The sequence below is a fragment of the Engystomops pustulosus genome, chromosome 6 (genome assembly GCF_040894005.1).
Source record: "Engystomops pustulosus chromosome 6, aEngPut4.maternal, whole genome shotgun sequence".
In the NCBI taxonomy this organism is placed as follows: domain Eukaryota; kingdom Metazoa; phylum Chordata; class Amphibia; order Anura; family Leptodactylidae; genus Engystomops; species Engystomops pustulosus.
Window position 1 is genome coordinate 182,446,510 of NC_092416.1, and position 120,325 is coordinate 182,566,834.

General features: G+C 46.3%; 2 protein-coding genes and 2 long non-coding RNA genes across 6 annotated transcripts; all 4 read left to right on the top strand.

Annotated features, from left to right (window-relative positions):
- Positions 1 to 7,884: 7,884 nt before the first annotated feature.
- LOC140065447 (uncharacterized) lies at positions 7,885 to 19,903 on the top strand. Of its 3 annotated transcripts, none has more exons than XR_011847913.1 (3): positions 7,885 to 7,934; positions 8,425 to 8,563; positions 19,816 to 19,903. It is a non-coding gene; the product is annotated as an uncharacterized lncRNA (long non-coding RNA). The 3 variants fall into 3 exon arrangements; XR_011847911.1 differs by lacking the exon at positions 19,816 to 19,903 and adding an exon at positions 8,690 to 9,045; XR_011847912.1 differs by lacking the exons at positions 7,885 to 7,934; positions 19,816 to 19,903 and adding exons at positions 7,941 to 8,026; positions 8,690 to 9,045.
- Positions 9,091 to 13,234, top strand: LOC140065409 (uncharacterized). The gene is made up of 2 exons (XM_072113029.1): positions 9,091 to 9,200; positions 10,686 to 13,234. Exons 1-2 carry the CDS (start codon positions 9,119 to 9,121, stop codon positions 11,462 to 11,464), a joined length of 861 nt encoding a protein of 286 aa, XP_071969130.1. The 5' UTR covers positions 9,091 to 9,118; the 3' UTR covers positions 11,465 to 13,234.
- Positions 19,904 to 20,282: 379 nt separating the features above from the next.
- LOC140066005 (uncharacterized) lies at positions 20,283 to 92,491 on the top strand (the record flags this gene model as incomplete). Its single annotated transcript, XM_072113570.1, has 7 exons — positions 20,283 to 20,325; positions 21,829 to 22,856; positions 23,571 to 23,799; positions 53,980 to 54,255; positions 66,811 to 66,855; positions 69,797 to 71,455; positions 91,010 to 92,491. Coding segments are annotated over 7 exons (4,461 nt in total), but the record flags the coding sequence as incomplete, so codon positions are not given.
- Positions 26,480 to 27,579, top strand: LOC140065459 (uncharacterized). The gene is made up of 3 exons (XR_011847926.1): positions 26,480 to 26,677; positions 27,066 to 27,211; positions 27,502 to 27,579. It is a non-coding gene; the product is annotated as an uncharacterized lncRNA (long non-coding RNA).
- Positions 92,492 to 120,325: the final 27,834 nt, after the last annotated feature.

A 120,325-nucleotide genomic window follows, 5' to 3' on the forward strand; every position in this document is an offset into this window, starting at 1 on the left:
CTTTAGGTGTAGAATTCCAAATTTTGGTTTCAGATTCGTCAAATGAAAGACAGTTTTTAAATTCTTTAGAAATGGAGATCCTGTTTTCTGGCTCTCTCCATTCTTCCAGTATTAACTCCTTGAGGGTGTTGTTGATTGGGAACACGCATCTCTTTTTGACTTTAAGAAGTCCGAATAGCACATCCTGAATAGTCTTGGTCTCTTCTACTTCTTCTATCTTGAGGGTATCCCGCATAGCTCTCAAAAGTTGTTCTAGATCTTCGGTTGCCAGTAGATATCTGGATTCCATCTTACTTGCTGAATTTGAAGGGCCTGGATCCATATCTACGGATTCCTTAGTTCCAGTTCCTTCTGAGTCTGATGCTGAATCTGACATGGATTCTATAATCCTTTGTCTTTTATGTGGAGGTTCTTGAGGGATTAATGCCGCTATGGATATTGTAACTGAAGTTTTAACTTCGTCTCTGATAAAGTTACGCATTTCATCTACAAACAAGGTTCTTTCCTCTCTGAATAAATTATCCACACAATTCTTGCAAACTAGTTTTTTGTAATCAGTAGGGAGTTTTTCTAGACACATATTGCACTTTTTTGATGTGGCTTTCTTTGTGCTCGACTGATCTTTGTCCTTAGATCTTCCTTTATCCTTCTCCTTTTCCCTGGGATCCTACCAAGGAGAAGGAGGAGTAGTTAGTCCTTAATCGGACACCTCATGTGATGATATGGGGATATGTGGGTGACCCACCACCCTACCCCTAAATGACCCCACTTACAGGGTTCAAGGATATGAGGTCCAGGCCCAAAGCCTCCATGCCATGTGCCTCCATATTCCTAATCTTGGGACTACTGGTATCAGCAAGCCTAAACCTTAACAAAAATGCATGATAGCCTCTGACATCAATACAATATGGTGTATAAGTGAAAGAGTACCTTGATGTAGCTTGAGCAAGGGAGACACTGCACAAGATTCTAAAGGAAACATACACATGGATATAGATATATATTGTATATGGCACAATTGATCCAAACATACAGCATATGACCGACCTTAATGGCTGGAAAATGCCTAGAATAGAGTCTGATCTCGGAAGCACCTGGGTCAGGGCTGACATAGGATCATTAGACCTCAGATCAACGTGATACCTCGCTTTTTGAATCTTACCGCTCCACGCTCCTGCTTCTGGGTCGCGCCATCGTGACGTCACATCCGGCTCCGTCATTTCCGGCGGTTGTCATCACCAGAGTCAGACGGCAGCTGGCCCACGTGACCTCCGCGATGGACGTGCTCTGGGTGTCCTTAGCTTCACTGAGCTGCGGGCAGAGCTGGAGGAATGCAGTCTCTTCGCGGCAGAGGAAAGGGCCGGAGTCCGATCGAGGCCGAGACTGCTTGGGGTAAGGGGACAAGTCCCTGCGCCTCCTATGATCCCCCCTCACCGTCCCAACTACTGGGAATGAGGAGAGAACTTCTCTCTACTCCCTGCCCTGTGTAGAGACAGGAAGCCACTGGAGTACGGATGCGGGGTGGGGTATTTAACCTCTCTGCTTCCTGTCCCTACAGAGGTCAAGGGTCATCCTCCAGTTTGGGCTGTCATGGGGGACGCTATGGAAAAAGGAGGTTCTGGATATGAAGACGGGTAGAGAGAAGTGGTTCCTCCTTATCGACTGGAAGTGGTTCATCCCAGGATGAAAGATCCTGGGAGCCCGAAGACAACATCCAGAGATTTTTCCAGACCAAGAAGAAGGGGAGGCCTGGGGGGTGGGGTACAATAACGGGTGCTCCTGCGACCCACACCTCCCAGTCCCTCAGCATAGCCTCGGCAGGCTGTGTTACCTGACCGCGTTCCAGTGATGTCTCCCTCTGTCTGGCAGAAGCGTCCCCATCTCCTAGAGCTTGCGCACACCAGCTCCTTGTGATTTAAAGGGCCAGTGCGCCGCTGATTGGCGCTGATCCTCACTTGAGGAAAGCCATTGAGAAAGCGTTCCCTGACTGTGTATTACTGGTTCTCTGCCACCTGTCCCGACCTTCTGTTACATTCTCGACTCCAATCCTGTGCTGCCTGTCCTGACCTTCCGCTACATTCCTGACTCCGATTTTGGCTGCTGACTCTGTACCCCGCCTTGGCAAAAAACGCTAGCAAGTTGCACCTGTGGAGCAACCTGGTAATATCCCGCCGCAGCAAGTCCAACCCGCTTTGGAATGGGCTCTGGTGAAAATCCCATACCTTATGACAAACCCGACAATTACTGCCCCACCACAGTATATGACCCAATTCTTTACATTACAACCCCCTAATTGTGCTACCCACCTAATAATGTTCCCTAAACATGGATTAACAAGTAAGAATGTAATCTGGACTTAAAACCTGTGGCACCCCATTAATTCACCCTCAATGCAACCAATACACTAAATAATCCCTAATCACAACCACCTTCACCTAATAATACCTACACCATGTAATTTACCCCATAGTAGCTTAGGTCCCCCACAGCCCTCAGTACTTTTCCCTACAGTCCAATAATGTCCCCCAGAGTCCCCAGTAATGTCCTCATAGCCATGGCAATGCCACTCACAGTACCCTAACGATATCCCAACAGCCCCCAGTAATGTCCCCCAACAGCCTGTACTGCCCCCCCCCACTAATGTGCCCCTGTAATATTCCTCAAAGCTCCTATTAATAAGGTCTCCACAGCCGCCAGTAATGCTCTTACAGCACCCTGCAATATCACCACAGCCACCTTAATGTGCCCCCACTGCCTAATTTGAACAAAAAAGCCCTCTCATAGTCCCCTCTGTCTTCTTGCTGTGCACTGCAGGACTGAAATGCAGTGACATCATCGGCTCACATCCAGGGCCACCACTAGGAATTTTGGGTCCCCTGACTGGAAGATTTTTGTGGGCTCCCCACCAGTGTCCATTCCCACATTGATACATAACATTATACACAATTTTATTTTAGATAAAAACGTTTAGAGCCCTGACAAGCTAGACTCTGCATGTGCCCACACAGTGTATACATAGCCCCTGCACGTGCCCACTCAGTATATAGACAGCAGCAGCACATGTCCCCTCAGTATATAGATAGCCCTACCAGTCCACAGTCAGCCCCCCTTCCAGTTCAGATGCCTCCCTTTAGTGAAATGTCCACCCAGATGCCCCCTTTAATGTAATGTCCTGCCAGATGCCCCCTTTAATAAAATGTCCATCCCAGATGCCCCCTTTAATGAAATGTCTTTCCAGATGCCGACCCCCTCATCAGATCTGGTCCAAGATTTACATGGGTTCCTGCACCTCCTGTGCTCGTAATAAGCCATCACGCCTCAAACCCACTGGTCTCCTGATGCCATTGCCGATAACCAGCTGCCCATGGACTCACGTGGCCATGGACTTTGTCACGGACCTTTCATCTTCCTCATGTGAATACCGTCATCTGGGTGGTAACTGACTGGTTCTCAAAGATGTCTCATTTTGTCCCGCTGCCAGGTCTGCCGTCTGCTCCTCGCCTTGCCAGCCAGTTCTTCATCCACATCTTTCGGCTACATGGACTTCCATTACACATTGTCTTGTATCGAGTGGTACAGTTTGTCTCCCGCTCCTGGCGATCCCTGTGTAATCAGCTGCAGGTGAAATTGGACTTCTCTTCTGCGTACCATCTGCAATCTAATGGACAGGTAGAGAGAGTTAACCAAACTCTGGGCTGTTACCTATGTCATTTTGTCTCTGCCCGACAAGACAGGACTTGTCCACTTTGTTGCCGTGGGCAAAGTTCTCCTATAACTCCCTGGACTTGAAGTCTGCTTGTGCAGCCCCGTTCTTTATTGTTTACAGACGAATTCCACGACCTCCTCTTCCTCTGTCCGTTCCCTTGGATGTGCCTGTGGTGGAAGAGTTGGTGCAGGAACTTAGGTCTATCTGGGAACAGACTCGTCAGTCTCTACTTCGGGCGTCTGCCCTCACCAAAACCCAGACCGATAAGGAATGCAGGCTTCCCCCAGTCTTCTCTCCGGGTGACAAGGTATGGCTTTCATCCAGATACGATAGGCTGAAAATCCCCAGCTACAAGCTTGGACCACGTTTTCTGGGGGCTTTCGAGGTGGTGAAGCGCATAAACCCTGTGGCATACAAACTTCGCCTTCAACTGCCCTGACCCTGAACCTTACCACGAGACTTTCTCCTGCAAAAGTACCTAGACCTTGGCTGCCAACGCGGGTTAGTCGCACCTGTGGAATGACCTGGTGGCACCCCGCCACAAGACCATCCCGCTTTGCGGCGGGCACTGGTAAAGACCAGGTGCCACTTTGATTCCGGTCCCAGGAATCAGCTAGTACCGCCACCCGTTGTGGTCCAGAGGATCCACTTCATCCGATCCTGACACCCGCATTACTAGTGTACATCGTGGCAGTGTCTGCTAGCGTTATCGGATGTTTCTGATAACGCTAGCATTGTAACACTGCTGCGTCTGTTGTAGCACTAGGAGCTGCTTACTTTAGTGGCGTTTTTATAGGTGAAAGTTCCTTTTTAATAATGATGACTAACAATATCACACATCACATGCTGCTGCTGCTACTAATGGAAGATGAAAATGACACTTACCAATTATAATGAATACATAAAATGTAAATGGTTGGAATCAAAAACTTTTTCATCTACCCCCCCCCCCCCTCCGCATCCACAGCAGCACACGAGGAGGAATAACAGAGTAATCAGGTGGAGATAACCTCAGACAGCACTCTGCTGCCAAAAGATAGGTCCTGATTTGTTGAAAGATCTTATTTATATTGTTTGAGAAAGGTATTTGGGTGATCCCAGGCAGCTGCTCTAAAAATCTGTAACAAGGACACACCAGCATGCTCTGCCCGGGAAGCCGCCATAGGCCTTGTAGAATGAGTTTTTAGTCCAGACGGCACAGGAATGTCTTTCTTAATCCAGCGGTCAATTGTAGATTTGCTTGCCGTTTTACCCTTGTTAGACCCCTGGAATTGTACAAGGAGATGGTCATAGCCCCAAATTCCTCTGTCCGCTGTAAGTATAATAAAATACACCTACATACATCTAACGTAGGAAATTCTCATTCTTCTCATTCTCGAAGGTTAGAGCAGAAGGAAGGGAGACATGCTTCTTGCTGGCAGTGTAATTTTGATACAACCTACAGCAGGGTTCCCCAAACTACGGCACGCGGGCCACATGCGGCCCGCTTCGATCCGGCCCCCGCCGCTTGCCGCACCAGCGCCGGGCCCCCGCGGCCTTCACCAGTCGGGCAGGAGCCTCCGTCCGAACAGGAAGCTCCTGCCCGTCACTCTATAGTGCTCGATGCGTCCGGAAACGGCCACTCGAGCACTATTAGTGGACGATGTGACCGGAATACAACCGCGGCGCACATCGCTCTTTGAACTTGGATGCGTGGCCGGGCGATGACGTCATCACGCGTCCGCACACCCTTTCCTGCCCGGACGCGACAAGAAATTAGAAGACGTGCCGCGGGAGACTTAGGTGAGTACAGGGTTTTTATTTTTTATTAAAAAGGGCAGTAAAAAGATTGTGGTGGACGGGGGCCAATAGTTAGTTATGAGGGGCAGCATGGGAAATGATTAATGGTGGGGGGCAGCATAGGAAATAATTAATTATGAGGGGCAGTATAGGAAATAATTAATGGTGGAGGGCAGTATAGGAATTCCAAGTTTTGGGATTCAGTCCCGAAGGTAGTTGCACCAATTGCAAAAATCTCTAGAAAAGCTACTTTAGCTTTTGAAGATGTGGGAATGTTAAAAGATCCTACGGATAAAAAAAAAGCGGATGGCCTGTTGAAGAAGGCTTGGGAGAATTCAACGTCAATGTTACGTCCGCGTATTGCTGCAACTTCCACGGCAAGAGGGCTTAAAATATGGTTGTTTCAACTTGAACAACATCTAGTTTCTTGTACTTCTTGAGAATCTATAGTGGAATCCCATCCAGTACTGTAACAAGCGGCTAGTTTCATGGGGGATGCTTCTCCAGATTTGGTGAAAATGTTGCCTAGATTATCAGCTCTATCCAATGCAACCAGAAGAACCACCTGGTTATAAGCTTACAATGGAGACACCGATAACCAAGTTATGTTCTCTGCCATGTGAAGGAGGTAGATTGTTTGGATCCTCATTGGATGACATATTAGAGAAAGCTTCAGATTGAAAGAAAGGATTTCCTCAAGAACAGAGGTTTTTTCACAACCGCCAATGCTTTTGGGACCAAAGAAAGTTCCAGTCAGACTTCAGAAGAAGAGGAGTTCTGGAGAAGTCCCAGCCAGTCAGGTGAAGAGGAAAAGGCTTCTTGTTCAACCCAAATTTCAGAAAAGATAAGTCTAAAGACTCGTGATGCCAGGCTCCTAGTTGGGAGCCCATTTATCTAGTGGTGGTGGTTGCGCAGTTGCTGGGCAGGTGCTGACACTTGGCTTCACTTTTTGCCCTAGGGTTCTAGAATTGAATTTCCAAAAAAAAAAAAAAAAAGAAACATACTTTTAGATTATTAAACCACAAACATGAATGATACAGGAATCTCAAGAGGAAGGACTGACCAGACCAAGAGGTACTTCAGGATCTGAAGACATGGAGAACTCAAATGGGTCTAGAGGAGCAGACATGATCAGACTGACACAGCAGACACCACTGCACTGAATGACAGTCTGAGGGAAGTTTAAATCTTTTCAATTTGGCCCCAAAACCGCCCCCAGCCGAGCCTCCAAAAAGTGGTCAACACGTGACCAGAACAACCGAATGCTGTCTCTCCCATGTAATGCCCGGTAGGAAAAGGATGCCTTACCCCAAAGGGCCTTCAAATGTGGGCTAGGGAACACTGCATGTGTGCGGCTGCGGTGGGGAAATTGACACGTAATGGTGTATTTTGCCCAATGCAGTTCAAAACACAAGGCAATACATTGTGTGAACACAGCCTGAAGCAGTGTTTGAATCTAATGCCAGCAGTGGACTGGAGAGATTCCTCCTGGGTCCAGCACTGATCTAATCTGGTAACATGCTGTAGGTAATGGGCTGAGGCATTAGCTTGACGGCTTCATTAGGGGCGTAATCACAGAGAATGCCTGGGGCAGCATCAACAGCAACTATTGTTTTACAATGGCTCACACGATGCGGCTTCTATTGCGATATGTATCAGCGGCAACATTATACACACACACAGCTCCGCTATACACACATTATACACACACACAGCTCCGCTATACACACATTATACACACACACAGCTCCGCTATACACACATTATACACACACACAGCTCCGCTATACACACATTATACACACACAGCTCCGCTATACACACATTATACACACACACAGCTCCGCTATACACACATTATACACACACACAGCTCCGCTATACACACATTATACACACACAGCTCTGCTATACACACATTATACACACACAGCTCTGCTATACACACATTATACACACACAGCTCCGCTATACACACATTATACACACACACACAGCTCTGCTATACACACATTATACACACACACAGCACCGCTATACACACATTATACACACACAGCACTGCTATACACACATTATACACACACACAGCACTGCTATACACACATTATACACACACACAGCTCTGCTATACACACATTATACACACACACAGCTCCGCTATACACACATTATACACACACACAGCTCTGCTATACACACATTATACACACACACAGCTCTGCTATACACACATTATACACACACACAGCTCCGCTATACACACATTATACACACACAGCACTGCTGCAGACTCTCTATACATCCTGAGGTAACGCTGAATCCTCTGAGCAGAGAATCCTGTCAGACCTGGACATGTGACCCCATGACTCCTCCCACACACGGGGCTGGTCTCATGACTATGACATCATCACAGGTCCTGTATGTGGAGGCGGCTGTGCAGGAGGAGGTGAGGGGTCGCGGCTCTTCTATCAGGGTTACAGGGATACGGGGAGGGGGTGACCGGGCCCATAAGAAGAGAGCGGCGGCGGCTGTCACCATGTAATGTCTCCAAGTTATCATTAAATAACTTACTGGTTGTCACTGGGAGAAGTTTCTGGACTAAGAGCTTCCATATAGTTACACTGTGACACCAGCTCCAGACTCTGGTATATAGAGACGCATCTTCTCACATCTCTACATATCACTACATTATCTGCTCATTCATACAGTTACATTGATAAAAATGTATAAGATACAAAATAACAGCCCCGCTCCCAGAGATTTGCATTTCTACGCCCCATGTGACCGCAACCTAAACATTGAATTCAGATAATTATCGTGTAACTTCTCCTGGTATCGGTATCGCACTCAAGATTCTGGTATCGGGTCAACTCTTATCCTGTAGCAAAGTTGTCTTCAATTGCTGATAGATTTTGTCTCATCTTATTTCCATCCAGGTTTCTACATTTTAGGATCCTTTACTAATCTCTTCTCCATTTAACGTCTGGTCCCTCAAGGATGGGAAATGAGAAGGACACGAGGGTGGAGAGAATCTTCCAGCTCACCCTAGAGATTCTCTTCTATATTACTGGAGAGGTGAGAGATTGTGATGAGGTCACATGACATCATTATCTATGGGAATAACAGATGATAGGACTGGAGAGGTGAGAGATTCTGGAAATGTATGGAGGGAGATTTATCAATGTGTCTCTCCATAACCAGGATTACACAGTAGTGAGGAAGACCTCTAGTGGGCGCTGTCAGGCCCCTGTGTGTGAAGGGCGGGGGAGAACCCTGAGCCCAATCCCGGCTCCTCCACCTCACCCCCTGATACATGATGACATCAATGAGCAGAAGATCCTAGAAGTCACCCACAAGATGATGGAGCTGCTGACTGGAGAGGTGACACTGCTGGGAATGCTGGGACATTATACAGTAACGCTATGAAGGGATCTGGGTGATGACGGGATCATTGTGTGTGTCAGGTTCCTATAAGGTGTCAGGATGTGGCTGTCTATTTCTCCATGGAGGAGTGGGAGTATTTAGAAGGACACAAAGATGTGTACAAGGACGTCATGATGGAGGACCACCAGCCCCTCACATCAGCAGGTAATAGACAGGACTAAATCCACACGTCCTTTCATTATCTGTATGGAAAGAAGGAATTCAGTCTCTGTTTTTCCTGCAGGAATACTGATCCCCGGGGCCGTGAAGGAAGAGACGGAGCTGCCAGGTCAGTATGAACATATACTAGATCTCCTGAAAGCGCAAGAGCATCACCTTCTAAATGTAACCTCTTAGCGCTCACTGCAGTAATAGTACGTCATGGAGCCGAGGATGTCAGTGTCAGTGTCAGTGTCTCACAGCTGACATCCCCATGCAACACCCCTGGTCGGAGCGAGCTTCGATCGGGTGTGTTAACCCATGAAATACATCAGTATTGCAGGGTATTATAGTGAACAAGCAAACAAATGATTGCTTGTACATGTCCCATAGTGCACCAAAAAAAAAAGTAAAAAAATTTTTTAAATAAAAAATAATAAAAATGCCCCCAAAGCCCCAATACATAAAAAAGTTTAATAAAGCACAACAACATGATTTTAACTAAGTGAGTTTAAAAAAGTATCAATACCAAAATTTATATTAATTTTATATTATATATTACATTTATATTGATCGCGGGCATACATCGGCGCTGCGGAGAGGAGCAAGAGATGAGCACTGCTCACCTCTACCCCTTTCCATAGGAATATACACGTAGAAAGATAGGACATGTCATATCTTTGTACGGGCTATGGAGCAGTACAGTGCCGTGAGCCCATAGAAGTGTATGGGGGACGTATATCTGCCATATATATGTCAGCCGTATATACGTCCCCCATACATGTGTGTGAATGTAGCCTTAGTCTGTGTCAGTGATGCCACTTTTCCAAAAATTGGGAAAGTTCAATACAATTTCAGAAGAACCGCTGCTTTATTATAGAACTATTCAGAAAGTGTTTTAAAGAGAACCTATCACCCCAAAAAAAGACCCTGTCCAAATGTGCCAATTGCGTAATCGCTGCCGGCTCTCCGCGCTGCATCCGTGGACCTGCTTATTAACATTGCAAGCCGGCCGCACTGACAGCGGCTGCGGACACGGACCTGCTTATTAACATTTCCGGCTGGCTTGCAATGTTAATAAGCAAGTCCACGGCTGCAGCGCAGAGAGCCGGCAGCGATTACGTGATCTATGCAATGCGGCCAGCTTCTCCTATAGGTCTCGAGGGGCGTGCTGGGGGAGTGTCGGTCTGCCCCCTTAATGAATACACCCGACTGCAGCGCTCGAGATATGAGGATCCAACCTCTTATTTGTTAAGAGGTCTGATCTGTTTCAACCATTTTTCCAAGCATAAATTTAAAAAAAAAACCTGGCTGGGGAGAAAGGAGCTAGGGAGAGGGTTATGAGTGGCACATTTAGACGGGGTCTTTTTTGGGTTGACAGGTCCTCTTTAAGTTTTAGCTCAGATCTGTAACATCCCCTGGGTTCTGTTTTTTACAACAGAGGCTGGTAATGGATAAAGCAGATTACTCGGCCCTTTGCCCAACACAAACTTACTGAGCTCTGATCATTCTAAAAAGGAGGTCGGGTCAGGAAGGATCAGAAGATTTTCAGCAACCTAGAAAAGGGAATCTATAAAATATCAAAATATTATAACATTTTATGTTTTTTGGGCAGATGACTGCAGCAGGAGCTCGGAGGGACGTCTGATATCTACAGATTCTAAAGTAGAAGAAATTGAGGTCACAGGAGATACATATGAAGAGAAAGATCCATCCTCAGCACTACACAGCAATGGTCCTCCACCTGTTTCATCATCACAGACTGCGAAACTATATTTAATCTACAAATTAGATATTGGACAACAATTAATTAACACAGAAGAGAAGCCATTCTTATGTTCAGAATGTGGGAAATATTTTAGCCGAAAATCAGATCTTGCTAGACATCAAAGAATTCACACAGGGGAGAAGCCATTTTCATGTTCAGAATGTGGGAAATGTTTTATCCAAAAATCAGATCTTGTTAAACATCAGAGAATTCACACTGGGGAGAAGCCATTTTCATGTTCAGAATGTGGGAAATGTTTTATCCGAAAACAAAATCTTGGTAAACATCAGAGAATTCACACTGGGGAGAAGCCATTTTCATGTTCAGAATGTGGGAAATGTTTTATCCAAAAACAAGATCTTGTTAAACATCAGAGAATTCACACTGGGGAGAAGCCATTTTCATGTTCAGAATGTGGAAAATGTTTTAATGAGAAATCAAATCTTGTTAAACATCAGAGAAGTCACACTGGGGAGAAGCCATTTTCATGTTTAGTATGTGGGGAAAAATACAGTAGTAATTCGGCTCTTGTTAGACATCAGAGACTTCACAAAGGGGAGAAGCCATTTACATGTTCTGAATGCGGGAAATCTAGTAGCATATGCTGCTGCAGTTATACATTGTAGTTAGACGGGGCAGGAGACAGGTAAGATGGCAGAGAAAAATGAAGAATTATGTTTGTCTAGATATGTTTTCCATTTCTCTTTGTTTGCTATGGTTGTTTTACTTGTCTCACTTGTATCATCTATCCACATCAATGCCTCACTTGTTCACTCACCTCTGTACACCAGTCTTGCCCTCTATAATTTATGTAACCAGACTAACTTATCTCAATGTCCTGTTTTGAAGCAAGAAATAACTTTACATAAAGTTTTCACCATGTGGCGGGCTCTGGGGAAAACAGGGTGTCACTTAGACTCTGTTCCCAGGTGTCGGCTTTACATCATAGTTCGCGTGGTTCAGGGGGTTCACTACCTCTGATACTGACAGTAATATCCAGCCAAGGTTCCGCTACCTGAACTGGCTGATTTCACCACAATCATGTCCCAGCAGTTTGCCGCTCAGGGCCAACAACTTGGTCAGCTCACCTCCATCTTGCAGCAATTTTTGGCTGCCCAGCACCAGCATCCAGTGCCTGCAGTACCTTCCGCTACTACACTGCACTGTCTACTGCTGAACCCAGGCTGTGACTTTCCATCCCCTCCAAGAATGACAGACGCCAAATTATGCGGGGGCTTCATTACCCAGTGCTCTTTTCATTTCGAACTGATGCTGTCACAATTTGTCACAGAACGGTATAAGGTGGCTTTCATGATTAGCCTTCTTTCCGGGAAAGCTCTTTTAGTTCATGGCTAATATCACCACATTCCTTGCTGAATTCCGGTCTGTCTTCGGGGAAACAGCTCGGGCCTCATCGGCTGGAACCGCCCTGCTGAACTTGCACTACAAAGACTTGTCTGTTGGTGACTACGCAGTTCAGTTCCACACTTTAGCCTTGGCCTTGGTCGCCACTTTAAAAAAAGGACTCTCTGGACATATTAAACATGCCCTGTCTGTGTGGTGGAACCTGCCATTCTCGCTGAGTGACCTCATCTCCCTGGCCCCTCGGATCGACATCTGGTTTACTGTGCATTTTTAGGAGTAGCAACTTGAAAAAGCACAAATTAAGACTCGACGACTTCCCCGCTTGGCTCTTGTCTTCCAAAGACTCTGTCTGCTACTCTCCGTGTCTGCTGCAGAGGAGCCTCTGCAGGTGGATAGAGCTTGTCTGACTCCTCAAGAGCATTCCAGATGAAGAAAGGAGAATCTCGGCCTCTACAAACAAAGAATCACTGGCACCACCTCTTCACCATGTATTACGTACTGTCCAACAACCGTATAGGGAACAGGTCTGAGCAACGACCATATAAGGGTGTGCTCTTCAATCAGAGTCCAAACGTAAATGAAGATAGAGCAAGGCAGCACTCACCAGCGTGTTCATTCTTTATTCAAAATTTCAGCATCACAGACGGATGCTATATGCAATACAATACGCAATATGTATGTAATCCCTAAATATCTAAATATTTAGATCCCTAAATATCTGCTAGGATAGGAATAAAAGAATCCCCCGTTAGAGGTTTAAGGTTTTTTAGTGCTTCTATCAGTATCTAAGGTATTTCTCCATTTGATACTTAAGGAATTATTGCATAGCATACTTAATGTTTTTTAATGTATGGATCCGGGTAAGTGAAACACTTAAATGTCTATTTGGTATGGATGTGCAAGCATTTGATTTTAAAGAAAAATTAGCCATTTTACACAATCTTATGTTTGTTGCTACTGTTACTTGGACGACACATGCAGCATGGTGGCGTGCTTAGCATATCAGGTGCACCCCACCTCTGTGTGACATCAAAGGCTAGAGAAAGCGCTTGTTTAGTGCTAAATGGCCTGTTGCGTTCTGTCCGTGATGCTGAAATTTCGAATAAAGAACAAACACACTGAGTACTGTTTTATCTTTATTTACGTTTTGTAATCTCTGTCTCTACTGTGCCAGCCTGAAGCACTTTCTTGATTCTTGTGCAGTCCGTCCACAGCGTTCGGGAAGCGCCTAGGGTTCTTGGGAGAAGCGTCTCCTCACCTGAATATTCCGGTCCTACTCAGCTCAGGAACAAGTGGCCAGTTTCAACTTCTGCCTTCCTGAATTCTGGCTCTGCAGGAAACTACGTGAATTCTGCCCTGGTCTCCCAGCATCATATCTCTGTGGTCCGTCTTGAGAAGCAGCTGGTCATTTCCTCTGTCAGTGGGCAGATCCACTGTGATCCGGTCTGCACCACGTCTTCTGGGCCTTCCATGGTTCCAGCTCCACGCACCCCTGTGCTCAACTGGCAGAAGAGGGTAAGTTCTTCGCTAGGGACTGGAATGCCTGTCACGCTGTTTGGTGGTACCTCATCCTGTATCCACCACAAACTGTCTGGTGTCCTCCAAGTCTCTGGTGGGCCCTCCCGCTCCATTTATGGATGTTTTCTAGGAGAAGCAAGCGGAGACTTTGCAACCTCACCCGTCCTACTGACCTGTTGCTGGGCACATCTCCGCCACGGGGTTTGGTGTCACCTCTGTCAGTAACTGAAACCGTGGCTTATGTCGGCTTATGTTAAGAATCTGTAGAAGGGGTTTATACATAAGTCCTCTTCTCCTGCCAATGCTGGATTCTTTGTGACCAAGAAGGATGGTTCTCTCTGCCCGTGCATTTACTATTGCGGTGAAAAATCGCTACCCACTTCCTCTGATCACAAAACTCTTTGACCGCCTCGTGGAGCCAAGGTCTTCACCAAATTGGACCTACAGGGGGCATATAATCTCATCCACATCCATTAAGGTGACGAATGTAAGACCGCCTTCACTACTCGCGTTGGGCACTTCGAATTTCTGGTCCTGCCATTTGGACTTTGTAATGCACCTGCCGTATTTCAAGAGTTCATCAATGACATTTTCAGATACTTGCTTCATACCTGTGTCGTGGTTTACTTGGACGATTTCCTGGTGTTCTCTACAGACCTTGAATCCAAGTACAAGTTCTCAAGCACTTAAGGGCCAATCGCCTATATGCCAGGCTAGAGACATGCCAGTTCCACCAAAAGAGTCTTCCATTCCTCGGGTATGTCATCTCTGACAAGGGTCTATAGATGGATCCCACAAAGTTGTCTGGGGTACTTCAGGCACTCAGTAGGACTTCGAGCTATCCAGAGATTCCTGGGCTTCGCTAACTACTACTTATCAGGATCGGAGATGACAATGACACAAGCCGACACCTGGGACCGGAATCTAAGTGGCACCCGGTCTTGCTGCGGCGTGGTACCACCAGGTCGTTCCACAGGCATGACTTGTCTGCGGTGGCAGTCAAGGTCGAGGTACAGAATCAGCAGGCAATCTCGTAGTCGGGGACAGGCCGGTGGTCAAGGCAGGCGGCAGTGGTTCAAGGTCAGAGACAAAGCAAGAGGTCCGGAGGAACGAAGTTGAGAACAGGTCCATTCACTAGCACGAGGCACAGGAAACACATTTCCTATAGGCATAAGCACTAAAATCCGGGAGAGAATGCTGGGAGACGTCGGGCTTTATCCATTTCCTGAAAAGGGCCAGCACCAATTAGCTGTGCACTGGCCCTTTAAACCTTCTGAAGCCGGCACGTGCGAACCCCAGGAGATGTAAACACGCTCGCACGGCTGATGGACAGGAATTGGGAAAGAGGAGACATGGTAAGGGGGCGTTGAGGCATACCGAGGATCACGGGTAAGCCCTCAACCCAAGACGTGGGTTGCGGGAGCACCCGTGACAGTACCCCCCCCCCTTCGGCCTCCCCCTCTTTGGCTGGAGGAACCTCTTCAGGAGACTGCGGTCCAGAATGTTCCCGGGATCTCTCCTCTGGCTTGAAACCCTTCCAGTCAAGCAAGAAGATCCGCTTCCCTTTCATTGTCTTCATATCTAGGACCTCCCTTACCTCAAAGACATTGGTGGAGTCAGCCTCAGGAGCAGGAGGAGGTACTTGCCGGGAGAAGTGGTTCAGGATGACAGGCTTGAGTAAAGAGACATGGAAGGAATTCGGGATACACATGGTGGGAGGAAGGCGCAACTTGTGGGCCACTGGATTTATGCGAGCGAGCATCTCGAAGGGACACAGGAAACGGGGCCCAAGTTTATAGCCAGGGATTTTTAGTTGGACATTCCTGGAGGACAACCAGACATTGCCACCAAAAGAGAAGACAGGAGGAGACCTACGCTTTTTATCCGCCTGGAACTAGGTCCAAGCAGAAGCCTGTAGCAAGGAAAGGCGAATCTGCTCCCAAATGGACTTTAGATCCTGTACCAATTCTTCAACCGCAGGAATGTCTGAGGACACAGGTAGAGGAAGAGGATGGCGTGGATGCAGACCATAGTTGATGAAGAAAGGTGCTGAGCCGGCAGAAGCAGGATTTTGGAAGTTATAGTAAAACTCCGGACAGGCCAAAACACAATGGCATAGATAGCAGCCCAGAGTCTGGTTAACTCTCTTCACCTGACCATTAGACTGTGGGTGATAGGTGGAAGAGAAGTCCAATAGCTGGTTACACAGAGAACACCAGAATTTGGAGACAAATTGAACCCCTCGATCAGAAACAATGTGCCGGCTAAGTCCATAGAGCCAGAAGATGTGGTGGAAGAAGAGACTGGCAAGACATGGAGAAGATGGCAGACCTAGAAGAGGGACAAAATGGGACATTTTGGAAAAACGGTCTGTTACCACCCAGATGACGGTATCGCCTGAAGAAGGCGGAAGATCCATGATGAAGTCCATAGCCATCTGAGACCATGGGCAGCTGGGTATCGTCAACAGCAGAAGGAGACCAGCAGGCTTGAGACGCAACAGCTTATTTAGGCACAGGAAGCCACAAAGTCCCAAACATCCTTGACCAGATCTGGCCACCAGTAGAATCGGGACACAAGGGCGACAGAGTGCTGCACCCCAGGGTGCCCAGCCACTCGTAAGCAATGTCCCCAAGTCAGAATTTTTTTCCCGTAGAGCCGGTCTGACATAGGTCTTGCCAGGAGGTAGTTGATGAAGATCCACTGGGGCAGCAACAACCAGCTGTTCAGGAACCGAGGAGCTGGTTCCTCTTGTATGACATCAGAGGCACAACAAAGGGCATCCGCCTTGATATTCTTCACTGCAAGACATAAGTGGATCAAGAGGTTGAAGCATGAGAAGAGGAGAAAACAATGGGCTTGCCTAGGGCTGAGATGTTGGGCTGTCTGGAAATTCAGGAGATTCATATACGCAGACAAGACGGTGAGCTCCCTCCAGAAGATATCGCCATTTTTCCAGGGCAAGTTTGTTGGCCAGAAGTTCCCTATCTCCTATGGAATAATTCCTCTCTACAAAAGAGAAAGTCTTAGAGAAAAAAATGCAGGTAAGGGTTCGGCCTTTGGGACCCTTTCTGCGTGACCACCGTACCGGCCCCCACTGAGGAGGCATCCACTTCCAGATGGAAAGGCTTACAAGAACTGGGGCTGAAACAAATGCAGACTTTAAGTTCGTAAAGGCTTCTTCAGGTGCCGGAGGCCAGAGTCGGGGGTTGGCACCCTTCTTGGTGAGCGCCACAATAGGAGACACCAGAGAGGGGAAGTGCGGGATGAACTGCCGGTAGTAATTTGCAAAGCCCAGAAAGCACTGTACAGCGCGTAGTCCTACAGGACAAGGCAATTGAAGAACAGCAGACATCTTGGCAGGATCCATCAGGAGACCTCTGTCGGAGATAATATAACCAAGGAAAGGAAGACTCGGCTGGTGAAATTGGCACTTTTCAAGTTTGGTATAAAGGTGATTAGGACTCGAGATCCGGAGAAAACACCAGGATGTCATCAATATAGACCACTACACAGGTATATAGTAGATCCCTGAAAAAGGTTGTCTTCAACTCGTCACCCTTGCGAATGCAGATAAGGTAGTAGGCCCAACGAAGGTCTAGTTTTCAGAAGACCTTGGCTCCACGCAGGCGTTCAAACAGCTCCGTGATCAAAGGTTGTGGATAGCGGTTCTTAACAGTGACCTTGTTAAGACCGCGGTAGTCAATGCATGGACGGAGTGACCCATCCTTTTTGGTAACGAAGAAGAAGCCTGCACCAGCCGGGGGAGAGGATTTCCACAGATTGACAGTTCTCATAGTAAAAAAGCCGTGTCTCAGGTACTTGTGTAGCTGATGTTTGTGTCTCTCACATGTGTATAGCAGAACAGAACATGTTAGGTACTTGTGTAGCTGATGTCTGTGTCTCTCACATGTGTATAGGTTAGTTACAGAGACCTGATGACAGGTGTTCTTTAACATTAAAGAGGACTTGTCACCTGTAAAAACCTGCGTCAGTTATAACACTAGGAGCTGTTTACTTTAGTAAGCAACTCCTAGTGTCGTTTTTTTAGGCGACAGGTCCACTTTAATAGGGGCGTAATCACAGAGAGTGCCTGGGGCAGCATCAACAGCAACTATTGTTTTACAGTGGCTCACACGATGCAGCTTCTATTGCAATATATAGCAGTGGCATCATTTGTGGCTAGAAAATATACACTAATAGCACACAGGACTGCACATTATACACACACAGCTCTGCTATACACACATTATACACACACAGCTCCGCTATATACACATTATACACACACAGCTCTGCTATACACACATTATACACACACAGCTCCGCTATATACACATTATACACACACAGCTCTGCTATACACACATTATACACACACAGCTCCGCTATACACACATTATACACACACAGCTCCGCTATACACACATTATACACACACAGCTCTGCTATACACACATTATACACACACAGCTCTGCTATACAAACATTATACACACACAGCTCCGCTATACACACATTATACACACACAGCTCTGCTATACACACATTATACACACACACAGCTCCGCTACACACACACATTATACACACACAGCTCCGCTATACACACATTATACACACACAGCTCCGCTATACACACATTATACACACACAGCTCCGCTATACACACATTATACACACACAGCTCCGCTATACACACATTATACACACACAGCTCTGCTATACACACATTATACACACACACAGCTCCGCTACACACACATTATACACACACAGCCCTGCTATACACACATTATACACACACAGCTCCGCTACACACACATTATACACACACAGCTCCGGTATACACACATTATACACACACAGCTCCGCTATACACACATTATACACAAACAGCTCCGGTATACACACATTATACACACAGCTCCGCTATACATACATTATACACACACAGCTCTGCTATACACACATTATACACACACACAGCTCCGCTATACACACATTATACACACACAGCCCTGCTATACACACATTATACACACACAGCTCCGCTATACACACATTATACACACACACAGCTCCGCTATACACACATTATACACACACAGCTCCGCTATACACACATTATAAACACACAGCTCTGCTGCAGACTCTCCTGTGGTAACGCTGAACCCTCTGAGCAGAGAATCCTGTCAGACCTGGACATGTGACCCCATGACTCCTCCCACACACGGGGCTGGTCACATGACTATGACATCACCACAGGTCCTGTATGTGGAGGCGGCTGTGCAGGAGGAGGTGAGGGGTTGCGGCTCTTCTATCAGGGTTACAGGGATACGGGGAGGGGGTGACCGGGCCCATAAGAAGAGAGCGGCGGCGGCTGTCACCATGTAATGTCTCCAAGTTATCATTAAATAACTTACTGGTTGTCACTGGGAGAAGTTTCTGGACTAAGAGCTTCCATATAGTTACACTGTGACACCAGCTCCAGGCTCTGGTATATAGAGACGCATCTTCTCACATCTCTACATATCACTACATTATCTGCTCATTCATACAGTTACATTGGTTTAATAAAAATGTATAAACTACAAAATAACAGCCCCGCTCCCACACATTTGCATTTCTATGCCCCATGTGACTGCAACCTAAACATTGAATCCAGATATTATTATAATATTTTTTTTTTCTTGGAAGTATCGGGTGTTGTGTAACTTCTCCTGGTATCACACTCAAAATTCAGGTATCGGTGCAACCCTTGTCCATGACTATGATGTCTTCAATTTCATTTGCTGATAGTATTTGTATCATCTTATTTCCATTCAGGTTTCTACATTATAGGATCCTTTACTAATCTCTTCTCCTTTTAACCACTGTTCCCTCAAGGATGGGAAATGACAAGGACACGAGGGTGGAGAGAATCTTCCAGCTCACCCTAGAGATTCTCTTCTATATTACTGGAGAGGTGAGAGATTGTGATGAGGTCACATTACATCATTATCTATGGGAATAACAGATGATAGGACTGGAGAGGTGAGAGATTCTGGAAATGTATGGAGGGAGATTTATCAATGTGTCTCTCCATAACCAGGATTACACAGTAGTGAAGAAGACCTCTAGTGGGCGCTGTCAGACCCCTGTGTATGAAGGACGGGGGAGAACCCTGAGCCCAATCCCGGCTCCTCCGCCTCACCCCCTGATACATGATGACATCAATGAGCAGAAGATCCTAGAAGTCACCCACAAGATGATGGAGCTGCTGACTGGAGAGGTGACACTGCTGGGAATGCTGGGACATTATACAGTAACGCTATGAAGGGATCTGGGTGATGACGGGATCATTGTGTGTGTCAGGTTCCTATAAGGTGTCAGGATGTGGCTGTCTATTTCTCCATGGAGGAGTGGGAGTATTTAGAAGGACACAAAGATGTGTACAAGGACGTCATGATGGAGGACCACCAGCCCCTCACATCAGCAGGTAATAGACAGGACTAAATCCACACGTCCTTTCATTATCTGTATGGAAAGAAGGAATAAGTCTCTGTTTTTCCTGCAGGAATACTGATCCCCGGGGCCGTGAAGGAAGAGACGGAGCTGCCAGGTCAGTATGAACATATACTAGATCTCCTGAAAGCGCAAGAGCATCACCTTCTAAATGTAACCTCTTAGCGCTCACTGCAGTAATAGTACGTCATGGAGCCGAGGATGTCAGTGTCAGTGTCAGTGTCTCACAGCTGACATCCCCATGCAACACCCCTGGTCGGAGCGAGCTTCGATCGGGTGTGTTAACCCATGAAATACATCAGTATTGCAGGGTATTATAGTGAACAAGCAAACAAATGATTGCTTGTTCATGTCCCATAGTGCACCAAAAAAAAAAGTAAAAAAATGTTTTTAAATAAAAAATAATAAAAATGCCCCCAAAGCCCCAATACATAAAAAAGTTTAATAAAGCACAACAACATGATTTTAACTAAGTGAGTTTAAAAGAGTATCAATACCAAAATTTATATTAATTTTATATTATATATTACATTTATATTGATTGCGGGCATACATCGGCGCTGCGGAGAGGAGCAAGAGATGAGCGCTGCTCACCTCTGCCCCTTTCCATAGGCATATACACGTAGAAAGATAGGACATGTCATATCTTTCTACGGGCTATGGAGCGGTACAGTGCCATGAGCCCATAGAAGTGTATGGGGGACGTATATCTGCTATATATATGTCAGCCGTATATACGTCCCCCATACATGTGTGTGAATGTAGCCTTAGTCTGTGTCAGTGATGCCACTTTCCCAAAAATTGGGAAGGTTCAAGACAATTTCAGAAGAACCCCTGCTTTATTATAGAACTATTCAGAAAGTGGTTTAAAGAGGACCTGTCACCCCAAAAAAGACCCATTCCAAATGTGCCAATTGCGTAATCGCTGCCGGCTCTCCGCGCTGCATCCGTAGACCTCCTTATTAACATTGCAAGCCGGCCGCACTGACAGCGGCTGCGGACACGGACCTGCTTTTTAACATTTCCGGCTGGCTTGCAATGTTAATAAGCAAGTCCACGGCTGCAGCGCAGAGAGCCGTCAGCGATTACGTGATCTTTGCAATGAGGCCGGCTTCTCCTATAGGTCTCCAGGGGCGTGCTGGGGGAGTGTCGGTCTGCCCCCTTAATGAATACACCCGACTGCAGCGCTCGAGATATGAGGATCCAACCTCTTATTTGTTAAGAGGTCTGATCTGTTTCAACCATTTTTCCAAGCATAAATTTAAAAAAAAAACCTGGCTGGGGAGAAAGGAGCTAGGGAGAGGGTTATGAGTGGCACATTTGGACGGGGTCTTTTTTGGGTTGACAGGTCCTCTTTAAGTTTTAGCTCAGATCTGTAACATCTCCTGGGTTCTGTTTGTTACAACAGAAGAAACACCTTCCACCTGAGGCTGGTAATGGATAAAGCAGATTACTCAGCCCTTAGCCCAACACAAACTTACTGAGCACTGATCATTCTAAAAAGGAGCTCGGGTCAGGAAGGATCGGAAGATCTTCAGCAACCTAGAAAGGGAATCTATAAAATATCAAAATATTATAACATTTTATGTTTCCTTGGCAGATGACTGCAGCAGGAGCTCAGAGGGACATCTGATATCTTCAGATTCTAAAGTAGAAGAAATTGAGGTCACAGGAGATACATATGAAGAGAAAGATCCATCCTCAGCACTACACAGCAATGGTCCTCCACCTGTTTCATCATCACAGACTGCAAAACTATATTTAATCTACAAATTAGATATTGGACAACAATTAATTAACACAGAAGAGAAGCCATTCTTATGTTCAAAATGTGGGAAATATTTTAGCCGAAAATCAGATCTTGCTAGACATCAAAGAATTCACACTGGGGAGAAGCCATTTTCATGTTCAGAATGTGGGAAATATTTTAACCGAAAATCAGATCTTGGTATTCATCTAAGAATTCACACAGGGGAGAAGCCATTTACATGTTCAGAATGTGGGAAACATTTTAGCCACAAAAAAAATCTTGTTGCACATCAGAGAAGTCACACTGGGGAGAAGCCATTTACATGTTCATTATGTGGGAAATGTTTTATCCAAAAGTATGATCTTGTTAAACATAAGACAATTCACACTGGAGAGAAGCCATTTTCTTGTTCAGAATGTGGGAAATGTTTTATCCAAAAATCAGATCTTGTTAAACATCAGAGAATTCACACTGGGGAGAAGCCATTTTCATGTTCAGAATGTGGGAAATGTTTTATCCGAAAACAAAATCTTGGTAAACATCAGAGAATTCACACTGGGGAGAAGCCATTTTCATGTTCAGAATGTGGGAAATGTTTTATCCAAAAACAAGATCTTGTTAAACATCAGAGAATTCACACTGGGGAGAAGCCATTTTCATGTTCAGAATGTGGAAAATGTTTTAATGAGAAATCAAATCTTGTTAAACATCAGAGAAGTCACACTGGGGAGAAGCCATTTTCATGTTTAGTATGTGGGGAAAAATACAGTAGTAATTCGGCTCTTGTTAGACATCAGAGACTTCACAAAGGGGAGAAGCCATTTACATGTTCTGAATGCGGGAAATCTAGTAGCATATGCTGCTGCAGTTATACATTGTAGTTAGACGGGGCAGGAGACAGGTAAGATGGCAGAGAAAAATGAAGAATTATGTTTGTCTAGATATGTTTTCCATTTCTCTTTGTTTGCTATGGTTGTTTTACTTGTCTCACTTGTATCATCTATCCACATCAATGCCTCACTTGTTCACTCACCTCTGTACACCAGTCTTGCCCTCTATAATTTATGTAACCAGACTAACTTATCTCAATGTCCTGTTTTGAAGCAAGAAATAACTTTACATAAAGTTTTCACCATGTGGCGGGCTCTGGGGAAAACAGGGTGTCACTTAGACTCTGTTCCCAGGTGTCGGCTTTACATCATAGTTCGCGGTGGTTCAGGGGGTTCACTACCTCTGATACTGACAGTAATATCCAGCCAAGGTTCCGCTACCTGAACTGGCTGATTTCACCACAATCATGTCCCAGCAGTTTGCCGCTCAGGGCCAACAACTTGGTCAGCTCACCTCCATCTTGCAGCAATTTTTGGCTGCCCAGCACCAGCATCCAGTGCCTGCAGTACCTTCCGCTACTACACTGCACTGTCTACTGCTGAACCCAGGCTGTGACTTTCCATCCCCTCCAAGAATGACAGACGCCAAATTATGCGGGGGCTTCATTACCCAGTGCTCTTTTCATTTCGAACTGATGCTGTCACAATTTGTCACAGAACGGTCTAAGGTGGCTTTCATGATTAGCCTTCTTTCCGTGAAAGCTCTTTTCGTTCATGGCTAATATCACCAAATTCCGGTCTGTCTTCGGGGAAACAGCTCGGGCCTCATCGGCTGGAACCGCCCTGCTGAACTTGCACTACCAGGACTTGTCTGTTGGTGACTACGCAGTTCAGTTCCACACTTTGGCCTTGGTCGCCACTTTAAAAAAAGGACTCTCTGGACATTTTAAAGATGCCCTGTCTGTGTGGTGGGACCTGCCATTCTCGCTGAGTGACCTCATCTCCCTGGCCCCTCGGATCGACATCTGGTTTACTGTGCATTTTTAGGAGTAGCGACTTGAAAAAGCGCAAATCAAGACTCGACGATTTCCCCGCTTGGCTCTTGTCTTCCAAAGACTGTCTGCCACTCTCCGTGTCTGCTGCAGAGGAGCCTATGCAGGTGGATAGAACTTGTCTGACTCCTCAAGAGCATTCCAGATGAAGAAAGGAGAATCTCTGCCTCTACAAACAAAGAATCACTGGCACCACTTCTTCACCATGTATTACGTACTGTCCAACAACCGTATAGGGAACAGGTCTGAGCAACGACCATATAAGGGTGTGCTCTTCAATCAGAGTCCAAAACGTAAATTAAGATAGAGCAAGGCAGCACTCACCAGCGTGTTCATTCTTTATTCAAAATTTCAGCATCACAGACGGATGCTATATGCAATACAATACGCAATATGTATGTAATCCCTAAATATTTAGATCCCTAAATATCTGCTAGGATAAGAATAAAATAATCCCCCGTTAGAGGTTTAAGGTTTTTTAGTGCTTCTATCAGTATCTAAGGTATTTCTCCATTTGATACTTAAGAAATTATTGCATAGCATACCTAATGTTTTTTAATGTATGGATCTGGGTAAGTGAACCACTTAAATGTCTATTTGGTATGGATGTGCAAGCATTTGGTTGTAAAGGAAAATTAGCCATTTTACACAATCTTATGTTTGTTGCTACTATTACTTCTGGTCCTGTCTTTTGGACTTTGTAATGCACCTGCCGTATTTCAAGAGTTCATCAATGACATTTTCAGATACTTGCTTCATACCTGTGTCGTGGTTTACTTGGACGATTTCCTGGTATTCTCTACAGACCTTGAATCCAAAAAAACAAAAGGTACCCCTTTGAGGAGGGACAGGGAAAGAGGGGTAAAAGGAAGCACTATGAAAGACCAAATTGAGTCTGAATAATTGCAGTAAAAAATACTTTATTAATGACTATTTAAGACATAATGATAAAAGCAGGATGAGAATCCTCAGACAATGCTGAGGGGGAATGACAGTGCAAGGCGGCGAAAACAAATGAGAAAGTCATCACCCCGGGCAGACATAGGAGGAGTTACACATGGACAAAGCATGCACATGTAATAGGTAAGGACAGAAGGTACATATAATGAAGGCAACAGGTGTAAAGTGGCACACAGCTGCTAACATGCATAAACATAGGTAATGTGCACAAACAGGTAGAGATAATACCTTACCAATGAACAAAAGGATAGATGAAGTGGACCTCCACTGTCCGGGATGGCGATATCCCCGACGCGCGTTTCGGCTCGTAACAGAGCCTTCGTCTGGGGGTAGCGTCATTCCAGTGAGGGGAGTGTTAAAAAGGAACAGTCAACCAATGGGAGCGCAAAGCCCCTGTCATGTGTGGGGGCGGAGCTGAATGGGTCACGTGACCGCTGTTGTGTGTGGGGCGGAGCCAAATGGGTCACGTGGTCGCTGTCATGTGTGGGGGCGGAGCCAAATGGGTCACGTGATCGTTGTCATGAGTGGGGGCGGAGCCAAATGGGTCACATGATCGCTGTCATGTGTGGGGGCGGAGCCAAATGGGTCACGTGATCGCTGTCATGTGTGGGGGCGGAGCCAAATGGGTCACGTGATCGCTGTCATGTGTGGGGGCGGAGCCAAGTGGTAGTATGAAGCGTCACATGGTGACCAGTCACGTGATCAGTGATCACGTGTATCTGGCGTAGCGGTATTGCGCAACAGCGTGTAAATGCAGGGAAGCAGAGTATGTATTGTGACAAGCAATGGGTAAATTGAACACCATTTAGTGCAAATACATGTGTTACAAGAGATTTGCAAAGATGCATGCGTAGATATAAAAACTTGATTCAATTACATTAGTATTACAATAATAGCGTTAAAGCCTGCATACAAAAAACTTTAAAAAGGGGGTTCAAAACATTATCCCAACATGTATTTATGGCTAAGGTGCCAATTAATACGCATAAAACATACCATACAGGGGATACCTATATAAAAATGGATGGTAACGTATACAATGTAAGGTTCCTAAGAATGAAATGAAAACCATGTGATAATAATGAGATCGCAATTTTGCAGTGATACATATTATGAATCATGACGGCGGTGAATTATGACTACCAGCATGGTAGAGTATATGTGCAACAACATCAAAAAATTTTGTGATAATACAAGGTAGTGAGGTATTGGGCACAAGTGAGGACAGGAGGGCGTGAAGGTGAGGAAAGCACATGAAGGGAACACAAAATGGGAAGGTGATATAAGAATATGGGGGCGTCTTGTGCGCCCTCGTATGCTAACTTGTTCCTGGGGCTGTGGGAGAGGGACCTCCTGGACAGTGATCGGGATGTCGCTATGGACCGGGTCCTGTTTTGGGCCCGGTACATAGATGACATCCTGATCATTTGGAGGGGAGACTTGGTGGAGCTACAAAGCTTCTTTTCAACTCTGAACAATAATCCCTATAACATCAGGCTCACATACCATGCAGACAAAACCACGGTGGCTTTCCTTGATGTAACCATTACCAAGGACACAGATGGTTTTTTACAAACAAACGTATACAGAAAAGAGACCTCTGTTAATTCTTTATTGCATGCTACCTCTTCTCACCCCATCCAGACCGTGAAAGCCATACCTACTGGTCAGTTCCTCCGGATTAGGCGGATATGTTCCTCGGATGATGACTTCGAGATTCAGGCTGATGACCTCAAAAATAGGTTTCGACAACGAGGCTACAGTAACAGATCCCTAAAATTGGCCTACTGGCGTGCAAAAAGAACACCACGCCAGACTCTTTTATCACCTAAGGAAAAACCAGCAATACCAGACCAGGTGAGATTCATTACGAATTATCACTCTCAGTGGCACTTGATGCGTCAGACCTTGGAAAGATTTTGGCCAATTCTACAAAGCGACCCGATCATCGAAAAATATATTACTCCACATCCCTCAGTGACAGCGAGAAGGGCTAAAAATTTGCGAGACATCCTCGTAAGGAGCCATTATACATCTGGCAAATCTAACACCATATTCGATGCTGGTCGCCCACCTTGGGGGTGCAAACCATGTGGGAGGTGTGTAGCATGCCCCAATGTAGAAAAAGCCGACACATTTACGGATTCATCGGGCACCAAGATGTACAACATCACACACAATATCTCCTGCAATACCAAAGCAGTGGTTTACTACGCAACCTGTCCATGTAATTTAATCTACATAGGTCTAACCACTCGCCCGATGAAAGTACGCATCCGAGAGCATATGCGTGACATCAAGTCTACACTGAATAATGAATCTGACACTGATGGAAAACCGGTGGCTCAACACTTCAAAGAGCGACATAACTCCGATCCGACCCTACTTAAGGTACGTGGTATTGATAAAATAGATCTAGGGATTAGAGGGGGCCCAATCCACAAGAGACTATCACAGTGCGAAACAAGATGGATTTGGACCCTCAACACCATTCAACCCAGGGGCCTAAACGAAACCTTGAGTTTTGCCCCGTTTCCCCAGTAGATCCACTTCTGCCCTTCAACCCCCGGTCTCTAGGGTCGCGCTCTGCATTCAACGCATCGGCGTCTAAATACAATAGTATTTTTATCTATTTTATATGTTTTAATTAATTTTTTGTTATTTTGATTTCCTTATTTCAGGGTCAACCTATGGTTTTGGCGCTATGGATAATATACGCAATGTCTCCAATCTCTAATTGTCCTAAACAGCATGGTGGTAAAAATGCGGTTCTTCTATTGGTCCTGCATAATATGGCTTCGCAAGGGTCAACTGGTGCATATACACATAAGGATGTACAGCACTATACACTAGAGTTCGATCTTATAAACATGTTAATCATTTGCATTTTTTCTGGGTATTATATACACAATTTTATTTCCAGTGCTTAGGTTCCGTTTTAAATCTTCACCAACAGATTACACTATTATGTTTTATTCTTATATCACCTTCCCATTTTGTGTTCCCTTCATGTGCTTTCCTCACCTTCACGCCCTCCTGTCCTCACTTGTGCCCAATACCTCACTACCTTGTATTATCACAAATTTTTTGATGTTGTTGCACATATACTCTACCATGCTGGTAGTCATAATTCACCGCCGTCATGATTCATAATATGTATCACTGCAAAATTGCGATCTCATTATTATCACATGGTTTTCATTTCATTCTTAGGAACCTTACATTGTATACGTTACCATCCATTTTTATATAGGTATCCCCTGTATGGTATGTTTTATGCGTATTAATTGGCACCTTAGCCATAAATACATGTTGGGATAATGTTTTGAACCCCCTTTTTAAAGTTTTTTGTATGCAGGCTTTAACGCTATTATTGTAATACTAATGTAATTGAATCAAGTTTTTATATCTACGCATGCATCTTTGCAAATCTCTTGTAACACATGTATTTGCACTAAATGGTGTTCAATTTACCCATTGCTTGTCACAATACATACTCTGCTTCCCTGCATTTACACGCTGTTGCGCAATACCGCTACGCCAGATACACGTGATCACTGATCACGTGACTGGTCACCATGTGACGCTTCATACTACCACTTGGCTCCGCCCCCACACATGACAGCGATCACGTGACCCATTTGGCTCCGCCCCCACACATGACAGCGATCACGTGACCCATTTGGCTCCGCCCCCACACATGACAGCGATCATGTGACCCATTTGGCTCCGCCCCCACACATGACAGCGATCACGTGACCCATTTGGCTCCGCCCCCACACATGACAGCGATCATGTGACCCATTTGGCTCCGCCCCCACACATGACAGCGACCACGTGACCCATTTGGCTCCGCCCCACACACAACAGCGGTCACGTGACCCATTCAGCTCCGCCCCCACACATGACAGGGGCTTTGCGCTCCCATTGGTTGACTGTTCCTTTTTAACACTCCCCTCACTGGAATGACGCTACCCCCAGACGAAGGCTCTGTTACGAGCCGAAACGCGCGTCGGGGATATCGCCATCCCGGACAGTGGAGGTCCACTTCATCTATCCTTTTGTTCATTGGTAAGGTATTATCTCTACCTGTTTGTGCACATTACCTATGTTTATGCATGTTAGCAGCTGTGTGCCACTTTACACCTGTTGCCTTCATTATATGTACCTTCTGTCCTTACCTATTACATGTGCATGCTTTGTCCATGTGTAACTCCTCCTATGTCTGCCCGGGGTGATGACTTTCTCATTTGTTTTCGCCGCCTTGCACTGTCATTCCCCCTCAGCATTGTCTGAGGATTCTCATCCTGCTTTTATCATTATGTCTTAAATAGTCATTAATAAAGTATTTTTTACTGCAATTATTCAGACTCAATTTGGTCGTTCATAGTGCTTCCTTTTACCCCTCTTTCCCTGTCCCTCCTCAAAGGGGTACCTTTTGTTTTTGTGTATGCTCATGGGAAGCCTCTCTTTGGTGTGTTACTTACCATACCGGTCCAACCCACACTTTATTACGTACCACATGGATCTGGACTTACTTGGTATATAGGTTTGATACCTTCACCTCCATTCTCTCTCCTCTCCTGATTCTCCTGTTGTTTAGACCTTGAATCCAAGTACAACAAGTTCTCAAGCACTTAAGGGCCAATCGCTTATATGCCAGGCTAGAGACATGCCAGTTCCACCAAAAGAGTCTTCCATTCCTCGGGTATCTCTGACAAGGGTCTATAGATGGATCCCACAAAGTTGTCTTGGGTACTTCAGGCACCCAGTAGGACTTCGAGCTATCCAGAGATTCCTGGGCTTTGCTAACTACTGCCTATCAGGATCGGAGATGACAATGACACAAGCCGACACCTGGGACCGGAATCTAAGTGGCACCCGGTCTTGCTGCAGCGTGGTACCACCAGGTCGTTCCACAGGCACGACTTGTCTGCGGTGGCAGTCAAGGTCGAGGTACAGAATCAGCAGGCCATCTCGTAGTCGGGGACAGGCCGGTGGTCAAGGCAGGCGGCAGTGGTTCAAGGTCAGGGACAAAGCAAGAGGTCCGGAGGAACGAAGTTGAGAACAGGTCCCGGGCAATAAATGGGAAATCCATTCACTAGCACGAGGCACAGGAAACAGATTTCCTATAGGCATAAGCACTAAGATCCGGGAGAGAATGCTGGGAGACGTTGGGCTTTATCCATTTCCTGAAAAAGGCCAGCACCAATTAGCGGTGCACTGGCCCTTTAAACCTTCTGAAACCGACACGTGTGAACCCCAGGAGACGTAAACGCGCTCGCACGGCTGATGGACGGGAATTGAGAAAGAGGAGACATGGTAAGGGGGCGTTGATGAATACCGAGGATCATGGGTAAGCCCGCAACCAAAGACGTGGGTTGCGGGAGCACCCGTGACAGTGCCCCCCCCCCCTTCGGCCTCCCCCTCTTCTTTGGCTGGAGGAACCTCTTCAGGAGACTGCGGTCCAGAATGTTCCTGGGATCTCTCCTCCGGCTGGAAACCCTTCTAGTCAAGCAAGAAGATCCGCTTCTCTTTCATTGTCTTCATATCTAGGACCTCCCTTACCTCAAAGACATTGGTGGAGTCAGCCTCAGGAGCAGGAGGAGGTACTTGCCGGGAGAAGTGGTTCAGGATGACAGGCTTGAGTAAAGAGACATGGAAGGAATTCGGGATACACATGGTGGGAGGAAGGCGCAACTTGTGGGCCACTGGATTTCGAGCATCTCGAAGGGACTCAGGAAATGAGGCCCAAGTTTATAGCCAGGGATTTTTAGTTGGACATTCTTGGAGGACAACCAGACATTGCCACCAAAAGAGAAGACAGAAGGAGACCTATGCTTTTTATCCGCCTGGAACTGGGTCCAATTCTTCAACCACAGGAATGTCTGAGGACACAGGTAGAGGAAGAGGAGGGCGTGGATGCAGACCATAGTTGGTGAAGAAAGGTGCTGAGCCGGCAGAAGCAGGATTTTGGAAGTTATAGGAAAACTCCGGACGGGCCAAAACAAAATGGCAAAGATAGCAGCCCAGAGTCTGGTTAACTCTCTTCACCTGACCATTAGACTGTGGGTGATAGGTGGAAGAGAAGTCCAATAGCTGGTTACACAGAGAACACCAGAATTTGGAGACAAATTGAACCCCTCGATCAGAAACAATGTGCCGGCTAAGTCCATAGAGCCAGAAGATGTGGTGGAAGAAGAGACTGGCAAGACATGGAGAAGATGGGGACATTTTGGAAAAACGGTCTGTTACCACCCAGATGACGGTATTGCCTGAAGAAGGTGGAAGATCCATGATGAAGTCCATAGCCACCTGAGACCATGGGCAGCTGGGTATCGCCAACAGCAGAAGGAGACCAGCAGGCTTGAGACGCAACAGCTTATTCAGGCACAGTAAGCGCAGGAAGCCACAAAGTCCCAAACATCCTTGACCAGATCTGGCCACCAGTAGAATCGGGACACAAGGGCGACAGAGTGCTGCACCCCAGGGTGCCCAGCCACTCGTAAGCAATGTCCCCAAGTCAGAATTTTTTTCCCGTAGAGCCGGACTGACATAGGTCTAGTTGATGAAGATCCACTGGGGCAGCAACAACCAGCTGTTCAGGAACCGAGGAGCTGGTTCCATCAGAGGCACAACAAAGGGCATCCGCCTTGATATTCTTCTCTGCAAGACATAAGTGGATCAAGAGGTTGAAGCGTGAGAATAGGAGAAAACAATGGGCTTGCCTAGGGCTGAGATGTTGGGCTGTCTGGAAATACAGGAGATTCTTATGGTCTGTATATATGCAGACAGGATGGTGAGCTCCCTCCAGAAGATATCACCATTCTTCCAGGGCAAGTTTGTTGGCCAAAAGTTCCCTATCTCCTATAATTCCTCTCTACAAAAGAGAAAGTCTTAGAGAAAATGCATGACCACCGTACCGGCCCCCACTGAGGAGGCATCCACTTCCAGATGGAAAGGCTTACAAGAACTGGGGCTGAAGCAAATGCAGACTTCAAGTTCATAAAGGCTTCTTCAGGTGCCGGAGGCCAGAGTCGGGGGTTGGCACCCTTCTTGGTGAGCGCCACAATAGGAGACACCAGAGAGGGGAACTGCCGGTAGTAATTTGCAAAGCCCAGAAAGCACTGTACAGCGCGTAGTCCTACAGGACAAGGCAATTGAAGAACAGCAGACATCTTGGCAGGATCCATCAGGAGACCTCTGTCAGAGATAATATAACCAAGGAAAGGAAGACTCAGCTGGTGAAATTGGCACTTTTCAAGTTTGGCATAAAGGTGATTAGGACTCGCAATCTGGATAAAAACACCAGGATGTCATCAATATAAACCACTACACAGGTATATAGTAGATCCCTGAAAAAGTTGGTCTTCAACTTGTCTAGTTTTCAGAAGACCTTGGCTCCACGCAGGCGGTCAAACAGCTCTGTGATCAAAGGTTGTGGATAGCGGTTCTTAACAGTGACCTTGTTAAGACCGCGGTAGTCAATGCATGGACGGAGTGACCCATCCTTTTTGGTAACGAAGAAGAAGCCTGCACCAGCCGGGGGGAGAGGATTTTCAAATGAACCCCCTCTGCAGGTTTTCCTGCATGTGGTCCAACATAGCAGCAGTCTCAGGAACAGAAAGTGGGTACACCCAGCCCCGTGGAGGAGACGCACTCGGTAAGAGATCAATAGGGTAGTCATAGGGGCGGCGAGGCGGCAAAGTCTCCGCTTGCTTCTTAGAAATAAGTCCTGATTTGGGAGGTTGGGAGACCCTCCAGTGGCTTGGGAACCACAGAAGAGACCATGACGGGTACAGGATGAGGAACCAACATGCAGCGGAACTGACAATCTGGCCCCCAACTAAGAATTTCCCCAGTCACAGGAGCATGGAGCTGCAACCAGAAGGCCCAGCAGGAGGGGCAAGGTGGAGAGAAGTAGTACATAGAAGGACAGACTCTCCTTATGGAGGGCTCCAACGTGCAGGTAAAAGGGCTGTGTTTTGTACCGGACTGGATCGGAGTCCCTACGCTGGCCCTTTAAAGCTTCTGAAGCAGAAGTGCGCGCCCTAGGAGTCGTAAACGCGCATGCACGGCCGATGAACGGGAATTAGGAATAAGGATAGGTAAGACATGGAGGGGGGGCGCTGGGGCACACCGAGGATCACGGGTCGTGTGAGCACCCATGACACTACTGGCAGTTTATACCGCATTGTTTCCTCCCTCATATCTCCCATTGTGGCGCTTACCAAGAAAAACGCCAATCCTAAGCTGTGGCCTCCGGCTGCTGAAGAAGCTTTCTCCAAGCTGAAGTCTGCCTTTGCCTCTGCTCCCGTTCTCACCTGGCTTGATACTGAGAATCCATTCCTGCTAGAGGTTGACACCTCCTCGGTTGGTGCTGGAGCCGTTCTCACCCAGAAAGGGCCCAAAGGTTGAACCCTCACATGCAACTTCTTCTGTAAGAGCTTTTCAGCTGCGGACAGGAATTATTCCATAGGTGATCGGGAGCTTCTGGCCATTAAGCTTGCTTTGAAATCTCCACTACCTCCAGACCACTCAGCGTCTCAATCCACAACAGGCTTGTCAGTCCCTCTTCTTTAACTTCCTTAACTTCCTGATACATTTCCGTCCAGCAGAAAAGAATGTCAAGACCGATTCTCTTGCTCATGCCTAAGATATAATTGGGAAAGAACCAACTCCTCGACATATAGTTCCTCCTGAACGGCTGGTTGTTGCCGCTCCTGTGAACCTACGGCAGCTTCCTTCTGGCAAGACCTATGTCCGAATGGCTCTCTTGGGGACATAGCTCCGATGTGGCTGGGCACCCTGGGCTGCAGAGGTCTGTCACTCTTATACCTCTTTTATACAAGTGGCCAGATCCGGTAAAGGATTTATGAGACTTTGTGAGTTCCTGCACTTCCTGTGCCTGTAACAAGTGGTCACTTCTCATGCCAATATCGATTCCCAGTTGCCCGTATTGCAAGCCATGCACTCCAGGAAGAAGAAGGTGAACTCTCACGGACCTGATCGAGGAACCGACACATTCAGGAAATCGGCGCACAATCTTATTGAACCACGGTACAGTGCATTGTTGTGGGACAATGCACTTTCGGGATCTCCTCCGGACCGGGTAAGTAAATGTTCCCCATTGTCTCAGACCGATGTGTCCAGTCTGTTTTCTGGCGTTCCCTGTGTAGCCAACTCCAAGTAAAGCTGGATTTCTCCTCTGCGTACCATCCACAGTCCAATGGATTGGTGGAGAGAGTTAATCTGGGTTGCTATCTACACCATTTTGTCTCCGCCAAACAGAACAATTGGTCCACCCTGTTGCCTTGGGCGTAATTTTCCTACAATTCTCTGGACTCTGAATCTGTCGGGGCGGCTACTTCTACATTGTCAATGGACGACATCCATGCCCACCTCTCCCTCTGCCTGTTCCTTCTGATGTTCCCATGGTGGAAGAATTGGTTCATGATCTCAAATCCATCTGTGAGCAAACGCGTCAATCTCTGCTTCAGGCTTCCACCCTCACCAATCCCAGGATGATTAGAAATGCAGGTTCCCTCCAGTCTTTTCCCTGGGTGATAAAGTGTGGCTGTCTTCTAGGTATGTCCAGCTTCTTGGGTCCATTTGAGGTGCTGAAGCCCCATAACCCTGTGGTGCGTAAGCTTTGTCTTCCTTCCACCATGCGCATCCCAAACTCCTTTCATGTGTCTCTTCTGAATCCAGTCATCTTGAACTGCTTCTCCCGGAAATTGCCTTCTCCTGAGGCTGATTCCACTAATGTCTAAAGGAGGTCCTGCATATAAAGACGGTTAGAGAGAAGCAGTTTTTCCTTATTGAAGGGAAGGGGTTCAGGCCAGAAGAAAGAACCTGGGAGCCCAAAGACAACATCCTGAACCGTGGTGTTCTCCAGATATGTCTCCAGACAAGAAGAGGGGGAGGCCGAGGGGGTAGGGGGTACTGTAACGGTCCTGCGACCCATGCACCCGAGCATCTCTCTGTCCCCCAGCGTGGCCACGGCAGGCTGTTTTACCTGACCGTACTCCAGCAATGTCTCCCATGGTCCAGTGCAAGCCTCCCCATCTCCTAGGGCGCGCACGCCAGCGACTTGAGATTTAAAGGGCCAGTGGGCCACTGATTGACGATGGTGCTTACTTGATCTAATAAATAGCCCACCTCTTCCTGCAAACCCCGCACCAGATCTTTGTGCCCTTATGCCATTGAGAAAGGGTTCCCTGACTGTGTATTACCGTTTGACCTCCTGCTACGTTCCTGACTTTGATTCTCTGCCCGTCTCAACCATCCCCGATTCCAATTCTGTGCTAGATGTCCTGACCTTCTGTCTGACAACGACTCGATTTTTCCTGCTGACTCTGTACCTTACCTTTGCTACCACCGCGGGCAAGTAGCACCTGTGGAGCTACCTGGTGGTTGTGGCGGGCCCTGATGAAAACTATGTGCAACTTAGACTCCACACCTAGGTTTCAGCTAATGTTATTCCACGTGGTGGTTCTGTGGACCCAATAATATTCCTAAAAGCCCCCAGTAATGCTCTTATAGCATCCTGCAATGGCTCTGTCTTCTTGCTTTGGACTGGAGGATTGAGACGCGGTGAAATCATCAGATCACATCCAGGGCCACCACTAGGCATGTTGGGGCCCCTGACTGGTAGATTTTTGTGGACCCCCACCGGTGTTTAAAACATTTTTGAGCCCTGACAAGCTAGATTCTGCACGTGCCCACTCACTATATAGATAGCCCCTGCATGTGCCCACTCACTATATAGTTAGCCTGTGCACCTTACCAATCAGTATATAAACAGCAGCAGCACATGTCCCCTCAGTATATAGATAGGCCCACCCGTCCACAGTCAGCCCCCCAGTTCGCAGCAGAATCCCCCCTTTAATGAAATGTCCTGACAGATGCCATGCCCCCCTTTAATGAAATGTCCACCCCAGATGCCCCGCTTTAATAAAATGTTCTGCCAGATGCTCCGTGTATGTGTATAGGAGAACACAACATATCAGGTACTTGTGTAGCTGATGTCTGTGTCTCTCACATGTGTATAGGAGAACACAGCATGTCAGGCACTTGTGTAGCTGATGTCTGTGTCTCACATGTGTATAGGAGGACACAGCATGTCAGGTACTTGTGTAGCTGATGTCTGCATCTATCACATGTGTATAGGAGAACACAGCATGTCAGGCACTTGTGTAGCTGATGTCTATGTCTCTCACATGTGTATAGGAGAACACAGCATATCAGGTACTTGTGTAGCTGATGTCTGTGTCTCTCACATGTGTATAGCAGAACACAGCATGTCAGGTGCTTGTGTAGCTTATGTCTGTGTCTCTCACATGTGTATAGCGGAACACAGCATGTCAGGTACTTGTGTAGCTTATGTCTGTGTCTCTCACATGTGTATAGCAGAACAGAACATGTTAGGTACTTGTGTAGCTGATGTCTGTGTCTCTCACATGTGTATAGCAGAACACAGCATGTCAGGTACTTGTGTAGCTTATGTCTGTGTCTGTCACATGTGTATAGTAGAATGCAGCATGTCAGGTACTTGTGTAGCCGATGTCTGTGTATCACACATGTGTATAGCAGAACATGTCAGGTACTTGTGTGGCTGATGTTTGTGTCTCTCACATTTGTATAGGAGGACACAGCATGTCAGGTACTTCTGTAGCTGATGTCTGTGTCTCTCACATGTGTATAGCAGAACAGAACATGTTAGGTACTTGTGTAGCTGATGTCTGTGTCTCTCACATGTGTATAGGTTAGTTACAGAGACCTGATGACAGGTGTCCTTTAACATTAAAGAGGACTTGTCACCTGTAAAAACCTGCGTCTGTTATAACACTAGGAGCTGTTTACTTTAGTAAGCAACTCCTAGTGCCATTTTTTTAGGCGACAGGTCCACTTTAATAGCAATGGGCAGAGGCGTTAGCTTGAAAACTCCATTAGGGGCGTAATCACAGAGAGTGCCTAGGGCAGCATCAACAGCAACTATTGTTTTACAATGGCTCACACGATGCGGCTTCTATTGCGATATATAGCAGCGCATCATTTGTGGCAAGGAAGTGTACACTAATAGCACACAGCACTTCACATTATACACACACAGCTCCGCTATACACACATTATACACACACAGCCCCAATATACACACATTATACACACACAGCTCCGCTATACACACATTATACACACACAGCTCCGCTATACACACATTATACACACACAGCTCCGCTATACACACATTATACACACACAACCCCCGCTATACACACATTATACACACACACAGCTCTGCTATACACACATTATACACACACACAGCTCCGCTATACACACATTATACACACACAGTTCTGCTATTGCTATTGAGACGCGGTGAAATCATCAGATCACATCCAGGGCCACCACTAGGCATGTTGGGGCCCCTGACTGGTAGATTTTTGTGGACCCCCACCGGTGTTTAAAACATTTTTGAGCCCTGACAAGCTAGATTCTGCACGTGCCCACTCACTATATAGATAGCCCCTGCATGTGCCCACTCACTATATAGTTAGCCTGTGCACCTTACCAATCAGTATATAAACAGCAGCAGCACATGTCCCCTCAGTATATAGATAGGCCCACCCGTCCACAGTCAGCCCCCCAGTTCGCAGCAGAATCCCCCCTTTAATGAAATGTCCTGACAGATGCCATGCCCCCCTTTAATGAAATGTCCACCCCAGATGCCCCGCTTTAATAAAATGTTCTGCCAGATGCTCCGTGTATGTGTATAGGAGAACACAACATATCAGGTACTTGTGTAGCTGATGTCTGTGTCTCTCACATGTGTATAGGAGAACACAGCATGTCAGGCACTTGTGTAGCTGATGTCTGTGTCTCACATGTGTATAGGAGGACACAGCATGTCAGGTACTTGTGTAGCTGATGTCTGCATCTATCACATGTGTATAGGAGAACACAGCATGTCAGGCACGTGTGTAGCTGATGTCTGTGTCTCTCACATGTGTATAGGAGAACACAGCATGTCAGGTACTTGTGTAGCTGATGTCTGTGTCTCACATATGTGTATAGGAGGACACAGCATGTCAGGTACTTGTGTAGCTGTTGTCTGTGTCTCTCACATATGTATAGGAGAACACAGTATGTCAGATACTTGTGTAGCTGATGTCTGTGTCTCTCACATGTGTATAGGAGAACACAGCATGTCAGGCACTTGTGTAGCTGATGTCTGTGTCTCACATGTGTATAGGAGGACACAGCATGTCAGGTACTTGTGTAGCTGATGTCTGCATCTATCACATGTGTATAGGAGAACACAGCATGTCAGGCACTTGTGTAGCTGATGTCTATGTCTCTCACATGTGTATAGGAGAACACAGCATATCAGGTACTTGTGTAGCTGATGTCTGTGTCTCTCACATGTGTATAGCAGAACACAGCATGTCAGGTGCTTGTGTAGCTGATGTCTGTGTCTCTCACATGTGTATAGCGGAACACAGCATGTCAGGTACTTGTGTAGCTTATGTCTGTGTCTCTCACATGTGTATAGCAGAACAGAACATGTTAGGTACTTGTGTAGCTGATGTCTGTGTCTCTCACATGTGTATAGCAGAACACAGCATGTCAGGTACTTGTGTAGCTTATGTCTGTGTCTGTCACATGTGTATAGTAGAATGCAGCATGTCAGGTACTTGTGTAGCCGATGTCTGTGTATCACACATGTGTATAGCAGAACATGTCAGGTACTTGTGTGGCTGATGTTTGTGTCTCTCACATTTGTATAGGAGGACACAGCATGTCAGGTACTTCTGTAGCTGATGTCTGTGTCTCTCACATGTGTATAGCAGAACAGAACATGTTAGGTACTTGTGTAGCTGATGTCTGTGTCTCTCACATGTGTATAGGTTAGTTACAGAGACCTGATGACAGGTGTCCTTTAACATTAAAGAGGACTTGTCACCTGTAAAAACCTGCGTCTGTTATAACACTAGGAGCTGTTTACTTTAGTAAGCAACTCCTAGTGCCATTTTTTTAGGCGACAGGTCCACTTTAATAGCAATGGGCAGAGGCGTTAGCTTGAAAACTCCATTAGGGGCGTAATCACAGAGAGTGCCTAGGGCAGCATCAACAGCAACTATTATTTTACAATGGCTCACACGATGCGGCTTCTATTGCGATATATAGCAGCGGCATCATTTGTGGCAAGGAAGTGTACACTAATAGCACACAGCACTTCACATTATACACACACAGCTCCGCTATACACACATTATACACACACAGCCCCGATATACACACATTATACACACACAGCTCCGCTATACACACATTATACACACACAGCTCCGCTATACACACATTATACACACACAGCTCCGCTATACACACATTATACACACACAACCCCCGCTATACACACATTATACACACACACAGCTCTGCTATACACACATTATACACACACACAGCTCCGCTATACACACATTATACACACACACAGCTCCGCTATACACACATTATACACACACAGCTCTGCTATACACACATTATACACACACAGCTCCGCTATACACACATTATACACACACACAGCTCCGCTATACACACATTATACACACACACAGCTCCGCTATACACACATTATACACACAAAGCTCCGCTATACACACATTATACACACACAGCTCTGCTATACACACATTATACACACACAGCTCTGCTATACACACATTATACAGACACAGCTCCGCTATACACACATTATACACACACACAGCTCCGCTATACACACATTATACACACACACAGCACCGCTATACACACATTATACACACACAGCTCCGCTATACACACATTATACACACACAGCTCTGCTGCAGACTCTCCTGAGGTAACGCTGAACCCTCTGAGCGGAGAATCCTGTCAGACCAGGCCATGTGACCCCATGACTCCTCCCACACCCGGGGCTGGTCACATGACTATGACATCATCACAGGTCCTGTAAGTGGAGGCGGCTGTGCAGGAGGAGGTGAGGGGTCGCGGCTCTTCTATCAGGGTTACAGGGATGCGGGGAGGGGGTGACCGGGCCCATAAGAAGAGAGCGGCGGCGGCTGTCACCATGTAATGTCTCCAAGTTATCATTAAATAACTTACTGGTTGTCACTGGGAGAAGTTTCTGGACTAAGAGCTTCCATATAGTTACACTGTGACACCAGCTCCAGGCTCTGGTATATAGAGACGCATCTTCTCACATCTCTACATAACACTACATTATCTGCTCATTCATACAGTTACATTGGTTTAATAAAAATGTATAAGATTCAAAATAACAAGACATTTGCATTTCTACACCCCAACCTATACATTGAATCCAGATATTTTTTTTTTTTTCTTGGAAGTATCGGGTGTTGTGTAACATCTCCTGTTATCGCACTCAAATGCAACCCTTGTCCATGACCATGATGTCTTCAATTGCTGATAGAATTTGTCTCATCTTATTTCCATTCAAGTTTCTACATTCTAGGATCCTTTACTAATCTCTTCTCCTTTTAACCACTGGTCCCTCAAGGATGGGAAATGAGAAGGACACGAGGGTGGAGAGAATCTTCCAGCTCACCCTAGAGATTCTCTTCTATATTACTGGAGAGGTGAGAGATTGTGATGAGGTCACATGACATCATTATCTATGGGAATAACAGATGATAGGACTGGAGAGGTGAGAGATTCTGGAAATGTATGGAGGGAGATTTATCAATGTGTCTCTCCATAACCAGGATTACACAGTAGTGAAGAAGACCTCTAGTGGGCGCTGTCAGGCCCCTGTGTATGAAGGACGGGGGAGAACCCTGAGCCCAATCCCGGCTCCTCCACCTCACCCCCTGATACATGATGACATCAATGAGCAGAAGATCCTAGAAGTCACCCACAAGATGATGGAGCTGCTGACTGGAGAGGTGACACTGCTGGGAATGCTGGGACATTATACAGTAACGCTATGAAGGGATCTGGGTGATGACGGGATCATTGTGTGTGTCAGGTTCCTATAAGGTGTCAGGATGTGGCTGTCTATTTCTCCATGGAGGAGTGGGAGTATTTAGAAGGACACAAAGATGTGTACAAGGACGTCATGATGGAGGACCACCAGCCCCTCACATCAGCAGGTAATAGACAGGACTAAATCCACACGTCCTTTCATTATCTGTATGGAAAGAAGGAATTCAGTCTCTGGATGTGTTTCCTACAGGTAGATCCAGTAAGAGAACATCACCGGAGAGATGTCCCAGTCCTCTTCTTCTACCACAGGATTGTTCAGAGGAGAAATATGTCCCACAGGTTCATCAGGTACATGGAGATAAGACTTCATGGGATATTTTCTGATCTGTGGGGGTTTAATAAACTCTTAGTGCTCAGCTGAGCTGATGCTGACTCAGCTTGAGATCGGAGCTCAGCCGGCAACAGGATACACTGGGTGCCAGCTGTAACTAATAGCCGACATCCCATTGTAACACCCACAGTCAGAGTGGGCTCCGATCACAGATGTTTAACCCGTTAAATGCAGCGGTCAGCACGACCATTTAAACTGCCTTCTAGGGGTCTCTACGCCGTCTTCGGGGGGCCCCGATCGTTGCTATGCAGCCCTGGGGACCGATCAGAACCCCAGGGCTGTCTACAGGCACTGCCTTTAAGATGGCATCTGTGACGTCATCTTAAAGGCACAGTGTCAACCTATTAGTATTGCAGAGTATTATCATGAACAAGCAATCAGATGATTGCTTGTTAATGTTCCACGGTGGAACTAATAAAAAAGTTAAAAATATGTTATTCAATAAAAAATAAATTAATCAATAAGAATGCCCATAAGCCCCATAACATATAAAGAGACATATAATCATAAAAAGTCTAAATCATAACACAAACTCCACATATATAGTATCACCACGTCTACAACCAGTAGATTAAAAGTAAATTATTATTGAACCCACACAATGAATGCCGTAAAAAAAACTGTAAGAAACCCGCCAAAAATTATGATTTTTACCTATTTAATCCGACAAAAAATGCAATAAAATGTGATCATGAAAACATATGTACTCCAGAATGATTCTGGTGCAAAGTACAACATGTCCAACAAAAAACAAGCCATCGACCAGCTCCGTAGCCAAAACAGTAAAAATGTCTTGCCACTTGGAAGATGGTGATGAACAAATGACAGATTTTTCCCCACATTAGGGTTTCATTTGGCAAATTTAGCAAAAAAAATAAGAAAAAATATCTAAGTCTGGTTGTTAGGGATTTTTTATGAAGGGCCCCAACAGCCCTCTTGACTTTTGTAAGGTGAGTCCTAATTAACCCTTGATTGAACATAGAGACCAAGACATGTCAATCTCTTAGTCAAGATCTCTCCTTTAATAATCAAAATGCATAATATATGACAGACAGAAAAGTCATCAAAGGGGCGTGAATAGTATACTGCAAAGCTATTGGACATCAGCATATTCTGGGAAAAAAGTGAATTAATTGTGCTCAGTTCTCAGAGACCTTGTACACAGATATTGTTTATACTAAGAAGAAGATAAGTGGCACCAGAATCATATTATTATGCAGCTTCGAGGACAGACTGGCTTCTCATTAAATGTCAAAGGGTATCAGCTGACAGGCGAGCAGACAGGTTACATAAAATGAAGTTTGAATGATGATATTAACTTGACAATGGTCAGGGAACATGGCCGCTGTATCTAAGATGGCGGACAGTAGTCAAGATGGCGTCCGAAACCAGTGCGACCTCCTTAACAATTCCCCCCTTTGAGCTTTGCTGGCCTGTAACTCCATCCTGAGCGACCTCCTCAAGCTCCAGGTACCCACAGGTAGGCTAAGCCCGTACCTGCTGGACTTGTTAACTCTTCACCAGATCCCCTGGAGGCCAGTCACTCAGGGGTTACAGGTCTGCACACTCAAATCACATCACTGAGTCCCCATAGTTCATAGGTTTGTAAACAGGCAGCATCATTCTCCGCTCCGGGCACTTCTCCTGTCGTGGACGGACATCTGGGACATGGTGGACTTGACGAGGGGGACTACACAATGCGCAATAAGTGACAAGAGCAAAATCACAATCCCCAATATCACCCCCACTTAAAGGAAACCCTTCCAATCCCCCAACCACAAAGTGAAGGACAAAGTGTCCACCCCAGAGTTTCTCTTGAGTTCCCTGGACAGTCCTTCAATCTCTTCACGAGCATGGGTAATGGATCCATAGGGGGCGATGTCATCTTGGATGTATATGCGACAAGCCACTCCCACCATCTTACAGACTCCTCCCTTCTCAGCAAGGGTCATGTCCAAAGCCATGCGGTTCTGGGAAGCATCTCCGATATAATTCCCAAATCTCTGTTGATTACAATAAAAAGCAGTTACCCAACCAACATCTTTGCTCATAGCTATCTGGGGAATAATGGACTCTAGTCATGGGGAATACCTGTCCATATCTGATTGTGGGCCTTGTACTCATCCGGGACCCCCCTTGGTGCTCCCACTGTATCTATATAAACGTTGTCATCTAGGTGCTTCTCTCCGACCTCCAGAATCCTTTAGGATTCTCTACCTTTTCTTATGTGCCTGATCAACCTTATCCCTGGGGATCACGAGGAAGGAATGCACAAGTGTTATCACAGTACACTCACCTTCCCAGCCTCTAGGCCTGACCTGACTCTCCTATTTCCACAAATCCTGTACACATCAGACACTGCTAATACAGGGTTACCTGCGCTGTCAATGTTAAAGAAGGTCATTGTCGTGTTGCACCGACCATAGGTAAAGTCTCCTACCCTGGGGGCATCCTGGTCACCCCTATAGTTACAGTGATAGTCATGGTTGGGGTGTCCCTGAGCATACAGTCAGTCAGAAGAGACCAGCTAGCAAGAAGTAAGTAAGCATGGAATAGAAAGCATGGAAGCGTGCTGACTTCCCTCTAGCTTCACAGACGTGGCACTGGTCATCAGGACTTGGAAAGGACCGTCGTAGCGAGGCTCCAGACTCTCTCTTTGGTGTCTCTTCACCACCCGTAGTCTCCAGGCTTCAGGTTATGCGTCCTGAGGTCTCTGTCTGGATCTGAAAAAGGAATCAGAAACACTTTTGTGGAGCTTTTCCAAGGCCTGGCTCAACTGTATGGCATGTTCCACCTGGTTTCCTGCCATCAGCTATAGGGTCTATGGGAAGTAGAGGCCTAGTCTGGGTGCACAGCCAAAAAATACTTCAAAGGAGGACAATCCCATCTTTCTGTTGAGTGTGGTCCTAACTGAATGATGGACAGCAGGAAAGCACTCGCGCCATGGTTTCCCTGTTACTTCCATGGCCTCCCGGATCTCTAACTTAAAAGTGCCGTTTAGTCTCTCAACCCCACCACTAACTTGGGAAAGGTAAGGGGTATGCAGGGCCTGTTCTACACCCAGGAGGGACGAGGTTTCAGGTATTTACCTGTCCAGTGAAGTGGGCTCTGTGACTGGACTCTATGGTCTCTGGAAGTCCAAACCTGCAGAAAAATCTCACTCACCAACTTCTTGGCTGCAGCTCTGGCAGTGGCCTTGGTCATGGGAGAAGCTTCTTGCCACCCTGCAAAGAGATCAATGCACACAGGCACGTATTCCTACGTACCACTTTTTGGTAGCTGGATAAAATCCATCTGCAGTCTCTGGAAGGGATACAGCAGCTTGGGTGTCACCTTCTGTGGGGACTTTACCACATTACCCGGGTTGTGGCGGGCACAGACTATACAGGCTTTCACTAGTCTAGTGACGGGGGAAGTAACGCCCGGGGCAAACCACTGCCGATTTATGAGCGCTAGCATGACCATTTTGCATGTGTGTGTGTGTGCGTGAACTACTTGACTTACTGTCGGGTGCAGGGCTCTGGGCAGGCACACCCTCTCTCCCAGCATCCAGGTCCCATAGGCATCTGGGCTCCAGCTTTCCTCCACACTCCCTTCACTTCTGATGACACTCAGGCCACCAGGGACTGGAACACCTGTGGATCAAACTTTTAGCTCAGAACTCACCGCTGAGACTTCAGGACAGTCTCTGGGTTCCATCTATGCAGCTGCCTTCGCCATCCCGTCAGCCACATACTTGCCCTTGGCTTGTGGAGTTACCAAATTGTGTGTGCTTTTACTTTTATTATCCTCACCTCTTGTGGAAGTAGGAGAGCATCCATGAGCTCTTTAACCAGCGTGCCATGCTTAAAGGGGTTCCCTGCAGAGGTGAGGAAATCTCTAGCCTTCCATATGGGTTCATAGTCGTGTTAAGACCCCAGAACTATACCTTGAGTATAGATGTTCGCCCTTTTACCTTCCACCAGCTGTAGCGCTTCCCTGAGTGCCATCACTTCACCTCCTGCGCTGACCTGTGTGAAGGGAGTGGTTCTGCTTGTACTACCTCATGTGCGCCACTGACCACTGTATATCCAGTGTAGAACCATCTGTCTTCTCCTGGAGACCTGGAGCCATCTATGAGAAAAAACTCAACATCTGGGTTAATCACCCTTCTCTCCCCCCTCTCTGAATCCTGGAAAACTGGCGATAGAACGAAGGATTCAGAGCTGTGCACCTTATCAGTGTATCCTGGGGCATCAGGAGTGCACACTGGAGTGTGAGCTGTCTGGCCTTGGCTCACATGCTTGGGCTGTACTTGGGTGAGGACACTGTGCAAGGTATGTGGGGTTTGCACTGTAACTGAGTGATCTAGGGTCTAGGATCAGCTCACTGGCCTTACTGAGCAGATTGCTGGCTGCAGCTACTGACACATGAGGGGCTCCCCACACGACTGAGTCTAACCAGGCCTAAGAGTAGGTCACTGTGGAGGCCACCACGTTCCTGGGCTAAGACACCTGTCTCCTAGATACTCAGTGCAAAATAAAACAAAAGGTCTGGTTCAGTGGCATGTGCCTAGGGCCGGGGCAGACAGGATTTACCAGCTTAAGCCTATGGAATGCATCAATTGCCTCCTGACTAAGGGCAAATGGGGAAGAGGCAATGCAGTCAGAAAGGGGCAGCATTGGGCTGGGGCAGCAGACCTTATCCCAGGCTGCAGGAGCTGGCCAGTCCTAGAAACATGTGAAGAGGCTTAGGGCCTCAGGGCAGGGGCACATTCTGGACTGCCAGCTTTCTTCCCTCTGTCAGGTGTCTGCCTGTGGCTGAGAAGCAGTGGCCTAGGAAGACCACCTTCTCCTGGCAGTACTGGAGTTTGTCTCTGGGAACTTTGCAACCCTTCTGGAACAGAAAACACATAAGATCAATAAATGCATCCTGGCAAACAAAAACTGCAGGTCCTCCGCATACTGAAAAGGAGAACATCCAGTAAGGGGCTAGTCTGCCAGTCTACTCCCTGTAGGGCCGTGGGGTATTGGCTGGGTGAGTTTTACCCCCCTTGTGGGAATCTGCACCAGGTGTACTGGAATACTGAACTGGTAAAGGCAAATAGGTACTGGCAATCTTCATGTAGGGGCACAGAGAGGAGAACATTCGCCAAATCAATAACAGTGAATAATATGTCACTCTCAGGGACTGCTGCCAGTGTGGGCTAGGGACCACTGGGCTTCAGTATACTCATTGGCAGCTTGGAGGTCATGGACCATGCTACATGTATCCGGCTGTTCTTTCTGAGTCTTTTCTTGACCGGAAATGGGCTAAAATCATCATCGGACTAGCAGGGGAGAGTTCTACAATGAAAGGCACTAACTCTGTCTGGGGGGGCCGTTCAGAAGGGGGACTGTTCTCGCTGACATCCTTGTCCATAACCACCCCCCCTTGTCTTGCCCTGTGGGGCCGTCTCCGCCACTCACTACAGTAATGTCTCCTCCCCGCAACGCCCACTTGGGTTGGCCGGTTGAGACTTCCGGAGATGTTGTCAGTCTCACTTTGGCGTGGTCTGTGAAACATCCTCTATTCCCTCTGAACGTCAATGTCAGAGTCCCTCCACCACATCTCCAGCCCAGTGTTCTGTGCTACCTATAAAGTTCTGGCCAGACTCCAGCGTCTCAATAAAATCCAGGTACACTTAAGATGGTTTTTAATCAAAAAGCAACAAAAGTCAGTCATAGGCTCTGTAATACAGTTGGGGGGCTCATTCTTGCTTAGTCTGTTCATGGGGTACACAGGAGGACATCACATCACACTGTATTCTTGTTCCACAATCAAATAAATTCCTTCAAGTCTTTTTTTTTTTTGTCAGGGAGAAGTCTAAACGCAGCGATCTACCCCTCCCAAATGTAAATGTTCTCACTAGCCTGTAAACCACGAGATAACAGAACACAGATTCCAAGCAACTCAATATGGAGAAATTCAGTTTTCTGTGAACATCAAGGTCACTATCGTCTCTCTCGTAGATAAGACACAGCACATGTCAGTTCTTCACAAAACAAAACGCAGCTCCAACAGCCCCCACCCTTTTGTTAACCCCTTTAATGCCAGAAAGCAGGTACCGGAGACATTGTAACACTTTTTCATAGTAATTTTTCTCTAATTGTCGGGATCAATAAATTTTAATAATACTCAAACAACCTCCCACACTCCAAGACCCCTAGCAGATGCCCCAAGCATGGTCAGCTGTTATCCTACAAAGCCCCACAACAGCTTTTACGGCTGCCAACAGCAATCAACTTTCATCGACTTGAAGGGAATATAACTTAAAATGGCCGCCACTGAAAAATAAACTGTCTTAAGATGGCCGCCACTGAAGAATGGTAGGGCATGTCATCTTCTCTAACCACCAGATACAGGGGTGGAGTCTGGATTACAGGGGCCATTTTTCACTCCAAGGAAAATATAATAAAATCTCTTTTTCCTCAAATTCTTTCCACATCAAAAACTTTGAAATGTCCCTTATCGCCCGTCTCTTTCTTCAATGGGCACTCTGAAGGATCCCTGTCACTCTGTCCTGGTCTGTCCGTCAGTCAGAGGCTCTAAGTGTCTGTTTCCAAAGTTTTCTCACTTGTACAATCATCAGATCATCTGACACATCCCAAAACCTACTTAACTCAACAACCTTTTGTCTACTTACATCATCTTTCCCCTCCATGTGGGACACAATCTGAGTAGCTTTTCTAGGTCCGCACCCTTGGCTTACTTTACTTTGCTTACTTCCCATCACAACTCATCATAAATGCCTACTACTGCAACACAACCAAACTTGTCCCCACAGACACAGCGAATGCCAACACCTCGATTTACCGACCCCAAAGAAACTAGATACCAGACTTCCACAGAGGACTCTACACCAAGTCAACTCTGACCTGTCACTACTCTTTCACCGACTACACCAAGTCCACCCTCTTACCGACTCTTTACTAAGTCACTACTAGTTCTTACAGTCCCACGAGGCTGTTCAGACTCCCAAAAAAAGAAAGCTAAACACACACTTGATCAGAGCGGGTCTCCGCTGCACGTGCACAAATTGAGCTCTCTACCTCTATGGGTAACCCTATTGGCACCAGTCAAACAGTACTATAGACACTATGATAACCTGACAATCACAACAGAATATCTCCTACTTTAGCAGTGCAGACCTCTAAGGGCTACTACTTCCCGTCTCACTGCTTCAGCTAACACCACAGACTGTCTGACCATCCGTCACTGTCCAGTCTCTGTCCATCACCTTACAAAGTGGTTCTTTGCCAAAAACTCTGAGCTTAGGTTACAGTGAACAACAGTGGCAAATATATAACACAGAGACAGTCTTACCCGGTCCGTCCAACCAGTGAACCAGAAGTGACATATCAAGGTAGACAAGAAAAAATTAATATCTTACCCTCAGAGCTCTCTGGTCAGTTCTGTTCACCAAGCCGGCTGGGACACTTCACGGAGGCTGTCTCGGTGCTGTTGTTGTTTACTCCTAAACCCACCCAGATGGACGCCAAATATTGTTAGGGATTTTTATGCAGGGCCCCAACAGCCCTCTTGACTTTTGTAAGGTGAGTCCTAATTAACCCTTGATTGAACCCTTGATTGAACACAAGACATGTCAATCTCTTAGTCAAGATCTTCTCTCCTTTAATAATCAAAATGCATAATATATGACAGACAGAAAAGTCATCAAAGGGGCGTGAATAGTATACTGCAAAGCTATTGGACATCAGCATATTCTGGGAAAAAAGTGAATTAATTGTGCTCAGTTCTCAGAGACCTTGTACACAGATATTGTTTATACTAAGAAGAAGATAAGTGGCACCAGAATCATATTATTATGCAGCTTCGAGGACAGACTGGCTTCTCATTAAATGTCAAAGGGTATTAGCTGACAGGCAGCAAACAGGTTACATAAAATGAAGTTTGAATGATGATATTAACTTGACAATGGTCAGGGAACATGGCCGCTGTATCTAAGATGGCGGACAGTAGTCAAGATGGCGTCCGAAACCAGTGCGACCTCCTTAACACTGGTATTCCCATAATTGTATTGACCCATAGAATAAAGATAACATGATTATTAGGCTATACGGGGAACAAAGTGAAAAATCCTGTACGGAATTGATGCTTTTTTAGTTCTGCCCTCAAAATAAAGTTTTTAAATTTTCAAAAATAGTGGATACCAACCCCAAAATGGTAACACTGGCAAAAGTGTCTCATCCCACAAAAAAAAAGCTTTTTCGTTATTGGGGCCATTGGCGGAAAAAAAATGTTATAGCCTACAAAAGGGGCCAATGAGAAAACTAAAATCCTGGCAACTGCAGGACGCTCCTTCCCTTCTGCGCCTTGCTGTGCGCCCATAAAACAAGTAGCGGTCGCATCCCACCGCTGAAGCCGCATCCCACCAACATTCACCTGATTCCATCAGCCAATTGCCTTCTCTCCTCTACTCAGAGGAAGAGGGGGGATTCTTAGAGCACCATATTGTGCACTCAGCTTGCACCATGGCAGAATCCTCTGTGTTGTCCCAGGGGTTGGGCTTTGGTTTGGATGCATTTCAAAAACCAACATGTGACTTGTCTGTGCTGGAGACTCCTCAGCTCTGAGCCCCCAACTTTGTGCTTCTGTACATCTCCTTCTACCTGACTGATGTCAGCTCACCACACTGTGCAGCAGGGAGGAGCTGTACTGGAGCACAAAGGTGGGGGCTGAGAGCAGAGCAGTCTGCAGCACAGATAAGTCACATGTTGTTTTTTGAAATGCATCCAAAGGAAAGCCCAACCCATGGGACTACACAGAGGATTCTGTCAGGGTGAAAGGTAAGTAATAACACACAATTATATTGTAGTGCAAATGCTTAGAGAAAGGCAGAAAGACAGATGTACTATGCAGGTGTGATGGGCTTCTGTAACCTGTCTTTATTGAAAGTTAGGTCCCTGGTGAACGGTTCCCTTTAACTTCTTTCTATTCAGGATCAGACACTGGACAGAGACACGAGGATGGAGAGAATATTCAAGCTCACCCTAGAGATTCTCTTCTATATTACTGGAGAGGTGAGAGATTGTGATGAGGTCACATGACATCATTATCTATGGGAATAACAGATGATAGGACTGGAGAGGTGAGAGATTCTGGGAATGTATGGAGGGAGATTTATCAATGTGTCTCTCCATAACCAGGATTACACAGTAGTGAAGAAGACCTCTAGTGGGCGCTGTCAGGCCCCTGTGTATGAAGGACGGGGGAGAACCCTGAGCCCAATCCCGGCTCCTCCACCTCACCCCCTGATACATGATGACATCAATGAGCAGAAGATCCTAGAAGTCACCCACAAGATGATGGAGCTGCTGACTGGAGAGGTGACACTGCTGGGAATGCTGGGACATTATACAGTAACGCTATGAAGGGATCTGGGTGATGACGGGATCATTGTGTGTGTCAGGTTCCTATAAGGTGTCAGGATGTGGCTGTCTATTTCTCCATGGAGGAGTGGGAGTATTTAGAAGGACACAAAGATGTGTACAAGGACGTCATGATGGAGGACCACCAGCCCCTCACATCAGCAGGTAATAGACAGGACTAAATCCACACGTCCTTTCATTATCTGTATGGAAAGAAGGAATTCAGTCTCTGTGTTTCCTGCAGGAATACTGATCCCCGGGGCCGTGATGGAAGAGACGGAGCTGCCAGGTCAGTATGAACATATACTAGATCTGAAAGCATAAGAGCATCACCTTCTAAATGTAACCTCTTAGCGCTCAGTGCAGTAATAGTACCGTATATACTCGAGTATAAACCTAGTTTTTCAGCACAAAATTTGTGCTCAAAAACCCTAACTCGGCTTATGCTCGAGTTAAGGTGGGGACAAGGTGTACCACAAACAGTCCAGCTGAACGCTCAGCTTTGTGAGGGAGCAAGCTGTCTACGAAGGACGTTCCTGAGGCCAGAACCCGCCACAGAGTTGTTGCAAGTAAAAAGAAACTAGTAGAACATACTGCCTAAAGCAGAAACAGCACTGAAAAAGAAAAGAGGGAAGAAGAGAAGTCAAACATTCTTATTTTGCTGCAGCTATAACATATATACTGATGAGGGATTTTAATGGGGGAGAATGAAGGCAGGGTTCACAATGGACGTGAGAAGAACCAGTCCCAGTGGGAACTGGAGAGTTCATCCTGGGTGATTTGGGTCCGAGGCTCTGTCTTCTATCAGGTGAGCACCTCCGTTCTCTCCGGCAGCAAAACCCAGGTTTTAAAGAAAATCTACCGTTTGTTTTTATGCATTACGAACCAAACATACCTTGTGAATGCTTTAGCTACACTGTTGCAGAAACATATCTTGTTTAATCCCTGATCAGTTCTTAAACACATTACACGGAGCTTCCTGTACTGTCCAGACACGACTAATCAACCTGAGTGTCAGGCTTACGGGTGTGGATCCTCTGGACCACTGCAGACGATGACACAAGCCAATACCTGGGACCGGAGTATAAGTGGTACCCGGTTTTCACCAGAGCCCCGCCGCAAAGTGGGTTGGACTAGCTGCGGCGTGGTACCACCAGGTCTTTCCACAGGCGTGACTTGTCTGCAGTGGCAGCCAAGGTTGAAGTACAGAGACGGCAGACAATCTCATTGTCAAAGTCCAGACACAGGGTCCTGGCAGGCGGCAGAGATGCAACGTCCGAGTCCGATCTGAGGTCAGCAACAGGAGGTCCAAGCAGATGGGTACGGGAACATGGCACACAGGACAGCAGTACGGAGGAACAATGGTACACAGGAACACGGAGGAGCTCAGGAATGCAGAAGACACTGGAACGCAGGAAAAACGTAGAAGAGCTTTCTCTCAGGCTGTGAGGTACAAAGATCCGGCAAGGCAGTAAGGAAGGTGCTGGATTTTTAAAGGGGAAGTGATCAGTCAGCGCACCAATTAGTGGTGCCTGGCCCTTTAAATCTCCTGAAGGTGGACGCGGGAGAGGTGAGCTGCGCTGACGGCGCACTTGCAAGCCCGGGTGAGCACGCGATATGGGTCACGGGACCACCTGTGACCCCTCCCCCTCCTCTTGGGCTGTAGAAATCTCTGTAGGAGATCATGGTCCAGGATGTTGTCTTCAGGCTCCCAAGAACTCTCCTCTGGTCCGAACCCCTTCCAGTCAACCAAGAAGAACCGCTTACCCTTTACCATCTTCATGTCGAGGATCTCCTTCACCTCATAAATATCCGAGGAGTCAGCCACCGGAGCAGGAGGAGGTACTTGCTGGGAGAAGCGGTTCAGGATAACAGGCTTGAGTAGGGAGACATAGAAGGAGTTCGGGATGTGCCTGGTGGAAGGAATGTGCAGCTTGTAGGACACCGGATTTATGCGAGAGAGAACCTCGAAAGGACCCAAGAATCGTGGACCTAGCTTGTATCCAGGAGTCTTCAACCGGATGTATCTAGCGGACAACCAGACCTTGTCACTGGGAGAAAAAACAGGAGAAGGCCTGCGTTTCTTATCCGCTTGATGCTTGGTACGGACGGAAGCCTGAAGCAATGAAAGGCGAGTCTGCTCCCAGATGGTCTTCAGATCTCGTACCAACTCATCAACAGGAGGAACAGCCATGGGCACAGGCAGAGGAAGAGGAGGACGTGGATGTTGTCCATAAACGATGAAGAAGGGAGTAGAACCAGAAGTTTCAGAGCCATATAGGCGGACCAGTCATCTTGGCGGGCCGAGACGAAATGCCGAAGGTAGCAGCATAGATTTCTCTGCTTGCTGTCTTGCTATGGAAAGCTTTGTGTTTACTTCCAATAGATAGAAATCTGTCCATGATCTTATATGGACAATCAGGTGCACGAGCTGTTATTATCATGTAGTCCTGATTACTCTCTCTGATGATAATGTCTCATGCACCTGTGACATCACATGACCATAGACAGATTTCTATCCACTGGAAGTAAACAATGAAGCTTTCTATAGCAGGACAGCAAGCAGAGATCTAGAAAACCACAAGGAATTGATACAGAAAGTATATTGGAAAATTGTATAACTTTTCCTTACACAAAGAATATAAATTATATACTAAAAGTGGAAGACCCCTTTAAGTCAAAAATGGCTGTGTCCATAAAAGGGTTAAAGTACAAAGTAAGAGTTTATCAAACATTTCTGCTTTCATTTCTTTTTTTATGCCAAGATTTGTAACTTTGTTAGTCTGTGTCCATGATGCCACTTTCCCAAAAATTGGGAAAGTTAAAGGAAACCTACCATTTAGAATGGCAGGGGTAAGCAGTAAGTACCGAGCACCAGATCAGGGTGAGCTGGTGCCGGTACTTACTTTCGTTAGTGTTATAAACCGCGGTATTACCAGAACAGGCTTCGAAGCCTCTCCTGCTCTAAAGTTTAGAAAGTGTTAAAACCGCGATACCGCGGTTTATAACACTAACAAAAGTAAGTACCGGCACCAGCTCACCCTGAGCTGGTGCTCGGTACTTACAGCTTACCCCTACCATTCTAAATGGTAGGTTTCCGTGAAGACAATTTCAGAAGAACCCCAGGTGCTTTATTATAGAACTATCCAGAAAGTGGTTTACCTTTTAGCTCAGATCTATAACATCTCCTGGGTTCTGTTTGTTACAACAGAGGAAACACCTTCCACCTGAGGCTGGTAATGGATAAAGTATATTACTCGGCCCTTTGCGCAACACAAACTTACTGATCGTCAGCAACCTAGAAAGGGTCTCCATAAAATATCAAAATATTATAACATTTTATGTTTTCTTGGCAGATGACTGCAACAGGAGCTCAGAGGGACGTCTGATATCTTCAGATTTTAAAGTAGAAGAAATTGAAGTCACAGGAGATACATATGAAGAGAGAGATCCATCCTCAGCACTACACAGCAATGGTCCTCCACCTGTTTTATTATCACAGACTGCGAAACTATATTTAATCTACAAAGTAGATATTGGACAACCATTAATTCACACAAAAGAGAAGCCATTCTGTTCCGAATGTGGGAAATATTTTAGCCGAAAATCAGATCTTGCTAGACATCAGAGAAGTCACACAGGGGAGAAACCATTTTCATGTTCAGAATGTGGGAAATGTTTTAGCCGAAAATCAGATCTTGTTAGTCACCAAACAATACACACCGGGGAGAAGCCATTTTTATGTTTGGAATGTGGGAAACATTTTAGCCAAAAAAACAAACTTGTTGTACATCAGAGAATTCACACAGGGGAGAAGCCATTTACTTGTTCAGTATGTGAGAAATGTTTTATCCAAAAATCACATCTTGATGCACATCAGTTAATTCACACTGGGGAGAAGCCATTTTCATGTTCACAATGTGGGAAATGTTTTATCCGAAAATATGATCTTGTTAAACATCAAACAACTCACACAGGGGAGAAGCCTTTTTTATGTTCACAATGTGGGAAATATTTTAGCCAAAAATCATGTCTTGTTAAACATCAGAGAATTCACACAGGGGAGAAGCCATTTTTATGTTCATAATGTGGGAAATGTTTTGTCCGAAAACACGATATTGTTAAACATCAGAGACTTCACAAATGGGAGAATCCATTTACATGTTCAGAATGTGAGAAATCTTTTAGCCGAAAATCAGGTCTTGTTGGTCATCCAAAAATTCCCACCGGCTGTATGTACTAGTATGTGGGGAAATTACAGTGATAATTCGGCTCTCGTTAAACATCAGAGACTTCACAAAGGGGAGAAACCATTTACATGTTCTGAATGTGGGAAATCTAGTAGCATATGCTGCTACAGTTATACATTGCAGTCAGACAGAGCACGAGACAGGTAAGATGGCAGAGAAAAATAAAGAATTATGTTTGTCTAAAAAATTTTTTCATTTTCTCTCTGTTTGCTATGGTTGTTTTACTTGCCTACCGTCCATCTATTCCACCAGTGTAAGCTTCGTCTTCCTTCCACCATGCGCATCTCGAACCCCTTCCATGTCTCTCTTCTGAAGCCAGTCATCCTGAACCGCTTCTCTTGGCAATTACCTGCTCCTGAGGCTGATTCCACCAATATCTTTCAGGTAAAGGAGGTCCTGGTTACGAAGACGGTTAGAGAGAAGCAGTTCTTCCTTATCAACTAGAAGTGGTTCGGGTCAGAAGAAAGATCCTAGGAGCCCGAAGACAACATCCTGGATGGTGATGTTCTCCGGAGAGTTCTCCAGACCAAGAAGAGGGGGAGGCCGAGGGGTTACTGTAACGGGTGCTCCTGCGACCGACACCATCCAGTCTCCCAGCACAGCCACGGCAGGATGTTTTACCTGACCGCGTTCCTGCAGTCCAAGGCAAGTGTCCCCGTCAAGTTTAGAGGATTCCTAGGTATGGAATTTCTCCTTCGGCCCATATGTATGGGAATTTTTTTGCCAGTTTCTTACGGGTGGTGTCGGGTATTCCTAGATTTAGCAAGAAAGTGTCAGTGCTCTACTCCACAATAGGCTCCTTTTCACATTCGGTCATGAGGAATCTCACCACCCCTTTTCTTCAGGTTAGGAATAGAGGTCTCCTGGGTTCAGCGTCCTTTTCCCCACCTCCACTAACTGGACTGAAGCGTGCACCCAGTCTCACTCTCATGCCCGAGGTTCACTATCGTCCCTGTATCGGAGATTGCGGACAAATAGTGCAGAACGTCAGGATAAAGAATACAAACAATTTATTATATATACTCACTAAAAGCACATTTAAAAAGCGCGCATATAAAATCCTTAAAATCAAGAGACGTCAAACACCTTGCCCGACCCAGGTTTCGCCTCTTCAGGCTTCTTCCGGAGCTTGGTGTTTGACGTGTGTTCAGGTGTTTCAATACAAAAATTTCTTCTTACATATTTAAAACAAAAACAATTCTTCAGCAGTCTCAAACAATATATTCATAACATCCTCTTCCTCTTACTGCTATCTTCTCTTAAAGTTTTGTAGCAAAAGTTAGAAACAGGAAAACTTACAACTCCAAGCCTGTTGGAGTTGTTCAAACACAGATTTTTTTAATCAGCCAGACTTTTCTGCATTCTAGTTCTAAAACCAGTCGGTGAATCTCTCCAGTACACACCCCCATCCATCCCCCTTTTTTTCCTTCTCTCACTGGCACTCATTCTAAAGAAATAGATCGCTACAATAAATACATCTTATATACAAATTATATAGTCTGCAGCATATAACTTCCAAGAATACCATCCAATATATTTCAATCAGTAACAAATGCCAACAGGAACCCTGACTGAAAATATGTAATCTTTATCCCATATTACACGGATTATATTGGATATGAGACAAAAGCAGGTCTTCTAAGGAAGTAGCAATCAGTAGATCGTCCAAATATGTTACTATTTGGAAACCTTTCAAATGGAAGAATGCAGCAACTTCGGCCATAATCTTTGTGAATATTCTGGGAGCTGATGACCATCCAAAAGGCAGCGCCTGAAACTGAAAATACAGACATTGCAATTTTTAAGTACCTATGGGAATTTCTGTGGATCGGCACATGACAGTATGCGTTGCTACTGTCTAGCGTCACCAAATAGTGATATTCCTGAAGCAAATTCACCGTCGTCCAAATCGTCCCCATTTTTTTGTTCCTTAGGAAAAAAATTCCAATTCTTTTAAGTTGAATATAGCTCTAATCAAACCCTTGGTTTTCCAATCAGGAATACTGACAAGTAGAAGCCTTTTCCTTGCAGAGCTGAAGGGACTGGTACCAAGACTTCCTTCTCTACCAGCTTCAGAATTTCTTCTTTCAGTGCTAGTTGGTTCACCCGCTTTTGCATAACACAGAACCGGCGAAAAGGGGAAAGAGGATAGATCTTTTCAGGCCTGATAAATCCACCTTAGGCCCCTTCCACACTGGCGTTTTTCACGTGCGAGTTCTGCGCGTGCATTTTACGCGCAGAACTTGCATTGCACTCTGTCCCATTGTATTCAATGGGTCTTTCTTCATTAGCGTTGGTTTTCACGTGCGTGCTTGCGTTCGTTTTCACGCGCGTCAAAATCGCAGCATGCTCTACTTTTGCGTGTCACACGCGTTTTTCCCGCCCCATTCAAGTCTATGGAGATGCATCAAGAACGCATTGCACTCGCAATCATTGCAAGTGCAATGCGAGTGCAATGCGTTTTAAACGTAAGGGTTGCTAGGTGACCAGAATAACAGTATTTCCTCTGCTCGCGAACGATCATTTAATTAAAAAAACACAATGAAGAACAGTGAATAATAGAATAAAAACAGTGAACACAGGATCATTTAAGAGAAAAACACAGTGCAGAACACAGTGCAGAATAGATTACAGATGTTCGGCACATCTGCTTACTTGTCGGGAGATACGCACGGAACGGTGCGCCCAAAATAGCATGTGAAGAACAATATATATGTGTGAAGAAGACATTGCAGATGTATGGAAACATCTGCAATGTGTTCTTTACACACATATATATTGTTCTTCACATGCTATTTTGGGTGCACCGTTCCGCGCGTATCTCCCGACAAGTAAGCAGATGTGCCGAACATCTGTAATCTATTCTGCACTGTGTTCTGCACTGTGTTTTTCTCTTAAATGATACTGTGTTCACTGTTTTTATTCTATTCTTCACTGTTCTTCACATCTGCTAACTTGTCGGGAGATAATATACACGGGGAACAGTGAAGAATAGATCGCAGATGTTTGCAACTTATCAGAAGACATTATTTTTCAATTAAATAACACATTTTAATCCCAAACCATGGTCCCTTTGAAAAATGCTCGAGTCTCCCATTGACTCGCGCGTGAAAAACGCGCCGAAAACGCAAAAAAAACGCTAACAACACGCGCGTGAAAAAAGCAAAAACGCTAATTACTCCAAGGAAAAATGGAACAAAAACGCAGCCAAAAACGTCCGTTTTTCACGCATTGCACCCTGACGTGAAATGCAACGCTAGTGTGGAAGGGGCCTTAGTCTCCCCCCAACTGGGAGCCTGGCACCATGAGTCCTTATGTTAATCTTTTCCGAAATTTTGTTTGAACAAGAAGCCTTTTCCTCTTCCCCTGACTGGCTGGGACTTCTCTGGAACATCCCTTCTTCTGAAGTCTGACTGGAACTTCCTTTGGTTCCAAAAGCATTGGAGGTTGTGAAAAAAACCTTTGTTCTTGAGGAAATCCTTTCTTTTTCTCCAGTATGTCATCCAATGCAGATCCAAACTATCTATCTCCTTCATACGGCAGAGAACATAACTTGGCTTTTGATCCGGTGTCCCCATTGTAAGCTCATAACTAGGTGGTTGCATTGGATAGAGCTGATAATCTTGCCAACATTTTTACCAAGTCTGCAGAAGCATCCGCCATGAAGCTAGCTGCTTGTTACAGTACTGGAAGGGATTCCACTATAGCTTCTCAAGAAGTACAAGAAACTAGATGTTGTTCAAGTTGAAACAACCATATTTTAAGCCCTCTTGTTGTGGAAGTTGCAGAAACACTCGGACGTAACATTGCCACTGAATTCTCCCAAGCCTTCTACAACAGGCCATCCGCTTTTTCATCCATAGGATCTTTTAACATTTCCACATCTTTTTTTAGAGATTTTTCCAATGTGTGCATCTACGTTCAGGACTGAATCCCAAAACTTGGAATCTTCTTCCGTAAATGGGTATTTGCATTTAAAATTCTAGGAAATGCCTGATCATCTTTCTGGTTTTTCCATTCTTTTTTTAATGTTTTTATGTAATGGAAAAACCAGTTTTTTTCTTCCACACCCTGGAACATCTGGTCCTGGATAGAAAGAAACTCCTTAACTTCCTCCAAGCCCATAGTAGTCCTTCAGCACAGAATACGATTCTTCCGCCAAGCAGCAAGGTCTTCCAGAATTGTCATCTGATTAACCCCTTAAGGACGCAGCCTGTTTGTACGTTAAGGCTTGGTCCTTTTTTTTTAGAAATTTGACCAGTGTCTCTTCCTGTGATTTTGAGACTGTTTTCTCGTGAGACGTTGTAGTTTATGTTAGTAGTATCATTTCGGTGATCCGTTCATTTTTCAGGGGCGTGAAAATTCAAAAATTTGGGGAAAAATTGAAAAAAATAAAAATTTTCAAAGTTTCAAATGTTATACTTTTTAGACAAAAAGTCACATCACTTTTTTTTTGGTAGAAACCATTTTTGCCATTGGTCTTCTCTTTATTTCCATTATTTGTTTTACGTTTCAATTTTTTTTACGGATGTGAGAAGGTTTGAAGTTTTAGAAGCAACTTCTCAGATTTTCTTGAAATTTGAAAAATGCTAAATTTTTGGTGACCAATTCAGTTTGGAAGTGCCCTACAAAGGCTTTTGTACTAAATACCCCCACAAGTAACACCATTTTATGACCTTAATATCTCAACATATTCAAATCAGAATTTAAGAAGTCTGTTAACCCTTTAATTTTCCGGAAGCAAACAAAAATGGATTTAAAATTTAAATTTTTGATTACGATTTTTCTCATTTAGCCCTAAAATGGACACATTGAGAAGGAATTTGAGGTAAATATACATCCCATACTTTTGCCCTGCTTCTTCCGAGTACGGCAATACCAGAAATGTGGATGTCAACTGCTGCATTGTCGCACAGCGATGTTCAGAGTTCATACAATTGCATTATTGGAAGGCCAATTTGACTGCAAATGTTTTGTGGTACCATAGTGTAATTGAAGAGCCACGAAGTAACAATACAATAGAAAACCCTCAAAGATGTCACCATTTTGTAAACAAGACCCCTCAAAGAATTTATCTGGGGTTGTGGTGAGCATTTTAACCCCCAACATGCTGGCCAAACTCTTATGCAAAGTAAATGGTGGCAATTAATGACATGCTGGGCACACAGCTGGGCTAAGAAGGGAAAGAGTGAAATTTAACTTTTCAAGCTCCGTTTTCACTTGTTTGGAATTGGAGTGGCATGTAATGTTCGCAGGGTCCGTGAAGTACCAGTGGAATAGAAACCCCCGAGAAATTATACCATTTTGGAGACTAGACCCCTCAAAGAATGTATCTGGGGTTGTGGTGAGCATTTTAACTCACAACATGCTGGCCAAAATCTAATGCAAATTAAATGGTGCAGAGTAAAAGATACGTTTTTATCTCAAAAATATAATTTTAGTGCCTAATATATTGGGGGTCATTTACTAAGGGCCTGATTCGCATTTTCCCAACGTGCTACCCGAATATTTCCGATTTGCGCCGATTGTACTTGAATTGCCCCGGGATTTTGGCGCACGCGATCGGATTGTGGCGCATCAGCGCCGGCATGCACGCGACGGAAATCGGGGGGCGTGGCCAAACGGCCAAAACCGCCGCATTAAAAAAAGGAAATTGTGTCGCAGAGCTTGCACTTACCTTCATCCAGGATAGGATCGTGAACTTCAGTGCATTTCAGGGAACTTCAGCGCAGCAGCGCCACCTGGTGGACGTTGGAGGAACTGCCTTGATGAATCCCGGCCGGACCCGAATCCACCACAGAGAACGCGCCGCTGGATCGCGAACGGATCGGGTAAGTAAATCTGCCCCATTGTGCCCAACCCATGCCACTTTATACAAACACCCCAAAAATCAATCTGCGGGTTGTCCTGAATAGGGCAATACCACACATGGTATTGTGTGCTCGCTGCTTAGTGCTCGGCGCTCGTGCCTTCTGAGCTTTTTTCCTACCAGCAAATTCTGGAGACCTCTGATTCCTTCTAACAGTGCTGCATCCCGCAGTTTGTCTGGAAGCGAGGCACTTGAACAGGGTAACACTAGTATAAAAATTATCCAGGTAGAGGTGGTAGCCGTGGTCCAATAGTGGGTGCACCAAATCCCAAACTATCTTTCCAGCAGTTCCCAGGAAGGGGGGGGGGCATTCAGGGGGCACTATTCTAGAATCCTTCCCTTCATGAACCTAAAAGTGTACCCTGATGCTCTCTCACACAGCTTATACATCTTCACGCCATACCTTGCCTTCTTATAGGGCAGGTACTGGCGGAACTAAAGTATCCCTTGAAATGTACCAGGGACTCGTCCACTGATATGTGCCTCTTTGGAGTATACACTTCCATAAATCGGACACTCAGGTTGTATAAGGTCCGGCCTATATAGACTATCATAACTGGGGTCATCTCTGGGTGGGCACTGAGAATTATCTGCAAAATGCAAAAACCTACGGATGGCTTCAAAGCGCATCCTAATCATCGCCATGCAGAACATCGGGGTGCGGTAGAGAATGTCTGTGCTCCAATAGTCCCTGATAGCGGGCTTTTTGACGAGCCATAAAAAGTACTATGCCCCAATACTTCTCCATTTCTGCTGCACTCTCAGGGGCCCACCTGTGGGGTTGTGAATGAAAAGAAGTAGGGTTTTGGCCAATATATTGTGCAGCGCAGAGATTGGTCTGGGACACCATCAGACCAACCAGGTCCTCGCTAAACAAAAAACTTAAAATAGTCCACTGCTCCGAGCCCTGTCACGTCTTTGTGTATCCCAGGACTGGCCGTAAAATCATGGACCTGAGGGGCATAATTACTGGGGGGTCACCAATGTGGGTTCAGAAGTCCCGGGCACTTCTACGTAAGCGCCTTCTTGGGGGTTCCTCAGAGTCAATTTGTGAGGACAGGGTAGACAAATAAAACGCTTGTCCCCACTAACTGACTCCATATCATAGGACATATAATTATACACCTTCAAGTCAGTGTATGACTTTTGTGACATGTTGGGGTGGTAGTATACAACCTGCACAGAAACACAACTCCTCCTCCACAGAACAACACAGAACACATGGGCAGCGTTCTCCAGCGTACCCGGGGGACAGGAAACAAAACTAAAGGTAAGAGGAGGGTCCTGGAATTTAAAGGGCGTTCTTCAAATGTGTTTCCTGTCCTAGGATGGGTGGGCAAACGCATCGTGTGAACACAGCCTGAAGCAGTTTTTGAATCTAATGAAAGCAGTGGACTGGAGAGATTCCTCCACTGATCTAATCTAGTAACATGCTGCGTGTTATGGGGGGGTTAGCCTGACGGCTCCATTAGGGGGCGTAATCACAGAGAGTGCCTAGGGCAGCATCAACAATACGTACATACATTTCTAAACCAATAACGCTTTGTTTTACAACGGCTCACACGATGCAGCTTCTATTGAAATATATAGCAGCGGAATACACACAGCTCCGCTCTGCTATACACACATTATACACACACAGCTCTGCTATACACACATTATACAGACACAGCTCTGCTATACACACACAGCACTGCTATACACACATTATACACACACACAGCTCTGCTATACACACATTATACACACACACACAGCTCCGCTATACACACATTATATACACACACACACAGCTCCGCTATACACACATTATACACACACACAGCCCTGCTATACACACATCATACACACACAGCTCTGCTATACACACACATTATACACACACAGCTCCTCTATACACACATTATACACACACAGCTCTGCCAACACACATTATACACACACACAGCTCTGCTGCAGACTCTCTATACATCCTGAGGTAACGCTGAACCCTCTGTGCAGAGAATCCTGTCAGACCTGGACATGTGACCCCCATGACTCCTCCCACACCCGGGGCTGGTCACATGACTATGACATCATCACAGGTCCTGTATGTGGAGGCGGCTGTGCAGGAGGAGGTGAGGGGTTGCGGCTCTTCTATCAGGGTTACAGGGAGGGGGTGACCGGGCCCATAAGAAGAGAGCGGCGGCGGCTGTCACCATGTAATGTCTTCAAGTTATCATCAAATAACTTACTGGTTGTCACTGGGAGAAGTTTCTGGACTAAGAGCTTCCATATAGTTACACTGTGACACCAGCTCCAGGCTCTGGTATATAGAGACGCATCTTCTCACATCTCTACATATCACTACATTATCTGCTCATTCATACAGTTACATTGGTTTAATAAGAATGTATAAGATACAAAATAACAGCCCCTCTCCCACACATTTGCATTTCTACACCCCATCTGACCGCAACCTAAACATTGAATCCAGATAAGATTTTTTTTTTCTTGAAAGTATCGTTATTAATTATAGTGTAACTTCTCCTGGTGTCACACTCAAAATTCTGGTATTGATGCAACCCTTATCCATGACTAAAGTTGTCCTGAGTTGCTGAAATAATTTGTCTCATCAGGTTTCTACATGATAGGATCCTTTACTAATCTCTTCTCCTTTTAATGACTGGTCCCTTAAAGATGGGAAATGAGAAGGACACGAGGGTGGAGAGAATCTTTCAGCTCACCCTAGAGATTCTCTTCTATATTACTGGAGAGGTGAGAGATTGTGATGAGGTCACATGACATCATTATCTATGGGAATAACAGATGATAGGACTGGAGAGGTGAGAGATTCTGGAAATGTATGGAGGGAGATTTATCAATGTGTCTCTCCATAACCAGGATTACACAGTAGTGAAGAAGACCTCTAGTGGGCGCTGTCAGGCCCCTGTGTATGAAGGACGGGGGAGAACCCTGAGCCCAATCCCGGCTCCTCCACCTCACCCCCTGATACATGATGACATCAATGAGCAGAAGATCCTAGAAGTCACCCACAAGATGATGGAGCTGCTGACTGGAGAGGTGACACTGCTGGGAATGCTGGGACATTATACAGTAACGCTATGAAGGGATCTGGGTGATGACGGGATCATTGTGTGTGTCAGATTCCTATAAGGTGTCAGGATGTGGCTGTCTATTTCTCCATGGAGGAGTGGGAGTATTTAGAAGGACACAAAGATGTGTACAAGGACGTCATGATGGAGGACCACCAGCCCCTCACATCAGCAGGTAATAGACAGGACTAAATCCACACGTCCTTTCATTATCTGTATGGAAAGAAGGAATTCAGTCTCTGGATGTTTCCTATAGGTAGATCCAGTAAGAGAACATCACCGGAGAGATGTCCCAGTCTTCTTCTTCTACCACAGGATTGTTCAGAGGAGAAATATGTCCCACGGGATCATCAGGTAGATGGAGAGAAGACTTTATGATATATTCTCTGATCTGTGGGGGTTTATTAGCCTCTTAGTGCTCAGCATCTGATATATCAGGCACAGAGTGCCGGGCTTTAACGCTCAGCGTCTGAATATATATCGGATGCTGAGCTGAATCTGACTTAGCTCTAGATCGGAACTGTGCCGGCAACGGGATACACTGGGTGCCGGCTGTAACTAATAGCCGACATCTTATTGTAACACTCATGGTCGGAGTGGGCTCCGATCATGGGTGTGCAACCCGTCAAATGTTGCGGCAGCACGACCGCAGCATTTAAACTGCCTGCTGGGGAGCCGTTTTTTTGGGGGGGCGGAGGGGTGCGGATCGTTCCTATGTTAGCCCTGAGGTACAATAAGGAACCCAGGGCTGTCTACAGGAAGTGCCTGTAAGATGTCGTCTGTGACGTCATCTTAAAGGCACAGTGTCAGCCTATGCATGTGCATAGGCTGACACATCAAATACCATGCAATACATCAGTATGGCAGGGTATTATCATGAACAAGCAGATGATTGCTTGTTCATGTCCCATGGTGGAACTAATAAAAAAGTTAGAAAAAAAGTTATTCAATAAAAAATAAATTATTAAATCAATAAGAATGCCCATAAGACACCAAAACATCTAAAGAGACATTATAATGCGCAAAAAAGTCTAAATCATAACACAAACCCCACATATATAGTATCACCGCGTCCATAACAACCAGTAGATTCAAAATAAATGAATGAATGCCGTAAAAAACTGTTAAAAACCTGCCAAAAATTATGATTTTTACCTATTCAATCCCCCAAAAAATGCAATAAAATGTGATCGAAGAAACATATGAACTCCAGAATGATTCTGATGCGATCTACAACATGTCCCGCAAAAAACAAGCCATCAACCAGCTCTGTAGCCAAAAAGTAAAAATGTTTTGCCACTTGGAAGATGGCGATGAACAAATTACAGATTTTTCCCCACTTTAGGGTTTTATTTGACAAATTTAGTAAAACATAAGAAAAAATATCTAAGTCTGGTATTCCCATAATCGTATTGACCCATAGAATAAAGATAACATGATTATTAGGCTATACGGGGAACAAAGTAAAAAATCCAGTACAGAATTGCTGTTTTTCTACTCCTGCCCTCAAAAAAATTGTTCACTATTTTTGAAAATTTCGGGATACAAACCCCAAAATGTCTCATCCCACAAAAAAAGCTTTTTTGTTATTGGGGCCATGGGACGGCAAAAATGTTATAGCCTACAAAAGGGGCCAAAGAGAAAACTAAAATCCTGGCAACTGCAGGACGCCCCTTCCCTTCTGCGCCTCACTGTGCACCTGTCAAACAAGTAGTGGTCACATCCCACCGCTGAAGCTGCATCCCATCAACATTCTCCTCATTCCATCAGCTAATCACCTTCTCTCCTTTCGTCAGAGGAGGAGGGGGGATTCTTGGCGCAACATATTGTACACTCAGCTTGGCCTGGACAGAATCCTCTGTGTAGTTCCAGGGGGGATGGACTTTGGTTTGGATGCATTTCAAAAAACAACACCTGACTTGTCTGTTCTAGAGACTCCTCAGCTCTCAACCCCCACCTTTGTGCTTCTGTACTTCTAGTTCCACCCCACTGATGTCAGCTCACCACACTGTGCAGGAGCAGGAGGGAGGAGCTGTACAGGAACACAAACAAGAGCTGAGCAGATTGCAGCACAGACAAGTCGCATTTGTTTTTTGAAATGAATCCAAACTAAAGCCCAACCCATGGGAGTACACAGATGATTCTGTCAGGGTGTAAGGTAAGTTATAACACACAATTATATTGCAATGCAAATGCTTACAGAAAGCAGAAAGACAGATGTGCAATGCAGGTGTGATGGGCTTCTGTAACCTGAAAATGAGGTCCCTGGTGACCGGTTCCCTTTAACTTTTTTTATTCAGGATCAGACAATGAACAGAGACACGAGGGTGGAGAGAATCTTCCAGCTCACCCTAGAGATTCTCTTCTATATTACTGGAGAGGTGAGAGATTGTGATGAGGTCACATGACATCATTATCTATGGGAATAACAGATGATAGGACTGGAGAGGTGAGAGATTCTGGAAATGTATGGAGGGAGATTTATCAATGTGTCTCTCCATAACCAGGATTACACAGTAGTGAGGAAGACCTCTAGTGGGCGCTGTCAGGCCCCTGTGTATGAAGGACGGGGGAGAACCCTGAGCCCAATCCTGGCTCCTCCACCTCACCCCCTGATACATGATGACATCAATGAGCAGAAGATCCTAGAAGTCACCCACAAGATGATGGAGCTGCTGACTGGAGAGGTGACACTGCTGGGAATGCTGGGACATTATACAGTAACGCTATGAAGGGATCTGGGTGATGACGGGATCATTGTGTGTGTCAGGTTCCTATAAGGTGTCAGGATGTGGCTGTCTATTTCTCCATGGAGGAGTGGGAGTATTTAGAAGGACACAAAGATGTGTACAAGGACGTCATGATGGAGGACCACCAGCCCCTCACATCAGCAGGTAATAGACAGGACTAAATCCACACGTCCTTTCATTATCTGTATGGAAAGAAGGAATTCAGTCTCTGTTTTTCCTGCAGGAATACTGATCCCCGGGGCCGTGAAGGAAGAGACGGAGCTTCTAGGTCAGTATGAACATGTACTAGATCTCCTGAAAGCACAAGAGCATCACCTTCTAAATGTAACCTCTTAGCGCTCAGTGCAGTAATAGTACGTCATGGAGCCGATGCCGGTGCAGCTCATCATCGGAGCTTTATTGGAAAACACGGGGTGTCAACATCTGTCAGTATCTTACAGCTGACATGCCCATGTAACACCCCCTGTCAGAATGAGCTCCGATCGGGTGTGTTCACCCATGAAATACATCAGTATTTTAGGGTATTTTTAATAAAATGGCCCCAAAGCCCCAATACACAAAAAAGTTTTTAAAAAAAGCATGTAATAAGTGATTTTAAAAAGTATGAATATGGGAGGTCCAGGCAGATGGGAATTAGAACACAGGCACACGGAACATAGGACACAGGAATTCAGGAGCAGGAACACATGGGAGCAGGATACTCAGGAACACACAGGAACGCTGGAGACACAGGAACGCAGGAGATTCCCTAGGGAGCTTTTTCTAAGGCTGTGAGGCACATAGATCTGGCAGGGAAGACCGGAAGGGGCTGGGAATTTATAAACAATGGCAACTGGCCAACACCAATTATCGGCGCGCTGGGCCTTTAAATGTGACCGAGCTGGCACGCGTGCACCCGCGCAGGGAGCCGCAGGAGATGTCACTGGATCCTGGCAAGGGGAGTCGCGCGGCGAGTGCAGCGGCCCACACGGAGGTACATGGGTGCATCTGCGACCTGAGACAAAGGTCGCAGGGGAACCCGTGACAGTACCCCCCCTTTGGCCTCACCCACTTCTTGGCGTGAAGGAATCTCTGGAGTACCGAACGGTTGTTTTTTGGCTCCCAAGACCTCTCTTCCGGCCCGAACCCCTTCCAGTCAACAAGAAAGCACCGCATCCCTCTGACTGACTTCATCAGAGGAGTCCGCCTCAGGATCTGGCGGTGGTACTTGCCGGGAGAAGCGGTTCAGGATGACAGGCTTCAGAAGGGAGACATGGAAGGAGTTCGGGATGCGCATGGTAGGAGGAAGGCGCAGCTTATAGGCCACTGGGTTGATGCGTTTCAGCACTTCAAATGGACCCAGATAGCAAGGACCAAGCTTGTAGCTGGGAATCTTCAGCCATAGGACCTGAATAAAGTGCCCTCAAAAATCCCAAAACCAGGGACCGTTCCTGATCTGTGACAGAGAATCCCCAAGGAACCCTCCACGCGGTCATAGGCCTTCCCTGCTTCTTTTTACAGTAAACATAACTGCTGCATGGTTAATTTAGGCCGGGACACAAGCAACAAAATTTTCTTCCCGTGAATGGAGCCCATCTGGTCATTGTGGATAATAGAGGGAAGCAGGGTCCCCAACTAGTTAGCCATTAACTTAGAGAGCAATTTAAAATCAACTTTAATGAGAGAGATGGGGGTGGTAGTTTGTATATATATAATGATCCTTCTCAGGTTTAGGGATGACTTCAATCTGTAAGGGTTGGTACAGAAAGGGAGCCGACACGGAGATGGAGTTGAACATATGTGTTAGGGACTAGCTCGGCATTTAGGACCTTATAGAAACTAGGCGTGAATCCACCCAGCTTCGTAGATCTACCTGCTGGAGTAGATCTACAAGCCCAGTAAAAATCAGACTGTAACGTCTCTCTACCCTTGTTTGACAAACTAGGGAGGGCTGTGTCCTGGATGTATGCCTCTATTCTGTCCCGTGCTCTACCAGAGGTAGGTTCTGACAAGGGTCCTTGGAGGTTGTATAATTTGCAGTAATACGTCTGAAAAGTAATGTGTATTGTATGTGGGTTATCTGGTCTAATTGGTCTCTGATGTTGAGTATATAAGTAGCAGTTGAGTGAAGATGGAGTTATCTAGCAAGAGGTCTCCCTCATTTGTTAGAGTATTCATAAAGGAACAGATTATTTGCTTCTTGGAAGAGCAGGTATCACTAGTTCAAGAGTTTTTTCAGCTCCTCAGTGTTTAACGGCTCGTTTAGAACTTCCAGAGACCCATCAGTCAATTCAAAGGAATGGATTTTAGACAAAAGTGCCATGGTCTTGGTCGACTTCTCCCATTCCAAACAATCTCCGTGCTTGGTCGATTTTAATTGGAAAAAAACCCTTCAGGGTCTCCCTTTGAGTCCCCGAGTGTATAGTAATAACCTCAGTAATCTTCCGCTGGAGATTTGCGAGGCAGACAAAGTCCTTGAGCAGGTTTTCATTAGGGCGCCAAGGAGATCAGCAAGGGCAGGGACGTCTAGACTGAGAGGGATCGGTGAGTGAACTGACCAAAGGGAAGATGCTATAGAAGACTCTGGCCTCTAGGTAAGAGTCCCGGGTTCCCAGCGCGCGTCACAGTCTCCTAGGGCGCGCGTGAGGGCAATCGTAAATTTAAAGAGCCAGCACACCACTGATTGGCGCTGGTCACTTCCTAGGATTTGATAAATTCCATTGAGAAAGCTTTGTCTTGTGCCTGTGATTGGATTCCCAGTTGTGACCCCGGACATGTTCCCATTTACGCTCCTCCGCTGCCTGCCCTAACCATCTGCTATGCCGCCTGTCTTGACCTTCCACCTGTCCCCAACCACGAACTTGCCTGCCGACTCTGTACCTCGCCTTGACTGCCACCGCGGACAAAGTTGCAATTGTGGAACGACCTGGTGGTGCCACACCACAGCAAGTCCAACCCGCTTTGCAGCGCTCTCTGGTGAAAACTGGGTGCCATTTAGATTCCGGTCCCAGGTGTTGGCTTGTGTCATCGTCAGCGATGGTCCAGAAGATCCACTACCCTGAAGCCTGACAGAAAGCTTCTGTGTTTACTTCCAATGGATAGAAATCTGTCCATGATCTTGTAATGGACACTCAGTTGCACGAGCTGTTATTATCATATAGCCCTGAATACTTTCTGTGATAATACACATAGATATCAAAATATTATAACATTTTATTTTTTCTTGGCAGATGACTGCAGCAGGAGCTCAGAGGGACGTCTGATATCTTCAGATTTTAAAATAGAAGAATCTGAAGTCACAGGAGATACATATGAAGAGAAAGATCCATCCTCAGCACTACACAGCAATGGTCCTCCACCTGTTTCTTTGTTATTTGACCCATCTTTTTCATCATCACAGACTGTGAAACTAAATGTAATCCACAAATTAGATAGTGAACAACAACAACTAATTCACCAAGGGGAGAAGCCATTTTCATGTTCAGAATGTGGGAAATGTTATAGCCGCAAATCAGATCTTGCTATTCATCAAAGAATTCACACAGGGGTGAAGCCATTTTCATGTTCAGAATGTGGGAAATGTTTTTTCCAGAAACAAGATCTTGTTAAACATCGGAGATTTCATGCAGGGGTAAAGCCGTTTTCATGTTCAGAATGTGGGAAATGTTTTTTCCAGAAACAAGATCTTGTTAAACATCAGAGAATTCACACAGGGGAGAAGCCATTTTCATGTTCAGAATGTGGGAAATGTTTTGTCCGAAAATCAGATCTGGTTAAACATCAGATAATTCACACTGGGGAGAAGCCATTTTCATGTTCAGAATGTGGGAAATGTTTTAATTTAAAATATAATCTCGTTAATCATCAGAAATTTCACACTGGGGAGAAGCCATATTCATGTTCAGAATGTGGGAAGTCTTTTTTCCAAAAACAAGATCTTGTTAAACATCAGAGACTTCACACTGGGGAGAAGCCATTTTCATGTTCAGAATGTGGTAAATGTTTTATCCAAAAACAAGATCTTGTTAAACATCAGAGAATTCACACTGGGGAGAAACCATTTCCATGTTCAGAGTGTGGGAAATCTTTTAGCCAAAAATCACATCTTGTTAGTCATCAAAGAATTCACACTGGGGAGAAGCCATTTTCATGTTTAGAATGTGGGAAATTTTATAATGATAAATCAGATCTTGTTAAACATCAGAGAATTCACACAGGCGAGAAGCCATTCTCATGTTTAGTATGTGGGGAAAAATACAGTGATAATTCGGCTCTTGTTAAACATCAGAGACTTCATGAAGGAGAAAAACCATTTTCATGTTCAGAATGTGAGAAATGTTTTATCCAAAAACAAGATCTTGTTAAACATCAGAGAATTCACACAGGAGAGAAACCATTTTTTTGTTCAGAATGTGGGAAATGTTATAATGACAAATCATGTCTTGTTAAACATCAGAGAAGTCACACTGGAGTGAAGCCATTTTCATGTTCTGAATGTGGGAAATGTTTTATCCAAAAATCTGATCTTGTTAAACATCAGAGAATTCACACAGGGGAGAAGCCATTTTCATGTTCAGAATGTGGGAAATGTTATAATGAGAAATCATATCTTGTTAAACATCAGAGATTTCACACTGGGTTGAAGCCGTTTTCATGTTCTGAATGTGGGAAATGTTTTATCCAAAAATCAGATCTTGTTAAACATCAGAGAACTCACACTGGGGAGAAGCCATTTTTATGTTCAGAATGTGGGAAATCTTTTAGCCAAAAATCACATCTTGTTAGCCATCAAAGAATTCACACAGGGGAGAAGCCATTTTCATGTTCAGAATGTGGGAAATGTTATAATGACAAATCATATCTTGTTAAACATCAGAGAATTCACACCAGCTAGACGCTATTCGCCCATTTGGGGACCTCACACAAAGGAGAACCCATTTTCTTGGCTATAATGCGGAAAATGTTTGATCTATTCAACCGATTAAGTTACACATAGTCAATGATCAGTTGCCATTTAGAAACCATACATTTCCCAGAGCTCACACATACAGCATATTGCACATGGATTTTGGACCTGCAGTGGTTCTTGTAGTACAAAAGTTGCAGATAACCTTACTCTTCAAAGAATCTCACACAAAGACAAAATCCCACTCGCATTCAAGTCTAGAAAATATTGTAGCCACGAATCATAGTTTCTTTATCATCAAGTGAAGCGGCCATTTTGTTTGTTGTAGTGACATCTCGCTGGGGCCTCCACTTGTCATTGCTGTTGTCCTCTGACTAATGACTTCTGTCCTCCAGGAGACTCTGACTTGTCGTACACTGCTTGGATATGTAGTCATGGATTTTTATATATCTGTACATTTAATGTTTCCTTCTTTCTCAAAAAAACTAAACTTTATTTTATATGAATAAAAAATAGAAGACTGCGATCTCATTTATGAAAATCGTTGTTGTACACAATAATCTCAAATATTTTTTCATAACTTAAAAGAATATTTCTGCTTTTTCAAATAGAATTGTAAATATAGCACTTTCTAATATTTATTTATTTCACATGTATGCGCTGGGTGAGCACACAAGACATGTTCATGATAGCAAAACATAAAAATGGCCAAGTATTATTATAAAAGCTAGAACTCTGCTTGGCTCCCTACTTCTAGGTAATGTGTAACATGGCTGCCTGTCTCTAGGTGATATAAGATGAAAATATACAAACCCATTTTCTGAAAAGTGAGCTCCCTCCAGAAGATATTGCTACTCTAAGGCCAGTTTTATGGCCAGTAATTCTCGGTCTCTTATGGAGTAATTACTCTCTGCAGAGGAAAAAAGTCTTAGAAAAGAACCAACAGGTGAGAATTGGGCCCTTTCTGGGTGAGCACCACTCCATCTCCTGCTGAGGGAGCGTCAACCTCCAGCTGGGTTGACTTCCCTGTATGAGACCATATGAGAACCGGAGCAGAGGCAAAGCTGGACTTCAGCTTAGCGAAAGCTTTATCAGCCGCCAGAGTTTAGGATGGCGTTCTTCTTGGTCAGCACCACAATACGGGTTACCAGAGAGGAGAAGTGTGGTATAAATTGCTGGTAGTGATTGGCAAAGCCCAGGAATCTCTGTATAGCACAAAGACCTACTGGGCGAGGCCACTGGAGAACCGCAGACAACTTAGTGGGATCCATCTGTAGGCTCTTGTCGGAGATGATGTACCCGAGGAACGCAAGGCTCTTCTGATGAAACTGGCACTTCTCATGTTTAGCATAAAGGCGATTGGCCTTCAGACGTCTGAGGACTTGCCGTATGTGGGACCAGTGGGACTCAAGGTCCGTAGAGAACACCAGAATATCATCGAGGTAGACCACGATGCAGGTATATACCAAGTCTCTGAAAATGTCGTTGACAAACTCATGAAATACTGCTGGAGCATTACAGAGTCCAGAACTGAGATACTAAAAGTGTCCATCACGAGTATTCAAGGTGGTCTTCCACTCATCGCCTTTGCGGATAAGTTTATATGCCCCCCCGTAGGTCTGGCTTGGTAAAGATCTTGGCGTAGGCGGTCAAAAAGTTCAGTGATCAATGGCAATGGGTAGCGTTTCTTCACGGTACTTCTTCTCCGAGAAGACATTGGCAAAGTCCATATATGGAACAGGGAGACCCACCAGAGGTTTGGAGGACAATGGAGAAGAAATAGTGGACACGGGACAAGGTACAACAAAACAGTGTGACTGGCATTCCGTTGCAGAGAACATCGGGCAGCATCCACGAAGTTCCTCGGAAAACCAGAGTCCGGGAAGGCTGAAGCTTGAACCGGACTGCTTGTTCCATAGCTGAGTAGGACTGGAACATACAGACGACGGAAGCTTTGTTCCCACCTTGGGGCACTTCTCCCAGGAACCCTAGGTTTGTGCCCAAATGCTGAGGACGGACAGGACACCTCTTAAGAAAGTGCTTTGGACTAGCACAATAGACACATAGATTCTCCTGCCTTCGTCGCAAAGCTCTTAAGTAGACAGCTGAGCTCTATCTACCAGCATCGGTTCCTCTGCAGCTGACATGGTAGGATGCTAAAGCGGTCTTTGGAATGCAGGAGCCAGTCAGGGCAGATGTTCGGTCCTGACTTACTCTTGTTTGAGACGCTGCTCTTCAGAGCGCTCAATAAACCGGATGTCAATCTGAATGGTCAGAGAAAGGAGACTACTCAGAGTAGATGGTGGGTCACCTGCAGACAGTGCGTCTTTAATCTGTCCAGAAAGCCCCTTGTTTAAATGTTGCGACCAGGGCTGCTTTATTCCAGGCTAGCACTGAAGTCAGGGTATGGAACTGAACAGCATAATCACCGACAAAAGAGTCCCCTTGACACAGGTTCAGCAGTACGGTCTCAGCAGAAGACGCCCATGCAGGTTTTTTCAAAGATGGACTGGGACTCAGCGTAGAAGGAGGTAATATTAGCTGTGACCGGGTCTTTTCTATCCCAGAGGGGTGTAGCCCATGCCAGGGCCTTCCCGGAAAGGAGGCTGATGATCAAGGCCACTAGTCTGAGAATCCTAGGAACAGCGTAAGCATAAGTTCAATATCCAAGAAGCACTGGGTGATATAGCCCCTGTAAAAGTTGGAGCATGGAGAGTCATGGTTCTGTGGAAGGTAGAAAAACTGTAGTAGCAGGAGAGACCGCAGGAACTTGAAGCTGCTGCTGAGTAGCCGTCAATTGCTGCAACATGGTGGTGGCTTGTCCAAGTTGCTGACCTTGCACAGAAATCTGCTAGGACTGCTGGGCTACGATGGTGGTAAGATCAGTCAAGTCAGGTAGTGGAACCCTTGTGGGATCCATTGCCAGATCTTACTGTCAGGATTCAGGGGTAGAGGACCCACTGTACCGCCGCAGACGATGACCTAAGCCGACACCTGGAAGCGGAGCCTAAGTGGTACCCAGTTTTCACCAGAGCCCGTTGCAAACCGGAATGGACTTGCTGTGGTGTGGTACCACAGGGTCGCTCCACAGCAACGTTTTTGTCCTCGGTGGCGGCCAAGGCAAAGTACAGAGTCATAGAGCAGAATCGTAGTCGGGGACAGGCAGAAGGTCAAGACGGGCAGCACGGGATCATAGTCAGTAGTGGAGCAGAAGGTCAGGGCTGGCAGCAGAGAAGGGTAGTCAGGAACTGAACAATGGGGTCACAATGGGAATTTAGGACATAGTCACAAGGCATAGAGATAAAGCTTTCCCTCAGGTACGAGCCACAAAGATCTGGCAGGGGACACAGGAAGGGGCCGGGAATTTAATAGGAAAGGTGACCGGCCAGCGTGAATTATTGGCGCACTGGCCCTGTAAATCCCACAAGGCCGGTGCAAACGTGCACTAGGAGACTGGGCGAGTAGACCGCCATTGAAATGAGGAGAGGTAAGCAAGGGAAGAGGGGGAACAGGGAGGCACACAGGTGCACCTGCGACCCAGGAGATGCGTCCCAGGAGCACGCGTTACATTTGTCAATGTCAGACTGTAGTTCAAATACTGGATAGGCTGAGAACTACCTTTGAAAACCACACCATATGTGAATTAAAACTCCAGTTCTTTGGGAAGAAACAACAGCCACAAGAGTATGTCAGAGACTCTGTCTTTTCTGCAAGAAACCTGAAAGAATCAGGAGCGAGCAATTCCTTTATGGTGTTTCTAAAAACAATCACAAATGTCAGCTGAAAATGTTATCTTTTCATCATCCTAGGGCAGTGGTGGCGAACCTATGGCACGGGTGCCAGAGGTGGCACTCGGAGCCCTCTCAGTGGGCACTCAGGCTGTTGTTCCATGATATAGTTCGCCAGACAGGGAATCTCCTGCAGTCCCAGGACTTGCCATGCTTAGCATTATTTTAATGTGAAGCATCCTGGTCTACCTAAGACTGCAGGAAGAGAGAGGAGGTGTGGACAGGGTCATGTTATCATTGGAGCTCCTTGTGTCCTACCCCTGAATCTTCCTGTTTCGGGGGCTGCCCACATAAGCTCCAGTGGCAATCCAAATTTCCTCTCATTCTGACAAAGATATTGGTGCCCTCTGACCCATTGAAAGCTGTGGTACAGCATGGAGTAAGAAGATTGCAATAAGCTACTGCTTGAATTGCTGTATTGGCAGTTTGCAAAAAATGTGCAGGTTTTGGGTTGCAGTTTGGGGGACTGCACTGGGTGCCCACCATTACCATCAAAGATAGTGAATTATCCAGACAAGGCATAGTAGTAACGCAAGTGCCTGAAGATGGTAACTTCTCCCTGGTGTTGGGTACCAATTTCCTCTGCCTCTGCTACCCAGAAATGCTCAAGGCTCTCCAGAATTCCCTACAATCCATACACAGTGATTCCAGGAAGGAGATTCAAGAGACAATGCAAGTCCTAGCAATGCAACAAAAGTTTGACGGACCCAGTTAGAGAAACCTGCAGATTTGGCAGCCAGAAGTCTGGTCCCTATTCGGCTGTTTAATGTGGGAGACTTCTCGGTGGATCTGCTAAGCCATTGCCACCCTCTTAATTGTTCACCCCAAAGACTTGGTGGAAACCTCCCCCTGTCCGCCTCACAACAGTTGGTAGTCAACCAAGCTGTTGAAGGCAAACCTGGTGAGCAATCCTGGTGGCTCAATGACATCACTATTGCTGATCAGTTGCAAGGTGCACTGAAGGTTGTTATGCAACACCACTAGGCTTTCAGCAAACACCCATTGGATTTTGGGCAGACCACCCTCATATAACATACCATCCCCACTGGCTCTCACCCTCAACAATATCACCCACAAGGATGCCTATCCCCTGCCTTGAATGAAGGAATCCCTCGTGGCCCTAGGGGCGGCTGCCTTCTTCTTCACCCTTGATCTGACCAGTGGCTACTAGCAAGTGGCCATGGCACCTGAAGAGAGGTAGAAGATCATCTTCACCACCCCAATGGGCCTCTTCGAATTCAATAACATGCCCTTCGGCAATGCCCCAGGGACTTTTCAGCGGTTAATGGAGAGATGTTTGAGACATAGGAACTTTGAAACCATCCTACTATACCTACACAACATCATCATCTACTCCAAAACCTATGTGGATCACCCCCAACATCTGGCTGAAGTTTTCCAAATCCTGACCCAGCATGGGTTGAAGGTTAAACCTTCTAAATTCCATCTGCTACAGCCTAGTGTAAAATACCTAGGGCATGTGATGAGTGCTGACGGAATTGAGCCAGTCCCTGAGAAGGTTGCAGCTGTTCACAACTTGCCTACCTCGTCTACAATCCGGAATGTCAAGAGCTTCTTGGGATTTGCAAGCTACTACCGGCGGTTTATCCTAAAGTTTGCCCAGCTAGCTGCTCCCCTGCAAGAACTTTTAAGGGGACTTCCTAAGGACGGCCAATGGTCCCGAGTGCCCATCGACTGGACAGCAGAATGGGAAACTGCGTTCCAGATGCTGAAGCAAAGGTTGATGGAGCTTCTGGTGTTAGGATATCCGGATAACAATCTACCCTTCATACTCAACGCAGGTGCCAGCAAACAAACCCCCTAGGAGCTGTGCTATCCCAGCTCCAAAACGGAACCGAAAGGGTCATAACCTAGGTCAGCCATTTCCTCAGAGAGCCAGAACAGAACAACCAAAATTATAGCTCTATCAAGTTGGGGTTCCTGGTGTTAGTCTTGGAAGTGACCGAAAAGTTTAAGGACTATCTGGCTGCTTCCTTCTTCACCATATTTACTGACAACAGGCCCATGGCGCATTTGAGTACTGCCCGGCTTGGGGCACTGGAGCAGCGATGGGCCTCTAGGCTGGTCAATTTCAACTTCATCATCAAGTACCGGGTTGGCAAGACAAGTGACACTGAAAATGCCTTGTCCCATCTCTCTGACCAGGGAGCTGGACCTCCCACAGATGTCCAATGGGAAGATGTCGAGATACCTGCCTTTTATGCCTGTTTTGTACAGCAAGATGCCCAAAGAGTCTACGCTTTTCTTTCTGAGGCGGCCCCTGCTTGATGACAAGAAGAGTTCTACCACCAGCGGCAAAGGACCTCTGGTTGAGTCTCCAGGCCAAAAGTCGAGCAATCTGAGAAGTAATGGACTACCTGTCCAGTGGGCGTGTCCCTGTGAGGATCTGTCGGTGTTGGGCTGATGGAGAATTGTCTTAACTGTGGCGCCAGAAGAAGACTCTAAGCATGCATCAGGGCCTATTGAAAAGGAGAACTTTGGACCCTATATCCTATGACCGACTGTATCAAATTGTCATCCCCAGGAGGGATGCCAAGATATGTATCACAACCAGTCTGGACACTTCAGCACTCAAAAGCCTGAGGCTACTCTCAGGAGGCAGTTCTACTGGGAGAACATGAAGCACGACATCAAAGCCTGATGTCGGGAGTGCCTGTCCTTTGCCATTGCTCATGGAGAGTGACACAATCAAGAAGCCCTATATCACATGAAGTTGGATTCTAGCTGGTCTGGCCATGTCCATGCTATGACCATCATAGACCATTACCATAAGTTTGTGGTGGCGGTGCCAGTCAAAGACCTGACTGCCAGAACCACTGCCTTGAGAAAGAGAAGTACTATAGAACTGCCTGAAGACTGTGATTATGATGTAACCCTCCCGTCAGCAGCAGAATATATAGGTCTGGCTGTATCATTAGTAGAAGATATATAATAGCAGCATCATTTTACAGAGGCTGAGACAAATGATCTCTGGCACTTCCTCTTTTTTGGGGTAAAAATGACAGTTTTTTGTCTGTCTCCCACTAAACAAATGCCAGGGAGATCATCTGGGATGGTCTTTGTGTGCTCAGTCCCTGGGAGCAGCAGGTAATGTTGTGTCTATGGGCTGCACGATGCGCCTTCTCACTCTTGTGCACCCTCTGCTGGCAGCATGGGGCTTTGTGACCTCCTCTGAACTATCATTGCCTTTAATCCATGTTGGGTCTAGAATATCATCATCACCCCTGAGATCACAGAGTCCCTCCTTGTCAGTCTCCACATTGCAGAAAGCTGCAGCGGTTGGTACAATTCCTTGCGAAAAGTATTCTGACTCCTTGAACTTTTCTACCATTTGCCACTTTTCAGGCTTCAAACATGAAGATGTAAAATTGGAATTTTTTGGCGAAGAATCAACAACAAGTCAGACACAATTGTGAGGTGGAACGAGATTTGATGCATTATTGGAGATTTGAAACTTTTTATAAAAAAATAAATAAACTGAAAAGTGGGGGGTGCGATATTATACGGCCCCTTTACTTTCAGTGCAGCAAACTCCCTCCAGAAGTTCAGTCTCTGATCTCTGGATGATCCAATGTCGTCCTAAATGACTGATGATATATAAATATAATCCACCGGTGTGTAATCAGGTCCCTGTATAAATACACCGGCTCTGTGATAGTCTCAGGGTTCTGCATCATGAAGGAACACACCAGGTAGATCCTTGATGCTGTTGTGGAAAAGTATAAGGCCCACACTAGCGTTTTTCACGCACTTGTTCTGAGTTTTTGATGCGCGGAACTTGCAACAAGACAATAATCCCAAACATAAAGCAAAATCTAGAATGGAAGGTTCATAAATAAATGTATCCATGTGTTAAGTCACATCCAGACCTGAAACCAATGGAAAATCTGTGGAAAAAGGTTGAAAACTGCTTCATCCAACCTTCCTGAGCTCCAGCTCTTCTCCAAGGAAGAACGGGATAATTCTCAGTCTCTCCATGGAAGCAGCGCAGCTGCACCAAAATCCCAGAGCGCACACTTCTTAAATACCTGAGCCATTTTAGCCCCAAAAAACGTGCACTGCCCGACTAAAGTGCAGCGCAAAGCCCTTAGTAACTGTGCCCCATAATCCTCCGAGCAGAGAATCCTGTCAGACCTGGTCATGTGACCCCATGACTCCTCCCACACCCGGGGCTGGTCACATGACTATGACATCATCACAGGTCCTGAATGTGGAGGCGGCTGTGCAGGAGGAGGTGAGGGGGCACTGTTGTCTTCTATCAGAAATTAAATAGATACAGGGAGGGGGTGTGACGGGGCTCTCAGGCCGAATTCACAGGAACGTATGGGGGACATATATATATGGGTGTAAGCTTACGGCTGTCCATACGTCCACCATAGACGGCAATAGCTGCACGGAGCGATGTGGTGCCAGACATGGGGAACATGTCCTATCTTTCCCCATGTACTCGGCCGTGTATCTTTATAGTCACCTCTTCTCCTCCCTAGCATTCCAGATACGAAAGGGGATGGGGGGGGGGGGTGTATGTGTATAATGTGTATGCTGTATGTGTACATGTGTATAATGTGTGTGCTGTATGTGTACATGTGTATAATGTGTGTGCTGTATGTGTACATGTGTATAGTGTGTGTGCTGTATGTGTACATATGTATAATGTGTGTGCTGTATGTGTACATGTGTATAATGTGTATGCTGTGTGTGTACATGTGTATAGTGTGTGTTCTGTATGTGTACATGTGTATAGTGTGTGTGCTGTATGTGTACATGTGTATAATTTGTATGTGTACTGTGTACATGTGTATGCTGTATGTGTGTAATGTGTATGCTGTATGTGTACATGTGTATAATTTGTATGCTGTATATGTGTACATGTGTATAATTTGTATGCTGTATATGTGTAATGTGTATAATTTGTATGCTGTATGTGTGTAATGTGTATAATGTGTATGCTGTATGTGTGTAATGTGTATAATGTGTATGCTGTATGTGTGTAATGTGTATAATGTGTATGCTGTATGTGTGTAATGTGTATAATGTGTATGCTGTATGTGTGTAATGTGTATAATGTGTATGCTGTATGTGTGTAATGTGTATAATGTGTATGCTGTATGTGTGTAATGTGTATAATGTGTATGCTGTATGTGTGTAATGTGTATAATGTGTATGCTGTATGTGTGTAATGTGTATGCTGTATGTGTATAATGTGTATGCTGTATGTGTATAATGTGTATGCTGTATGTGTATAATGTGTATGCTGTATGTGTATAATGTGTATGCTGTATGTGTGTAATGTGTATAATGTGTATGCTGTATGTGTGTAATGTGTATAATGTGTATGCTGTATGTGTGTAATGTGTATAATGTGTATGCTGTATGTGTGTAATGTGTATAATGTGTATGCTGTATGTGTGTAATGTGTATAATGTGTATGCTGTATGTGTGTAATGTGTATAATGTGTATGCTGTATGTGTGTAATGTGTATAATGTGTATGCTGTATGTGTGTAATGTGTATAATGTGTATGCTGTATGTGTGTAATGTGTATAATGTGTGTGCTGTATGAGTGTAATGTGTATAATATGTGTGCTGTATGTGTATAATGTGTATGCTGTATGTGTACATGAGTATAATGTGCGTGCTGTATGTGTATAATGTGTATGCTGTATGTGCACATGTGTATAATGTGTATGCTGTATGTGTATAATGTGTATGCTGTATGTGTACATGTGTATAATGTGTATGCAGTATGTGTGCACGCGTGTAATGTGCGCGCTGGATGTGTGCACGCGTGTAATGTGCGCGCTGGATGCGTGCACGCGTGTAATGTGCGCGCTGGATGCGTGCACGCGTGTAATGTGCGCGCTGGATGCGTGCACGCGTGTAATGTGCGCGCTGGATGCGTGCACGCGTGTAATGTGCGCGCTGGATGCGTGCACGCGTGTAATGTGCGCGCTGGATGCGTGCACGCGTGTAATGTGCGCGCTGTACGTGTCCATGTGGAAATTGTGTGTACAGTGTGTTACTATGCTACATTCATATTGTATTTTGCATTTACTGTATATGTAGGTATGTGGATATACATATGTACAATATATATGAAAATGCAAGAGATCAGTAACCAGCACCCTGTGAGTTGCCTAGAGATTTTTATCTAGGGCTTAAACCGCCCTTATCGTTTCCAAGGTGACTTTCAAATTAACCCTTTTATGGCTCCTGATACCGGGAAAGGAGCACAAACTAAGACACACCAGTCTCTTAAAAAATTCAGAAACTCACCCCGTTTATTAGTGCACAGTTGCATATATAAAACACATAACATCATCAGCTCAAGGGGGCGTGAAGAGGTGATAGAATACTGCAATGCTATTTGCCGTAATGAATATATCAGAACATGCTCTAAGACATTCTTCCAAAATGCTTTATGAACTATAAACCATTTCTTTGAGAGACCTTGCTCTAATATAAACAGAATGTTTATACTAATTGTCCTTGTGTAATCTCTGTATAAGTCACAACCTGGCCTTCACGCAGAGAAGCTTCAGAGAAGATAAGAGCGATAATGAAGACACAGTCATTTCTAAACAGTTTCACACAAAAATGAAGTCTGAATTCTGACATGTCTGTACACAGGTCTATAGCACCCCCGGCTAAAACTAAAATATATGCTGTATCTCGTAAAATATACTCTTGTTTTGTTGGGGTTTTTTTTGGAAGTATCGAGTATCGTGTATCTTCTCCTGGTATCGCACTCAAAGATTATGATATCGTTGCAACCCTTGTCCATAACCAAAGTTGTCTTCAATTGCTGATAGAATTTGTCTCATCTTATTTCCATTCAGGTTTCTACATTATAGGATCCTTTACTAATCTCTTCTCCTTTTAACCACTGGTCCCTCGAGGATGGGAAATGAGAAGGACACGAGGGTGGAGAGAATCTTCCAGCTCACCCTAGAGATTCTCTTCTATATTACTGGAGAGGTGAGAGATTGTGATGAGGTCACATGACATCATTATCTATGGGAATAACAGATGATAGGATTGGAGAGGTGAGAGATTCTGGAAATGTATGGAGGGAGATTTATCAATGTGTCTCTCCATAACCAGGATTACACAGTAGTGAAGAAGACCCCTAGTGGGCGCTGTCAGGCCCCTGTGTATGAAGGACGGGGGAGAACCCTGAGCCCAATCCCGGCTCCTCCACCTCACCCCCTGATACATGATGACATCAATGAGCAGAAGATCCTAGAAGTCACCCACAAGATGATGGAGCTGCTGACTGGAGAGGTGACACTGCTGGGAATGCTGGGACATTATACAGTAACGCTATGAAGGGATCTGGGTGATGACGGGATCATTGTGTGTGTCAGGTTCCTATAAGGTGTCAGGATGTGGCTGTCTATTTCTCCATGGAGGAGTGGGAGTATTTAGAAGGACACAAAGATGTGTACAAGGACGTCATGATGGAGGACCACCAGCCCCTCACATCAGCAGGTAATAGACAGGACTAAATCCACACGTCCTTTCATTATCTGTATGGAAAGAAGGAATTCAGTCTCTGTGTTTCCTGCAGGAATACTGATCCCCGGAGCCGTGAAGGAAGAGACGGAGCTGCCAGGTCAGTATGAACATATACTAGATCTCCTGAAAGCACAAGAGCATCACCTTCTAAATGTAACCCCTTAGCGCTCAGTGCAGTAATAGTACGTCATGGAGGTGATGCCGGTGCAGCTCATCATCGGAGCTTTGGTGGCATTGGAAAACACGGGGTGTCAGCATCTGTCAGTATCTTACAGCTGACATCCCCATGTAACACCCCCGGTTGGAGCAAGCTTTTATCAAACTAATGTTTGATTTGTAAGCCGCGTGACATCACAATACTAGAGTATAAATTGACCTGAATATAAACCGAGGTACCTAATTTTACAAAAAAAGTGGAAAAACCTATGGACTCCAGTTTAAGCCTAAGGTAGGAAATACATTGGATTGGTGCCAGCCCATTCCCCATAGTATATTGCCTGCCCATGCCCCCAGTATATACAAAACCAGCCCCTAGTATATAGCCAGGCCATTCCCTCAACCAACTAGCCCCCGGATTTAGCCAGCTCCTGCCCTGGTATATAGCTTTCCTCCTGCCCCCACATGTAGCCAGGTCCTACCCCTTTATATAGTCACCCAGCCAATTCCCCCCAGTATATAGCCAGCTCTTGCCCCCCGTATATATGGCCAGCTCTTGCCCCCGTATATACGGCCAGCTCCTGCCCCCTGTAGACACAACACCTCGCCCCAGTAACAGGTCTTCCCTTCCTCCGTGGCAGCGGCACACACTATGATGTCAGCACGCTCAAACTTGCTGCTGCCGATGGAGGGGGTGCTGGAAAGGTGACTTTTAACTTAATTTTTTTCTTGATTTGAGTATAAGCTGAGGTTTTTTTTGCGGGAGGGGGGATTAAAAACTTGGTTTATACATCGAGTATATACAGTAATTTTAAATTTTGAAATTAAATATTTAAAATTTTTTAAATTATTTAATTTTTTTATTTATTTATTATTTAATAAATAAATGCAAAAGTTAGCATCCAAAATTTACCTCTAACGTGAAGTACAACGTGACGGAAAAACAATCTCAAAATCACTTTGGTAAGTTAACGACTTGGCCATTTTTCCCCTTCCTGACATGGCCCTTTATTTGAAATCCGACGTGCGTCACTATAAGTCAGGAGTCACGAACCTTTTTGGCTCAGAGAGCCATAAGCGCCACATATTTTAAAATACAGTTCTGCGAGAGCCGTACAATATGTTTATACAGTATATAGCCAGCCCCTGGTATATAGCCAGGCCCCCCAGGATATAGTCAGCCAGCCCCCCCAGTAAATAGCCAGCCAGCCCCCAAGTATATAGCCAGCCAGCCTCCCAGTGTATAGCCAGCCAGCCCACCCAGGTAAATAGCCAGCCAGTCCCCTAAGTATACAGCCAGCCTTCCCTGTATATTGCCAGCCAGCCCCTCCCCAGTTTACAGACAGCCTGACCCTCCCAGTATACAGACAAGACCCCCTGTATATAGCCAGACAGCTCCCCAGTATACAACTAAACCCCTCTGTATATAGCCAGTCCCCCAAGGAGACTGGCTTCGCAAGGAGAACAGCTTGGCCAAGTCACTGCCATGCTGCAACAGTTGCTTGGCACTCCGCATCAGCGTCAGACTTCTGCAAATAATCCTGCGACTTCTCCTGCTACCCCAGCTTGTCTACCTGCCACTGAACCAAGGCTCCAACTCTCTGTGCCTAACAAATATGATGGAGACCCCAAGCTGTGCAGGGACTTTATTACTCAGTGCTCCTTGCACATTGAACTTATGCTATTTCAGTCACGGCTACCCACACTGAATTACTAGCGGAATTTGGTCTGTGTTTGAAGAACCTGCATAAGCCTCCTCAGCTGAAACTGCGCTACTGAACTATGACTATTCGGCACCTGCACTCTGATTCACCTCTTAGCTTTCTTGGACTCTGATTCTGCTGGGAACTTTCTAGATGCCGTTTTGGTCTCCCGGCATCACATTCCGGTGGTTCCCCTCAAGCAACCTCTCATTACATCCTCGGTCAGCTGAGAAGTTCTCTCTGGTCCGGTTCCTCTCTGCAAGTAGGAGCTCTTCACAAGGAAAAACTGTCCTTCTATGTGCTGCCACTCTCCACCTCATCTATCCTCCTGGGCCTTCCGTGACTGTAACTCCATGCTCCGGTCCTTAACTGGAAGACGTGGTAGATCCTTCCTTGGGGTCCAGAATGTCAGCCTCGCTGCATGGGGGTCCCTCTACCTGTCTTCACTTGGACATGCAGAGAGGCTTCATATGCATAGGAGCTCTTTGACTGCCTGCACGGTTCCAAGGTCTTCCCCAAGCTGGACCTTGGTGGGGCCTACAATCTCATCTGGATCCGCAAGGGTGACAAATGGAAGACAGCGTTTAACACTCATGATGGACATTTCGAGTACCTTGTGATGCCATTTCGACCGTGTAATATTCTGGCTGTCTTCCAGGAATTCGTTAATGACATCTTCAGAGATATTCTGTATACGAGTGTCGTGGTCTACCTGGATGACATTTTGGTGTTCTCCCCAGAATGTATATTTGTCAGAAGCAGATTTTGTCTTGTGGACATTTTTCACGTTTGGCTGGGCACCTTGGGGTGCAACTTTCTGTGGCCCTCATCTCCTGCTACTACTGGTGGCCACATCTGGTGTATTTGGGATTTTGTGGGATCCTGCACCTCCTGTGCCCGTAATAAGCCTTCTCGCCTCAAACTGGCTGGCCTGTTGCTTCCGTCCCTCGTGGTCTCACGTGGCTATGGGCTTTGTCACAGATCTTCCACCTTCCTCTGGCAATACCGTCATCTGGGTGGTGACTGTTTTTCCAAGATGTCCCATTTTGTTCCCTTTCCAGGTCTTCTGCCTGCTCCACGTCTTACCAGTTTGTTCTTCCAGCATATCTTCCGGCTGCATGGACTTCCACAACACATCATGTCTGAATGAGGGGTCCAGTTTTTGTCCAAGTAATGGCATTCCTTGTGGGAATTTATAACCAAATTAATTTCATAAAAACTTTCCATGACCTAGTATTAAACGGGAGAATACCATACAATAAAAAGGGAGAATACCATACAATAGCACCGATCTATCAAAAGAAGAGCCGCAAGCCCTCAAAAGACTATCCCAAAATTCCAGTATCATCTTCCGATCAGTGGACAAAAGCAGGGGGCACAGTGATTCAGGTTTTTCCTGATTATGCAACTGAAGCTGAACGCATCCTATCCGATACAGCATATTATCTTAAAATTACCGATGACCCCTTTGGACCCTTTGAATGGAGATACAGAGAGTTCATTAAGAAATACACAAATATTGTCACGGGTGCTCCTGCGACCTATCTCCCAGGTCACAGGCGGACTTGTGCCCCTCTCCGCTGCTAGGCTACCCTAGGCTACGACTGTCAATGCCCGACAAATATGAGGGGGCTTTATTACTCAGTGGTCACTGCACATTGAACTCATGCCATCTCAGTTTGTCACGGAGCAAGCCAAGGTGGCATTTATTATCAGTCTCCTCTCTGGGAAGGCCCTGGTCTGGGCTACTCCAGGCAGAATTCCAGACTGTATTCGAAGAACCTGCTCAGTCCTTCTCTGAGACTGTGCTGCTGAATCTTCATCAGGGGTACTCTTCCATGGGATAATATGCTGTTCAGTTCCGGACCCTGGCCTCGGAACTTTCGTGGAACAATGCAGCCATGTCCACAACCTTTAGGAAAGGGCTCTCTTTCCCAAGTCAAGGACGCATGGACCGCTCGTGACCTGCCATCTACCCAGAGTGGTCTCATCACCTTGGCCACTTGGATTTACGTGCGCTTTAGGGAGCGTACCGAGGAGTTAAGTCACGAGCAATCCCAAGTCCGTCCACGGCATCTACCTCGCTTGGCTCCTGCTTTCCAAATCCGCTTTAGCCTCCGGATGTACCGCATGCAGAGGAGCCTATGCGGATAGAAAGAGCTCAGTTGTCTTCACAGGAACGATCTAGGTGACTTCAGGAGAACCTCTGTCTCTACCGTGCCAGCACGGAGCACTTCCTTCGAACCTGTCCACTCCGTCCTCAGCGTCCGGGAAATGCACGCACCTAGGGTTCTTGGGAGAAGCGTCCTTAGGTGAAAACAAAGCTTCTCCACGTCTGAACCTTCCTGGCAGAGGCAGGAAACTTTGTGGATGTTGCTTTGGTCTCTCAGTACCATCTTCTTGTTGTCCGTCTCGAGAAGCCGCTGGTTATCTCGTCAGTCAGTGGGCAGATTTTTCAGGATCCGATTCAGTACTGCACTGAACACCTAAGCCTTCAAGTGGGTGTCTTGCACAAGGAGAGACTTTCCTTTTATAAGATAACCTGGTGCACATCTTTAGTTCTTCTGGGTGTTCCGTGGTTGCAGGCCACCATGTGAAGGTGATGAATGGAAGACCACCCTCAATACTCGAGATGGGCACTTCGAATATCTTCTTATGCCCTTTGGTCTCTGTAATGAACCAGCAGTGTTCCAGGACTTTGTCAACGACGTATTCAAAGTCCTACTCTTTACCTGTGTCATGGTCTACCTGGAGAACATACAGGTGTTCTGGGACATTGAATCCCATCAGGCCCATGTACAGCAGGTTTTCAGGCGCCTGAGGGCCAACCGCCTATATGCCAAGCTCAAGAAGTGCCAATTCCATCAGCAGAGTCTCCCATTCCTTGTATATATTATTTCAGACGAGGGACTACAGATGCCACCCGCCAAGGTGTCTGCAAAACTTCACTGGCCGCATCAATTGGGACTACGAGCTATCCAGAGATTCATGGGATTCGACAATTACTACTGGCAGTTCATCCCACATTATTCCTCCCTGGAATCTCCTGTTGTGGTGCTGACCAAGAAGAATGCCAACCTAGGCACTGGCCTCCAATGACTGAAGACGCTTTTACGAAGCTAAAATCTGCCTTTTCATCTGCTCCCGTTCTCATCTGGCCTGACTCTGAGAAACCGTTCCTGCAAGAGGTTGACACCTCATCCGTTAGTGCTGGAGCTGTTCTCACATAGAAGGGTCCCAAGGGCCGAACCCTCACCTGTGGGTTCTTCTCCAAGACCTATTCAGCCACAGAACGGAACTACTCTATTGGTGATCAGGATCTTCTGGCTATTAAACTTGCTTTGGAAGAATGGTGTTATCTTCAGGAGGGTGCTAATCATTAAAAACCTCCTGTACCTCCAGACTGCTCAGCTGCTCAATTAAAGACAGGCTCGTTGGTATCTCCTCTTCTCCCGTTTCAACTTTCTGATACATTTACGTACGTGAAATCCGTGCATATAGTCTCGGACCGGGAGGTCCAGTTTGTTTCCCGTTTCTGGCAGTACCTGTGCCGTCAACAACAAGTGAAGCTGGACTTACCATCCCCAGTCTAATGGACAAGTTGAGAGGGTTAATAAGACCCTAGGCTGCTACGCCCGACAGGCTGACTGATCCACCCTGCTCCCATGGGCAGAATTCTCTTACAACTCCCTGGATTCTGAGTCTGCCGGTTTCGCCCCTTTCTTTTTTGTGACTCATCAGTCTCTGTTTTGGGCATCCACCCGAACCAAAACTCAGGCTGATAAGAGACGCAGGTCTCCTCCCATCTTCTCTCCAGGAGATAAAATGTGGCTATCCTCCAGGTATGTTCGGTTTAAGATCCCCAGTTACAAACTGGGTCCACGTTTTCTGGGACTGTTCGAGGTATTACAGCGTATAAATTCAGTGGCGTATAAGCTTCGCCTTCCTCCCACCATGCACATCCTGAATTCTTTCCATGTCATCCTGAATCGATTCTCCTCCTGCCCCTGAAGTTGATGCTTCTCATGTCTTCGAGGTAAAAGAGGTCCGTGTTATGAAGATGGTCAGAGGTAGACAATTCTATCTTGCCGACTGGAGGGGGTTCGGCCCAGAGGAGAGGTCTTGGGTACCCGAGGAGAACATCCTGGATCGTGCTCTTCTACACAGGTTCCTTCAGTCCAAGAAGAGGGGGAGGCTACCGCCGGCAACCCGCCGGAGCAAGATCATCCCGCTTTGCCACTAAGATTACAGTCGCAGGTGTTGGCTACTACCACCTCCCACGGTGGTCCACAGGATCCACTGATCCCAAACCCTGACACATATTTTTACCACTTACCTGAAATTCATAAGAATCTTACCTCCCCACCTGGCCGAGCCATCATCTCCAACACTAACTCCAACACTAACTTACAAGTTACCTATTTCTACAGAAATACGTCACTCAAATGGATAGTTATCTGAGGGACTCCTCCCATCTTATTTATATTCTGAACAAACTTCCTTGGTAATTGTATAGCCAGAACGATACCTACGTTTAGACTTAGCTATGGATAGCACAAGAGGGCAAAATAGGATGGTACGCGAAGTGTCTCTATGGAAGAAAACACAGAAGGGAGTTTGTGGGAAATGTGGCCAAAGATTAATAAGATTGTACTGCAAAGGTAAGAGAAGATTCTCCTGGGAAAGGGTATACTGGAAGAAACCAAGTCTCAAACAGATTCTATTGCTTCATTGAGACCGTTTGGGGTTAGTGTACTTAATTTATAAATCCTAAAATATATCCAATATATATCTGCGCCCTCCTAAGATTAAAACCAACACAACACTAGTATGTGCAGCAACAATGATACCTCTAGATCAATTCCAAGTCGATATTTGAAACCGTACCAAAGCATATATGTGAGGGTTGTATGTGTTTGATACTGTGGACCGATCCTATGGGTATGCATGGGTACCTGAATATGAAGCTGTGATCCGTTCCTCCACTGTGTTCAGAAGTACAGAGAGGTGTATTTACATGATCCTCATGGTACCGGAGGTATTGAAGTTGCTATGTCCAGACAATCCACAGACTAACACAGTGGTTCGTGGTGCACAGTTTGCCCCTTAAGGAGCTACTCACGGTATAAGACCGGTCCACACAGTCTTTGAAAAAGTCCACAAAATAGAGAAAAATATTTTCACTATGACCGGAGCTCCAAGGATTCTTCTTCTCCCTCTTATTTTATCTTAAAACTTCGATGAGCAGCACCAATCTTCAATTTCTCCTGCTGAAAGTATGTCACCATTCAGACTAACACCATCGCACTCTCATTCTCCTCCTTTATTATATTGTAACTGGAAGAAAATATGCAGGCAGATGGTGTGGTACGTTCCAACAAGGTTAAAATTTATTCCAATTCATCATACTCACAAAAATCCATTAAAAATGCGCATATCACAAATTCACATAACGGGACGCTAGCTTTCTATCCGCCCGACCCAGGGTTTCGCCGGCAAGGCTTCTTCCGGGGCGTTGCTGTATCCACAGACTATACAGCGTTAATACCGCTTAGAGTGAAGCCCCGGCTGGTGAATAACATTCCGTTCACAGTTCTACTGAGTTCCGTTGTGGTGCCGTCACCGACCTACGGTAGGTTAAGAGGTTTAAAAAGCTTCCAACACGTTTCGAAGACCTAGGCTGTCTTCTTCCTCAGCTGTACGCTAACTACATGTAACTAATGAAGAGCCTGGACCGAGCTTGAAACGCGTTTTACTGAGCAAACCTATAAAGAAGTTTAATCAATACAAAGTACCAATCATATAACCAAACAAGTTGAGAAAAATTGCCTTTTATATAAGGCCTGAATTTATCCTGAATGTGGCGCCTTTATCGTTTCTCTTATCTTTTTTTCTGAGACAATGGATAAAGTATATTACTCGGCCCTTTGCCCAACACAATCTTACTGATCGTTCTAAAAAGAGCTCGGGTCAGGAAGGACCTAGAAAGGGTCTCTATAAAATATCAAAATATTATAACATTTTATTTTTTCTTGGCAGATGACTGCAGCAGGAGCTCGGAGGGACATCTGGTATCTTCAGATTTTAAAGTAGAAGAATTTGAAGTCACAGGAGATACATATGAAGAGAAAGATCCATCCTCAGCACTACACAGCAATGGTCCTCCACCTGTTTCTTTGTTATTTGACCCATCTTTTTCCTCATCACAGACTGGGAAACCAGATGTAATCCACAAATTAGATATTGGACAACAACTAATTCACACAGGAGAGAAGCCATTTTCATGTTCAGAATGTGGGAAATGTTTTATCCGAAAATCAGATCTTGCTAGACATCACATGATTCACACAGGGGAGAAGCCATTTACATGTTCAGTATGTGGGAAATGTTTTATCCGAAAATCTGGTCTTGTTGCACATCAGATAATTCACAGTGGGGAGAAGCCGTTTTCATGTTCAGAATGTGGGAAATGTTTTGTCCGAAAATCAGTTCTTGTTGCACATCAGAGAATTCACACAGGGGAGAAGCCATTTTCATGTTCAGAATGTGGGAAATGTTTTACCCTAAAATCATGTCTTGTTAAACATCTGAGAATTCACACTGGGGAGAAGCCATTTTCATGTTCAGAATGTGGGAAATGTTTTATTAAAAAAAAATCTCTCGTTAGACATCAGAGAATTCACACAGGAGAGAAGCCATTTTCATGTTCAGAATGTGGGAATTGTTATAATGACAAATCAGATCTTGTTAAACATCAGAGAATTCACACAGGGGAGAAGCCATTTTCATGTTCAGAATGTGGGAAATGTTTTGCCCTAAAATCATGTCTTGTTAAACATCACAGAATTCACACTGGGGAGAAGCCATTTTCATGTTCAGAATGTGGGAAATGTTTTATCCAAAAGCAAGATCTTGTTAAACATCAGAGAAGTCACACTGGGGAGAAGCCATTTTTCTGTTCAGAATGTGGGAAATATTTTATCCAAAAACAATCTCTTGTTAGACATCAGATACTTCACACAGGAGAGAAACCATTTTCATGTTCAGAATGTGGCAAATGTTATAATGACAAATCGTATCTTGTTAAACATCAGAGAATTCACACTGGCGAGAAGCTATTGTCATGTTTAGAATGTGGGAGAAAATACACTGATAACTCGGCTCTTGTTAAACATCAGAGACTTCACACAGGGGAGAAACCATTTACATGTTCAGAATGTGGGAAATCTTTTAGCCAAAAATCAGGTTTTGTCAATCATCAAAGAATTCACACTGGGGAGAAGCCATTTTCATGTTCACAATGTGGGAAATGTTTTAATGAGAAATCAAATCTTGTAAAACATCAGAGATTTCACACTGGGGTGAAGCCGTTTTCATGTTCAGAATGTGGGAAATGTTTTATCCAAAAATCAGATCTTGTTAAACATCAGAGAATTCACACTGGGGAGAAGCCATTTTCATGTTCAGAATGTGGGAAATCTTTGCGCCGAAAATCAGATCTTGTTAAACATCAGAGAATTCACACCGGCTAGATGCTATTCTCATGTTTAGTATGCGTGGAAAAATACAGTGATAATTCGGCTCTCGTTAAACACCAGAGACTCCACAAAGGGGAGAAACCATTTACATGTTCTGAATGTGGGAAATCTTGTAGCATATGCTGCTACAGTTATACTTTGCAGTTAGAGCAGGAGACAGGTAAGATGGCAGAGAAAAATAAAGAATTATGTTTGTCTAAAAATGTTTTCCATTTTCTCTCTGTTTGCTATGGTTGTTTTAATTGCCTACCGTCCATCTATTCCACCAGTATCCACTATCCACATCAATGCCTCACTTCTACACTCACCTCTGTACACCTCTCTTGCCCTCTATAATTTATGTAACCAGACTAACTCATCTCAGTGTTTCCGTTTTTAAGCAAGAAATAACTTTGAAGATCTCTGAAGCACCTTCTGTCTCTTCTCTTTCTCCTTCTGCTTGCCACAGTGGAGATCTCTCCTTACCCAGGCCCACCTTCTGCTTATTTTAACACTTTACACAGAAACCCTGCTAACCTTATGAAAACTCTTTGACTGCCTTCATGGACCCAAGGTCTTCACCAAATTGGATCTACAGGGGGCATAAAATATCATCCACATCCATGAAGGCGACGTATGTAAGACCGCCTTCACAACTCATGTTGGGCACTTCAAATTCCCGGTCCTGCCCTTTGGACTCTAATACACCTGCCGTATTTCAAGAGTTCGTCAATGACATTTTCAGATACTTGCTTTACACCTCTGTCAAGGGTCTACTTGGACGATTTCCGGGTGTTCCTTTGCAGACCTTGAATCCCATCAGGTCCAAGTACAACAAGTTCTCAGGCACTTACGGGCCAATCGCCTATATGCCAAGCTTGAGAAGTGCTAGTTCCACCAAAAGAGTCTTCTATTCCTCGGGTATGTCATCTTTGGGGTCTACAGATGGATCCAACAAAGTTGTCTGCGGAAGCCTCACCCAGTAGGACTTCGATCTATCCAGAGATACCTGGGCTTTGCTAAACTACCATCAGTTTATACCGCATTTTTCCTCCCTCGTATCTCCCATCGTGGTGCTGACCCCCAAAAAAAGCCAATCCTAAGCTGTGGCCTCTGGTGGCTGAAGAAGCTCTCTCCAAGCTGAAGTCTGCCTTTGCCTCTGCTCCCGTTCTCACCTTGCGGAGAGGAACTATTCCATAGGTGATCCCATGCTTCTGGCCCTTCTGGCTTGCTTTGGAATCTCCTATACCTGCAGACCGCTCAGCGCGTCAATCCACAACTGGCTTGCCAGTCCCTCTTCTTTTCCCGCTTTAACTTCCTGATACATTTCCATCCAGCAGAAAAGAATGTCCAGACCGATGCTCTTGCCTCGACATTGTTCCTCCTGAACGACTGGTTGTTGCTGCTCCTGTGGACGTACGGCAGCTTCGTTCTGGCAAGACCTATGTCCGATGTGGCTGGTCACCCTGGGCTGCACAGATGTGACGCTCTCATATCTCTTTTCTACTGGCGTAGGATGTACGAGACTTTGTGAGTTCCTGCACTTCCTGTGCCCATAACAAGTGGTCACATCTTAAGCCAGCAGGTCTGCTCCTGCCAATGCCTATTCCGAGTTGGCCATGGACTCCCATAGCCATGGACTTTGTCACAGATATTCTGCCATATTCTGGTAATACCATCATCTGGGTGGTCACAGACCGGTTTTCCAGGATTTCCCACTTCATTCCCCTGCCTGGTCTACCATCACCTCTTCGTCTTCTTCTACACATTGCCTCGGACCAAGGGGTCCAATCTGTTTTCTGGTTCTGGCGTTCCATTTGCAGCCAACTCCAAGTAATGCTGGATTTCTCCTCTCTGTACCATCCACAGTCTAATGGACAAGTGGAGATAGTTGCTATCTACGCCATTTTGTCTCCGCCCAACAGAATAACTGGTCCTCCTTTTGCCTAGGGATTTTCCTACAATTATCTGGACTCTCCCGGGGTGGCCTCTTCTATATTGTCCATGGATAACATCCATTCCTTCTGTTCCTTCTGATGTTCCCATGCTGGAAGAATTGGTTCAAGATCTCAAGTCCATCTGTGAGCAAACGAATCAGTCTATACTTCAGGCTTCCGCCTGCACCAAACCCAGGTTGACAAGAAACGCCCTCCAGTCTTCTCCCGGGGTGATAAAGTGTGGCTGTCTTCTAGATATGTCCGGCTTATTGGGTCCAGTTGAGGTGCTGAAGCTCCATAACCCTGTGGCGTGTAAGCTCGGTCTTCCTTCCATGCGCATCCTGAACCACTTTCATGTCTTTCTTCTGAAACCAGTCATCTTAAACCGCTTCTCCCAGGAATTGCCTGCTTCTGAGGCTAATTCCACTAATGTCTTTGAGGTAAAGGAGGTCCTTGACATGAAGACAGTTAGAGAGAAGCGGTTCTTCCTTATCAACTGGAAGGGATTCGGGCCAGAAGAAAAAGCCAGGGAGCCCGAAGAAAACATCCTGGACTGTAGTGTTCTTAAGAGATTTCTCCAGACCAAGAAGAGGGGGAAGCCGAGGGGGGGGGGGGGTACTGTAACGACCCATGAATCCGCACACCTCCCTGTCTCCCAGCACAGCCGTGGCAGGCTGTTTTACTTGACCGCGCTCCAGCAATATCTCCCGCAGTCTGGCGCAAGCCTCCCTGTCTCCTAGAGCGATGGTCCTCACTTGATCTAAAAAATAGCCGGCCTCTTCCTGCAAACCCCGCCAGATCTTTGTGCCCTCATGCCACTGAGAAAGCATTCCCTGACTGTCTGTGTTTTACCGGGTGTTACCTCCTGCAACGTTCCTGACTTCTATTCTCTACTGCCTGTCTCGTCCTTCCGCTACGTCTCCGATTCCGGTCCTGTGGAGGCTGTCCTGACTTTCTGCCTGACAACAACTCCGATTTTGCCTGATGTACCTTGCCTTGGCCACCACCGCGAGCAAATCACTCCTATGGAGCAACCTGGTGGTATCCTGCCGGAGCAAGTCCGACCCGCTTTGCGGCGGGCTCTGGTGAAAACTGTGTGTCACTCCCAGGTGGCGGCTTACGTCATCGCACGCAGTGGTTCTGTGGGCCCGATAATATTCCTAACAGCTCCCATTAAGAAGGTCCCCACAGCCCCCAGTAATGCTATTACAGCACCCTGCAATGTCTCCACAGCCTTTTCAATGTGCCCCCACTGCATAATGTGAACAAAAAAAAACACTCATAGTCCCCTCTGTCTTCTTGCTGTGCACTGCAGGACTGAGACGCGGTGACATCATTAGCTCACATTCAGGGCCACCACTAGGAATTTTGGGGCCCCTCATTGGAAGATTTTTGTTAGCCCCCCACCGGTGTTCATTCCCACATTGATAACATTATACACAATTTTATTTTTGATCAAAACATTTTTGAGCCCTGACAAGCTAGACTCTGCATGTGCCCACTCAGCATATAGATAGCCCCTGCACATGTCCCCTCAGTATATAGATACCCCTACCAGTCCACAGTGAAATGTCCACCACAGATGCCCCCTTTAATGAAATGTCCACCCCAGATTCCCCACTTTATGGTTCAATAAACTTTATTGCAAGTGAGCGAGAAGCCTACAAGTCAGGCACATGTTCGGGTCGCAGCCCCATATTTATCTATGACAAGGATCATAATCAAGCAGGACTCAAGCTCGAACAAGCAAATATGAACAAATCTAATATTAACTAAACATCTAGAGGTGGAGAAATAAGGGGGGTAGGGAAAGAGGGGGGGGGAGACAAGGAATCAATCACTACACATCAAGGTTAGGGGGGGTACCCCCTGTTGCTGAAACAGCGGTGCCCATGATTACAACATCTATATCCAAGAGGTTAGAGCAGGTGAGTTCCTGAACGTGTCCCATCTGTACCAGGTTTTGTGGAAAATATCATATTGATTGTTATCTAATGCTCTCAGTTCCTCCATTCGTCTCAGTCTGTCCATCTCCTCCACCCACAGTAGTCTGGTAGGTGGAGAAGTGGACTTCCACAATCTAGGAATTACCTGTCTCATTGCCACTATGCAGTGACGCAGGAGGCCTTTTTTAATGTCTCTAAGCCGCCCTGGGAGCATTGATAACAAAGCAATATCAGGAGAAATGCTCCCAGTGGAGCCGTATAGCTGCTTGTAGAGATCCCAAATGGCGTTCCACACTGCTGCCACCACTCCACAGTCCCACCACACGTGAAGCATGGTGCCCCTGTCCTTGTGACAACGCCAGCAAATAGGAGAAACTGAAGGGAACATGCTATGTAGGCGAGTGGGGGTTCTATACCACCTAGTAAGGATTTTAAAATTAGTCTCCTGGATTTTGTTGGACACCGACAACTTATGGGTTAAAAGGAGGGACTTTTCCCATTGTTCTTTGGTGAAGGTTTTACCCAACTCCGTTTCCCATGCCTTCATATATGGCAGTGGTAGGTCCTCCTCACCGCAACCCGACAACATCCCATAGACTAGAGACACTCCATGAGGAGTCAGTTTGGCCGAACTGCAGATGGACTCAAAAGCCGTAAGTGTGGAGGTTAAGGTTCCCCCGAGAGTCAGAGTTTGAACAGCACTACGAAGTTGGAGATACTGTAGCCATACCCCAGGATAAGGTCTCCTATCCCCCAAGATGTCGTTTAAAGAACGTATCCCTGTTGTGGATATTATCTCCCCCAGAGTCTTATGACGGCCATTGTCATTTAGTAAAATAGGGCATCTATTTAATGTTTCCGGCATTCCGGGAAGACCCATGACCGGGGACAAAGGACCGGGGACATTAATAAGTTTAACCCTGATGGCGAACTTGCCCCAGACTTTCAAGATGTGCGACATTAGTGGTGAGATGTTGTATAAGTACCAATCACTCTTAGGGGGGAGCCAGAACAGATCTGGGAGATGACCATGATTCAGTAGGGAACATTCCAGGTCTACCCATAGCTTCCCGCTGTTCCGACTTGTCAGGTCTAATACCACTTTACTTATGACCGCCCTATGGTAGCGTGAGAAATCTGGAAGACCTGCCCCCCCCAATTCTTTGTGTCTTGTTAAGATGCTGTGTTTTATCCGTGGGGGGGAGTTCCTCCAAACAAATTTAGTTGCTAGTTTCCTGAGTCGATCTAGGAAAGCGGCGCTTAGATCTATGGGAACCGTCTGAAAAATGTAGAGGATCTTAGGGAGGGAGTCCATCTTAAGCGTATTCATCCTACCAAACCAAGAGAGGGAGAGGGAACTCCATGATTTGAGATCGGTTTCTATGTTCTTAAGCAGGGGCGCATAGTTCAAAGCGTAGATTTGGTTAGGATCTGATGGAATGTGCACTCCAAGATATTTAATATGCCCATTTGCCCATTTAAAGGGAAGGGAGGTGGTCAGGGAGGAGACCAGCTGATTCGGAATATTAATGTTCAAGATCTCAGATTTTTGGACATTAACCTTGAAATTGCTAACTCTACTGTATGCCTCAAACTCCCTCATAATATTAGGAAGACTTACTACCGGATCTGAGACATAAATGAGTAAGTCATCAGCAAACAGTGAGAGTTTATAAGGTTTTCCTTTGATCTCTAGGCCTCTAATGGAAGGGTTATCACGAAGTGCACAAGCCAAAGATTCCATCACTAGGATATAAAGAAGTGGGGACAATGGGCACCCCTGTCTCGTGCCATTACGAATGGGAAAGGGGGAGGATAACGACCCGTTAACCCTGACACATGCGGACGGATTTGTATAGAGGGCCATAATTCTGTTCCTTGTTTTTGCTCCCAAACCCAACCTCGTAAGAGTGGCCCCCAGGTACCCCCAATGTACCCTATCAAAGGCTTTTTCAGCGTCCACCGTAAGCAGACATAAAGGGGTCCCCGAGCGCCGAGCCCACGAGATTAGGGTAAGTGTTTTTAGGGTATTGTCCCTTGCCTCACGACCCGGAACAAAGCCCACCTGTTCAGGGTGAATTAAGTTTGGGATAAATGGGGAGATGCGTAAAGCTAAAATCTTGGAGTATATTTTAAGATCGATATTAATCAAGGAGATGGGCTAGATTCCCCACTTTAATAAAATGTCCTGCCAGATGCCCCCCTTTATTGAAATGTCATGCTAGATGCCCCCCTTATGCAAAATCCCAGGGTGTGGCCGAGGCCTTTCTAAGAAGGCACATTATGACCCATCTAGTTTTGTGGGGTGACAATGTGGTTAGATTATCAGGGTACAAGGTGTATATACACTTTCATCTGGCTTCTGACATTGTACTAACATACTGCGGTGTACGCCCGACAGGTTACGGAGGGTGCACAGGGACTGGTGGAGGATGTTGTGGAGGTGGAAGGGGTTAATTTCACTGTGCACTTTAAGGGGAGGAGGATTGTTGCAGGGCACTTTCCTCCTCCCCTCTTTTTTCCTGTATATAAGGGGAGCGAATCTCCTCCCCCTCTCTCTCTTGACTGCGGCACTCAAGGAAGCAGCGTGCGCTGAGAGGCATCCAGGACATTGCCTGGTAAGATGGAGGACCCCCCTGGTTGTGCCGCATCGCTCTCATGTTCACGCTGAAGGGAAGGGGTGGTTGTCCTCTCCCCTTCCGTGGTCCCGGCCAACCCCCCTGCCCCCCGTTGCTCCTCCTGCTACTCACACTCCTATTTCCGGTTTGCGAGGGTCTCCAGACCGCCGGAGCGCCTTAGCCCGGCTTTGATGTCTCCCCCCATTTGCTCTGCGGCGGTCAGGCTCAGTCCGGGCTGCTTTTGAAGGTGGTGCGCACGTGCGCGCCGCTAGTGGGCGCAGCGATGCGCGTGACCGCGCTGCTACTGCATTTCCAGCCGGGGGGGGGGGGCTTCCTGCTCCGGTTGGGGCTGGTTCTCAGCGTGCCAGCAGCACAGCTACTAGCAGCACAACAACCACACCAGCCGCAGCAGCCATGGGGAATTCTGTCTCGGCCGGGTCTTCTACTCTTCCTCCTCTGGATGAGTCTGGGGCATCTGTTCCCCCTCCCCCAGTACCTCCTGCAGTGGTGTCCATGTCTCCGGCCATGCCTATGGCTGCAGGGTCTGACTCTGGCGATGGCACAGCTTTATCTCAGCCAGCATTCTACCCCTCTGCCATTTTTGCTACGTCCTTAGCCCCTGTTTTTCCCATGGGGGCTGCTAGTGTGCCACTGCCCACTGCCCTCCCTGCCCCCTCCCAGCGCGCTAGGTGCTCGCCATCTTCTTCATCCTCCCGGGACGACCACAGGCGCAGCCGCCGTGGCTCTGCGGCGTCAGTTTCTCAGCACAGTGGCCAGTCCAGGTCGACTCGAAGACACAGGAGAATCAGGTTGTCGAGATGGCGCTCCCCGTCATCCTCTGGCAGTTCATTGAGCCCCTCGGCAAGGCCTGGTGCAAGTTCCCGGGCACAGCATCAGCGGGACCGTAGTGGGTCATCCAGGGCATCTGGCCTGGTTCCAGCAGCAGCGAGCGCATCGCCCGCGGGTGCTCCTCCTCAAGGTACTTTTCAATATGCTGGGGCATGGGGTAGTGGGGCCAGCCCCCTCCCACAGCCCCCTCTTCTGGGTCATCTGCCCCTCCACTGGCGGGGATTCATAAGGATCCTGTGTTTCGCAGAGCGAGCCCGCTTGGGGCGCATTTGGATGCTGAGTTGAAGGAGAAGATTTGGTCTAATGCGTATATTGACATCTAGTCGCTTGTGTCGGTTGATCAGCATATGGTGGAACGTGAGAGGGTGCTGGCTACTGCCCGCCCTCAAGATAGGAAGCCGAAGGTGGCTAAGACGATAAATAATTGGTTGCAGGCTTTTTCCGTTTTGGGTTATGTCATGGATCAAAAGCATCCGGAGCGCTGTTCTGAGTTGTTTTTGTATCAGCTGACTTTTATGGTCAGGGGTCATGGGTCCGTCTTCTGTCTGTACCTGGGCCATCGTGCCCTTATGCCCTCACGCAGGACTATGTTGCTTTGGCTCTCCCGGGGGACAATTTCATTCAAAAAGTGTTTGTTGGAGGTTGGTTCGGAAGTATCTGTGTATGGGACCCATTCATTTAGGATTGGCGCAGTGACCGAGGCGGCTAGAGCGGGTTTGCCGGACTCGGAGGTTATGCGGATAGGTAGATGGAGGTCTGCATGCTATGCTAGATATGTTCGCCCTGAACTCTATCAGGACTGGAGTCGGTGGACCCTCTGGACCACCTCGGGAGATGGTACTAGCCGACCTGGGACCGGAGTCTAAGTGGCACCCGGTTTTCACCAGAGCCCTCGGCAAAGCGGGATGGACTTGCTGCGGCAGGATACCACCAGGTCGTTCCACAGGTGCGACTAGCCCGCGGTGGCAGCCAAGGTGGTAACACAGGAGACAGTCTGTACCCGGAGTAGCGGCAGGAGAATAGCAGTGGAAGGCACACTAGGACTCACATCACGAATCGCAGGAGCTGGCACACAGGAACGGAGGACCACAGGAGCAGACTGGCACACAGGAACGCAGGAACAGACGGGCACACAGGAACACAGGAACGGACTGGCACACAGGAACGCAGGAACGGACTGGCATACAGGAACGCAGGAATGGACTGGCGCAAAGGAACACAGGAACAGACTGACAAACAGGAACGCAGGAATCACAAGAGAGCTTTCTCTTCAGGAAGTTTGAAGATCCGGCAAGGGTAACAGGAAGAGGCTGGAATTTAAAACAGACCAGCGCCAATTATTGGCCTTACACCTTAGCGAGCCGGCGCGCACATGTTCCCTAGGAGATGGGGAATCGGTTTGCCTTGAAGGAATCTATTAAATAATGTGACCATGTGGGGGCCTAGGAGAGTGAGAAAGGTTTTATAATAAAGATAAGTATAGCCATCAGGGCCTGGGGCTTTATCCCCCGGTAGACCTTTTACTGTCTCCTCAACCTCCACAATTGTTACTTCTTGGTTTAAGTGGGTCAACGCCTCTGTAGGGAATTGAGGTAAGGGGGATTGAGACAAATAGTGGTCTATTTTAGTGTTCCGCTCAGGGGAGGAAGGTATAGGAGAGGGAAGGGAGTATAGGGCTGAATAGTAAGTATGGAAGAGTTCAGCTACTTTTGTGGGATGGTAATTTAAGGTGCCCTGGTTGTCTTTAATAGCATATGGGTTTAGGGTGAAAGTTTTCGGTTTTAGCTGATGCACTAATAACGAGTGAGCTTTGTTACCAAATTCATAATATCTGTGCTTCTAGTATTTGATCATGCGTTCTAAATCCAGGAGATCTAATTTCCTAATTTTGGAGCGAAGAATCTGTACCCGTCTAAGTAGGGAGGGGGTTGGATGTGCGGCCATCTCCCTTTCAGCCAGTCTGAGGTTTTGTTTATATCTGGAGAAATGTAGTATTCTATCCCTCTTCAACTTAGTGGCCAGGGATATAGCCTCTCCCCTAAAGACTGCTTTATGAGCCTCCCATAGAATTGCGACAGAGGGTGCTCACGTATTTTCTTTGAAATAATTAGCAAGGACCGTCCGCAGGGATTCCCTCGAAACCGGAGAAGTAAGAAGCGTTTCATTTAAGCGTCAGTGGGGGGACCTGACAGGGGTATCTTCAACTTGTAAGTCTAAATGGATCGGCGCATGGTGATATGGCCTACCGTCGCCTCCACTAAAGTACGTAAAGCTGGGTAGTTCCCAAAAAAATAGTCAATGCGTGTATGCGTTCTGTGGAGGGGAGAATAGTATGTGAATTCTTTGGCTGTTGGCCACAGATCATACAGTGAGTGTCTGCGAATTATGCAGCGGAGGCCTAAAGCTAGAACCTTCGCTGCCTGGGGTGTTGAAGGGGGGGTAAGATGAGTCGATCCTGTTCTGAGAACGTGGCATTAAAGTCTCCCCCCATTATTAAGAGTTCGTTTTGGGTTGAGGACAATTTCGAAAGAACCTTATTAAGGAACGGAAGTTGTCATGAATTAGGGGCATATACATTACATAATATCATGTTAATGCCTAGGATAGAGCCCTTGAGTACAATGTAGCGGCCATCTGGATCAGCTTCTATCCCAGCTAGTTGGAATGGGCAATAAAGGGATATGAGAAAAGCTACTCTCGATTTCTTAGTCGGGGCATTTGCTAGGAATGCTGTTGGATACCAGTGCTTGGCATAATGAAAAGACCCTGTAGCTGTGTAATGTGTTTCCTGAAGGAATGCAATGTCCACCTTTGCCTGGCGCAACTCCCTCAGTGCAATCCTCCTTTTAACATCAGAGTTTAAACCTTTAGTATTTAGTGAGAGCAATTTAACCATAATCAATATGTATCAAACATTCGTCTATAGGGGAAATTTGTAGGGCTGGCAGAAACTCGGCCTGTGGGCCTCCCGGGGGAGCCCGGCCGTATACTGTTCCCGCCATAGGTTTAAAACCTGTGGAATACAACTTATATAGAGATCCATGGGATAACCTGTTAAACAACATAAAACACACAATTTGAAAAAGCAAGGTTAGCCTATAGCTGGTCTCGTCGTAAATCTTCCAGGATGTAGTCCATTCCATCTGCGAGGGCATCAGCTCCATAAACAAGGAGCGAGGGCAATCAGGAAGATTTACTATGGGGGAGAACATGTACTTATCCACCGTCGTGACTCAAAAGTAAAATACAGGTGTAACATCCGTGCCGAAACGCCGCACTATCTGCAGTTGGAAGAATAGGTGGTGTTGATTGTGTTTGAACTGGGGCTTGGATTTACTGAGCCACACCCTGCGCCTTGCATTTCAGCCTTGCCCTGCAAGGGTTGCTAGACTGATTGACAGTTCCTCCAGTGTGCTGCTGGAGGCATGTCTGGGAGCTGCATAAATACCTGCATGCTCCCATCATACCTGGCTGGTCAAACTGCTCTCTTGCTTTGTTTCTAGCTCTCTTGTGTATCTGATTTCTGGTTTCTGAATTCTTGCCTGTTTATTGACTAGTCTATTTGGATTGTGATTTGGTTGTTGATATTCCCGCTGTTGCCGATCCGGATTGTTTACCTCGCCCTATTGTGTTTGTTTGTCTGTATTGTTACGTGTTCACACCTTACCCAGGGAGGGAACGCCGCCCAGTTATTGGCCTCCGTTTAGGGGGGACCCAATAAGTAGGTAGGGACAGATTGTGGGTCCCAGTGTCAGGGCTCACTGTCCTTGTTTGTGTCCTGCCATTACAATAGGATTCACAGCGCGCATTAGAGCGATAATGTAGGGTCCATGTGTATCAGTCACAGGGGCTTAGTAATGGGAAGTGAGCAGGTGACTGGGAGAAAAATTCCGGCTTGCAGCCAGTCAGTAGGCAGATGGGAGGGGGGGCAGGGTTTTAGAGAGGTGAGATACGAAGGGACCACATAGGCGATCCAAGTTATAGTTTAGGGACAGAGAAGGGCAAGGGGAGGTAGCAGCAATACTCATCTTCCAGACGAGGATCTGCGATCAGGTTCGGGAGCTCTTTGACGCTTCTTCAATTGGCAAACTGGTTGCCAGGTAGAGGGCAGATCCACCGGGGCAGGTTGTTGGGGCCAGTCAGGCAGGTCCGGAGGAGTAAGCTGAAAGGTATCACAAAAAGTGGGTAGGTCCTCTGGAAAGTGTAGAGAAGCCGAGCGACCGTCCTTTCTGGCTGTTAAACTGAAGGGAAATCCCCAATGGTAGGGTGTGCCTTGGTCTCTCAACAGGTCGAGTAGGGGTCTCAGAGCGCGACGTTGCTGAAGAGTAATCCACAAAAAGATCTTGGTAAAGTTGAAGGCGGGCTCCCATAAAAGTTACCGATTTCTGCAATCGAGATCTTTTCATGATTTCCATCTTGAGCACAAATCGGTGATGTGGCAGATAACATCTCAAGGAGGACCAGAGGTTTTCGGGCGGAGGGCTCTATGATTATGGTATCCACCGGTCTGTCTAAGATTGTGTTAAATAGTTGTTGCAGGTACCCTTGTATGTTTTCTTCGCCTTGTTGTTCTGGGATGCCTCGAACTCTGTTATGCCGATTTTCCTGTATTGCCCCGGGATTTTGGCGCACGCGGTCGGATTGTGGCGCATCGGCGCTGGCATGCACGCAACGGAAATCGGGGGCGTGGCCAAACAAAAACCCGACGGATTCGGAAAAACTGCCGACATTTAAAAAAAAAATGTTGCGGGACTCGCGCTTACCTTCACCAGGTATAAGCCAGTGAACTTCAGTGCATTCCGACGGGCCTCGGTGGACTTCAGCGCAGCAGCGCCACCTGGTGGACGTCGGAGGAACTACCTTAGTGAATCCCGGCCGGACTCGAATCCACCGCAGAGAACGCGCCGCTGGATCGCTAATGGACTGGGTAAGTAAATCTGCCCCATCATCTCTGTGCACTGCAGCAATTTCCTGTCTACAGGTCTCCTTGACTTCATCGATCAGTTCTCTAAAATCCTGCTTGGTAGGCAGTTGTTGAATGTAAAGCCAAAGCGGATCATGGCGAGGCGGAGAGAGCTGTGGAGGAGCTGAGGTATGGTGGTGCAGGGATGCCGAAAGAGTGGTCAATAAATGGGGAGCTCTCCGATCTTCCTGAGTCAGTGTTGGCGAGTTTATCTGACCCCATAAGGAGATATAAGATAAGATAAGATAATCCTTTATTAGTCCCACAGTGGGGAAATTCACAGTGTTACAGCAGCAGAGAGGATACAGAGAATGAAGTACAAACTATGAGAACAATAATATTAGGGATAAATGAACAAAAAGAAAAGGGGGATAAAAAGACAAAAAAAGAGACCAGCAATGATCGGCAGTTTGATGTTTAGTCTGTGGATGGGACTTGCAGGGACTGGTTCGATGGGGGGGCGCAGGTTACTTCTGTTTGGGCCTTGTTTGTTGAACAGCCTGATGGCAGCGGGGAGGAATGACTTACAATAACGCTCCCTCTCACACTTGGGGTGAAGCAGTCGGTCACTGAAAGTGCTCCCCAATGCCACCACAGTCTCATGCAAGGGATGGGAGCTATTCTTCAGAATAGACTTCAACTTACACAGTGTCCCCCTCTCAGCTACCACCTGCACTGGGTCAAGAGGATCCCCCAGGACAGAGCCGGCTTTCCTAATCAGTTTGTCCAGTCTGCTCCTCTCCCTAGCTGAGATGCTGCTTCCCCAACAGACTACACCAAAGAAGATGGCTGGTGCCACTACAGAGTTGAAGAAGGTCTTAAGAAGAGCCCCCCGCACTCCGAATGCCCTCAGCCTCCTCAGCAGGTGTAGCCGGCTCTGACCCCTCCTGTGAAGTGCCTTTATGTTCTCTGCACACTCCAGTTTATTGTTGAGGAGGACACCCAAGTACTTATAGGACTTCACTACCTCAATGTCTGTCCCATTGATAACCACCGGTTGAGAAGGAGGACTGTGCTTACGAAAGTCCACCGCCATCTCCTTGGTCTTCCCAGCATTAATCCTAAGGTGGTTTCGCTGGCACCAGTCCACAAATTTCCGTATCAGTTCTTTGTACTCCCTGTTGTTCTCACCTGTACTGAGGCCTACTATTGTAGAGTCATCAGAGAACTTCTGGAGGTAGCAGCTACATGAATTGTACCTGAAGTCTGCTGTGTACAATGTGAAGAGGAAGGGAGCCAGAACTGTACCTCAAGGTGCACCTGTACTACTCATCACAGTATCCGACACACAGTCCTGGGCTCTCACATATTGAGGTCGGTTTGTGAGGTAGTCTAGGATCCAACTAGAGAGATGGTGGTCCACTCCAGCCAGATCCAGTTTATCCCTTAGTAGCCCTGGCTGTATGGTATTGAAAGCACTGGAGAAATCAAAGAACATTATTCTCACAGTGTTCCCAGGTTTCTCCAAGTGAGAAAGAGTTCGGTGTAGTAGGTGGATGATGGCATCATCTACACCAGTGCCTGGCCGATAAGCAAACTGTAGGGCGTCCATAGATGAGCCCTACAGGGCGGAGATGTGCGAGAACCAACCTCTCGAAGACCTTCATCAAATGGGATGTTAATGCCACCGGTCTGTAGCTGTTGAGGTCCGATGGGTGAAGTGTTTTTGGAACTGGCACCACACAAGATGTTTTCCACAGTTGTGGTACCCTTCCCAACAGGGCCGGCTCCACACTGCCCCCCCCCATCCCCGTGTACACGTTCCTCCCCTCCCCCTGTATACACACTGACCCCCTCCTGTATACACACTGACCCCCTCTTGTATACACACTGCCCCCCCTCCTGTATACACACTGCCCCACCTCCTCCTGTATACACACTGCCTCCCCTCCTGTATACACACTGACCCCCTCCTGTATACACACTGACCTCCTCCCTGGCCCCTGTCATGTCTCCCCCTCACCTGATGCAGCTCTCTCCGTGTTGTTACTGCTTTCCCCGGCATGTCATGTGACCATGACATCATCAAAGGTCCTTCAGCCTTCAGCAGTGAGTGCAAATGCTGGGGAAAGCAGTGAGTGCAAATGCTCTCATCGCGATCTGTGTCCGGAGGAGGGATGAGTCCTCTTCATACAAGGGTGGGGGTTGTTGCATATTGCAGCAAAGCCCCACCGCTAATAACCGCGGCTATTAACCCTTTCAATGCCGCCGGCGCATGGGCGCCACCATCTTTATTACGATTGTTGCTCCACCGAATGTCATCGGGGGGCGGCGATCGGTTGCCATGGTAGCCTCGGGTCTTCGCTTGACACGAGGCTACATGGCTTCTGCAGATTCGTTACAATGAGCCACTGGCTCATTGTAATGAATGAGCTGCAAAAATGCCATATATTGCAATACAGTAGTATTGCAGTATATGGTAGGAACGATCTGACTATCTAGGGTTAATGTACCCTAGATGGTCTAAGAAATAGTGAAAAAAAAATGAAAAAAAAAGTTTAAAAAATAAAAAAAATTAATAAAATATAAAAAATTCAAATCACCCCCCTTTCCCTAGAACTGATATAAAACATAATAAACAGTAAAAATCACAGACAAATTAGGTATCACCGCGTCCCAAAATGCCAGATCTATCGAAATATAAAAACGGTTACGGCCGGCGGTGACCTCCGAGACGGGAAATGGCGCCCAAATGTCCGTAATGCGACTTTTACACCTTTTTACATAACATAAAAAATGGAATAAAAAATTATCAAAATGTCGCACAGACCTCAAAATGGTAGCAATGAAAACCTCGGCTCATTTAGCAAAAGATTACACATCACACATCTCCGTGCGCCAAAGTATGAAAAAGTTATTAGCGTCAGTAGATGGCAAAATTTTTTTTTTCTTTTTTGTACACATTCGTTTAATTTTCGTTTCGTTTAAAACCTATATAAATTTGGTATCACCGCGATCGCACCGAACCAAAGAATAAAGCTGAGGTGTTATTTGGAGCGCACAGTCAAAGTCCACAAGCCCACAAGAACATGACGCACGTGCATATTTTTTAAAATTTTTCCACATTTGGAAATTTTTTTCAGCTTTGTAGTACACGACATGTTAATATAATTAACATTACGGGAAATTAAAATTTGTTACGCACAAAATAAGCCCTCACACAGGTCTGTACACTTAAAAATGAAAAAGTTATGGATTTTTGAAGGTGGAGGGCGAGAAATGAGCGAAAAAAAACCTGCGTCCTTAAGGGGTTAATGCTGTTGCATATGATATCTCCCCCTTAGAATGCCCCTGGTGAACCTTAGGGTAATCTGGTGATTGTGCAATTGGGGATGGGGGGAGAGAAGGTGAGGGGTCTGAAAGTTCTATACCCAATGTTGGCATCAGTTCACTCAGGTCTCTCACATTAACTTCATTGTCTAGTGTTGGAGAAGTTAATGAGGGAGCTGGAGACATCTGCTGGCTGTGATTGGTATTACAGGCAGCATTACCATGTGCTCTCCTTTGTGTCATGGCTGCTTCAGACAGCGTGGGATACTGTGTTCCAGGCGAGGCGAGGGGAGGGGGGGTTAACGAGGGGGGTTGGAGGAGGGATCTCACCTCCCTGCACTGTGTGTGCCGGCGCCATATTGGCCTTCTCTGTCGGGGCATCTGCAGACTGTTTTTTTAAGAAATCAGCCGCGGGTGGCAGCGGTGGTGGTCTCTCCTGGAGAGCCTAGTAGAAGGTCCCCTTCGATTCCCCATCGTAAGGTGAGGTGGACCCGCATGTTTAATTCTTATTTAGCTCTGGGTGAGCAGCGCTGTCGTTCTATGCGACTGCTCGCATCGGCTTCCGGCCACGGCCACCCTGACGACATTGTTGACATAGTGGAAGAAGTGTGTAAAGAGGTGTCGGACGATGAGGAGACATGGTTGTCAGACAGTGGTGAAGTTGTTGTCAGGGCAGGAAGTCAGAGGGGGGAGCAGACTGAGGGATCGGAGGATTATGAGATGACAGACACAAGCTGGGCTGATAGGCTGGGTGAACACAGTGCTTCTGAGACGGAGGAGAGTCCTCGACGAGAACAGGTTAGAAGAGGCAGTGGTGGGGCCAGACGGAGAGGAAGGGCCAGAGCTGGTGCATCAGCGCCAAATGTTTCACGTAGTGAAGCTCCCATGTCGAGGGCTAGATGTTCTCAAGTCTGGAGGTTCTTTAAAGAAACAGCGGATGACCGACGGACTGTGGTGTGCAACCTGTGCCACACCAGGATCAGCAGGGGTTCCACCACTACTAGCTTAACCACCACCAGTATGCGCAGGCATATGAGTGCTAAACACCCCACTCAATGGAACCATTCACCTCCGGCCGGGCACACCACTGCTTATTTCCCTGTGTCATTTGCTGCCTCTGCTAGTCATCCCCCTGCCCAGGACCCCGGCCCAAACACCTTCCATGCGAAAACCACACCTTCGCCTCTACGATCCTCCACAGCGTCCACCAATGTCTCCATGCGCAGTGATCAGCTGTCTATACCCCAGAAGCGCAAGAGGGAATACAGTTCCACCCACCCACACGCCCAAGCCATCAACGTCCACATCTCCAAATTACTGAGCCTGGAGATGCTGCCCTATAGGCTGGTAGAGACCGAGGCCTTTCGCAACCTCATGGCGGCGGCCGCCCCTTGGTATTTGGTCCCCAGCCGCCACTACTTTTCCCGATGTGCCGTCCCAGCCCTGCACCAGCACGTGTCGGACAACATCATCTGTGCCCTGACCAACGCCGTTTCTGACAAGGTCCACCTAACCACGGACACGTGGACGAGTGGTTCCGGGCAGGGCCACTATATATCGCTGACGGCACATTGGTTTAACTTGGTGGAGGCTGGGACCGAGTGTGACCCTGGGGCCGCTCATATACTGCCGACGCCGAGGATTGCGGGGCCTACCTTGGTCACGGTCTCTCAGTCCTACTATGCCTCCTCCTCCTCCCACCCCTCCTCCGCCTCCTCCTCCGAATTACCATCCCTGGACATGGCGCCATCAGTCGGTAGCTTTAGGCGCAGCAGCAGTGCCGTCGCTAAGCGACAGCAGGCGGTGCTCAAACTCCTGAGCCTAGGCGATAAAAGGCACACCACCCAAGAGCTATTACAGGGCATCACGGCGCAGACCGATCTGTGGCTGGCACCGCTGAACCTGAAGCCAGGCATGGTTGTGTGTGACAACAGCCGTAACCTGGTGGCGGCTCTACAACTCGGCAGACTGACACATGTGCCATGCCTGGCCCATGTGTTCGATCTGATAGTTCAGCGGTTCCTCAAGACATACCCCAATCTGTCTGATTTGCTCACGAAGGTGCGCCGCATCTGTGCGCATTTCAGAAATTCGACCAGAGATGCTGCCACTCTCAGGGCAGCGCAGCGCCGCCTCCAACTGCCCGCTCACCGACTGTTGTGCGACGTGCCTACGAGGTGGAATTCAACATTAACCATGTTATCCAGAGTTTACCAGCTGCGCAGAGCGATTATAGACTGCCAGATGTCAACTTCCACCAGAACTGCTAGTCAGGTCAGTCAGCTTCCTCAAGTCTACAATGAGGAGTGGACGTGGATGTCTAATATCTGTCAGGTGCTGAGTAACTTAGAGGAGTCAACACAGATGGTCAGTGGCGATGCCGCCATCATCAGCCTCACCATCCCGCTGCTTGGCCTGTTGAAAAACTCTCTGGTCAACATGAAGTCGGAAGCTTTGCGCTCGTCACAAGAGACGGGGGAAGAAGATTCCCTTGTTGATAGCCAGAGCACCCTCCGGTCTGTTTCTCAGCGCATATCGGAGGAGGTGGAGGAGGAAGAGGAGGAGAATGTCAGCGAGACAGAAGAGGGGAGCATTGCTCAGTCCTTATTAACTGTTCAGCGTGTATGGGCAGAAGAAGAGGAGGAGGAGGAGGAAATGGAGAGTCAGGCCAGTGAGGGGAGTGAATTCTTGCGCGTTGGGAGTTTGGCGCATATGGCAGATTTCATGCTAGGCTGCCTATCCCGTGACCCTCGTGTTCGAAGAATTTTTTCCAGCACCGATTACTGGGTATTCACTCTCCTGGACCCACGGTACAAGCAAAATCTTTCCACTCTCATCCCTGTAGAGGAAAGGAGTGTGAGAATGCATGAATACCAGCAGGCCCTGGTGCAGAAGCTGAAACAGTCTTTTCCATCTGACACCGCTAGCGGCAGAGGGCGTACTTCTGCGGGACAAGTAGCGAGGGAGAGTAGGCGAGCAGGCAGCTTGTCCAGCACTGGCAGGGGTACGCTTTACAAGGCCTTTGCCAGTTTTATGTCACCCCAGCAAGACACTGTCACCTGTCCCGAATCTTGGCAGAGTAGGGGTGATCTTTACAGAAAGATGGTGAGGGAGTACGTAGCTGACCATACCATCGTCCTAAATGATCACACAGCTCCCTTCAACTACTGGGTTTCAAAGCTGGACATCTGGCCCGAACTGGCGCTGTACGCCTTGGAGGTTCTTGCCTGCCCTGCTGCTAGCGTGTTGTCAGAGCGAGTTTTCAGTGCAGCTGGTGGCATCATCACTGATAAGTGTACACGCCTGTCGACTGACAGCGCTGACAGGCTGACACTTATCAAGATGAATCAAGCCTGGATTTCTCATGATTTCCATTCTCCACCAGGTGAAAGCAGCTCAACTTGAATAATTCTCATGTATGCACTCCTCCTCCTCATTCTCCTACTCTTGGTACACTAAAGCAGAGGCAACTGGCTATTTTTGCCAGGGCCAACTGGCTCTAGCTATAGTACTGTATTTATTGCATTTTTCTGGAGGGCCACATTCGCGGTCCTCAGTATTGCAAGTGTTTTGGGAGTGCCACATACAGGTACTCTATGTATTTAATTTTTCTGGAGGGCCACTGACCCGGTCCTCTGTTTTGAAAACTTTTTTGGACTGCCACATACAGGCACTATCCAAATTTAATTGTCTCCATAGCAGCCTCCACACGTCGTCTTTATAGCTGCCTCCCCACGTCGTCTTTATAGCTGCCTCCACACGTCGTCTCCATTGCTGCCTCCGCAGGTCGTCCCCTTAGCAAACGAGCTGTGTCCGGCAAAATTTTGGGTTGTTTTAACGGCTTCCACATGAAACTTGTTAACTTTGTCGCCACCCTGCTGTGTTATCCACAGAATATACAGCCAAACTTTAATCTATGAAGGATATTATTTCAGCGCTACTTGCGCATCTCTTTACATCCCCCTGCCCCGCCATAACCAGGCCAAATCCTTATAATAACAGTGCTACACTTGATCGTACACAAAAGGTTTTTAGAAATGCTGTTTGTAGCCGGAGTACACTCTGGTTATGTCGCCTGGACAATCGCCAGCCTGAGGCTGCGTCCGCTGCCTCCACACGTCGTCCACATAGCTGCCTCCATACATCGTCCCCTTAGCAAACGAGCTGTGTCAGGCAGAATTTTCGGGTGTTTCACCAGATACGTAATGGAACTCGGCCCATCTGTCGCCGCCATGCAGCCATAGCGCCATAGCGGCGCAATATGGATGCCCCATACCGTTGCTCTTAATCATGGAACCATTTCCGAAAAAAAAAAAAATAGAACCACAATGCTATTCCATTATTCGTAGATGAAGTATTCAAACAACTCCGTCTGCTTAGAAAATGAGAACTTTTTCAAAGTAAACGCTTCGGGCCCCCAGGTCCATTTTGGGTGGGGAGGAGCCGAGAGGCAGGGGCTTGGACAGGTGAAAGCTCGCCTGGCAGCGGACCGCCAGCTCCATCCCAAGATCCAACATTGTTTTAACTGCAGCAACTTTAATCTACTACTATAACCTATTACCTCTAAAATCTATCTTCTCACTCTTTTTCTCACCTCCTTACGTTCACCTCGGGTGCCATAACCGTCCCTCCTGCCTCTACACGTTGTCTACATAGCTGCCTCCACACGTTGTCTCGATAGCTGCTATCACACGTTGTCTCGATAGCTGCCTCCACACGTCGTCCCCTTAGCAACGAGCTGTGTCGGGCTACATTTTTGGGTGTTTTACCAGCTGTGATTTTCTGGTGTTTTATATGGGTCACTCGTTTTGACAATGGATGCAAAGCTGTATGACTAAGTGCGTGCCCCCCCCCCCCCCCTCACATGCCTCCACACGTCATCTCCATAGCAGCCTCCACACATCGTCTCCATAGCAGCCTCCACACGTCGGCTCCATAGCAGCCTCCACACGTCGTCTCCATAGCAGCCTCCACACGTCGTCTCCATAGCTGCGTCCACACGTCGTCTCCATAGCTGCCTCCACCCGTCGTCTCCATAGCAGCCTCCACACGTCGTCTCCATAGCAGCTTCCACATGTCGTCTCCATAGCTGCCTCCACATGTCGTCCCCTTAGAAAACTAGCCACTCTCTAGCCTGCCGCTGCCTCTGCATGCCGTCTTCTATAGTGTCAGGGTCAATTATTGGGTATTTTAGATGCTATCTCGCCTCACTCGGTCACTCTGTCATGGCCAAGCTGTTGCCCATAAATTTGGCATAATAGTGCGATTAGGCAGCCTCAGAAGCATCCATGCATACTGCCCCTGCTGTTTCCTGTCCATTTCCGTGGTGTTTTCATCATTTTCTGAGGTTTCCAGGTGTTTGGCCAAGCTTCCCTGTGCAGAGCCTTGGCCCCCCCTGAAAAATGCTTGAGTCTCCCATTGACTTCAATGGGGTTCGTTATTCGAGAGGAGCACTCGAGCATCGGGAAAAGTTTGTCTCGAATAACGAGCACCCAAGCATTTTAGTGCTCGCTCATCTCTAATAGGATCTTTTAACATTCCCACATCTTCAAAAGCTAAGGTAGCATTTTTTAGAGATTTCTGCAATAGGTGCAACTACCTTCGGGACTGAATCCCAAAACTTGGAATCCTCTTCCACAAAAGAAGAGGATTTGTGTTTAAAATTCTTGGAAATGCCTGATCTTTTTTTCTGTTTTTTTCCATTCTTTTTTAATGATGGACTCAATGGGGCTTATTTACTAAGGGTCCGCGGATCGCATTTCCGTGTGACTTCCTGACGTTTTTAGGGATTGGACGGCTGGTACAGATATTTAGAAGGGGATTGTGTCGCACACGCCGGTTTTCATGCAACAGAAATCGGGGGCCGTGGCCGTCAGTTGATCCGACTGATTCGGACAGAGCGTGGGATATAACTTTAAAAGACAATGCACTTACATGCACCGGGAAGAAGAAGGTGAACTCCGGCGGACCTGAGCGGGAAAGCGAAATATGCAGGAAATTGGGCGCACAATCTAAGTGAATCGCGGCAGATGAGCATTCCGGCACTTTCGGGGATTGCACAGGACGGGTAAGTGTATGTGGGTAAGTTAATGTGCCCCAATGTTTTTATGCACCGGAAAAAAACAGTTTTTTCTTTTCTCCCAGACCTTGGAACATCTAGTCCTGGATGGAAAGAGACTCCTTAACTTCCTCCAAGCCTAAAGTAGCCCCTAAGGCCTTAAAGGTATTTTCCCACAATAGAAAATTCTCACATTTCAATCCCCTGGTGATGTTAACACACTAAAGATCATTTTAAGACTTTACTTTACAATTTTACTCATTTTTTTTTGCTGTTTTAGCACCTATCACTCAGTGATGGTCAGTGTAAGATTCCAGAGGCCTCTTTAAGCAGACACATTATGATCTACCTAGTTCTGTGGGGTAACAATGTGGTTAGATTATCAGGGTATATACATCCTCCAACGGTCATGTGAATGCAGCCTTACACTGTGAGCTCAACATGTGCTACATCTCACAGATATGTTCCTGCCTCCCCTTTCCCCCGGATCACGTATCTCCTTGTAGCTTGTAGTTTGCAGCCTCTCTCTCTCTGCTCACGATCTCCTGGAGTGTCTCTGAGCTCCGAACAGAGGGGGGGGGGGGCTTGGGTTTGGGCTACAGGCACAACAGAAATACACAATCTCACACAAAAATCCAAGATCCCATCCCACCTTAAGTCAGAAGTTACAGTGTCCTGTCTAGGGGCAACTGAAATTGTATACACCAGGACTGATAGAGACAGGTTGGACTTATATCTGTAAAATGCTGCATTTTAGTTAATAACAGTGAATTAGAGGATGTGTTATTTTGTTATCCTGAGTACATATAAGAAACATTATACACACACACAGCCCTGCTATACACACACACAGCTCCGCTATACACACATTATACACACACACAGCTCCGCTATACACACATTATACACACACACAGCTCCGCTATACACACATTATACACACACACAGCTCCGCTATACACACATTATACACACACACAGCTCCGCTATACACACATTATACACACACACAGCTCCGCTATACACACATTATACACACACACAGCTCCGCTATACACACATTATACACACACACAGCTCCGCTATACACACATTATACACACACACAGCTCCGCTATACACACATTATACACACACACAGCTCCGCTATACACACATTATACACACACACAGCTCCGCTATACACACATTATACACACACACAGCTCCGCTATACACACATTATACACACACACAGCTCCGCTATACACACACACAGCTCCGCTATACACACATTATACACACACACAGCTCCGCTATACACACATTATACACACACACAGCTCCGCTATACACACATTATACACACACAGCTCCGCTATACACACATTATACACACACACAGCTCCGCTATACACACATTATACACACACACAGCACCGCTATACACACATTATACACACACACAGCACCGCTATACACACATTATACACACACACAGCTCCGCTATACACACATTATACACACACACAGCTCCGCTATACACACATTATACACACACACAGCTCCGCTATACACACATTATACACACACACAGCTCCGCTATACACACATTATACACACACACAGCTCCGCTATACACACATTATACACACACACAGCTCCGCTATACACACATTATACACACACACAGCTCCGCTATACACACATTATACACACACACAGCTCCGCTATACACACATTATACACACACACAGCTCCGCTATACACACATTATACACACACACAGCTCCGCTATACACACATTATACACACACACAGCTCCGCTATACACACATTATACACACACACAGCTCCGCTATACACACATTATACACACACACAGCTCCGCTATACACACATTATACACACACACAGCTCCGCTATACACACATTATACACACACACAGCTCCGCTATACACACATTATACACACACACAGCTCCGCTATACACACATTATACACACACACAGCTCCGCTATACACACATTATACACACACACAGCTCCGCTATACACACATTATACACACACACAGCTCCGCTATACACACATTATACACACACACAGCTCCGCTATACACACATTATACACACACACAGCTCCGCTATACACACATTATACACACACACAGCTCCGCTATACACACATTATACACACACACAGCTCCGCTATACACACATTATACACACACACAGCTCCGCTATACACACATTATACACACACACAGCTCCGCTATACACACATTATACACACACACAGCTCCGCTATACACACATTATACACACACACAGCTCCGCTATACACACATTATACACACACACAGCTCCGCTATACACACATTATACACACACACAGCTCCGCTATACACACATTATACACACACACAGCTCCGCTATACACACATTATACACACACACAGCTCCGCTATACACACATTATACACACACACAGCTCCGCTATACACACATTATACACACACACAGCTCCGCTATACACACATTATACACACACACAGCTCCGCTATACACACACACAGCTCCGCTATACACACATTATACACACACACAGCTCCGCTATACACACATTATACACACACACAGCTCCGCTATACACACATTATACACACACACACAGCTCCGCTATACACACATTATACACACACACACAGCTCCGCTATACACACATTATACACACACACAGCTCCGCTATACACACATTATACACACACACAGCTCCGCTATACACACATTATACACACACACAGCTCCGCTATACACACATTATACACACACACAGCTCCGCTATACACACAGCTCCGCTATACACACATTATACACACACACAGCTCCGCTATACACACATTATACACACACACAGCTCCGCTATACACACATTATACACACACACAGCTCCGCTATACACACATTATACACACACACAGCTCCGCTATACACACATTATACACACACACAGCTCCGCTATACACACATTATACACACACACAGCTCCGCTATACACACATTATACACACACACAGCTCCGCTATACACACATTATACACACACAGCACTGCTAAACACACACAGCTCCGCTATACACACACAGCTCCGCTATACACACATTATATACACACACAGCTCCGCTATACACACATTATACACACACAGCTCCGCTATACACACATTATACACACACAGCTCCGCTATACACACATTATACACACACAGCTCCGCTATACACACATTATACACACACACAGCTCTGCTATACACACATTATACACACACAGCTCCGCTATACACACATTATACACACACAGCTCTGCTATACACACATTATACACACACACAGCTCTGCTATACACACATTATACACACACAGCTCCGCTATACACACATTATACACACACAGCTCTGCTGCAGACTCTCTGTACATCCTGAGGTAATGTTGAACCCTCTGTGTAGAGAATCCTGTCAGACCTGGACATGTGACCCCATGACTCCTCCCACACACGGGGCTGGTCACATGACTATGACATCATCACAGGTCCTGTATGTGGAGGCGGCTGTGCAGGAGGAGGTGAGGGGTCGCGGCTCTTCTATCAGGGTTACAGGGATACGGGGAGGGGGTGACCGGGCCCATAAGAAGAGAGCGGCGGCGGCTGTCACCATGTAATCTCCTCCCAGACTCCTGTACAGGTGGTGGATATACGGGACGGAGAGGGAGGGGGACACTGCGCTTCCTGTGCTCTCCAGCTGCTGCTCCTCTCCAGCTCCCCCCCCCCCCCCCAGCATGTGCCCGGATGTTAGGACTCCTCTATACACTGTATATCTTCTATATCATTAACCGGTTCGCGACTGCCCGCCGTGTATTCACGGCGGCGGTCGCATCGTGCTGCATGGAGAGGGCTCACGGGCTGAGCCCTCTCCATAGCCGGTAAGTCTTTGCTGCATATTGCAGCAAAGGCTTACCGGTAACATCCGTGATCGGTGCTAGCTAAGCTGCCGGCAGCCTCAAAGTGTACATGGCATGGAATATTTAATATCATCATTATGAAGTGCAATTTGTTACGCAGAAAACAAGCCGTCACACAGCTCTTTACGTGTAAAAATAAAAAAGTTATAGATTTTTGAAGGTGGGCAGTGAAAAATGGACATGAAAAAACAGGAAAGGGCCCGGTCCTTAACCGGTTAATCTTATGCCGTTTATAAAAGTAATTTAACCCCTCAACGACCAGTCACTTTTTCATTTTTGCGTTTTCATTTTTTACTCTTCACCCTAAAAAATGTGCAGAGCTGTGTGAGTACTAGTTTTCTGTGTAACAAATTGCACTTCATAGTGATGGTATTGAATATTCCATGGTGTGTACTGGGAAGCAAGAAAAAAATTCTGAATGCAGTGAAAATGATTTGCTCCATTTTGTTGTGGGTTTGGATTTTACACCGGATTTTTCACCGTGCGCCCCAGTTGACAGGTCTACTTTATTCTTTGGGTCGGTGCGATCACGGGGTTAAAACATGTGTATAGGTTTTATAATGTTTTCCTACATTTACAAAAATTAAAACATTTTAAAAAATAAAAAATTTTCATTTTGCCATCTTCTGGCTCTAATGACTTTTACAATATTTTGGGGTACGGAGTTGTGGGTGGAGTTATTTTTTTTTGCGAGTTTTCAATGCTCCTATTTTAAGGACTGTGCAACCTTTTGATCACTTTTTATTGAACTTTGTATGCTTAGCAAAATGCCAAAAAAGTAAAAATTTTTACATTGGGCGCTTTTTCCGTTACAGTGTTAAAGAGGACCTGTCACCCCATTTATCGGCACTAGGAGATGTTACTAAAGTAAGCAGCTCCTAGTGCTTGAACAAACGCTGCAGTGTTAGAGTGATAGCGTTACCGGAAACGTCCGGTAACGCTATCCAACACTGAAGCAGGGTACATTGGAATCATTGGACCGCTCGCAAAGTGCCTCTTTCCCGGACCGCCCCTAGCCACGCCCCAACCCCGCCCCCTCATGAATACGTCAGACAGCTTTGCGAGCTGTCCGACAATTACATTGTACCCCGCTGCAGTGTTAGATAGTGTTACCAGAAACCTCCCATAACACTATCACTCTAATACTGCAACGTTTGATCAAGCACTAGGAGCTGCTTACTTTATTAAGCAGCCCCTAGTGCCGAAAATGTGGGTGACAGGTCCTCTTTAAACACTGGGTGATTTGAATTTTTAGGTTTTTGAAATTGAATTGAATTTTTTAAACTTTTTGTTTTTACTATTTTTCAGACCCCTTAGGGTACTTTAACCCTAGGTTGTCTGATTGCTACTGCCATATACTGCCATTCTACAGTATGGCAGTATAAAAGGATTTTACACGTCATCTGTTACATTGTGCAAATTGCACATTATAATAGATAGCCTAAAACTTAAACGCCTCAGGTGTGACCTGAGGCTGTAATGGCATCGAATCGCTGCTTCCTGATGACGTCAGGGGGAGCGACAAACTGAGCCAAGATGCCGACGCACACACGCAGGTGTAAACCCTTTGATCGTCGCCGGCAAAGCTTTAACAAGCCGGCGGCGATCAAAGGGTTAACACCCGCGATTTATGTCAGTGATGGGTGTTTGCTCCATTTTGCAGTAAACACCTGGTAGGTATGAAGCGGGCTCAGCCCGAGAGCCTGCTTCATACTCCCCCCTCTGCTACAGGAAATTCAGGAACGTTCAAATGTGGCAAGAGGTTAATGATGAACTTGATGATGCTCTTATCTATCTAGAAAGCCGATGTATATAAATAAAAGATACAAAATAAATTATACATTTTTATTAACATTTCCAGGAAAACCTTCACCGTGATCGTTACTGACTGCAGGCGTCTCATTGAAAACACATATGTGATTGGGCTGAGCCCCCAGACATTTGCATTGCATTTCTAAACACAATGTAATCGCCCCATGTGACCACACCCTAAACATTGAACCCAGAAAATACGTTTTTCTTGAAAGTATCGTGTAACTTCTCCTGGTATCGGTGCAACCCTTGTCCATGTCTTCAATTGCTGATAAAATTTGTCTCATCAGGTTTCAACATTATAGGATCCTTTACTAATCTCTTCTCGTTTGAATGTCTAGCCCCTCAAGGATGGACAGAGACACGAGGGTGGAGAGAATATTCCAGCTCACCCTAGAGATTCTCTTCTATATTACTGGAGAGGTGAGAGATTGTGATGAGGTCACATGACATCATTATCTATGGGAATAACAGATGATAGGACTGGAGAGGTGAGAGATTCTGGAAATGTATGGAGGGAGATTTATCAATGTGTCTCTCCATAACCAGGATTACACAGTAGTGAAGAAGACCTCTAGTGGGCGCTGTCAGGCCCCTGTGTATGAAGGACGGGGGAGAACCCTGAGCCCAATCCCGGCTCCTCCACCTCACCCCCTGATACATGATGACATCAATGAGCAGAAGATCCTAGAAGTCACCCA

Coding starts and splice junctions, on each gene's coding strand:
- LOC140065409 (XM_072113029.1), top strand. CDS start 9,119: ATGGAAAGAAGGAATTCAGTCTCTGTTTTTCCTGCAGGAATACTGATC. Junction 9,201..10,685: donor GGAAGAGACGGAGCTGCCAG/GTCAGTATGAAC, acceptor TTTTTTGGGCAG/ATGACTGCAGCAGGAGCTCG.